The 121,896-nt window shown below is 40.8% G+C and overlaps 1 protein-coding gene across 3 annotated transcripts; it reads left to right on the top strand.

Annotated features, from left to right (window-relative positions):
- The first annotated feature begins 1,362 nt into the window (after positions 1-1,362).
- On the top strand, positions 1,363-115,314 carry SBK1 (SH3 domain binding kinase 1). Of its 3 annotated transcripts, none has more exons than XM_074197374.1 (4): positions 1,363-2,298; positions 106,625-106,836; positions 107,196-107,398; positions 109,134-115,314. In XM_074197374.1, the coding sequence occupies exons 2-4, from the start codon at positions 106,632-106,634 to the stop codon at positions 109,914-109,916; spliced, it is 1,191 nt and encodes a 396-aa protein (XP_074053475.1). In that variant the 5' UTR covers positions 1,363-2,298; positions 106,625-106,631; the 3' UTR covers positions 109,917-115,314. The 3 variants fall into 3 exon arrangements, with proteins under 3 accessions (XP_074053475.1, XP_074053473.1, XP_074053476.1); XM_074197372.1 differs by lacking the exon at positions 1,363-2,298 and adding an exon at positions 59,393-60,000; XM_074197375.1 differs by lacking the exon at positions 1,363-2,298 and adding an exon at positions 103,822-104,230.
- The last annotated feature ends 6,582 nt before the right edge of the window (positions 115,315-121,896 follow it).

The following is a 121,896-nucleotide window of genomic DNA, read 5'->3' as shown; positions in this document are numbered from 1 at the left end:
TCCAAACTAGGGCACAGATTGGCCACCCAATTGAACCCTTCAAAAGGCTCTGTCCTTTAGCCCAAAGGGAGGTCACACACACTCCCCCTTTCCCAGTCTCATGGTGAGATGATACAGCCCAGGGGAAAAAAAAAAACCAACCCATACAACTCAACTATTGCTCCTACCAAGTCATCTTGGGAGCTGCAGGATGTTCAGCAGCAGGAGGAATAGCTTTACCTGGTGTTGGTTCCAAAAGAACAATCAATGTGTTATCCTTCCTAGAAGGGGTTCCCTCTCCTGACCTTCCTTCAGGCTTTAAGTCTTGTTACCAATTATGGAAATAAGGCAGGGACAGGCTGCAAGGAGCCCTCTGCGCTCTTGTCTAGAGCCTAAGCAATGCCAGAAAATATTTCTTATGGTTAGAGTTCAAGAGTTAAAAAATTAGGGAGTGTGGGTGGAATTAGGGAGTCATTCTGGGACCAGAGTTTAGACTGTAAACATGGCCAAGGCTAGGGCTCAGTTTATGGCTATTATTATGGAGTCAGTGCATGGCTGGCTTACAGGGGTAGGAGTGGAATCAATCTGTGGGCAGGGGCAGGGTTCACTCTGAAATAGAAATTAAAAATCAATTTGTTTTAAGAGTGAGAGGTCAGTCTGGGACAAGGACTGGATGTAGAGTACAGGATGAAATAGTGAAATAAGTCCATGACAAAGATTAGGGCAGATTTAGCTACATTTATTTTACTGTTGTGTCTGACTCAACATGATCCCATGAGGCTTTCTTGGCAAAGATACTGAAGAGGTTTGTCATTTCCCTTTCCAGTTCATCTAACAGATAAAGAAACTGAGGCAAATAGGATTAAGTGACGTGCCCAAGATCACAGAGTTAGTGTCTGAGGTCAGATTTGAACTTAGGTCTTCCTGACTCCAGGTCCAGCACTGTAGCCACTGCCTCCTAGATGTCCTTAGCCAGAGATGGTCAAAAACCAAAGGTTAACTGATCCACAAGGTAATGAAACCTATGACCTTAACCTTGAAAGCACTGCTTTCACTGACCCCTGAACGATCACAGTTAAGATATGTAAACTGTCCAATGGCATAGGAGTGGGGTGACCCACCCCAAGTCTCCTGGACTATTTGGAGAGGAGGATGGGTCATGAACTGGAGCATTTTTCTGAATGTCCTTCTTAGTATGTAGGAAGGACAGGTTGGTTCTCCTCCTGGGCCCCAAGCCAGCTCTCCAGGCTTCCCCATTTATCCTGATTCTCAATGCCACCTCACAAAGATGGGCAGAGACATAGAACAGCGTCTCCAGGGCTCTGGTGAAGAAGGAGTTAACCTCCTTGCCTCTCAGCGTGAATCTCGAGCTATTAATACACACACAGTCAGTCGCTGATCTGTCAGAGTCAGAGAGAGTGAGAGTGAGGAGCCGCTGGTCTGGTCTCATCAGAAGCCAGCCAGACTGAAGAGGGGAAGGAGGACTCTGAGGGGCCAGAACTTTCCTCCTCAAGGGAGCACCAGAGATTACCTCAGAGTGATCCAGGACTCCCCTGTCTCTCCAGGGGTGGGGTAGCCAGGCTAGAGAGCTGATCAGTCAGCTCCCAGACATCAGTCACTCCCCTGGCTCCCCTAAGCTGCAGCCAGAAGGAAAGAGCAAACTTTCCCAGGTGCCCCAGTGGGAATCCTAGAGCTTGTCCTCTCACTCCTACCCCTTTGGGAAGACCAGAGGTCAGGCTTGATTTTCAGCTGCTGAGGTCAGGGGGATACAAGGTGGGGTGCTTGAGGCAAAAATAGAATCGCAGAGGACTCCAGATCCTGAGCTCCCCAGAAGCCTGGTTCCATGCCCAGGAGACCACCTGGGCTAGCCCTCTGCTAGGAGGACAATCGAATTGAATTTTCTGCTTCTTAAGTTGGGCTCCCCAAGAAAGCAGGGTCCCAAACCAGGGACATCCTAGATCCGGGTCTGGCAGCTGGGCTCCCAGGAGAGGGCATCGTAGGTGGCCAGGGGGAGCCCCAGGCTCTTCCACATACCAAGGAGACGGGCAACCTGGGGGAGAAGGTACAGGATGGGGGCTGGAGGCCCTGTGGTCAGGAGGAAGATGGACTGCTGACTCTGGCCAGCACTGGCTCTGGGGGCCCCGTGGAGACTGCAGACAACGATGAGGAAGCTACTACTTCAGCTACCTGCTCCACCTGCCCCATCCTGGACCTGCCTCCTCCCTGGCCCACAGGCTGTGGGGCCGAGGACGTCCAGACCTTTTGCTTTATCTGCCTTCACAAGGAAGAGGAACCTCTGGAGACCCTTCCACTTCAGAGGTCAGTGCCATTGAGGGCATTCCATGGAGATGATGCCTGGGGCTCACTTGGCAGGAAAGTCCTTCCTGGGGCTGAGCTCTATTTGGGGTCATAGGGTCACTAGGGCAGAGAGAGAGTGGGAGTCATAAAGGACAAGAATAGCATGACCCTTCCAGGGGGAAGGGTCTGGATGTGTGTCATATGAGCAAGGGTTGGAAGAGGGCAACAGATAGAGATGGGAATCACAGGGGCGGGAGTAGGCTGCATGTTATTGCCATATGGAACTATATTGGGTGACTCTGGAAGTATGTGTGTTGTTGCTGTATATGTCACTCCCTTCTCAGACAAATGTCCCCGGTCTTTGTGTCCCCATCAGGTCTCAGGGTCCCTTTGGGCTTGTCTTCCTGCCCAGTTCTGGCGGCTTTTGCCACATACCCTGGATTCCTGGAATCCCTGATGCTTTAATGGGGGTGGAAGGAAAGGATGGTGGGGGATGCCTAAGGTGTGTGTGTCCACATAATTGGAGGGGGAAGGAAGATGAATCATCTGCTTACAACCACTCATGATGGCAGCTGGGTCAACCCCACTTCTCTAGCTTGGCTCAGAATCATCCCCCCACCTCTAGGAACAGGTGGGGTGCCCTAGTCCTCTCTAGCATAGGTTAGTACCCCAGAATGATAAGACTAACAGGGACCCTTGGAGATCACCCAGATTAATCCCCATAATTTTACACATGGGGAAATTGAGGCTAAAGTAGTAGGGTTACAAGACAAATTAGTAGCAAAGTCAATACTAGAATACAAGAGCTCCTGAGTCTTAGTCCAAGGCTTTTTCTCCTGTGCCAATCTACCTTGGGTGGAGCTGTCTGGGCCCTTCCCAGGCCCTTAGAGCTCTCCTTCTCTGGGTGCTGATTCAGGATCTAGAGGCCATAGTATGTGGGTGGGGCTTGGAGCAGAGGTGACCCTTGTCTCTAGCTGCCAACACAGTCCATTTCTTGGAGGTCTGTGGTCAGAGTGGGTTATTGGTGTTAATGTACTTGCTTTTGAGTTGGGAAAATTCTAAAGTAGGTCTCATGTTTCCCTGAAAGCTCAGAGGCCTGAGATCAACTGAGTATAGCTACTGCCCCCTGACCTCTTTGACTCTCCCCTCTGCCCCCCCTAAGTGTGCACACAAAAACACAAAGATCCCACATCTATGAATGCCCTTACACGTGAGCAATATACACACCCACACAAACACATGGGAGTTTTCAAAACCTGAATTCTCCCTGGCTCTCTGCCCTGTAGGCAACAGGCAGAGGAGGGGAGAAGTCAGAAGAGGAGGAGTAGAAAGAAACAACCATTTAAGAACCCTTGATGGTAGATTCAAGTCAATAACTCAGCCTAGTGCATCAGCACCTATTCTTGGACAAGACAGTTCTAGGAATCTAAAGGTCCTGGGGGATTCTGGGACTGGGTACACCTCCCACATACACATCATGGTATACCATGGAAAAATCCATCGAGTATACAAGAAATCTGGGAGACCTCTCTCCACCCTCACAGTCCAACCTACACAGGAGAGGCAATTGGATATAAAGGGTATAGACGATAGACATGGATCAAGGAAGACCTGGATTCTATGGACTCCCTAAGAGAAGAGTTTAAGATGTGGATCTTGCCCCAGTCTTCTAGGGGACTAAAGGTTGTGCTATTGTCCATTCTAACTTAGTATGTGTTAGGTAGTGTGTTGGATGTGTATGTGCCGATAATTATAAAAGATAGTATGAAGGGTGATATATGTGTAGAGGGCAGTTGTATCACATCCATATATATGTATGTGCAAGTAACCCTTCTGTATGTGTCTGTATACCTTTAGAATGGGATCTAGAATGTGTTTTGTGTAGGGCTTAGGTAAGGGTTAATGCACATTAATATACAAGATATGGGTATTATTATTAGGGTATATGGGGCACTAAGCAGGATAAATTGGAGTGGGGAGACAATGAGGATGAGGAAACCTCTTTGGAGCCTATTACAATAGTATAGCCTGAGGCACATCAATAGCAGCAGGAGTAGAAATGAGGTAAGTTTGTAAAATAATGGATCAGACTTGACCACTAGAGAAGTTAAAGCTGGTTTTAAGTTTTCTATGAGCAACCAGGTGGATAGAATGTTGTGCCTGGAATCAGGAAGAGTCAGCTTCATAAGTTCAAATCCAGACTTTCACATTTAGTATCTATGTGATCCTGAGCAAGTCACTTAACCCTGTTTATCCTATGTGCTTTAGTTTCCTCATGTGTAACAAATGGGCTCACAAAGAGTCAGATATCACTGAAAAACAACTGAACAACAAAGAGTTTTCTAGCCTTGAATAAATGAGAAGATAGTAGTGCCATCAGCAGAAATGGGAAGTTTTATGAGGGAAAATGAAAATTTTGCTTGAGGATATGTTGAATTTGGCGTTTGGTGAAAGATCCAGGTGAAGATAGCTAATAGGGAATTGGAGATTTGACTCAAGAGTTAAGAGCAGAGGGCAGGGATATATATGAAATCAACCTTGATGAGGTAAATGCAGAGGCTGTGGGAGGAGATAGGATCACTAAGGTGAAGAGAAAAGAAAAGGACAGAGTTTTGGTAATACCTTCCCTTTTTTCCATGGAAAGACCCAATATAGCTGAGCAAGGCAAAGTAGTTCACCCTAACTTAAAAGCAAAGTAGGATGGGACGAGAGAGAAAGGGATTGATTCTAGGACACCTCTAAGAACTTTGTTGAAATAGTCAGCCTTTGGTTTCAAAAGATGTAGGAAGCTACGTGATGATAGGTTGATAGAACAGGTCCAGTAGAAGTATGAGAATAGCAGCAACAGAAGAATAAAAGGTTCTAATTTTCTGTTTCCCACTCCATTTTCTTTCTCCTTAAAAACCCAAGGAACCTCCTTATTTTTCCTTCAACTCTCTTTACCCTCTCCCTGCCCTCAACTAACTGGTTTTCCTCTTCTGCCTTCTTCCACATGAGTACAATCACCACAGGGTTAATGAGAGGTAATATATTAAAGGGGAAAAGAGCAACGGACGTCCTTTCTTGTTCAGACTGGTCCATCTATCTCTTCTGCCAATCTGGTTTGCTATGGCAGTTGTGGAACCATGATGAACTTCTAAGCATATGCTAAGTATATGAGTCAAGTGCTAGGGTTTAGAGGTAGAAGGGACCTTGGTAGTCATCAAAGGAATCTGTATTGCTGGGATCTTGTATTAACCTTACTCAATATTTAACCTCTGGCAATATTTGACCTTCCCTCAGTTACAGTAAAATGAAAGGGTTGTGATTTAAGGTCTCCTCTTGACATGACACAATTATTCCAAGGACCCCTTAGAGCCATCTTTGTGTCCACTCCCACAGTGAGTAATTTACAGGCCTACCCATTTAGGTGGGTCCATTTTCTTCACTTCCAAGCCCCATCATTACAATTTCTTTTGGTCCTAAGGTCATTGGATCCTTTTATGAGCACTCTCCACATATACCTGCTGCCTTGGATTCTCTTCTCCTCATTCCCTTAGAGAATAATTATCCTTTCCTTGAGAAGATGCCTGCTCTCTCACATCACCCCTCCAAGCTCAAGGAGCTGCCCCTTCCTGCTTAGGGAACACAGGTGCTTTAAAAATTGGGAAGTGAAAAAGAAAAAAGAAAAAAGGAAGAAAAAAATAGGGAAGTGAGGCATGACAGGCAGAGATGGAGTGAATGGGCAGGTGCCATGTGCCAAGGCTAAAAATATAAAGGCTAACCTTCTTAGGAACACCTGTCAGCCTAGGGGGAGGGAGGGTGGCCAAACCTATCTGCCCAAGGCTGCTGGAATGTTCTCCTTAGCAGCACCAGCCCAGACCAGCCTGTATCATTCTTTCTTGCATTGTTCAGACTGACCCACCCATCTATTCTGCCAATCTGGTCTGCTATGGCAGCTGTGAAACCATGATGAACTTCTAAGTATATACTAGCCCTATCCTAGGGGTTTAGAGATAGAAGGGACCTTGGTAGTCATCTAAGCCAACCCTCTTATTTTACATATGGGGAAACTGAGATCCAAAGAGGTGATACGACTTATTACTGACAGAACTGAACTCAGTCCAAATACAAAACTCTTTTACATTATACCATGTTGCAGCTTTTGATGCAAACCCAGGGTCTAGGATAGACTAGGGAGAAGGTCCTGAATATACCTTTTATATAGAGGTATGAAGAAATGCCCACTTTCACAAAGCAGCATGGAAAAAGCACTTAACTTAAAGTGTGGAAACTTGGCTTCTAGTCACAGATTTGCCATTTACCATCTGTGTAACCTTGGACAAGGCATTTGATTCCCATGAGCTTCACTGTCCTCATCTATAAAATGGAGCCAATAATACTTCCATTACCTGCCTCATGGGGACATTACCTTTCTAGCTTTATTTCTGTATGATGCTCCCCCAAGCATCCTGCCCTTCAGCCAAAACAACTTCTCAAACCTCTTCGCCCCACCCCAAACCATATAGAACTCATAGGTTTCCATGACCTTGATCATATTCTTCCCTTTGCCAGTAATTCCCTCCCTCCCTCCCTGTCTTTCTTTAAATTATTTAAATGCCACTTGCTCCAGGAAGTCTTCCCTGATATCTCAGTCCCTCCACCCACCTACCCAACCTACTTCCATCAGATTTCATATACTATTTACCCATACCTCTCTGGTGCAATTGTCCTGCAAGATTATGTAATATTATGATCTGCATTGTATCTTTATCCTCTCCTTGACTTTAAACTACATCAAGTATAATCTCAACTTTATATCCTTCTTCAAAAGATCCAGTCTTCTGCACACAGTAGACATTTTAATAAATGTTTATGGTAAGGCTCAAATTAGAGGTGAATGTTAGATATTTTGTAAAGTGACATGGAAATGGAAATTATTGCTATTATTGATGGGTACAACTATAGATTATTGGGAACCTGTAAATATTTTTCTGATAAGGAAGCAAGAAAGAGATAGCCTTCCTAAGTGAATAGATAACTGGTTTTAAAAATCATGAAGACTTGGAACGAGGTCTTGATTCTGACACATATTATCTAGGAGACCCTAGGTAAGTCACTAAATTTCAATGTCAATAACAATTCTCTAAGACCTTAAGTTGGAGAAAAGGAATTAGTTTACATCGATGGAGAGACTTCATCTCAGGTCTAGTAAAAATAAAATAAAATGAGGATAGGGAGTAAGAATAACATGACCATTACCTAGCCATGTAGCCTTGGGCAAGCCACTTAACCCTATTGCCTAGCCAAAAAAACCCTAAAAATAAAGAATAACATGACCAAGGGGGTGAAACACATTAGATGGAGTTTGAAGGCACCTAAGAGGTCATTTATTCCAATTGCTGAAGAAACTGAGGCTGAGAGAACTTCCATGAGTTGCCTAAATTTACCTAGTCAGTGTATGTCACAGGTAGAATTGAACTCAGTTCCAATTACTTAAATTTAACACTTGACACCTCCCTAGCCCCTGAGTCCATAATGAACTCTCCTTCCTTTGACCTCCTCAAGGAACATTTAATCTTCCTACAGCATGGTGGAGGGGAAAGAACACTGGCTATGGAGTCAAAAGACCTGAATTTTAATCCAAACTTGGGGGGGGGGGATTAGAAGGGAGAATAAATGTGAAAGTAGAAGGAATCACAGAAACCATGGAATCCATCCCCTTCATTTTGAAGATGAGGAAACTGAGACCCAGAGAGGTTGTTTATTACCCAAAGTCACACATGTAGTTAAAAGTCTTGTTTTCTTTCTTTCTTTCTTTCTTTCTTTCTTTCTTTCTTTCTTTCTTTCTTTCTTTCTTTCTTTCGGTTTTTGCAAGGCAATGGGGTTAAGTGGTTTGCCCAAGGCCACACAGCTGGGTATTTATTAAGTGTCTGAGGTCAGATTTGAACTCAGGTACTCCTGACTCCAGGGCCGGTGCTCTATCCACTGCGCCACCTAGCTGCCCCCGTAGTTAAATGTCAATGATAGAATTTGAATCCAGGTCCTCTGTCTCCCAAAGTGAGTGCTTTTTTCCCCACTGTACCCAAAATTGTCCCTATTTGACCTTTAGCAAGTCACTCCTTTTGGAAAAACAAAATGAAAAAAAAAAAACAACACAGTATTAGACAACCTTAGAACCTTACAGTTCTAAACCCCATAATCCACCTAGGTTACCATTTCATTATACACTATTCTCTATTAATCTCCAATTTAATGAACCTTATCTAACATACATTTTCCCCAAATGGACAATTCATCACTCCTCAGCTAAATTGTGAATTCCTGAGATCAGAGACCAAATCTAAACCTTTTCTTTTCTCTCCCACAGTAGGGGGCACAGTCATGGGAACACCACAGGTTCTCTCCTTAGGGGCTCTCTGAGCTCTGGGATTGGAACTGGGTTCAAGTTTGGATTCTATCAAAGGACTGTCACTTTAGGCAAATCATTTTTTTAATATGTGAAAGGAGCACATAGCAGATAATCCCCAAAGTCTCATAGGACCCTAATAATCATAGATTGAGAGTTGGAAATACCTTTGGAAGGTCCCTTTTATTGCAGAAAGATGAGTCGCTGAGAAGTTGAGTGACTTGCTCAGGATCACACAGCTAGTCAGTAGTCTCTACCTTTTGCAAAACCCCCCAAGGAGGGGAACATAAATCTTTGTCTCTTCCCTCTCATCCCACTAAGGGGAAGGGGTCTTTCTGGGGAACCAAATGACAATCTCCTTGAGGGGAGGGAAGGAGTCCTTTTTCCTATTGGATTTTTTTTCCCAGGATTGGGTCCTGAGTCAAGGAGCTAGAGCTAATTCCTGTTTGTACTCAAGGAGCTCACTAGGAGTTCCATTGGAGCCCTTCCCTATGGTAGATGAGAGGAGATGGAAGGCTAGTCCTAAAATTAGACTTGTCACCAGCTGAGCTGTAGTTTGAGTAATTCTTTCCTGTGGCCCTGACATGATTAGAGAGACTGGGAAAAGGAAGGAGGAGGTGGTAACTTCAGAAAGACTACCAGGATAGAAGTAGACCTTGGGAGGTGCTGAACTGGTCGATGTCCCCAGGGAGCATGAAAAAGTGAGAGTTCAGAATTCTGGGTCTTTCACTCTCCCACCTAACTTCCCACCTTCACTCTCATCTCCCAGTGACTTTACCTTCTGAAGGGGGATTCTGAATTGGATATCACCCTTGTCTAGACATCAGGCATAGGGTTGTGAAGCAGCCTACTTCCAAAGACCTCCAAGGATGGAGTTCAATAACTATTTATACACTCTCCAGGACATCTTTATTGCCCCATACCCCACACTCTTCCTCATGAAGATTGGAGAAATTCTATAAGGATCTCAGCTCCCACCCATTCCTGCCCTTATCCATTTAATCTGCATAAGCAAAGTATAAGCAAATAGAAACATCCCTGTAAGCTGTATGTTGACTTAGAAAACCACAAATTAACATTATCTAGGATGTATTGTATTTTCATTTATCTTGCTAAACATTTTCCAGTTACAGCTTAATCCAATTCAGGTGCATGTGGGAGTTTTGCTTCTCCCTTGTGGTCAGGGAGGGGATGGGTATGACACTCTATTTAGAACAACCATGAAAATTGCTCTTTAGGTTGTAAAGAGAATTCCCGATCTAACACTACAGTGACCTTGAGTAAATCACTTAGTCACTCTGGGATTTTACTCATTCATTAGTTTCTTCATTCATTCAGCAAATGTTGAATTTGTTGGGTAACTGCACCTGAACAAGAATAAAATGTTATTAAGAAATATGTGACCAAATAAATAAAGATACAAAAGAATATAGATAATGCCCCTATGTAGTTTTCTAAATTAATTTGAACAGCAGGATCCTTATTATAGTTTAGTAGCCCCTTCTCCATTGGAATCTGACTCTACTCCTGTAAAAGATACCAAAGAAGATATTTTCTCTACTCTTAAGAAGTTTGCTCATTTAGCACAAATGCAGGTGACCAAAGAAATGGCCTTTGGTTAGCTTACCAGCACCATAAAAGCATTCTCTCTTGAGAAGAGAGTGGAAAGAGATGGATTTGGAATCAGATGACATGATTTCATATATCAGCTCTGCTAATCACTACCTGAATAACTCTGGGAGTCACTTAACCAATTAGTGTCTCAGTTCTTTATAAAATTGATGGAAATGGACCAGATGGATTCTAAGTTTCCTTTCTGGTTTTGAATCTATATCTTCCCAGCCTCAGACCCATATCTCTTTCATTGGTTCCTATCAAATTCCTGAAATCTTTTTATCCAAATGAAATCTTTTATTTAGCCAGATTTTATTGTATTCTGCTTTTCCCTTTCCACAGTCCCAGCTTGGAGCAGATTCTGTTTCTCTATGCCTATTACCTCCCTTCCAGATCTGCTGATTGCCCATGGGGGTGGGGGGAAGGGGGGGTGTACTGAAGCCAGATCAAACTAGCTAGTTTGAAAGTCAATTATTAAATTTTCATTGTGAACATTTACACTTGGGAATTGAGCAAATGCTACAAATTATTGCTTGATTTATTGTTTTGTTGATTGTCTAGACTTAAGAAAGTGAGAAACTATTATTAAAGCAGATTAGACTTAAAAGTGTGCTGTGTGGTACATGTTGTTTTTAATAGAACTGATTGTTAAACATTTATTAGCATACCCTGACTTCTAATCACTGGTAATAAAACCAAATATCAAATTTGTAAAATGAAGAAGGCAGACTAGAAAATCTCTAAAGTGCCTTCTAACTCCAATATTCTGTGAATCTATAAACCATTTACAAGTAAAGCAATCATAGAAACCCACAGTAGGCTCAGATGATTGTTTGTTTCAGCTTCTGAAATCATTTTTTCCTGGAATCTTTGGTGAGCCTAGGAAATTCATCTATGCCTATGAGGCCAGTCCTTATGTGGCCTCAGTTCCACTCCTCATCCCTATCCAGCTACCCACACCTAGGAAGCCTATTCTCCTCCTTGATCTCATATTTTTCTTAACAAAGTTCTATTTTTCCCTCCCTTTCTCTCTGATTAGTTGCCTCCTACTTCACGCCAAAGACAGATTGCTTCCCTACAGCCCCCACTGGGCAGGTTCCTAGTGTTTTCAAAATCAAGAGCTGGCCACCCCCTGGGGAAGAAAGAGAGAGAGGCCTCCCCTGGTTATCCACAATGGCTACCTGCCATAGTCGGGGACATAAGCAAAGCCACGTCATTCCAAGTTCAAGAACAGACAACTGGGTCATATCCCATCAGGGATGTTAGGCCATGTGATAAACAAAAGGATCCCTGTGTGGGTTTATGCCTATCCCTTCAGCTGCCTCCACCCATGGGATTCTACCTGTCCATTTTAGGTGGGTAACATCTCTTCAATCTGTCCCCTCTTCTCTACATCTACTACCACCACGACCCAAGTAAAGCACACTCATTACCACCCACCTGAAGTCCTGCAATAACAGCTCCTAACCAGTATTTCTGCCTTTACTCTTGCCCCACACTGATACTTTTTTTATTGAGAAATTCAAATAAAACATGTGTTCCTTTTCTACATTTAGAACATGTTGGGTCTTGGTGATGAAATAGGGTTTATGGTGTTGATACAAGACTCTGCAGGGCAAAGGAAAGTTAGTTTTGGAGTCATGGGACTCTGGATCACAGATTATTCATAATTACTGGCAGCAGTTTCTAACACTTTCATGATCTGGGTCTGGACATTGTGTGATGGGTCTTCATATTACCAGTGACAACAGCAGCAGAATACACTCCTCATAAATGTTATGGATCCCACATCTCAAATCAGAGTCCAGTCAGATGCCAAAGTTTTGTCTCTTCTTCATTTTTAGGGAAGCATTACTATGTCTGTAGCATTCATCTATACTGGCACCTGGTCTGGCAGCCCCAGGGACTCACCCTATAGTCATGCCACCTTTGTTTCCTTCTTTGAGTGGTCTCAAGCATGTGTCTCTCTCCCAGTAACTCCCTTTCATGGCATGTCGCCTGGTAGTTGGACTTGACATTCTCTAATTTAGGACATTACTTAGGTGTAAATAGTCCACATTGGCTAGTGTGCTACCTTCAAGGAAGGCAGAGTGCCACTTAGTGCACTGTATGAGTCGTCCAGTAGGTATACTCAAACCAAGGGATTCTGGTAAGTAAGAATTGCCCTGGAACTCAAGTAGAATTGCAAGGTGAAAAACAGTGCAATATCTCCACTGGTCACCAGAGGGTTCCCGAATAAAAGATGTTCAAATGATTGTCACCACTATGATCTTACCTTCTATGATCTATGATTTCATATGACTTCAACCTGGTTCTAAGTTTAGACTAAAGAATGTTGTAATGTTGTTCAAATACATTAAAAATAAATAAATATGATTCTAACATCCATCCTACATCTGGTCTTCTCTCAGTCAACAATCTACAAACTCATAGGATACAGTAACTCAATGCACTTTTGATCACATGACTTAGAAATAATAAAAATGCAAAGAAAATTGTTAAGTTTTCCCCATTTCGGGAACCTCCATTCAACCACTCTCAGCAACATTTCTTCTTCCTAACTGAGCTCTCCTCTTTCTTAGGTTCCTAGAAAAGTCTCCAAAGCATCCAATTTACATGGAAGGAATGAAAAAAGAAGGGTTTTAATCCAGAGTTCCAGCTTTGGATCTTAGAGTTTAAGTAGAAAAAAAGGGCTGCATGGGTGAAAGATATTTGTTATCTAGTCACTTGCTCACATTCCTTCAGATTTCATGATAATTCACAATCTTTGGCACTCTGGACTCCCTCTTGGATCTGGTCTTCCACTTATGCTCCCCAATCTGTCACTTCCATAGCACAGATTTGATCTTTTCCCACTCCCTAGCCTGATCTTAGTTCCCTAGCCACCAGTTCAAGGCATAACAAATGAAGGAAAGAAGTTGTGATCCAACTTTTGAAATCTACACAACATTACAGGTTGTATCTCTTATTAATATTTCAGTAATTAGTTTCCCCTGAAATTTTTGTCAAATTCCTGTAAAAATGAAACAGTTTGCAGGGGGAGAAATGACAAATTTGAATACCATTGCTTAGAATTCAAGACCCTCCACAATCTGTCTTTATTTTATCTTTCCAATCTTATCTCCTGTTATTACATAATGTTCTTATATTTCAAGCATTTATTCTCTCTATATATTCCTATCACTCTCTCTGAGTGTACCTGTACTTCCACTCCCACTTATGAGTTGGGTTTCCAAAGTATGGTGACCCCTTTGGGGTAATACTGTGAAAATTATAAATTGCAAGCTCTCACCACTGGGTTTCCCCTTAATAGTCAGGGAGCAGTTATAACGCATCCTTAAAAAAAAGGCATTTCCTAAGGTGGCACATTAAGGAAAATAGCTATGAAATAGAACCTCCATAAGCTCGAAGCTCATTCCTTCAGTAATATAAATAGCATCTGAGGGAAGAGTGGTCACAAACAATGTACAAATGTAATATGGCCTACATTTAGGGAACACATGTGGTCAAAGCAACTTACAACTCCAGACTATTAATTCTCAATCACCTTTTTCTTCTAGTGTAGTTCTTACAAAGCTTCCTATAGGGTGCAATGACTTTAATGAATGAACCTCTCAATTGGGTTTTCAGAATTTGCTTCTTTTGGCAGGTCAACAGGGCTGGCTCTCTCTCTCTCTCTCTCTCTCTCTCTCTCTCTCTCTCTCTCTCTCTCTCCCCCCCCCCCCCCATTCAGTTAACTGGACTATCTGTCTTGGGTCCATAGGCAGTTCTCTTTTTTGCTGTCAGAGGTCCTACCCTTTGAAACTCTTTCCAATATTAGTCACTGCCTCTTTATAAGGAGAGTGCCTCCACTAAACAAACTGTACTTCTAACTCTCTCTCTAACTGACTCTCCAGCAGCTGGGTAAGATGTCACCCTTTGAATGAGTAGTTTGGTTGTTAGACTTGAATGTCTCAAGGCTGGTGGAATGGATGGAGGAAAATAGGGACAAAAATTCCATTTTCCTCCTTTCAAGAGTGATTCCCATTCAGGAGATAGTATCCCCTCCTCTTGAATTTCAAAACTGCATTTCCAGAGCTTAGCTATTAAAAGGGTCAATTTTTGCTATCTTTGACAACACTATGATGTTAAATCACCTCCTTCACCTATAGCTCTATAATTCCACCAAGCCAAACTGCACTATTCTCTCTGCTCCCTCTATTGAAATTACCTCCAGCCTCAGATTTCACATTTCACTTTGTTTCTATTTCTCTTCTGTACTTATCGTGTAATATTATATATATATATATATATATATATATATATATATAAAATAGTGATATATATCTTTCTCTCCCTAGCTCCCCAACCCCAGACATTTTTCTTAGCTACACTTTGTGTCTTTCTCAGTGCTTTTTACACAGTATTGATTGATTAATTGTATTTGCTTATATTTTTATTGTGAGAATCAATTTAAATGATGTATGTGAGGTCTTGTAACAGTAAAGTGTTTTTGTTTTGCTTTGTTTTGTTTTAGGTTTTTGCAAGGCAAATGGGGTTAAGTGGCTTGCCCAAGGCCACACAGCTAGGTAATTATTAAGTGTCTGAGACCGGATTTGGACCCAGGTACTCCTTACTCCAAGGCCAGTGCTTTATCCACTGTGCCACCTAGCCACCCCCATAACAGATACTTTTTGAATGATCATTTCAAACTTCTTCCCCTCCCCTTATTATTACTATACACATGATAAATTCACACTAACTGCATCTGTTGCTTGCCCCCTTTCAATTATTCAGGGGGTAGCAGAAAGGATAGAGAATGTCCCAAGTCTTCAAAGTCATAGTTTCAAAACTGGTATAAAGATCTGGTCAAATTCAACACTTAATACATACATTTATAAAACACTTCACTGTTGGGGCAGATAGGTGGCACAATGGATAGAGTAGTGGAGTCAGGAGTACCTGGGTCCAAATCCGGTCTCAGATACTTAATAATTACCTGGCTGTGTGGCCTTGGGCAAGCCACTTAACCCTGTTTGCCTTACAAAAAAAAACCCTAAAAAAAATATCTGTTATGAAGCTGGTATTTCTAGGCACTGTGCTAAACCCTGAGATGCAATGACAAAAGCAAAATAGTGCCTGTCCAAAAGAAATTTCCTTCCTAATATAGGAGACAATATGCACATATATATTGTAGGAGAAATAGCAGATGTCTAACCAATTAATTCTACCATATTCCATATACTCACAGAAAGTAAGAAGACAAACTGAGATATTAAAATAAATCATCCATTTCCTTCAATCCATCTCCCCTTCTCCCCACCTAATCATTTCCCTTCAACATTTCTGTGTACTGTCTATTTTTGCCCATTTGACCTGACTCAGTAGCATTTTCAAGAATCCCCAAATTATACATAACAGGCATCAAATCACTGTTGCCAAGAGAACTGAGAGATAGAGTTACAGTAAACATAGTTTGTCAAAGGTTCACCATAAATCGACTGATATAAAATTTACAGATGGACAAATTGAAAGAAGAAGAAGCTGTTTCAAAAGGTGAAGCTTTAAAGTAGAAATAGAGGTATCCATTGGTTCATGATTTCCTATCTCACTGAGTCGCCCAATCTTCCTACCTATCAGATACTCCTTATGCCTCTTTTGCTAATTCATCATTCATCTCTTACACCCTGCTTCTCCTTCCTTCTCTCTCAACACTTCCTCCCTTGGAGATTTCATCTGTTCCTTCCAAGGGATTAATTATCATTTTTATGTTGATGAATACTAAATCTAAATATCCAGTCTTTATTGCCTCTTCTGAATTCTTATCTGACATGACAAATTTCTTGCTGAACATGTATCTTTGGGTGTCCCCTTGCCATTTCAGCCTCAACAAATCCTAGATGGAATTCTGCGCTCCCAAAACTCATCTTTGTTCCAAAAGTTCTTATTTCTGTTTAGAGCACTTCTATCTCCCCAGTTTTTCTGGATCAAAACATGAGTTATTCTTGATATTTCCCTCTCCCCCACCTCACATCTAATTATTTGCATTCTTATCAATTTTATCTCTACTATGTCTCTTGAGATCACCACCCTCTCTCCACTCACAACCTAAATTCAACATTTTAGTTCTCCACATTGACTGTCCCCAAAGCTTGGAATGCACTTTCTCCTTCTAATTTTTAAAAATTTTAGTTTTCTTCAATGCTAAACCCAAGTGATACCTCCTCAGTGATATCCTCCTTAAGTTGGGAGTACTCTCTCCTTCCTTACATTAGTTTATTTACTTATCTAGGTATAATTCCTCCCTATTAAATTGTAAACAGCTCCTTGAAGGCCTTTCATTTATGCTTTTAGAACTCTAGTACCTAGGATGGTACCTTACATGTAGTAGATATTTATATTAAAAAAAAAGGGAAGGGGGTTAGTTAGGTGACTCAGTGGATAGAGCACCAGCCCTGGAGTCAGGAGGACTGGAGTTCAAATTTGACCCCAAATGTGCAAGTCACTTAATCCTGATTGCTTCTCCTTCAGGGCCATCTAATCATCCTGACCCATTAGACCCAGATGGCTCCAGAGGAGAAAATGAGGCTGGTGACTTAGCACAGCATCGCCCCCCCCCCCACTCAAATCCAATTCATATGCTTGTCATAGCATCACCTCCCTGATGTCATGGTCTTTTTTTTGAGAATAAAGCATAAACAACAATTTATGAAACCATGGCCAAGTAATTCTGATTTCTATGGACTACATTCAGTCTTGGGGCTTCTTACTAATCACAATGTTTGGCTCTTATTTATTTCTACCTAGTATTTCTCTAGGGAATGGAAGAATTCAGTTCAGTTTTAGGTTTCTACAACAAAAGAAACAAGGAGCCTCAGCTCCCATGCAAGTACTCATTAATATAAATTATTAAATATAAGGTAGACCTTGATAAAAGATTTTCACTTAAACACATAAAAACTTTCTTTCCTTTTAAAGTGAACTTATGAATTCTTCAGAGTTATAGTGCTTCTCTAGAGTTGCACGCTCTCTCTTTACAAAAAGGGAAATCCCTTGGGTGATTGAAGAGACTAGCAGTCCTACCTCTGACTTGACCATAATGGGTATGTGATCAATCAGGTGAAGAATAGGAAGACTGGTAGCATCCCACATCCCCAATCATGGTCCTTGTTTCCAAAACAAACTTAATCCCCATTATTTCCTTGATATTCTTCTTCCCTCTATTTTCTAAGTTCCCAACTATGCTATTTCCCTTCTGAGTGAGTATAGGCCCCTAAGGGTAATTATTATCTAAGTGTTCCTCGGGCACCCATTGCAATAGTTAAGCAGGTGCTGTTGGGAAAATTTATCTCCCTATATCCAAAAACCATCCATCCTCCATCTAGTTTCCAAAGTGATTTTCCTAAAGTTTAGCCTAACCATGTCACTCCCCCCTCCAATAAACTCTAGTGACTCTCTATTGACTCTGGGATAAAGTACTAATCATTAGCTATTTAAAAAAAATTTCTTTTTGGGTGATTTTTGTACTGTACATTTATTGGTACAATAGCACACTTACATAATTTATAAATAAGCAAATAAATACATATATTTGCTCAAAATTATGCAGTTACTCAAAAAACACATAATCAAAAAAGTTTAGGGATTACTTTTCCAGAAGGGTCACTTGATTTCACAGGCTTCCCTCCAGCAAACCAAGTTCACACATGTCTGTCCAGTTTCTCTCTATTTGTTCAAGAAGAAAAGTGCATGAACCAACCAAGAAACTATTTTCCTACCTGTCCTATTCACAGAGCATCGCGGGACAAAGCAAGGAATTATCATCTTAACAAAGTTAACTTTGTCAAAGGAATTTCACACATTGTGTGTGACATTCATCCATTCCAAAACAAAGTTCTCAATATTGGATGGCAATGGGGGGTTTTACACGGTGCAGGAGAGAAATCAACAATGGCAGAACAAAATCTCCACTAGTAGGAAGCAAGAGAGTGCTGGGGCATCTGTACAAGTGTGTCTTAAATTGAATTGAAGTTGAATTGAACTGATTTGAAGTTGAAGATATATTGAGATTCAGATTTACCTTGTAAAAAAGAAAGATACATTATTTCAAATATGGGGCACAAGCCTGCCAGGGCTCAATTAAATTTTATTTTAATTAAATTAGTTTAATTCTAAATATCTCTGCTTAGAAAAAGAAATCCAAAAAAGGGCAGAAATCCATTTTGCCTTTGAAAATCTCTCTGACATGAGACATTTTTAGTTGCAATAAACTTCCAACCAAAGGAAAAACTCTACAATTAGATGAAACATAGTTAAGGAACTCACAGTGAAAATTCAGTTAATGGTTTTGATTCATCAAATAATGCAATAATCTCTTAACCTTTGGCAGAGACCTGGAGCATTATTTTCCTAAAACTATTCAATTCAGTGAAGGGTAGAAATAGGTAATAATCTTAATATTCTTAAGATATTCTAGGTCTAATTCTGATTACTCCCCTAAGATAATTTAAAGGAATTTAGAGTTCCTTCTTAAACTTTTATTCAATTTCCTTACAAAAAATGGTTAGTTCTTTGGTAAGAGAAATAAATAATTTCTAGTAGGGAAGTTTTCCTAGAAGTTTGATTATGTAATGATAAGATTTTCTTCATTCTCCCGAATCTGGAATGTTGTCCAGATGGAAGTATTATTCTAATATTATTGTAGAATATGTAGCCATGGTGGGGGGTAACCATTAGTACAATCCCATAGTCTTTACTTTGTATTCTTTATTTGTATCAAGATTTTTCTTTATTTGTATCGAGGTTTTTTCCATATTTGTATCAAGGTTTTTCCTTAAGGAAAATTCCATTAAGGAAACCCAATCAGGCTTAATGGATTATAAACATAATTACTTGGTTTGGCTTTTCCTCTTTCCCACGGTCCTTGAAATCTTCTTGTCTCAGGAATCTACTTGTCTCTAGGACAATGTCCTTCCATTCTCAATTAGTCCAGAGGCTGGATTACAATTGTAATCCAATATTATAGTCTCTATCTCCAGCCAATGTACTTGAAACTTCAATGTGAACATCAGTGTCAATGTCCCTAACTTCCCAGGTAATCAGTATAATAAATTCCCCTAACCTTTATCTTTTCCATAGTCACAGACTTGTGACTTGACTGTCACCAGTTAACTTTCATTTTCATGATCCAATTCTCTGAAATTTCTCTCTCCATCCAAAACTTTTTTTCCTTCAAAATATCATACTTTCCTAACCTTCAACTACTGCCTCTGCCTCATTCTTCTTCCTCACAGCGGCATCCAAGTTCCTCTATCCCCCATTACCATTGCTCTGATCTTTCATCCTTTTGAATCTTGACCCTCTGGCTGAAGAAACTAAACCATTAGTCACTCTTGAATCTTTTGGTTTCTTCTTCTGTCACTGCTTACTCCCTGTCGAAGTCATGTAACCTAGCTAATAATGTTTTCTACAAATTTACATCATCTAATCTCAACAGGATCCATATTACTGAATGGAAATTTTGTTATTATTCCATAATTCCCATTCAAACATTTTTACATAGAGATTATTTTAAACCTTTTCCTGTCTTGTTAGTCTTCTTAAAATACCCCCTCCCCATTCCCTTTAACAAAGAACCATGCCTCTTAGCTGAAAAAAATAAATGCCATCCATTATGAGCCCCCTCTTTTCCTTTACTCTATACCTCAAAATACTTCTTCATCATTTCCTTTCTTTGTTCCAGGCTGATAATGAGGTAGTCCTTCTTGACAAAACAAATCTCTCCACTTGTACTCTTGGCCCATTTAATTTCTTTCTCTGGAGTTTTCCTCATCATTCACTCTCTTCTCCTCACTCTTCTAACTTTTCTAATTCATTGGCTCTTTTTCTAACCCTTGAAAACATGTCCATATTGTGTTATTCTTCAGTGATCATCCCATAGACTACAGAATTCCATGACTGTCCATGGGGTTTTCTTGGCAAAGATACTGGAATAGTTTTCTCTTTCTTTCTCCAATGGATTAAGGTAAACAGACATTAAATGATTTTCCCAAGGTCATGTAGCTAGTAAGTGTCAGAGGCCAGATTTGAATTGTACCATCTTGACTTCAGGCCCAGTGCTCTATCCATTGAGTCACCTATTTTATTTATTCTTAAAATAAAACCTCATTTGACCCTGTTAGAGACCTCAAGGTATTTTCATATCTGTGCAGCCAATAGCGACCATCTTGCTGGTTCATCAAACTTCAGTTTTGTGGGGTAATTAGTCACCCTGGGGACAATTTCTGTGTGAGTTGCCAGATGATGCCCTAAACCCTGAGAGCTGTATCTTTAGCCCAGGTGCCTATGGGACATTTAAGTCCCCTTTCAATCCCTCTGTACATGTGCAGATGGAATTGGCTGCCTATTTTTCACACCATTTCTAGCTTCCTTGTTAGTGCCTTATAAAATGCAGGCTATGTTTAGGGGATGAATTAAGAAAACTCCCAACTAATAATTCCTGGCATGATTAAATTCATTTGGCTCATTTTGTCCTCATTCTTACAAGATTTTAATCTCCTTCCAACTGTGTGTGTTCCATAAAGATTGTTCATTCACATATGGATTTTAAAAGTACATTTATTAAATCAGAAAGAAAATTAACAGTTTGAGATTTAAAACTTCCAAGTGGCAATTGACCCATCTAATGAAGTTTGAAATTTAAACTCCCTCACCTACTCTTCTGTTTCTGATGCTGTTGCAGGAGTGCCTGCAGACAGTATTGGGGGGTGGGGAGGGGGAAAGAATAATTTCTCAAGCATTTCTATACTCAGATGTCAAATGGGAGTAGAATCCTCAACTCACCAGAATCACCTCATTCCTTACTGCATATTAGGTGACTGTTATCTACCCTCAGCTCCTTAGGGACAGCACTTGATTCCAATTGCCAGGCAACACTGGAGTTTGATGAATCATCAAGATGGTTACCATTGGCTCCATGGCAATGGCAGTCAGCATTAAGGGCTATTGCCTAACCTTGTGGTCACCCAATCAACTGGATCCAGCAATCACTGCAAGTGCCCTCCCCCAGTTGCATTTAAAAGATACCTGGTAAGCTTCTTTAAAGCAGACTTTCTTTCAAATGTCTCACTGCAACAACACATAGAATAACTAGAGACTTTTTCATTGAAATGACCCAGACATGCAATTCCCCATTCCTCATCCCTTTGGCATCTTTAGGATGGCCAGAGTATAGGAGGGAAAAAACTGGCTATGAATGGTTATGCCGATGATTTCTTTCTGCTAAATCCACTTGGCCTTTCCTAAGTCCTTATTCTACTTGACTCCTCTAACTTTTTGACATTATAGACCAGTCTGCCTCTCCCCTCAGCTAACTTACCTTTATGGACACTTCTCTTTTGTCTCCCCAGATCCTGATCTCTCTTGGCACTCCTCCTACCATCTGACAATAATTTTTCTTCTTTTTTTGTTCATTGTTTCATTTGTGTCTGAATCTTCAAGATCCCATTTGGGGTTTTCTTAACAAAGATACTGGAGTAGTTTGCCATTTCCTTCTCTTTTTTTCTCCATTCTATCCTCATTTTATAGATGAGGAAACTGAGACAAATGGGGTCACATTATTTGCCCAGGGTCATATAGTTAGTTAAGTGTTTGAGGTCAAATTTGAACTCAGGAACTTATCTCATTAGGAATGAAATAACTTGGGGCGGCTAGGTAGCGCAGTAGATAGAACACCAGCCCTGGCGTCAGGAGGACCTGAGTTCAAATGTGACCTCAGATACTTAATAATTACCTAGCTGTGTGGCCTTGGACAAGCCACTTAACCCCATTTGCCTTGCCAAAACCTAAAAAAAAAGAATGAAGTAACTCAGTTCAACCAAGATAGTCCTAGCTCTCACCCAAAAGGAAACTCCCCAAAGTCTCTAATGTAGCAAATTGGAGATAAAGGCATGATGGAGACTGCCAGTTCCTCTCATGTTTTCCCAGAATCTTTTCCTCCAGGAGTGGGGTTGGCCTCTTCCATCTTCTCTCTCAAAGTTGGAAACCAGGAGAACACAAAATGACTGCAGAGTCCTGAGCAACTTGAAGACCCCAAGAACCCAGAAGAGAACTCAAAGAGGTCTCATGAAGAAGTGAAGGGCTCTCTGTTCCCCACCACTACCACCACCACCACCACCACCTTCATTCCACCTAAGAGGATAGAGCACTGTTCTCTACCAATGAGGAGCAAGTCCAATATCAATGGACTTTATGTTCCCTCACATTTCCCCCTACTCCATCTCTTATCTAAACTATTGCAGCCCTACTAATTTACCTTCCTACTTCCAGGTCCTCTGCTCTTCAAGTCCATCTTCTACAAAGTTGTCCTGAGGAAAAAGACTTGTTCACTTGGAGACCTAAATCCCTCCATTACTGTGAGATCTTTGGCACATTACTTCCCTTTTGGGGAATAGAATGAAGAAATCTAGATGGTCTCAAATATTCCTTCCATCTCTAACATTCTATGTTTAATATTCTAAAGTCTATTCCAACTTTCGTAGTCTTTCCCCATAGCCATAGTCTTTTCCCCCTTTTAAGGACTAATTCTCAGAACTGTCTCTTTTCTCCCACTATTACCTGGGGAAAATTCCTTTCCTTATAATAGTTTGTCCCACTTAGGTCATACAATAAGGCTGCTGGGTTTTGATCTCCCTATTTGTCTTTATCTGGATAGTATCATTGGACCAGAGGGAAGATAAGAAACAATAGTGACACAATCAAAAATAATCAACCAGAAAGCAGGTGGGCAGTAATACCTTTTTCAGGTCAGCCTCTCCCCAGAATATAGGAAATGGAAAGAACCCTAGGATAGCATACTGAATATGCCACCCTCTCTCCTTGATCCCATGTGATCTCCTTGATCCCACTGAACTCCTATTGATTTTTACTAGGACCCCTTTCTTCTTACTCTTTTTTACTTACTTTATTTACTTTTACTTACCCTCCTTCTTATGTTTCTCTCTTCAAATCCCTGATGTCAACAGTGTGAGCTCATAATTGAATGAATACTAATTTTGTCCACAGAGGATATGGGTTCAATGCCTAACCCTAAAGCTATTGATTTAAATTCTTCATGAGGGTCATCCATACCCAAATTGAGGATATATTAAATGCAGTAGAAAACAAGCAGGTCTTCACTAAAGATATTCAACAATGAACCACACACATCTTTACTATCTTACCCTTGACTGAAAAATGTAGAGAATATGATTCTATCATGTTTATTTATTGTTTATTATGAAAAAGCATCCTGCTCAGTAGAACAAAACAGCAAAATGTTGCCTTGCAGACTTCTTTACAATGTAGTGTTAATGTAGTAATTAGATTATCCCAGATTTTTGAAAAATGTAACAACAGAAATAATCCCATTCAATAACCCCTGACAATAAAAATCAGGTGGGGCACAAAACAGGGAGATGTATGCTCACCAAAAATATTCTCCATTGTGATAAAAAAAAAAAAGATCCAGTGTGGAGCCCAGGTTGAGGAAAGATAGATTTTCTGTGAATAGTGAGGTTCCCTAGATATTCCACTTTGCAGAAGACATTGTGTTGATTGCAACAAACCCCAGAATATTGGAGATTCTTTGGGAGGAGATCCACAGTCACTCAAAGGAGGTTGGCCTGCACAAGGAAGACTAATAAGGTGAAGAATATGTATTTCTCAGATTTCAAATTCATCCAAATGGACATTTTATAAAGCTTGAACTAGTATAGTAAGTGTATCTGGAACAATGAAAGTGGGTAATGAATTTCCAGAGTGGAAAAGAAGGAGGAGAATGGGTTGGATTACTTTTAGGAAATTGCAAAGCATTTTTACTAACCTCAACTTTCCCATAATATTTAACTGATGTTGCTGTACTTAAGCAAGACTTGGTATACCACTGCCTCTGAAAAACCAAAGATGAGCATCTCACAGAGGGCAATGGAAAGGTGCCTAGTGGGTGTGAACAGTCTACAACATATAATCAATGAGGAACTCTAAAGAAGATGAATTTAAAAAATTCTTAACAAAGAATTTTATGATTATAAGAGGAGATGGGCTTGTTAGGTGGTCAGGGAGCTGAATGACAGGTGTGTGGACAGAGGGCTCCACTAATATCCTTGGAGCATTAGAAGAAATCAAGGAAGGACTTGGGTAGATGATTTGTAAAGAATGTTTGGGAGTACTTGGACAAGTAGAACGGAGTGGACCAGCACAAATGGGTTATGGTGTGGAATTTTTTGAACAAAGCTCACACACACACACACACACACACACACACACACACACACTATCAAGTGACTCCAGGAAAATCACTTGACCTCCATAAGCCTCAGTTTCTCCATCAGTAAACTAGGAGCAACACTAGTGCCTACTCATAGATTTGTTGTGAACCTCTAGGTACTTAAATATTGGTGTACATGAATGCCCTTAGTAGGGTTTTTTAAATGTTCAATTGAATGAAAAACTGATAGATAAGATGTGCAGGTATTTATCGGCCTTTTATAAATGAGTAAACTGAGGTTGAAAAAGTTGAGACTGGTCAAGAGCCATAAAAGTGTTGGATGATTGACGCTTTTGACAGTGATCATAAGAAATCAGAGCTCAAACCCAAGTATTCTGATCCCAAGACCAGCCTTTCCATTTCATCAAGTTGTCTCAGACACTGCTCTGCCTAAAATAACCACAGGACAAGATAATAAATGTTTGCTGAAGCTCTACTTAGGCTAGAATGATTAGGTTAGAGAGGAGAAAGAGGATGAGGAAAAGACTGCTGAGGTATCTAACAAGGTGGACCTGGGCTTTTGAACTCAGTCTCTGGTACCCCAGTAGCCTGCTGGGCAGTCAAGCCCTGCCAAATTTCCCTATTCTCAGTCCCAGGCCCAGAGATTGGTGCCTGCAGCATAGCCTGATAGCCACTGGAGGGAGCATGTGACTCAGTCTTTGGAAGGAGGGAGACCAGTCTGCCTCTGGACCTGGCTTATTGGGGGGGGGGGGGGGGGGGGGCACACAAGCCATCCAGCAACTAAGTGCACTATAGTAAAATTCCTCACTTAGAAAATGAGGAGTTAGAGAAACATTTCTGGGGCCATCTTTTCCAATCCCCCTCATTTTCCAGGGAGGAAATTAAGACCCAGGCAAGTTTGGTGTCTTGTCTAATCAGTTGAAAGAGTAGGGGTCTTTCAGCTTGGAAGAAGGAAGACTGGGAGAGAAATGACAGCTGTCCAAGAATCTGAAGTTTCATCATATGGCAAAAAAAGGAAAATGAATCTGCTTAAGCCCAGAAGGCAGAACTAAACCTGCTGGGGAGAAAGCAGAAAGAAGTAGATTTCTCCTCAAAATAGAAAACTTCTGACTTTAGAGCTGTCCCCCAATGAAACAGCCCTTTTAGGAAATAGAATATACCCTCTCCGTAGAGGTTTTCAGGAAAAAAACTAGAGGACTGACTGTCAGGGATATTGAAAAGGGCCTCTGGGCTAGATGACATCGCAGATATCTTCTAGGGCTGAGATTCTGGGACTTCATGCCAAACATTCTTTCCAGCACAAGACAAATCCTACAAAGTCACTGTCACCTGACAGTTTTAATTCATCATTGGATCATAGGATTTTGTGTTGGAAAGGTCAGCCAATTATCTGGAATTGATCCAGTCCAACCCCTTCATTTTACAGGTGGGGAGAATGAGGCTACCAAAGTTATGTGAGTTGTCTAAGGTCACATAGGTGACATAAGTAAATAGTTGAACCTTGTTCTAAATTCAGGTCCTTTGACCCTAGGACCCAAATTCACACCACTGCATCATGCTGTCTGCCTGATGAAGTGACTTCATCTAAACTCCATATTCACATGAATGTGCTTAAGATATCATTGTTTATAGCCAGAAGGGAAGACACATGCAATTTGGAAAGGGTGTTATTTCAACACAGAGGTATGTACACTTTTGATAAATGTGCATACTCACCAAAGCCCATTTGTGAACTGGCAAGGGTAGACAAATTAGTGCTGAAAGGAGAGAAAGCATTAAAGATAAAGAACTGGATTCAGATCCTGCCTCAGTCACTTAGCATCATAGCCAAGTCACTTAACTGCTATGAGCCTCAGTTTTTCTCATCTGTAAAATGGAATGAATACCTGTAGTACTTACCTCATTGGGTTGTTGTAAAAATCAGATAAGAAAAAGTATATAAAATGCTTTATAAACTTGAAAGTGCTATATAAATATAGGTTTTTATAATAATAATAATAAATAAAGAAAAAATAATAAAAGAAAAAAGGTAAAGGACCAAAAAAGTGAGACAAGAGTTCTGTTCTGTCCTAGCATGGACTGAAAAAGACAGCAAAACCTTAGAGAGTTTATATTTCAGGCAGACACAGAGAGAAGGTTCAAGAATGGGAGCAAGTTTGACCTCAGAATCATCCTCAATTCTTGTTCCTCCCTCAGTTTTCATATCCAAGAGTTGCAAAGGATTATAAGATCTACCTTCAAATCTCTTGCATTTGTCCTCTTTCTTTGATTTACATAATTATAACCTTCATTCCAACTCTTTACCACTTTTCCCCTGGACTCTTCTTCCTAACTGACCTCCCTGCTTCCAGTCTCTTCCCTTTCCATTCAATCCTCTTGCATGGCTGTCAAAAACAATCTTCCAAAGTTACAGATTTGATCCTGCCATTTTCCTACTCAAAAAAACCTCAGCAACTCCCTATCACCTTTAAGATGACATAAAAAATCTCAATTTTCAAAATAATGTGAATATCATTTTTTTAAATTTTACCAACACTCATTTCTGAATATATTTCTCCCTGCCTCCATCTCCAATGAGCAGCTCAGCAAAACTAACTGCAACATCAAAAGAATATAAAAATATAAGTGTAAAACAGAGGCAGCTAAATGACACAGTATTGAGAGCCCTGAACCTGGAATCAGGAAGACCAGAGTTCAAATTTGACAGCATTTCATAGCTGTGTGGTCCTGGGTCAGTCACTTAATCTCTATTCACCTCAATCGTCTCAGCTATAAAAAGGGAACAATAATAGCACCTATCTCAGACTTATCATGAGAAGAAAATGTATAGTATAGTATAAAGTATTAAAGTATAGTAATAGATACATAGAAAGTAGATAACTAATAAATGCATATTCACCTTTTCTGTGAAATAGTCCACACTTATAATTTGCCACTTTTCCAAAGAAGAGGTGCATTTTCTCAGTTTTTCTCCAAGCTTCTTTAGTTTGTTTTTTTTAGGTTTTTGCAAGGCAATGGGGTTAAGCGACTTACCCAAGGCCACACAGCTAGGTAATTATATTAAGTGTCTGAGGTCAGATTTGAACTCGGGTCCTCCTGACTCCGGGGCCGGTACTCTATTCACTGCACCACCTAGCTGCCCTTCCTCCAAGCTTCTTAATCTAACTACAAAACATTATGGGTCTTTTGTTGTTGTTATTTCTAATTACATTGTCTATATTATTGCTGTTTTATCTTTGTAGTCATTCTATGCATGAATATATATATATATATGTGTGTGTGTATTATATATGGAGAGACAGAGACAAAGAGAGAGAGAGAGAGAGAGAGAGAGAGAGAGAGAGAGAGAGAGATAAAGTTTTCTAGGTTCTACTCACTTCTCTTTGTATCTGTTCATATGTATTCTGAAATTCCCCTGAATCCTTCATATTCCAAGTTTCTTACAGTGCAATGATATTTTATCACCCAAAAAGTACCAACCTAACTTCCAGGGACCTTCATAATTTGGCTCTAACCCTACCTTTTCAGCCTCATTTCACACTGTTCCCCTTCATGCACTCTTTGTTCCAGCCAAAGTAAACTATTTGCTGAACTCTACATTCCATCTGCTGCCTTTGTAAATTTGCACACACCATCCCTCATGCCTAGAATTCACTTCCTCCTCATCTCTGCCTCCTGTGTTCTTTACCTCTCTTCCAGGGTCGGCTTATGTCAGCAACTAGATGAAAGCTCTCCTATCTCCCTGTGTTTTAGCATTCCTTCTCTACTCAACTAATTTTGTTTTCATTTATCTGTGTATGTGTTGTCTTCCCAATAGAAGCTTGGATACAGAGCTCTGTCTCATTTTTTTTTGTCCTAGTATCCCCAGAGCTTAGCAACAAAATGAGAGAGGTTAGGTGACTAATTGAAGATAATAGTAATTGAAGATAATAGTAACAATAGTAAATTTGGCACTTATTAACTGCCTACTAAATTGAGTTGGACCATATAACAATTCTGTATATCTATATTTTTGTTCAAATGCACACTCAAGATTTCTCACACTGTAAAATAGTATTATGTTTAAAAACTACTGATGGGTCCAAGGGGTTAGAGTACTGTGCCCCCTCTCTCCCTAAGGGCCCATGTACTTTGCATGCCATTTAAACAAGATTTGATCTTAAAGGAGACTGACCACCTAAAAGAGAAGTGGGGAACCTTTTTTGTGCCTAGAGTCATTTGGATATTTATAAATAACATTATGCACAGGTTATACAAGATTATTAACTTAAAAATAATCCTGGGGCAGCTAGGTGGCAGAGTGAATAGAGCACTGGCCCTGGAGTCAGGAAGACCCAAGTTCAAATCCAACTTCAGACACTTAATAATGACCTAGCTGTGTGGCCTTGGGCAAGCCACTTAACCCCGTTTGCCTTGGAAAAAAAAAAAACCTAAAAAAAAGTCAACAGCTTCTGCTCAGTGGTCAATAAGGGGACTGTTTAATCCTTATAGTACCTACGTCCATCAGCACTGCAAATATAAGAAACAGCCATGGCTTTACCTTCTCCAAAATACCTCAGTGCTGAGTTAGCATGTGGTCATTTGGAGAAAGGCAGGTCGGCCTATGTTTCCCTGTTAATTTGCACTTGCAATAATGGTTTAAGTGTGATGATACATAGTTAGGACAGTCTAAAGGGGAGAGCTGAATGCCAAGAGATCTTAGTTCTGTTACTATTATCTTCAATTAGTCACCTAACCTCCCTCATTTTATACTATAAAATGACGATAATAATTTCTGACCCACTTATTCTTCAGGGTTTGGAATATTGAAAAGATTCACAATAAGTAAGCAACCATGGGCTAAATGCAATGAGATGAATTTTTTTAAAAGTTTTTTTAATTCTAAATTGAATAAACATTAACAAATAAAAGTAATCAAATACAACACAACATAAGGAGTAACATCTTCCACGACTTCTTGGCATTTTCAACCAAGTAGAATAAAATAAATTAACAAGAAAGAAGAAAACCAAAAATATGTGTTCTCTGCATCCTTTTTCAAAGTATGTCTTTAGATCTATTCACTGAGACCTTTTCTTTTGTTCTTTCAACCATCACCTCTCCATTCCTTCCAACAAGAGCAAGACCATGGCCCTGGGTAGCTACTCAGAGTGCTATACCTTGCTAAGCCACTAGATGGCGAGCTAAGCTAAAGCCACCAAATCTAAAGCAAAGATGTGATAGTGGTGCAAGTCAGGTGTTGCTACATTTGTTAGGGCAGCACTAACAACCTAACCCGAGTCTTGCCTTTTTTATCGTCAAGCTTGTTACACAAAACCAATCTTACTCTTTATTAAATACTACGGAATGTCTGTGCAATCTGACCAACAGGTGGTGCTATATTCAAGCCAACAATCCGTTGGGTTTCCTCAGTGTTATCCTGGTGTCACTGCATCGCTCTTTCCAAAGGATGTGCTATCCCTGTGGTCCACCAGGAGGAGCATAGCCTACAAATTCTTAGCCCCCTTCATCCTCCCAAGACCCAGAGCTTGCCAAGGTCTTCAGGGAGTGGAGGGTGCTGAGCCCAGATTTAACAATTTGAAAATGAAATACTGCTCCAAATGCTAAAAAAAAAAAAGTGGGACAACACACAGCCCCCAACCCCAAAATATGGGAAATCTCTTTGCTTTCTAGAATTAAGGTGATTGATTTTTTTAGGCTCCATATTGTTGACTTCAACACAATAAAGTTAAATTATAAAGAAATGGTTAAGTGTTCCCTTTTATGGAGTTCTTTGTGCAGTTGTCCCCTCGCTTCCCCTTCTGAATTTGAACTGAAGGTCAAGAAAAAGATTAGGAGAAAATGTAGCTTATTTGGAACATAACAGGGTTGGTTCTGCTAACAAAAAGAAACAAAGGCTCTCCCAGCCCTATTCTTGCAGCTATGGGGCCAGTTCCACTTCATCCCTTCCCTGGACCAATAGTCAGGCTTGCAACTCTGTGACTGTGGTCTCACATCTATCTTCATCCTTGACTCTCCCACAACTTCTGTCCCAGACCTTCTTTATTTTATCTAGCTTTGTAGTCTCAGCAACAGCAACAGTAGCAGAAAACAGATACTTTTAATCATCTCAATCCACCAGAAGTTTTCTATGTCTTCTTTCCTTCTTGCCTCATGGAATGGAGGGACCACTAGTCCCTCTTTCCAGAAAAAGGACAAAGATAAGAAGGCAAATTGTAGACCTGCGCACAAAATCTCACTCTATCCCCTGGACATCTCATGAGATTCTTTTCCTGCCATTGGCTCAATGGTTTTATTTTCTTTGTAAAAAATCCCACTGATTCTCACAGACATGAGACATATTGGTGAATCTGCTACTTGCATGTGCTCAAAGAATTTATTAAGCATCTAAGGTCCTAGGCTACTAACCCAGTCAGGGTACATATGAAAACTCCCAACTATATCTGACCTCACTATCTTCTTAGCTGAAACTCTGTATTAAAGTCAAGGGGTAAAGACATTCCCCAAATAATTCAAAACTGATTTGATTCATTGTGCCTTTATTCCAACTTAAATCCACAGTGTCTCTGCTGTGAGCACCCCCCCCAGATGAATTCATTTGATTGACCTTTAAATTAAATTGCATTTAGTGATTTGGAATCAGAAATACAAGAAAATTACAATTTTCAAAAACACTCTAGAGAAGCAAAATTGTCACTTCTGATAAAGTCTGAATTTTCAGATCTTCCTACCCTGTCTTTGGTTTTGCTTCTGTTTTTACAGATACATTTAAAGAAAGGTCTTTTTATTAAACCTTGGTCCCAGAAGCACAAGGTTGGAAAGAAAACTACCTCACCATCACCAGCTCCCACATTGGGGGGTTGCCCTGACATTTTTGAATTCCTGACTGATAAGTTGGTGACTCCAAGATCATATCCCTTTTTAATGTCTTCTCTTAATGCAGCTGCTTGTCTAGCCAAAAGAGTGACCATCTGCTGAGTCCATGATGCTAGCTTAAACCAAGATGGAGAGAGTCTACTTAAGAGTACTTTTCTTTTTTTAATTGATATTTATTTTTCCATTTATACATTATGAAAATTTTTCAACATTCATCCACATGGATATGCATATTTTAAGTTATATAATTTTCTTCCACCCTCCCTTCTCACCCCCCTCCCCTATGCAGCAAACAGTCAAATGAATATTGAACATACACATTTGTGTTTAACAGGTTTATAGTCATTTTCATATGAGGAATTAGGATTAAGGGAAAAGAAAGAAAACCATGAGACAGGAAAGAAATACATAAGAGAAATTTTTAAAAAGTGAATGTAGTGTTCATTCAGATTCTGTAGAGATTTTGTTTTGTTTTTCTTCCTCTGGAAGCATTGTCCACGACCTAGGGTTGTCCTAGCTCTAAGAGTACTTTTTTTTTAGGTTTTTGCAAGGCAAATGGGGTTAAGTGTCTTGCCCAAGGCCACACAGCTAGGTAATTATTAAGTGTCTGAGACCTGAGACCGGATTTGAACCCAGGTACTCCTGACTCCAGGGCGGGTGCTTTATCCACTGCACCACCTAGCCGCCCCTCTAAGAGCACTTTTTAAAAAAAACTGCTAGAGACAATTGCCAAGGAATCATGATAAAACATTCCATCTCCTTCTAGACAGAGAGGTGTTAGACTCTGAGTGTAAAATGAGGCATGAGTTTCCTTCCTTCCTTCCTACCTTCCCTCATTCCTTTTCTTCCAACCTTCTTCTTTCCTGCATTCTTTCTTTCTTTTTTCCCCCTCCATCTTTCTTTTCTTTCTTGATAAAGCCAATGAAAGAATTTTGTTTCATTTGACTATACATTTTGTAACAACCTTTGTTTTTCTTGCTTTCTCAGTATGGACACTGAGGAAAGGATGTGGGAGGGAGAGAATTTAAACCTATAAAATAAAAATGAATTTTTTAAGCTATCAAAACCAAAATGTTAAAAATAAAATAAAAGTTCTGTTGGAGTTACAGATCTTTTACAACCCTGACAGTTATCCTTTAGCATAGCCAGTTGTGGGCCTACATAATTTCACAGCCCTGCAGTGTCCTCTTTGTTGTCCAAAGAGACTGAAAGTCTGGGTAAGAAAATAGGTGCCCTTGCTCAGTGGGAAGCTTCAACAGTGAGTGCCATAGATGTAAACCTGTAGTAAATATGTATATATTTCAGATTCTGTTGATCTTGCTTTGAGTCACTTCATATAGTTCTGTGAGCTTGATTTGGATTTCTGGCAAAATTTCAGGACATGTTTTTAAAGAGATGGAAGCACTGATCATAAAGAGCCTGCATACTTTCATCAAGAATAGGTCATGCCAGACTAACCTCATTTCTCCCTTTCACGGGGTTACTAGACTGCTAGATGGAGGATGCTATAGATATTGTTTACTTTGATCTTGGGGAAGTATTTGAAAAAGTCTCTCATGCTATTCTTGTGAGGAAAAAATGGAAAAATGGGGGCTAAATTTAGCATGGTTAGAAGAATACAAAACTCTATTCCCTAGTCTATTTTTCCCACTTGGAAACCAGTGTTGAGTGGGATTTCCCAGGGATCAGGGACTGATTAACATTTTTACTGGTGACTTGAATCAAGGCAGAGATGGGAGAAGGGATAGCAAATTTAAGGATAACACAAGCTGAGAGGTAGAGCTACCATATTGATTGATGAAGTCACAACCAAAAACAATAAAAACTGATTGTTGAACTGATCTTATAGAACATTGAACTGATCTAATAGGAAGAAATTCAGCAGCATTAACTATAAAGTCTTACACTTTGGTTCACAAAAATCAACTTCCTAAAGGCAAGCTGGAGCAAATGTGGTTAGAAAAAGATATAGTGGGAGGAGTGTTAGTGAACCAAAAACATGATATTCAACAATGTGATCTCACAGGCAAGAAAATTAGTGTGATATTAGACTGAATTAAGAGAGGCATGCATAACATCTAGGGCTAAACTGATGCCAGTCTGGCCTATTCAGATCATGAGTAGAATTTAACTCTCAGTACCACACTTTAGGACTTGCTGGAGAGCATTCAGAAAAGGTTGACCAAGATGGTGGGGAAATCCAAAGACTCTAAAGAGAGGATTAAAGGAGCTAGGATTATTGTGCTTAGAGAAGAGAAATTTGGGGGGTGTTTGTCTGTAAGGGGAAGTGTGATAACTGTCTTAAAGGGGTTTCTTGTTTAGAAAAGGGACTAGGATTTTGTTTTGCATTGACTCATAGAGTATACCTAGAAGCAATGGGAATGTTGCAGAGCCAGATTTAGGTTTGATGCAAGGCAGAACTTCACAGATATTGGCAAATGTGGAATAGGTTGTATTGAGAGGTAGTATGTTCTATATCTCTAGAGGTTGCAAATTATCGAAGTATGTAGTTAAAAGAACTGAAGGCAGGGTGGCTAGGTGGCACAGTGGATAGAGCACCAGCCCTGGAGTCAGGAATACCTGTGTTCAAAACCAGCTTCAAACACTTAATAATTACCTAGCTGTGTGGCCTTGGGCAAGTCACTTAACCCCATTGCCTTGCAAAAAAAACCGAAAAAAAAAAGAACTGATGGCAAGCACTCTTATGTGCTGTTTTGTGACTTGTATGTTTGTTTGTCTACTTTTCCAAAACAATATGCTCCAATCAAAGAGTGACTAGAGGTTGTAAAAGAGATTTTTGCTCAAGCATTTTTGGTCAAGAGATTTTTGGTCAAGATTTTTGGATTTGCATGACCTGCAATGTATTTAAGGATAGCTTTAAGGATGACTTGAGCATAGCTAGGTGACACCATAATGCAGAGAGTGCCTGGTGTGGGGTCAGGCAGACTGATCTTCCTGAACTCAAATGTGACCTCAGACATTTTCTAGCTGTGTGACTCTGGGCAAGTCGCTTAACCCTGGTTACCTCAGTTTTCTAATCTATAAAATGAACTGGAGAAGAAAATGGCAAATCACTCCAATATATTTCAAGAAAATCCCAAATGGCATCATGAAGAGTTGGGCATAACTGGAAAATTACTGAAGAACAAAAACTAGTTTTATTATTATTATTACCAACTAGCTTAAGATCCTCATTTGCAAAGAAAATTGAGGCTCAGCAACATTAAGTGATTTGTTCACAGGAAGTCAATATCTCCTCTTTCTTAGTGTGCCATCCCTTGGAACAAAAAAAAATAAATAAAGGAGAGAAAGGGCTGGGGGGACTAAGCAGTTTAGCAAAACTAACCAATATATTGACTAAATCTGACAGCACATGTCATATTCCACACTCCAGCCTCTGCAGAGAAGAATAATTCATTTTCTCATCAAGGAGTCATCTTTTTTAGGGTGGTGACAGATCAATGACTTTGACAGTCTCCCATTTAGGGGTCCCTGTATTTTTTTGGACACCTTCACTCCACCTCCCTAAACACCCTGGGCTCTCATCCTTACAGACTAGATTCCTAGGAGGTTAATGTTCACACACCACCTGACTCTCCCTGTGAGCTATCACTTTGGGGCTGGACTAGTGTCCATTTCGAAAGATCCACTCAATTAGCTAAGCTTATTACCTTCCACTCCTTTGCACCAAATTAGCTGGCTTAATTAGGGTTTGCAGGGCTCACTGCCCTGTTGGCTCCCTCCTTGCCATCTTGCCAGATCTGTCCCCAGCTCAATGGCTTCTGTTTTCTCAATTGCTGAGCTCCAGACTCTTCAGTTCAGCACTGACTCTGCTCACCCCCTCCCTAACCCATCCTCAGTCTAAATGTGAGCTCAATTTTTTTAGATTTTCTTAGAGTTCCTTCTCCCTCAATTCAACAAGTTCTTTTCACAGCTATTTCCAAACCATGTCACGTGCATTCCTGCCATCCTCTCCAACCAAAACCTGGATGTTGCTCCTAAGACCTGGACTTAAATAAGTGACCTTTTCCGGGGGGGGGGGGGGGGGGGAGTAATTTGGCCATGGTCACAGAGCTAATAAATATCTGAGAATTGGACTTCAACTGAAGTCTTCCTAACTCCAGGTCCAGACTTAATTCATTGTGCCATCAAGTTGCTTAGAATGTTCAATCCTTACAGCACAATGAGGTAGGTGCTATTATTAGTTCCATTTTACATATGAGGAAATTAAGGCTGAGAAATTAAATGGCTTACCTAGGACCACACAACTAAGTCTATCACTAAGACAGGATTTGAATTCTGATATTCCTGACTCCAAGTCCAGTCCTCTATTCACTTGCCCCATTCTCCTCTTCATATGTGATCTTCCCCCACTAGCTTCTTGAGGGAGGACTGTCTTCCTGGCTTGTACTTCTATCTCTAGGGCTTAGCAAGTGCTTGGAATATAGTAAGCCCTTAAAAAAAACTTTTTCATTTATTCCCATTCCACAAATCTTTCGTACACACAAAACTATAAAAAAAACAAAAGGAAAGATTAAACCAAATGTTCTATTAATATGTGAAAATGGAAGTCATTTGGGGTCTTTTCTTCTTTCTCTGTATTTTCTCTCTTGGTAATCATATCAGCTAACATGGATTTAATTATTTCTAAAATTTATATAAATATTCTCACTCTTTTCTGTATCAGGAAACTGTATAAATATCTTTTATTTTTACATCCCCTACATTTGACAATGTTTTCTGCTCTCCCCATTCAGAGGGCCATCTTTTAAAATGATGAATAAAATGGGGGAAAGAATTCAGCAAAGCTGAAAATCAGGATATCAGCCAGATCTACATCATGTACTGAGTTTTATACCCACAGTCCATCATTTCTGCAATATAGTAGATTCTCATTTCTCCTTTTTGGTCGTTATAATTTCACAACATTCAATATTGATTGTGCTATTATTGTTCTTTCCATTTACAATGCTGTAGTTGTATGTTGCTTTCCTGTTTCTGTTGATTTTATTTTTGATCAGTTCATATATTCCCATGTTAACAAGTCAACATTGTGATCTCCATAGGCAAGAAGGCTGGTATGATATTAGCCTGAACTGAGAGAAGCATACATAATGTCTACAACTAACATGGTTCCAGTCTCAGCGTTTATTAGTCCTGGCTAAAACAAGAATTTATTAATGTCCCAGAAATACAGAAAGAAAGCAAAAATAATGTCCCTCCTTGGTAATGGAAAATTACATCCACATCCAGAAAAAGAACTATGGAATTTAAATGTAAACCAATGCATACTATTTTCACTTTTTGAAATTTGTTTTATACTTTATGTTTTCCCTCTCATGGTTTTTTCCACTTTTATTCTGATTTTTCTTTCACAACATAATTATTATTGAAATATGTTTAACATAGTTGTACAAGTATAACCTATATTAGATTACTGGCTATCAAGGGAAGGAGGGAGGGAGATAAATGTGGAACTCAAAATTTTACCAAAAAATGAATGTTGAAAACTATCTTCGCCTATAGCTGGAAAAAAATAAATTTATTTTTTTAAAAAGACATTAAAAATAAATAATGTCCCTTCCCTCAGAGAATTCTTAGGGTGAAGGCAACATGTGAAGAATTATGTACACACAAAATATGTTCAGAAGAAGTGGAGAGAATATCAGGTGGAAAGCACTAGAATTGAAGATTGGGGGATCTGAGTGGAGAATCAAAGAACCTTATGAAAATCTGGAAGCAAAGATGAGGAAATGAGTCTTCCAGGCCAGGGAAATAGTCATTGAAAAAGCACAAAGACAGGCTTTGGAGTGTCTCTGTGGAAGAACAACAAGGCCAGTATTTCTTGATCATGGAAGATGTAGAAGGGAATAAATGTGAGAAGACTGGAAAGGTAGGAAGAGTCAGGTTATGAAGGACTTTAAAAATCAATCAGAGAATTTTATATTTGATCCTGGAAGTGATAGTGAGCCTCTGGAGTTTATTAAAGGGGATAGGGTCAGATCTGAACTTTAGGATGTCTTTGTTTTTTCCTTCTTTTGGTTTTTCCCTTTTGTTCTGATTCTTCTTTCACAGCATGGAAATATGTGTAATATGACTGTACATGTATAACCTTTATCAAATTACTTACTACCTTAGAAGGAGGGAGGGTACAAGGGAGAAAATTTTATATAAATGAATGTTGAAAATTCTTTTTACATATAATTGTCAAAATTAATTAATTAATTAATTTTTAAAAAAAGAAATGTGGTCTTCCAAGGAGCAAATCTAGGTTCTGACCTTGTGTGACTAACAGGGACTAATTGGGAAGTTAGGAAAGGGTAATATTTGATAGGAAAATGAATGAATTCTGTTTTGGAGATGTCTATAAGACCTCTAGTTTGAAATGTAAAATAGACAATTGGAGATCTGAAGGTCAGAGGAGAGAGATTAGAAATGAATAAATAGATTTCAGATTAATCGGCATAGAGATGATAATCAAATCCATAGGAACTGATGAGATCATCAATCAAAATAATGTAGAGGGAGAAGAGAAGAGCACTTATGACAGGATCCTAGGGGACATCTATAGTTAGCAGATGAGATCTTGATAAAGATTACTCAAAGCATTCTGAGAAGGTGAAGTAAGACATGTAGGAGGAGGACCAGGAGAAAGCAGTGTCACAAAAATAGATTCTAGAGAGGAAAGAGTACCAAGGATAACATCACAGGCTGCAGAAAGATTAAGAAGGACAAGATCGGGGTGGCTAGGTGGTGCAGTGGATAGAGCACTGGCCCTGGAGTGCCTGAGTTCAAATCCAGCCTCAGACACTTCTACCAGGAACACTAGGATGGATCTGAGTTGTTGTTTGCCCTTTATTCTGAAAGAATATAATGACATCAGGGAAGTCTTGCCATGACATACAAGTGAATTGGATTTAAGTGAAGGAGGGCTGTGTAAAGGCACTAGTCTCATTTTTCCCTCCAAAGCCATCTAGGTCTAGTGGTCAGATATGGATCAGGACCATTGAAGATGGCCCTGAATGCAGTGGGAGACCTTGGTCTCTTTAAGTTAAGGTTCTTTAACAGGCTTCAATTTGTCTGAGTCAATGCCCATTTGGTAATTAAAGCAAGCAAGAAAGAAATAAAGCAAAGAATGTCCTCTTGAGTCAAAAAAAAAGATTGTCTTGGAGGGGAAGACCCTCAGGGTTTCTGACCAAAACAGAAACAATTGTTATTACATTCACTCTGAGTCAGTCAAGACCCAAACAATGACCAAGTGGGGTTGAACTGGTATCTGTCTGGGACCTGGACAGAAATGATGCTGCTCTCAACCAAAGGCAAAAATATATAGTAGAAACAGGAAGTGGAAATTGAGATGACTATAAAAGCCACATGTACAAACCAACTTAGGTCAAGATGACCTGCTCAATTTGAAACTATACCTGTAACCGACTTGATCCATTTATAGCCCAAGGTTCCCTTGTACTGTAATTTGTGTGCACTAAACAACTGACTGCTATAAAGGGGATACTATAAAGGGTTTGCAGTGGAAGAGAGAACTATGAGAGAAATGTAAAAAAGGAAAGAGACTGATCCCAGGACCAATCTTTAGAGCAAAAACTCATCCATGTACACAAAAGGGTGGAGGAACCTTCTAGGGTTAAGGAGTGTGTATGACTCTTCTCTAATCAACAACCTTAGTAGGTCAGGGATTTTATTCATAGGGAGCCTATTTGATTGTCAGATTACCCTTCCTCTTTCCTTACTTAAAATCAAGGGTTTCACCCATTTGATGTTAAAACAATGAATGCTGGTAATTAGATTTGGAGATTTTGTGTATTCTAAGAGGGAAGACTGGGGAAACTCCCCATCCCTATGAGGTTTCTTCCTTCCTTCCTTCCTTCCTTCTTTCCTTCCTTCCTTCCTTCCTTTCTTTCTTTCTTTCCTTCTTTCTTTCTTTTTTCTTTCTTTCTCTTCCTTCCTTTCTTTCTTTCCTTCCTTCTTTCTTTTCTTATTTCTTTCCTTCATTCTTTCTTTGCTTCTTTTTCTTTCTTCTTTCCTTCTTTCTTGCTTTCCTTCTTTCTTTCCTTCTTTCCTTCTTCCTTCCTTCCTTCCTTCTTTCTTTCTTTCTCTATTCCTTTCTGTCCATCTTTCTTTCTTTCTTACTTTTTCATTCTTCTTTTAGCAATGAGTTTCTTGTTCTGCTCTTGGACTAGGAAAGTGAACAGTCTTAGACTACTCTCCAAGGGTTCCATGCTCATATTTTCAGCTGCTGTTGTTTGTCTTTCATTCTCCAAGAAGATCATGGTATCAGGGAGGTTATGCCATGACAAACAAGTGAATTTGAATGAGGGGATGCTGTGCAAAGTCACCTTTGCACTTTCTCCTCCAGAGTTATCTGGTTCCAAGACCAGATATGGATCAGGACCCTCTGGAATGGTCCTGGATATAGTTGGAAGACCTTGACTTTTAAAAACTACCTCTTGATCTTTCCCAGGTCACAATTTGACTGAGGCAACACTTGGCTTTTAATATAGGGGAAAGATTAAGGATAAGGGAGAAAATGAGGATAGGGATGGGGATACTGATAAGGATGGAGACTAGAATAAGGAAGGGCCAAAGTAAATGAGACAAGGAGATTTTAACATCTAGTAATAGTTTTAGCTAAAGGAATGAGCCTGTGCCTGTGCTTAGGGTTCATTAAATGGCTAAAGCCAACATTCAGTCTATGGCAAGATTGAGAATCAACCTGTGGCAGGGTTTTGGGTCAGTCTTTGGCAAGAAAATAGTAAGAATGATTGTAATGCAGATTGGCCTTTATAGTTGAACTGTTTAGCTTATATGAGGTATAATGGATATTGTCAGGACCTAAAGAAATGTTTGTGATTGCAAGTCTGAGATGTTCTTTGGTACCAAAAAAGCAACTCGTTTTTCTAAATATTTTTCATTGTTCCTGTGTCTATTGTATGTGTAATTCCGGTTTCAGAAGAATAACAGTAGCTCACATTCTTAGAGTGCCTACTATATAGTATGTGCTAAGCTAAGTAAGCAGTTTACAACTATTATCTCATTTGATCTTTACAATAACCCTGTGAGCTGAGTGTCTTATTACCTCCATTTTACAGTATAGGAATTCAGGCAAAAGAGGTGAAGTGAATTTACAAGGGTCATACAAACAAGTATATATCTGAAGCTGGATTTGAACTGTGATCTTCTTGACTCCAGGGCCAGTACTCTATTCACTGAGCCATGTAAGAGAGATACCTTTGAATAAAAATGTATAGGTCTTTGTTTATATATAAACATATCTAAACTTTTTGTAAAATTTGTAAACACATTCAGTTATTTGAGTGAGGAAAGGGGCTGTAACACAGTGTCCCAAGTCTTAGTACTTAAGAGGCAGTAAGACTTTTGGAACAGTATTTTTCAAGGTTGTCTCTCACTGAAAGAGTTTCAGAATGAGATATTTAATATATGGTATTTTTTAGATTCAAAATTCTAATTTATTCTCTATTCTCATTATTTGTTATAATATAATCTCATTGTTTTTCTTTTGTGTGTTTTTGTTTTACATTTTTCTTTTAAAAGAAAATTTTACAAAAATCCAATCTATGTATAAAAGAAAAATGAAAACTTATTTTCACCTCAAAAAAAAAGGAAAAAATCCTCACTCTGCCTCATTACTACTTATTGTATGTAACTTTCCTGACTTGATTTCCTCATCTTTAAAATGGTGGGGAGTGGTCTAGGCAACTTGGAGGGTCCTTCCATACAACTCTTGATACTGGATCCTATGGACTCCCAATCCATACTCCTGGTTGTGTTCAGGGGAAACAAAAGGGAGAAGGCCACATTCTTTTCCTAAGCAAACAGCCTTTGGTTGAGAAGCTGCCTGGATAGGGGCCTGGACAGAAGGACCAAGGAATGAGGTATGTCCTGCCACTCATTGAGTGGCTGTAATATAACTGTTGATCTGTCCTGTGTATGCATCTCCTTATTCCTCAGATTTGGAGTATAGGAGTCTGGCAGCATCACAGCCAATTTGGTAACTATTTCTGTTCTTTCCATGGGAGAAGAGATCAAATGGAGAGAGATCAGAGACAAGGTTTTGTTCCTTAGGCCAAAGGCCTTGGAGGGGAGGAGGGGATGGTAATCTCTCAAGACCTGGGCAGGAAGGGGACCTAGGGGAAGAGAGAAAGGTTCAGAAAAGAAGTGGCAGATACTAGTAATATTAGTTGACATTCATATAACCTATGTTTAGTCATTTTTCAGTCATGCCCAACTCTGTGATCGCGTTTGGGGTTATCTTGGCAAAGACAATAGAGCAGTTTGTCATTTTCTTCTCAAGCTTATGTTTCAGATGAGGAACTGAGGCAAACAGGGTTAAGTGACTTGCCCAAGGTCTCATAGCTTAAAAGAGTTTGCAGACAAATTTGAACTCAAAATATTGAGTCTTTCTGACTTCAAACCCAAGGATCTATCCACTGTGACATCTAGTTGCTCTTTATAGTTTATCATTTTTACATACATGAACTTACTAATAACAGCCTCACAATTATAAGTTGGTCAATGATGAAAGAGTTATTCTGCCCACTTTAGAGGTTCAAGACTGGACTTTATCAGGTTTTAGTTATCTGTTACCCTCTCTGAGGCTCAGTTTCCTCATCAGAATTTGATTTATTGTTTTGTTTATTGGATTTTAAAAAGTGATAGTGTTACTACTGCAGACTAAACTTAAAAGTTACAGGTTCCTTCCTTTACTCTAGAGAACTAGTTATTAAATATTCACTAGCACTATGATTTTATTCCATAGAAGGAACAGCATGGTATGATGGATAAAGCACTGGTCCTGGAGGGAAGGGCAAAGCTGGGTGATACAGTAAATAGAGTGCAGTGTCTGGAGTCAGGAAGACTCATCTTCATGAATTCAAATCCAGGCTCAGACACTGATGAGCTGGGCAAGTCACTTAATTGTCTCAGCAGCTCATCTGTAAAATGAGCTGCAGAAGGAAATGCAGAACCACTCCAGTATCACTGCCAAGAAAACCACAAAATGGGGACCATAATTGGATATAATTTATAACAACTGAACAATACCAAACTTGCTAAAAATTATTGTATGGGTCTTGAAGAAAAGTCAATTATTATTAATTTTAGAGGCTCTTGATGTCAGGGCTGGAACTCTATCCACTGTACCACCTAACCACTCAGGAAAAAATTCTAAATCTTAAAGTACTAAAGATTATAGGTAAAGATGCAGATTATTGATGGTATTCTTTTAATCTGAAAGCTCTTTCTAGATGGTATGGTATCCCTTTGAGTTGATTACTACTCCCATAGAAATTCATTATGATGTGAGAATCCACAGTGCTTAAGTATAGAAGAGGTATCTAATTATCATTTTTAAAATTCAGTTATGGGTCCGAGATCTGATTGCTTGGTCACACATCATGGTTTCCCTCCCCCCCCCCCCAAGTATGGTCTTCCTGTAGACTATGATAGGGACTGTGTGAAGCCTGGACACTAAAAATAGAATGCAAACTCCTTGGGAGCAGGAATAAAGAACCTAATACATACTAAGCTTTTAGTAAATCCTTTATGATTGGTGATTAATTTAAAGTAACATCTAGTTGCCCTGTAGTTAATCATTCTTATATACGTTAATTTACTTATAGCAGTCTCACAATTTTGAATTGGACAGTATTCTCTCCAATCAATGCTATTGATGGTACCACATAATCTAAAGATTCCTCTTTGTTCCATTTCCTCGGAAATCCTTTTAGGGATACTGAAATAAGATAGTGACTGGAACCCCCAAAAAAGATAGGATGAAGAAAAATGAACTTAGGGACCAGATGAGTAAATTCAAGTTCCATCTCCTTCATTTACTTGCTGTGGCCAAATTATATTGTCTCTTTGGTCCCAATTTTTTCCTATGGAAAAAAATAAAAAGAGTTTAGACTCCATGTCTAATGTTTCTTCTTGGCCTAATGACTGTATGATATTGGCTGAATGTGATAAAGCAGGTCAGTGTTTGGAAAGGAGTGTTTCAAACAACTCTGACTTGCTCTGGAGCATCCATGACAATGTATATGGGGAGGACTATCCCATCATTTTCCCTGAGGAATCAACACCCTTCTTTATATGTCTAATAACATTAATTATTATTTCCATACTTCTTAACCTGTAACAACTCTGTGAAGAAATATAAGTATTATTACCATTTGTCATATGAAGAAACTGAGGCACAGATTGGTAACGTGACTTGTTCATTTCTACATAGCTTGTAATTATTGGAGCCAAATTTAGAATGTAGGTCTCTTCTCATTTTGAAGAAATTTTATTTTCCAAACCAAAAATCAGAACACATGATTTGGCAAAGGACATTCCTTCTGAAAAATTTCGTTAAATGCAGATTTTATTTTCATAATCTTTATACTAAAACTGTAACTAGGTATCTGGTGCCCAGGACAAATTCAGTTTTAAGGAAGGGAATGGAAGTAGAGGTGCTATAGAGTATAAACCTTGATCATTGTGTGAACTATTCTGGGGGGAAGGTTTGCTAGCAAGTCTGGCCCCAGTAGGACAGCATGACTGATAACCCTTGATCCCCTTCAAGGGGTAGAAGAGGAAGGTACAGGCAGAGGGATCACAAAATATGGGAAAGCAGACTGTGGAATTGGGGGTGGAGAGCTTACATTCTGGAGCAGCTAGGTTTTGCAGTGGACAGAAAGAACACTGGCCCTCAAGTCAGGAATCCTGAGTTCAAATCCAGCCTCAGACACTTGATTCTTACTGAGTGACCCTGGGCAAGTAACTTAACCTTCTTTACCTCAATTTCCTCATGTGTCAAATGAATTTGGGAAGGAAGTGGAAATTACACCAGTATCTCTAACAAGAAAATCCCAAATGGGGTGGCAAAAGATAGAAAATGACTGAACAGTAATTAGGCTACAGCCCATTAGGCAGTTAAGTGACACAACTGATCAAGTGTTAAGCTTGTAGTCCAAAAGACCTTGGTACAAATATTTCCTCAAAGTCTTTCTTAGCTTTGTGACCTAGAGAAGTTATTTAACTTGCCTCAGCCTCAGTTTCCACATCTTTAAAATGGGAAGTATAAGTGGTACTTACACTCAAAATTATTGTAAGAAACCCTTTGAGATAGCATATGTGAATCACTTTGCAAATATTAAAGTACTGTTATAAATAATAGTTGTTATTCTATAACCCTTTGAATCAGCTTCCACTTTGATTCTTTGAAGAATGTAACATTCTGGAGTGGCTAGGTGGTGTGGTGGATAGAGCACCGGTCCTGGAGTCAGGAGTACCTGAGTTCAAATCCAAACTCAGACACTTAAATAATTACCTAGCTGTGTGACCTTGGGCAAGCCACTTAACCCCATTGCCTTATAAAAAAATTAAATAAAAATAAAATAAGAATGCAACATTCCAAAATCACAGCCATATAACATTAGCAGAAGAATACTGACATTAAATACATGGGTTTTTGTTTTGTGGAGAATTTCTGTATCTTTACAAGGGCTGTGCCATTTTGGAAATGCCATCAAGCCTGCTCCCATGTTTCTATTCAGTACTGGGTCAAATCTGCCATGTCTGGCCAATATGTCTATATACTGATGAGCCAACTCAATTAGCATTTCATCCAATGGCATGTCACAGACTAAGCAATAGGCATTCTTCATCCACTTGAGTTTGTCCATGTGACTTTTTAGCCTGTACCTTTCTGAATAATTTTGAATCTCATAGAGGAGGGTCTTCAGTGTTTATTAATAGGGTTTATTAAAATCAACACATTAACCACAAATATAACAATATCTTCTATAGGAAATCCCTCTATTCTGGACACACCCTATGATAGTAGCAAATATTTTTGCCAGCATACATGTCTCTGTTTTAGAGCCTTTGTTGATTTTAATTATCAGAGAATCCAAAAAAAATAAAAATTATTTCTGTTGATATTCCACCTCAAAAAATCTTGTATGATCTCAACACATGTGGGCAGATACCTTGGTGGAAGATAATTATGTTTTGCTCAACTGAATTCAGTTGATCAACACACAATAAGCAAAGTGGCATCGTGTTTTCTCTGCATTTTTCTATATATATTGTGTGACAATAAAGATGTGATATGAAGCAGGATATGATCTGTAAAAAGTAGATCCATTCTCTTCTCTTTCCATCAAAGTTGCCCTCAATACATTTCTAAATTACTCTTATAGAGATTTTATAGAGATGAATAACTAGGCATAGGGGTCAGTAGTTATTGACTTCTCAGTCATCTTTTTATAATAATAATAATATTTTTAAAGTATCTACAATAGTAATATATTTAAAGTACTTTGCAAATTTTAAGGGCAAAAGAATGTCAGTTATTTCTAGCACCATAAAAAACATGTTTTTTGATATTTTTGGGGTGTTGCTATGTGGTTTCAAGACATGGAATAACATTGTCTCTAAGGAACTGAAGTTGAAGGTCATGCAAAGAGCAAAGGGAAACAGTCTCTTGATGGGCATGAGTAAATTGCAAACATATTTACCAACAAAGAAATTTTTTGTAAAAGGAACTGAGTAAGGAATGTCATCAGTGAGTTGTGTGACTCAAAAGGGAAGAAAGGAAGAAAGGGCAAGAGATGATCAGGGTACCAGTCAATACATTCCACTGGTGTTCACATGATGTCAAGAAATCTAAAAGTACCCAACATGTTCAGTGAAGCCCTTTGGGAAAGATTTACAGAAAGATATGGAAGACTCAGGGGCGGCTAGGTGGCGTAGTGGATAAAGCACCGGCCCTGGAGTCAGGAGTAACTGGGTTCAAATCCGGTCTCAGACACTTAATAATTACCTAGCTGTGTGGCCTTGGGCAAGCCACTTAACCCCATTTGCCTTGCAAAAACCTAAAAATAAAAAATAAAGATATGGAAGACTCACACAAGATGAAAGAGAGTTTAGGGTCTATACCATTAAAAAGGGTATAAAAAATCTCATCAATGAGATTAGATACATCAAAGTATCACAAAAATACTGCCTGGCATATCCTCCATTAGTTCAGTATCTTCACTCTTTCACATATCTTCAGAATCCCTTCTTCAACATCCTGAGAATTGTGATTCTCCCAGGACAGTTCATCTTGGTGTATACTTGGTCTTGTCTAATTGTTTTTCCATATGCTTAGGATTTTATTTAGAGCCATTCAATACACAAATATGACTGCTCCATTGCCAATGATGAATAAAATAGTATGTTATATAAATGTTGATAGATATTTCCTATTTTTCATGTTTCATTCGGGCCTATTTTTCATATGTGTACACCCCTTGAGAGTTGGGACAATTTCCCTTTTGTCTTTTTATCTTCAGTGCCTAGCACTGCACCTACCACATAGTAGGCACTTAATAAACAGACATTGATTAACTTAATTCCTTCTAGTTTCATCCTCAAGAGCTCTTGGAATAAGCCATTTTTCCTTTCACTCCTTCTGGTTTTATGAGATAACTTTTTAATCATTATTTGTAAGATTAAGTGGGTTCAATAATATGAACCCATTTTACAGATGAGGAAATTTCAGTGAACTTAAGTAACTCGTTAATTATTGTACAGCTAGGAAGTATGACAACCTGGATTTAAAACTAGCATTCTTTCTTTCATGATTCTTGTGAATCACTTAATGGTGTCTCTCTCTGTCTCCCTCATTGAGTTGTTGTAAAGATTTTATGAGGTAATGACTCATGATTCTTCCCCTTCCCCTTTCATATTTAAGTCTTATGGATTTTGCCTTTACAACATTTTTATATAACTGTTTCCTTTTCTCCAGTCACAGCACCACCACCCTAATTCAGATCCATATCTACCCCCAAGTTATTAACCAATATTTCTCTTCCTCTTTCTTTTATCTTCCTATTTCTCCTCCTCCTCCTCTTTCTTCTCCCTCCTTTCTTCTTCCTCTTCCTCCTCCTTCTTCTAACTTCTCTCCTCCTCCTCCTTCTTCTTCTTCTTTCTTCTTCTTCTTAGCTCTCCTGTTCCCTGTCCCTCTCCCTTTGAACATCCAGTGACCTCTTCTTAGTCCTTCATCTTCTTGACCCTTCTGTTGCATTTGACACTTTTGACCACTCCATTTCTAGGTCTTCCTTCCTCTCTGGGTTTTCAGTCTCTGTCATGGTTCTTTTTTTACTTATCAGATTGATTCCTTCCTGGTTTATTCCTTACAGGTTTATCATCCATATCCTATATTCTCCATATGGCTATAACCCATGACTTTACCCTAAGTTCTCTTCTCTTCTTTCTATAGCCTTTCTCAGTGATCACATCAGTTCCCATGAATCTATATATCTAGATGACTCCCAATTTTGTTTCCAGCCCCCATCTCTCTCCTAAACTCTAGTCCCACATCTCCAACTGCTTGCTTGATATTTTCACATAAATGTTCTTTCAAATGCATTATGTTCAAAATAGAATTCATTTCCTTGCTCTTTAAACCTGCCTTTCCTCATAACTTCCTATTTCTGTCATTGGATACTTCCATTCTTCTAGTTATCCAACCTAAAAACCATTCTCTTCTCTTAACCCTCACATTTCCTATATCCAGTCAGTTGCCAAGCTTTGTTAATTCCACCTCCTCAGCATCTCTCCCATCCATCTCCTTTGGTCTACTTAGACTATACACATCTTAGCCTAGGTGCTCTTCACCCACTTCCTGGACTCCCGCAAAAGCTTCCTAAAGGTATTCAGTTTTCCTCTTTTGTGATGAATTTTTCACCTCACATCCAGATTGCTATTCTTAAAGCCCAAGCTGATCATGTCACTCTTTTGCTCAAGAAAACTCAATGACTCCCCATAGTTTTCAAAATAAAATTCAGAGTCTTCAGTTTGGCAGACACAATCCTTCACAGTCTAGATCCAACCTATCCTTTTAATTAATCCTCAACCCAGATGCCAAATTAATACTCCTAAAGCAAAATCTGACCATGTTACTCCTTTATTCAAAACTCTATTGCTTCCAGGGCAAAAATATAGACTTATAGAGCTTAGTGAGGAAGGTCCTTCACAATCTGGCTATCCCCTATCTTTCTAGCCTTATTTTCTATCACTCCCCCTTCTGGTGCTCTGCATTCTAGCCACAAAAGGATGATAGTTTTTTGAAACATTTTATCTTCCATAACAATAGCTAGCATTATATATGACTTTAAAGTTTGTGAAGTTTTCTACAAATATTATTGAATCTGATGCTTGTAACAACCCTCTGAGGCAGAAATTGTTGGTACCCTTTCCCTTTCTGCAAATGACACATTTAATGTTTTAATTTTTTTAATTTTTTTTTAGGTTTTGGCAAGGCAAATGGGGTTAAGTGGGTTGCCCAAGACCACACAGCTAGGTAATTATTAAGTGTCTGAGGCTGGATTTAAACTCAGGTACTCCTGACTCCAGGGCCCACGCTCTATCTACTGTGCCACCTAGCTGCCCCAAATGAGACATTTATATATGTAATTTGGAAACATTATGTGATTTGCCCAGGGTCACACAGAGTTAATGTCTGAGGGAGAGTTAAAATTCAGGTTTTATAAGACCACTGTCCCATCTACTAAAATCTAATAGCCTCCCCTGATGTCAAGTTACCCTCCATTCCTGGAACTTAGTCTTTCCTTAGCTTTACTCCTTATAATCTTCATCTTTCTTCTAGTCACATGCTCATCCATGAAACTTGCCCTGATTTCTCCTTCCTCTACAAATACTTTCCTGGTTTAGCTGTTGTATTCCAATGTGCCCTACACGTGGCATTTGATAAGTAATTGTTGATTGAATATATCAAGCACAATATAAATGTCACATATATACATATTTGTGTACATAAAAATATATGTAAATATATGTGTATATACTTTTATGTATAAAATGGGGAGGGGGAGAGAAACAGAGAAGGGGGAGAGAGAGAGAGAGAGAGAGAGAGAGAGAGAGAGAGAGAGAGAGAGAGAGAATATGATGGAAGAAAGGATGTTTAACCTACTGAAAGGAGGGAACCAAGTTTCTTCAAGCATTTTAAAAACCCTGTCCCATAGAAACAGTGAAACTACCAATTACAAATCATGCTTATCTATTCATTAGGACCAGTACCTTAGAGAATTCTACTAAACAACCCTTTGTTAGCCTAGTTCCAGTTACTATAAGTACATGAAAGGCATGAAACTGCATATCTTAGAAAATATTCTAGAATGAGTGAGAACTCACCCATTTGGACTACCTCTCCCTCAATTAGGCCTAATAAGTAACCTGCTAACTTGGACAAAACAGCCCAGAGTATTTTCCTGTGAGGGTCTAGCATCCATTCTGAGATGAACAGAGAAGTGGCCTCTTCCTTGTCTCTGGAGTGGCGGGTACCCCCTCCCCCAGTGTGGCAGCTGGCTGGATTCCCTAAGATGGCGGACACAGCTGCTCCCTGAGCTTGAGAGAGAATAGGAGAGTGAGCAAGCAACTGAACCAGCTAGGGGAAAGAAGGCCTTGCTGATGGAAATGGCCACCAGAGTCTTCAGCAAACAATCCTCCACAGCAGCTGGAGAAGATCAGGGCTTGGGAGGTATATGCAGGTGACCTGGTCCTCAGGGTCTCACATAAAGACTGGCCATTATTGGTGCATGCAGGGATCTCTCTCTGCTGCCTGAGAGGAGAACTGGAAGGGATTTACAGTTTTTCACTGTCCAGCCCTAACCACCTGCTCCCTATCGGGGCCAGGGATGTCTTCTTAACCAAAGGGTAAACAAACAACAAGCAATAAGCATTTATTAAATTCCTATTTGCTAGATATTGAGCTAAGCACCAAGAGGATATTCTGTTCTGTTCAGTCATTTTAGTCAGGTTTTACTCTTCGTGACCACATTGGGAGTTTTCTTTTTAATTTTTTTTTCCATTTGAAGTTTTCTTGGCAAAGACACTGGAGTGTTTTGCCATTTCCTTCTCCAGCTCATTCTACAAATGAGGAAACTGAGGCAAATAGGGTTAAGTGATGTGCCCAGGGTCATATAGCTAGTAAGTGTCTGATGCCAGATTTTGAATTCAAGAAGAGACTTCCTGATTCCAGGCCTTGTGCTCTATCCATTGAACCATCTAGCTACTCCTACTGGGGATATATATATAGATAGATATAGATATAGATATAGATATAGATATAGATATAGATATAGATATAGATATAGATATAGATATATAGATATAGATATAGATATAGATACATATATATGTATATATATATATATATATAAAGGCATAATTCCTGTCCTCAAAGGAGCTTACATTCTAAAAACTAAGATAAAAAGAAAATTAAATATGTACAGTATAAATGAAAGGTAATCTCAAAAGGGGAGAGGTAGGGAGAAGAAACAATACCAAAGAAGAGAAAGAAGGGGGGAAGGGGACTTGTTTTCCTGCAGAAGGTAAGATTTTAGTTGTCTTGAAAGAAGAACAGGGGCGGCTAGGTGACATAGTGGATAAAGCACTGGCCCTGGAGTCAGGAGTACCTGGGTTCAAATCCGGTCTCAGACACTTAATAATTACCTAGCTGTGTGGCCTTGGGCAAGCCACTTAACCCCGTTTGCCTTGCAAAAACCTAAAAGAAAGAAAGAAAGAAAGAAAGAAAGAAAGAAAGAAAGAAAGAAAGAAAGAAAGAAAGAAAGAAAGAAAGAAAGAAAGAAAGAAAGAAAGAAAGAAAGAAAGAAAAGCAGCTAGGTGATAACACGGAAGAGTCAGGAAGACTCAAGATCTAACTCTCCCATGAAGCCTTCCCTAATTACTCCAGTTCATAGTGAGCTTGGTCCACACTCTCTAGGGAATGCCCTCTCTTTTCTGACATAAGTGCCCCCAAAGCAGACCATCTTCTGTTCTGCCACACCTTTTACCCCAAACGAATTCATCTCAGGTACAAGACTTTCAAATCAGGGCTCTACCCACATATAAACTACAACAGGACCTAGTTCACAATAAATGTTTGTTAAATCCATGACAGTCACAGAAAATGAAACAGAACTTTAGAGAGAGCTAAAAAGAGCCTGATCCAATCCTCACATCTTATAGATGAGGAAATTGAGACCCAGAGAAGGGAAAAGAATAAATAAATGAGTAATTACCTAGACAGCTAGATGACTCAGTGGATAGAGCACTAAACTTGAAGTCAGGAGAACATGAGTTTGAATCCTGCCTTGAACACTTACTAGCTTTATCACTCTTTGAAATCATTTAACCTCTGTCAGTTTTCCATCTGTAAAATGGGACTAATGGTAGTACCTACCTCCCAGGATTATTACTATCAAATAAAATAACATTTGCACAACTCTTAGCAAATTTTTCAGTGTTTTTTTAAATGTTGGCTATTACTATTAGCAGATGACCCTTTTATAGAACTTGAATACTTATAAAGCATCTTTCTCACAACAATCCCATGGAGCAGGTAGTGTAGATATTATTAGTCCCACTTTATGGATGAGTTTACCAGATTTCCTAATGGCAAAGTGATTTGTTCATTTTCACATAATTAATAAGAGTCAGTTTCAAACCTGAAATTTGACTCTAAGACCAACATCATTTCTATGACATCTGGAATGAATGAGCACACACACACACACAAACACTTCAACTGTATTTACATATGCATATATCCACACACATGTATGCATGTTACAGATCCCCTTGCTTACGCATGAATTTAACACAGTGCCACATTTCATTTTACTGAAGCAATTTACCTGACCTTAATGAATAATGGTGTCTGTTGAGAAATGGTATGGCACATATTACAGGATTATTATTTCCATTTTACAGATAAGGAAACTGAAGTTCAGAGAAGTTGTCACATAGACAGAGGGGACTCCAGGTTCCATACTGTTTTCCACTGAATCTATGCTTCTCAAATATATATGCATGCACATATTTTTCATCCAATCATTTCTCACCCTGAATGAGACATCTCCACAGATTGATCTACTCAGCACTTAAAGAAAAAAATGGATGAGGGCTGAGAAATCTCCGCAAGGAAAGAGATATAGTATTCCTCATTTTTTTTTTTTAGGTTTTTGCAAGGCAAATGGGGTTAAGTGGCTTGCCCAAGGCCACACAGCTAGGTAATTATTAGTGTCTGAGACCAGTTTTGAACCCAGGTACTCCTGACTCCAGGGCCAGTGATTTATCCACTGCACCAGCTAGGTAATTATTAGTGTCTAAGACCGGTTTTGAACCCAGGTACTCCTGACTCCAGGGCCAGTGATTTATCCACTGCACCAGTGCTTTATCCACTGCACCACCTAGCCACCCCTAGTATTCCTCATTTTGAAGATGAGGATGTCATTGTCCATTTAGGTCGGGTGGCTTACCTAAAGTCACACAATAAGTCAAAAGATGGGTCATAGAATTTAGGTGTGGAACCAGAGCTCTTTCTCTATACCCCTGATTTTTATTTCTCTTCTGTCTCTACCTTCCAGGGTCCTAACTAAACTTCCCCTGGTTCCACTTCTAAATGGAACAGAGTGTGGAGGTTAGAGCATATTTTCTGAGGAGGTGCCCCTATCAAGCATGTGATATATTTATCTGTGTCTCTTTTGCCAGAGATTGGCAGCTTTCTCCTAGTGTCATGCCAAGTCTTCATTCACTTATTGGCTTGAAGAGGAAGAGAAAGTTGGCAGCTCTCCATGCACATGTGCAAACAGAGGGAACTCACCAAATGAATTAGGCTAAGTCTATCCCCAGAGGTGGGGTTGTTCGCAAAGCTAAGAATACTCCCTAAAGCTTAGGTTCCCAGTAGTGGGAAATAAGGGTACAAATGAATTCTTCATTTTGTGGAAGGAGAGGAGAGGGTATGCACAGTCCCATGTATCTGCCTCCCTTCACATGCTTGACCACTGTGTTACTACCAGCTACAAATCTGCATTGCCCAAATGCTAGCTACGATTTTCCTGTATCTATATACCTAATGTTTTCTCCTTTGATTGGTGAAGTACATGGAAAAAAAGAAACAATTTCTAGCCAGGCTAGCACAGTACTGTGTTAATGTACTTATATTTCATACTTCAAGGTTTCCATTGAGCTGGGATCTGATCACAAACTAGAATTCATCCACAATTTCTCACTTTTGTCATATAAATGTTTATGTATGTAACAGACAACTAACAAATATTTGTTAATCACTTGCCATGTGCCAATCACTATGCTAGGTGTTGGAGAATACTATGAAAAAAAGAACAGCCCCTGGCTTCAAGAATTTTATATTCTATTAGTAAAGACAACAGATACATTATAAGTCTACATATATTTGAGTTTTTTTGGGTTTTTGGCTCATGAAATTATATTTTATTTTTTCAATAACATGGAAAGATAGTTTTCAACATTCAACCTTTTACAAGCTTTTGAGTTCCATATTTTTCTATCTCTCTCTCCTATGGCAGTGAAAAATCCAATATAGGTTGTACATGTACAATCAGGTTTAACATATTTCCATATTAGTCATGTTGTGAAAGAAAAATCAGAAATTAATGAGGAAAAAACTATGAGAAAAAGAAAAAATAAAACAAATTTTTTAAAAAGTAGGAATAGTGTGTTTGATGTGATTCAGACTGCAGTTTTTTTTCCTTTGGATGTGGATGGCATTTTCCCTCACAAGTATTTGTCATGACTGATCACATTGATCACTGAACTACTGAAAGGAATTAAGTCCAGATTAAAGTATACAAAATTCTCCTGGTTCTGCTCACTTCACTCAACATTAGTTTATGTATATCTTTCCAGACTTTTCTGAGGTCTGTCTGCTCATGATTTCTTATAGAACAATAGTACTCCATTACATTCCCATACCACAATTTGTTCAACCATTTCCCAATTGATAGGCAATCCCTCATTTTCCAATTCTTTGCCACTACAAAAAGAGTTTCTACAAGTTTTTTTTTGTAAATTCACATACAGATTTGTACCAAATAGAATAGTAGATATATATATTTAGCCTAAGGAAAACTAAGAAGTCAAGAAACCTGGATCCTTGTCCTGTCTGTGCTATTTACTGATCTGGGACTCAGCTTCCTCTCTGCAAAATGGGATTAACATCCAATGTTCTGCCCACCTCACATGACTGTAATGAAGCTCTAATAAAATAATGTTTATTAAGCATTTTGTAATCCCAGTGGATTTTATATATTGTGAGCTATCACCATCATTCTTATTCTTGTTCTTAAGAGATGAAAGGCAAAGTGGGACTAAGTCAGAGAATAAGAATAAAGTTAAGACAAAAGAGTTAGATATATGATTTCTGGAGATTCTGGGGATTAAAGAAGTTTAGGGGTAGGATTAGAGAGTCAGGGAAGACTAGGTGTGGAGAATGACTTCTATCCTCAATGACTGGACAACTTTCTAGCCAAGACCTCTGTTTGAGCTAGAATTAGAAATGAGGGGAACTAGGAAGAGAAGGTAGACTTCTTAGGAAGCCAGAAAGGCTGGGAGACTAGAACTGGTCAGAGGCCTTCAGCCCTAAGAAATTGCTAAAAGAAAGACTTGTCACCTAATCCGGAAAAAGCTAAATTCCATGTAGATGTATATTGCAAGTATGTCATCTGTAAATTCTTAGATGTATGGTAAATTCACTTAAACCTCTGTCAGCTTCAGTTTTCTTAACTCTAAAATGCAGATAATAATAGCACCTATTTTCCAGAGTTATTGCAAAGACCAAAAAGGAGTATATTAATATGTATTTAGCACAGACCTACTATATTTTTTTATTTTTCTTTTTTTTTTGCAAGACAATGGGGTTAAGTGACTTGCCCAAGGTCACACAGCTAGGTAATTATTAAATGTCTGGGGTCGGATTTGATTTCAGGTACTCTTGACTCCAAGGCTGGTGCTCTATCCACTGTGCCACCTAGCCACCACAACAGCCCTACTATAATTAGTAGGCATTTAATAAACATTTGTTTCTTTACTTTTTTCCTTCCTTTCTTCCTGTCAACTCAAGACCATCCATTACAATCTTTGTTACTTACAATATCTAGATTTTGAGAAAAATAAAACAGAAATAAGAGAAAATTAATTTTCTCACAATTTTGGCTCTTGAAATTGAGCCTTTTGGTTTGGGGAATGAAAAGACAGGGACAGAGTAAAAAATCATGCAGAAAGCCTGGAGTTGTGTCATTTACCCGGTAAATGTGTGATGATAGACAGATCATTTAATTTCTGTGCCTTAAATGATCCCTCTGTAAAATGGGGATAATTCCACTCCATTGGAATTGTTAGGGCAAAAGGACTATGAGGTTAGAAAATCTGATGAGGTCCTTGAACCAAAGGTATACATGTCATGAAACTCTTTCTTTGGTTCACCTCTATTCCTCAAGAGAGGTCTCCTCTTGTACTAGCTGGCATGGGAGGTGGGGGGAAGGGAGGGAGGCAGAAAAATATGGAACTCAAAAACTTACAAAGAATCAATATTGAAAACTATCTTTACATGTAATTAGGAAAAATTAATTTAATATAAAAAAGAAAGAAAAATAATCTAAAAAGAGAGTAATAGGAAGAAAGCCCCCAGATGAGGTTATGTCCTCCTGAGAAAGAATTGGAGCCCCATAATCCTTAGACAGAGGTATAAAATCCCTCAAAGAGCTAGAAAACTCCAATTGGGGTCAAGAAGAGTTAGATATCACTGAAACAACTGAAAAACTACAAAGAGCCATGGTTTATTGAAAAGACTAAGCTTGGAAGATTTGTCAAAATTGAAGCTAGGGCATCTTTCCTCAAAACCAGTGATTCCCTGAAGATAATCCCAGGAAGTAAAGGTAGAAAGAGACCCAAAGAAGATATTCCCCTTCTTTCCCACTTTAGAAAATGCTTATTGGAAGCACTTAGATTCCCTAGTTCCTTGTCTCCTTGATAACTCACTTTGATGGTGCCAGGCTTGCCCTCCTGCCCTTCCTTGCTCTCAGGGCTGAGCCCTTGCCCACAAGGTCCTCATTGCTTGCTCTAGGGTGGGGGCACTAACTCTAAAATTCCCGTAGTGGGTGGGCTGGGAGGGGGTATTAGGATACAGGCCCCTTGGGCCTGTTTAAGCCTGTCTAAGCTCCAATTAGGTCAGAGCAAAGTTGTGGGTGGGGCTCAGGATTCTCTCCCTGCTAGGGTTATTAGCAAACTCTAGGGTGTGGAATTGCAGTTTAGGAATCTCCTGATGGAGCCTTGAGGTCCCATGCAGTGGGAAGATCCTGGCAGTATAGAAAAGGGCAGAGAAGAGAAAAGAAATGATTAGGAGGCACTTTAGGGAAAAAACTGGGGGTGGGTTAGATCTGCCCTCTTATATGCTGCCAGATCAGTTCCAAGGTCAGCACCTCACCCTCCCTGACTTCCATCTGCAGGCATCTGGGGCTCTCATGTGATGTTTTAACCTTCTGACTGGAGTTTTATTCTGCCCTCTGAGATGGGGCTGGATCCCCCAGAGGACATTCCATGTACAATTTAACTTCTTTCTCTCTGCACTTTGAGTAGAATGGGGGGAAAGGGCAGGGAGGGAGAAGGGCAGGGACTTGAATATAGGGGAGAGCAGAACCAGGGCACTGGAGGAGGGAAGGCTCAGGAGTCTGGTTTGGAACATGGGGGATGGATGGAGGGCAAGAGGAGACAGAGTCAGTCAATACTCAGAGCTTCTTTAACCTATCCTTTGGATCACTATTTGTAAGATGGGCACATTGGGCTGTGACCCTCCCTATTGTCATCTTTCTCCTTTTGGATATGTGAAGGGTGATCTTTTTGGAGTAAGACAATTTCGTTTCTAGGATCTAATCCCCTGCTCTGTGATTAGGGCAGATCACTTCTCTGGACCTCAGACTCCTCGTCCATAAAACAAGACTATTGGAATGGGCTAGAGGATCAGATCTCTAAGGTACCTTCCAGTTCTACTTCTAATTCCAATTACAACCCACAGGAATTGGCCCAATTGTGTTTCAGGCCCAAGTGACCCTTTGAATCTCAAAACTTTCTGGAGAAAGTAAAGAGAGAGAGACAACTCTGAGATTTGAGAAGACGGAATGAGCAGCTTTTAACCTTAGAATATCAATCCCACAAGAAACCTCAGAGACCAACTAATCTAAACCCCTCATTTTAAAAAAGAGGAAACAGATAACAGGGGACAACAGGGTAGTTTAGTGAACAGCATTCTAGACTTGTAGTCCAAAAGACCTGGCTTCAAAGCCTGCCTCTAATATGAATTAGCCATGTGACCTTTGAGCCATTTAATCTCATCTATAAATCATCTACAAAATGGGGATAACAGTACCTACTATGAATGGTTCTTATGAGAGTACAATGAGATGATGAATGTAAAGCTGAGATCATATAGACTACTTGGGATCAGGGGATAGGAATCAATGAATGGGAAACCTAAGATTTCTGGGGACCTGTGAAACTTTTAATATTTTGATAACTGTTCCAATATATTTGTTTTCCTTTGTAATTCTATGTATTTTATTGTATGCCTTAAAGACATTGTTCTAACTAAAGTGTCCATAGACTTCACCAGACTACCAGAGGGGTCCACAGTATCAAAAAGGTGAAGAATCCCTGATCTAGTCCAACCCCTCATTTCACTAAGTAGAGAGCTGAGCTCTGTAGAGTTAAGGGACTTTTCCAAAGTCAAACTGATAATTAGTGGCAGAGCTGGGACATAAACTGAGGTTTTCTGTCTCCTGGGCTAGTCTTCTTTCTGCTACCAGTCTACCTACTGTCACCCTCCCCAGTGGAAACACATTTGCAATTTAAGTGAATCCAAGGGAGTAGCTAATAGGATTTCAGGCACTGTGACAAGCGAATGGGGAAGATATTTTTGGACAGAGATCCTTTCTCAGGGCCCTTAATCACACCACCCAGGTGGCTACCTCTTTGGGTCCTGGTGTGTGCATCAGCCTGTTGGAGAGACAGGGCATTCTCCAAAAGACCTTGAGCCAGAGATTGGTCTGAGAACCCTTTGGCTCTGGGAAGGCTTCATTTCTCCCATTCTTTTTCCAGTTTTCCCCTCCACTCCCTCTCCCCCCGTAGAATAACAGCTGGAAGAGGCCTTAGAAAATAGTCTACAGTAATTAACTTATCTGGATATCGGTTTCCTCATCTATAAAATATCGGCTTTTTGGTGAGACCATTGCAGAGGAACCTTCTATAATTCTGATACAGGATATAGGATCTTAGTCCACTTCTTATCCACCCTCTTCATTTTAACAGATGGGAAAGGGATACCAAAAGATCTAATGACTTGCCCTAGGTCGCACAGATTAGTGACCCAGATGCACATAGCTAAAGACACTGATCCTCAGAGATGGTCCCCAACGATGCATTAGCCTTTGGAGATTGCAGGTAGGGTCTATGTCCTCACTGCTACCCTCACCCCAACCCCCACCGAATTGGTTCAGAAGCAGTCTTAGCTCAGGACAGTCTTCTCCCTGCACAGATTCCTATGGGGCCTAAAATCTGGGCTTTGGGGGCAGCTGGCTGTCTTCACTTCAGCCCAGTTCCAATTAACCTAGTTCAGCCACACTGTTCTCCAGCTACAAGCCTTTGGAGTGGTACCCTGGCCTCCAAGACCCCCCCCCCAAGATATAGGGGTCGCCCTTATCCCTTTCCTCATCGCCATTATTAGCAGCCTGAGGTGAGGGTCCTGGAAGAGGAGTTTTAAGCATCCTCCCTCAACAGCTTGATGAGTTCTTTTTCAAGGTTTCTGAGAGAGCCTGGACACACAAGGAGACCCAAAGATGGACCATGTGGCCTTTCTAGGGTCCTAGGGTTCAAGACTGTACTAACCTCATTACTACTAGCCCCCTTGGGCTTTGACCTAGAAACCGTGTGGGGTAAAAGGTGTGTTTGTGTTGGGGGGAAGGGAGCGGAATCCCGGTCTCTAGGACCCAGCAGGCTGCTGGCGCACCCGAGAGGTGGAGACAGGCGGCAGGCAGGCAGGCGGGCGGGCAGGCGGGCGGGCAGGCGGGGAGGGTGGGAGGCGGCGGCACAGAGGCCAGGCGCGGACCCGGAGAAGGGAGACTCTGTGCCCCTGCACTGTAAAAGGGAAGGGCTGGCGGGTTCGCGTCGGGACCAGAGCTTCCCCGGAGCTCGGGGCAGGTGTGCGGTGGGGCGGGGCGGGCCGGGGCCGGGCTGGGGCCGAGGTAGCCCCGCCCGGGGCCGGGCGATGCTGGCATGGAACTGAGCGGTCGGGGCCAACCCGGGCAGCTCGGGCAGCGGGGCCACCCCGCCGGGGAGCCCCGCTCGGCCGAGGGGAAGCCGAAGGGGCATCCGGCCCCCGACCTCCTCGTTCTCCTGCTCCTCCTCCTCCCAGTGGCGCGCATTTAAGGAGGCGCCGCTGCCCCCAGCTCCCCGCGATCTGCAGCCGGACCCCCGGCTCCCTGGGGGCCAGGGCACAGAGCCAGTCCCAGCGCGCCCCCTCCCCAGCCAGGAACCGGTGCAAATGGCCGAGGCACCCTGAGATCCTGCTTCCCAGCCCCGGACCCGGACGCCGGACCCCGGACCTCAGCCGGCCGGCGGGCTGGCAAACGGGCCGGGGCTGAAGGCTTGGCGCCCGGGACCATTCCACCGTTCGGCGCCGCTTTCTGCAGCTTCTGCCCAGGTAAGAAGCGCCCGAGCCCCTCGCTACCTGCCCCCCCCCCCCGGGGCCATTGTGCACCTCCCTCCCCCGGGGTAGCGGGGGAGGGGGAAGGGAAGGAAGGGCAACCACCGCGCCCCCTCCCCGGGGGACGCACCTGCCGGTAGAGCACTCTGGGCGGGGAGTGGGGAGGAGCCCCTCTTCCTAGGGCTCCGGGGTGAGCAGCCCGCAGGTGAGCGAGAAGGGGTGATGGGGAAGCGGAAGGGGTTGTCACCTTGCTCTAGCCTTTATCACCCTCTCCTCTTCCTCCCCGCTCCTCTCCCCTTCCTCTTCCTTGCATCACCAGGCAGCCTGGACTCGGTTGAAGGACATCTCTTTGTGTCTCAGCTCAACCCAGCAGCCGCCGCCCCCTCCTCCCCTCTGGCTCCCCTTATCCTTGCTCCGCCAAGGTTCTTACTCGAACCTCTTTCTTCTCTGCGGGTGGGGACCCACACTGTGCTGGGGAGACGGCTGGAAGGAAAGATGATCCCGGAGGGGAGCAATTACCCCCTTTCTTCGGGGGGCGATTCAGATCCTTCAGAAAGGAGGGGGAAGAGGGAGGAGCTTCTTCTCGATACCCCCATTCTGGCCTCCCCTCCTTGTCTTCTTTGAGCTCCTGCTATCTGACCCGGGCTTGGGGGGGGGGGTGGAGAGCAGAAGGGGAAGGAATGGTCTCCAGAAGCTCAACCAAATCCACCCTGCAAAAAAGAGATATTGGAGGGTGGGTTCTGTAGTGAAAATAGCACCTTGCTGGGAGAACCGGCTTCCAATCTAGGTCCTGTCACATGCTAGCTATGTGACCCTGGGCAAGGCGCTTTGCCTCAGTTTCCTCACCCGTGATAGAAATGGACCATATGCTTAAACTTCGAACCTCACAGACTTATGGGGCAAATGGGATGAAGTGCTTTAAGAAGGTATTGTTCTTGGGAAAGGAACTGCCTCGAGTTCTATCTCCCCCAGCCCTCGAGGCTTCGGTTCGATGGGACAAACCTGGACCGCTGGGGGAACTGTCCTTTTGGATCATTCAATTCCCTGGGTGCTGCCCTTTGGGAAGGACAGATTGACTCCCGGAAATCCGTGCCCTTATTTGATCTGCAGGAACAATGGAGCATCTAGCCTGTTAGCTCTGTGAGAGTAGAGTGAAGCTTTGTTCAGGAAATTCTAAGAGAACCTTTCCTGGGATCCCCCTTCCCACTCCCCACTCCAACCATCCAATCCCAAAGACCTCTGCTTTTCCACCGTGTTTACTTTCCTAGAAAGACTCATCCAATAAGATGTAAATGGCATAGTGATTCCTTCCCTTACAAGAGATTAAAGAAAGAAGTTATTTGAATACCCTCAGTTATTTCAGTTCTGGATACCTGACTCCCTGGGCATGGGGGGAGTTTGGGGAGGGATGTTTTGTTTTGTTTTGTTTTAGAGGTGGGGTGGGAAGCTCAGATTCTTCCTAAGCCTCAGGGGTTCCATAATATGTTCCTTCCAAGCTGGGGCTCAGATGGCCTCCTTTCATCTTCCATCCTTCTTTCCTCCCTGGTTGAGAGAGACTGGGTAAAACAGGTTCTGAGAAGCCTAGGACCCTGGAAGTTTTCCGTTTAAGAGAAAATAAATATGTAGTGAATCTTTCCCAATTGCCAACTCCAGCCCCTTCCCACTAAAAGGGAAACAGGCTGCTGGCTTGGAGGGAATAAGGTTTTCTGCTTTATTAGGTTGGTGGCCTCATAGTTAACCTCGTGCTGTTATGGGGATGAGGATGAGTATAGTTGCCCCTGAGATCAGAGGCTTCTGAGAGAATAATAATCTAGAAACATAGATTAGGGCAGAAAGGGGCCATAGAGTTCATCTAGTCCAACCTTCTCATTTTACAAATGAATCTCAAAGAGAAGTCATGTGCCCAAGGTCACCCAGATAATTAGCATCAAAATTAGGATTGGAACCAATTCCAAATTCAGCCTTTCTTCCATCACTGCACTAAAGCTGCTTCCCATATCTTTGATGAGATCTCTCCGTATGATTATCTATATCTTCACATCTGTTTTCCCATTTGATTCTCATAAACCAGTGAGATATCATGGTCTTCACTTTACAAATTAAAAAATGAGGCCCAGGGAGGTTATATCTTGTGCATGATAGACATCCAAATTGTATTTGTTAATGGCATAGGATCACATAAAGTTGGGGCTAAAAATTAAGTCCTGACTACTATTGTCCATTATTCCATATGACCTTGGATAAGAAAACTTCCCCCTCTTTGGACCTCAGTCTCTCTACTTATTTCATTCCAACTTTTAACAGAGAAAAGGTTAGACTAGATGATCTTTAATGTTTTATCCAGTTATAAAATTTTGTGGGTTTTTTTTTTTGTTCTATAAGGTACCTTCCAAAACTAGAATTCCTGAAAGAAATTGCTCAGTGGACTATTGCACTTTTCCAAGAGTGCACTGTCTTGGCTAGCTTGAAAGGGTACCTGAACCTCTTTCCCAGAAGCCTTAGGAAATGGGAATAGTGTATGGAAGTTATAAAGAGAATGTATATTAACCCACTCAAATCTTTTCCCTTTTTGAATGGTGACATCCTTTCCTGACCCAAGGATTATCATTATTTCAGTTTCAGTTGTTATACCAGATCTCTATTTACTGTGTGACCTGGAGCAGCTAAGCCCCTCGGAGTTGCATGTCTCAGGTTGTGAACCTAGAACAACGAGACAGATAATCTAGGAAGTGGGAGGAGAATGAAGGAGGGATGTATGGGAAGAAGGTCCATAAATCCCCAGTGTTAGAATTCCTTTCCTCTGGTTAATTCTGCTCTGGAGGCCCCCCAGTTCCCTGGATGTGCTCTCTGTGTATCAGTAAATATGGCCCCTGAGTTTTGTGTGTGAGTTTTGTGCCAACTCCAGTCTTCCAGTGACTAGTATCTTTGGGCCTTTCTAGCCTAAATTCATCAAAAGACAAACAAAAAGAGAGGAACAAGTCTTTCAGAGGATGGAAAAAAATAAGACAGTCCCAGTTCAGAGAACTTCAGTGACTCCCCACAACCTATTGGATAAACTATAAACTCTTTAGCCTGACATTCGACTTCCATAATCTGGCAACACATTATCTTGCTTCCCCATACATTTAACCTCATGGTCCAACCAAAACCAGTTCCCTGTTCCATGACTACTCTATGCCCTTATCTGACTTCTCCTCTGGTTAAAGAGTTTCCCTGGGATGTCTTATCCCTTCCTCTTTGAATTATTTCCCCCCCTTCAAGAACCATCTAAAATTCTTCCTCTTCCATGAAGTTTTCCTTGAGTACTCTGGTTCAAAGTGAGTTCTCCCTCCTGCAGTACTTGTCATTCACACTCATGTGATTCATATATTAACTTGTGTTACTAATTTTTCCTATTTGAATATCTTAACTATCTATCTAAATAGTATAAGTTCCTTGAAGCCAGGGACTAGATATTTGAATCTCCCCTCCCCACTAAAAAAAGTTGAACATAGAGTTCTGAATATTGTAGATTTTCAGCAAATACTTATACTCTCAAAATTTTATAATTGTATAAAACATTAGTGATCATCTAGTCTAACCTTTTCTCTAATAATTTTAAGATAGCTATCATTATATGACATTTTAAGTTTATGTTTTCACCTACATGCTCCAGTCCCCACACCAATCTGCGCAGATGAGAATCATGACTAATTAGTAGGAAATTGGAACCCAGGTGTCCTGTCTCCCAGCCCTGGAGTCATTCACACAAACATCAATTTGATCAAGTGGCATAATGAAGGAAGGTGGGAAGGAAGTGTGTGTTTATGTTGTATACATGTGAGAGAGCTATAAGAATTTTGAGAAAGTTGATGTGAGCATGTGTTCATCCACTTTTTCCCCTTTAGCAGTTATTTCTAAAATAGAATTATCTCTAGATTTTTTTATTTAATCCTAAGGCGCCAAGTGCTATCCTGGATTTCTCCAAACCCTAGCTAGTCTGTGATATATGTGAATTTCCAATCTTTGTTAATGTTTTCTTTGCTCTGTTTATTCCATTGGGTGTATCTATTGGAATATGAAGTTAGAGGCAGTAGAAAGAGCCATTAGGTCAGCAGCAAGGAGACCCAAGATTCTTGGCTATTGGTCCAGGGAAGTCATTTCCATGGTCATCAATTTCTTCAACTTTGAGATGGAGTTGGACTAAATGATCTCTAAGAAACCTTCCAGTCCTGATATTCTGTGTGAGATGAAAATGAACAGACAGATAGAATGATGAATCTTTCTGTGCCCCTAGAGAACAGTGTTACCCAGCAGATACTTCATGGATGACCTTTGAACAAGACACAGCTAGATTCTGAGGAAGCAATGACAAAAGAAACAGTCCCTTATTCCAGCTGGAGAACCTAACCTGTAAACATAAGGTCTTCTCAATCACTGAAAATGAGAAAGCCTATTGTCAGAGAGATCAAAGAAACAGCATATGAGCTAAACTTTGAGTATCAGAGATAAGAATGAAATGCAGAACTCAGGGAACAGCAAATGTATCAGTGTGGCTAGAATGTAGAGTGTAGGAAGTAGGATCATTTACAAAAAGCCTGAAATGGTGGCATGGAGTTATATTGTAAAGGGTCAAGTTGAGAACTTGGTATTTTATTCCAAAAGACATTCTAAGGTCCCTGAGGAGGGAACAGAATGGTCAAATTTATGCCCTACAGAAAGTTTAGATTAGAGAAGGGAGAGGCTGAAAGTGGGGAGTCCAATGAGAAAGCTGAAGGCAGTTATCCAGGTAAGGGTGATTCAGGACTGAGCTAGATGGTGATTGTGTGAGTGGAGAGAACAGATGTAAGAGAGCCACAGCCCAAGACTTGGCAATTGCTTAGAGGAGTTAAAGGAGAGATAAGAGTTAAGGATGACACCAAAGTTGCAAATCTGCACGACTAGGAAGATGTTGGTTCTCTCAACAGAAATGAATACATTTGGAGGAGAGATGGGATGTAAGAGGAAATACAAGTTTCACTTTGAATATCCATTTGAAGATATCCTAACAAAGTACTGGTGACAATGGAACTAGTGTCAGGAGAGAAACTAGGACTGATTGATATATTGATCTGAACATCATATATATAAATGTCATAGAGGTAGCTAGGGATCATACTAGTAAGAGCATTGGACTTGGAATCTGGAAGGTCCCAGTCTTTTGAGCCTCAGTTTCCTCAGCATGAATAATAACTGTATCTTCCTCTCCAGACTTTTGTGATGATATAATAAAGTAATATATGAAATCTTGCAAACCTTATAGCTCTAGCTAAATACCAGCTATCATAATTATTACTACTAGTACTACTACTACCTACTACTACTACTACTACTACTACTACGAGATCATTGATGCTGATGATCACCAAGAGAGGGTATAAACAGAAAAGGAAAGCACTTGGGTTCGAGTATTGCTTGTATTGCTTGGATGATGATCAAGCAAAGGAAGTTAAGAAGGAAGAGACAAATAAGAATTAGAGAACTAAGGGAGAACAGTGACTCAAAAACTGAGGGATTTTCGGATATTGTCAAATGCTGTAAGTCAAGAGTGGGGACTTTAAAAAACCAATATGGATTGGACCTGGGGGCTCATTGAATGTAAATAACATATTTTTAAATGTAAATAAACAGTTATTAAGCTCCTACTGTGTCCCAGTACAGAGATACAGAGCTTAGTAAAGACCTGATCTCCACCCCCGGGAGTCTAGTCTACTTTACAGATAACTACACCTATGAAACACATTCTCTTCTTATTAAATTCATGTCTTTATTGTTACAGGGTAAAAGCACAGATGCAGATGGGGTAACAATGTAGGCAATTTGTCTGCATTTACACAGCTAGTAAGTATGGTACATAATAAGTGAGTAAGAGAGGGGCAGGGACGTGTACTACATAAAGCAGGAACGTTACTGACTCAGTAGATCTAGGAAGGCGTCAGAGACAAGGTGATATTTTAAACAGATTTTGAAAGATGAGGAGAAATTCAGCAGGCAGAGATGGGCCAGCAGGAATATTCTAGGAATGGAGAATTTTACCAAGGTCAGAGAAGTACTCAGGAAGATGGTATATGGAGCTTAGAATTTGTGATGACAAATAGTTTGAATATAACCAGAAAAGTAGGGTGGAGTCAGATGAAAGAGGGTCTTTAATTATTCATGAGCCATGGGAGGCATTTGGAGAGTTTGAGCAAAAGGAATGATGTGATCAGAGCTACACATAAGGAAGAAAAATTTGTCAGTGGTCTGTAGGAAGAACTAGAGTTAGAAGGCTTTGAAGTCTAGATGAGTGACAATGAAGGGCACATCTTGGGTGAAATCAATGAGTCTGGTGCTTGAGATCAAATGTCTAGCCAAGGAAAAGGCAAAAAAAAAAATACTAGACAGTAGACCTGGCCCAAAATCAGGGGGTGGGTACTTACTTGGAGTTTCCAGCATCCCTCTTTAGCCATGGTCATTCCACCTGCTTTCTGGCAGAAAGACTAGAGAGCTGTGCATTTTTTCCCACTGGTCATAAAGAAGGACCATTTGAGAAACTTAAGGAAAATGCAGTTTTTGAAAACTCCTAGTGTGGTAATTCCTTTTACCAGTGCAGATTGTGACCTGTATCCTCCTTGTATTAAAATCGTATTGTATTAAGTTGTATTAAAATTGTACTAAAACTTCCTAAAACTTACAGTTGGAAGAAATCTTAGACAGTAAATATTAGGATGTTGCTTTAGATATGTGAGGTTAAATAATTTGTCTAGGAATACCTCATGAGTAAGTCAAAGGCAGGATTTGAATCTAGGACTTCCTGACTTTTGAGACAATGTTTTGTCTACAATGTCACTGTTTTATACTTGCCTTATATCTTCTGCTTTCTAAAGCACTTTCCATAAAGGTAATGTTCCCCCATTTGACAGATTTGAAAGCTTTCACCTAGAAAGAACCAAGATCCTAAATAAAGTCTCCTCCCTAGTTCAGTAATTAATCCTTGAGATTCACTCCAATGGAAAGCCAGTGGAATTATAGATGTAGAAACTTAGGCAACAAAGGGAGTAAGATCATCCATTGAGGCAGGTTTTTCTAAGTCTTTGACATGCTAGCTGGTAAAGCTTGAAATAAGGTCAAGTAGAAACATAAGAAAAGGAGCAATTGGTACTTAATCTCAGGGACTGCTCAGAAAGGTCTTTCTTCCAATTTGAGCTACAGTTCACTCAGAGGTCAAGCATGACTTAGGTCCTCCTTTGTTGCACCAAGCATTGAGGATATTGAAATGAAAAACAAAATGACTATGTGAAGGATGGGCACTAGACCCTTTCTCATTCCCCAGCTGGCTGCATTCCCCATTCCCCATTAAAATTACTTTGTATATGATTTGTATTCATTTCTCTGGGTATATGTTTCTTCAGAATAGTGTAAACTTCTTGAGAGCAGAGACTATTTCATCTTCATCTGAAACATAATAGGTGCTCACTAAATGGTGGCTGAATGGATGAGAGTTATCTATAGGGAAATAATCATCATAGGGAAGTAAGCATCAAAGCCATAAGACTGGGTGAGGTCACCAATTTAGAGAGTGTTATGAAGAATATAAGATAACTAGGGGCAGCTAGGTGGCACAGGGGCTAGTTAGGTGGCACAGTGGATAGAGCATCCACCCTGGAGTCAAGAGAACCTGAGTTCAAATTTGACCTCAGACACTTAATAATTATCTAGCTTAACCCCATTGTCCTGCAAAAAATAAAATAAAATAATAAATTTGGTCTTAGGTCTTAAAAAAAGACAACTGAGGACAGAACCTTGGGGAATGTCCATATTTATACCTTTAATATAGGATCATGGGATTTAGAGCTAGAAAGAACCTATAAGACTGTTTCATTCAACTACTCATTTTATAGGTCAAGGGGGAGGAAGTCACATTAGTTGCTGGTAAATAGCAGAGCAGAATTTGAACTCAGGTGGACTGACTTAAAATCTGAAATTTTCTATACTATGTCATCAAAGACAGACCATCAAAGAGGACAAAGAAGGCACAGTCAGGGAGGAGAGCCAAGGAAGACACTGCTGTGGAGGCTAAGGGGAGGAGATAGTATCAAGAAAGGAAGTGGTCAGTTTAACAGGTCTGGAAAAAAGCTCAAGGAAGAAGACTGAGAAAAGTCCACTGGATTTGACAGTTGTCATTTTTGGGGTGGGCAGCATTTTAGTAAAGTGAGGCAGTCAGAAACTAGAATGAAAAGATTGAGGAATGAATTACTTGATGCCAAGAAATTCATGACAGTAAATGTAGACTACCCTTTCTAAAATTATAGCAGTAAGAAAAATAAGAAAGAGGAGGCTTTCAAGGTCTACAAGAGTATTTATAGGTATGTGTTTTTTGGTGAGGAGAGACCTATTCATGTTTCTAGATTGGTGGGGGGAGGGGCTGGGAACCAGTAGAGACTTAGGAAAGTCCAAAGATAATGAGGAAATAATCAGTTGAAGTCAGACCCTCCAGGAGACAAAAGGAGATCAGATTAATGCTATAAAGGGGTTAGTTTTATAAAGGAGAACCAATTTATCCTCTGAGACAGAAGAGCAAATGAAAAGGACAGGTAAAGAAAGACAAAGAGAGTTTTTTTTTAGGGGAAGAAGAAAACTGGAGAAGCTTATAAGGAGTAGGCTCTGGCTTCTCAATGAAGGAAGCAAGGAATTTACTAAGGAAAAAGGGGTGGAGGTGAAGTTGACTGTTCAAAAGAAAAGGGAAAGGTTTAGAATAGCTGCTTGGGGGGGGCATGATAGTAGTCAAAAATTAAAAGAAGGATTTCAGTGTAGTGATAACAATGCAGATTAGTATGAATTTGTAATGGGGATCCGTCAATTTTATGAATTCTGTTCATAGTGCTGGGTAACTCAAGAATTAGAGCTATCCAGTGTTGGGTCTTTATGGGGTGAGAGTCTTTGAGGTTGGAAAGTCATTCTATCTTAATGAAAGGGCATACAAGGCCAGAAATGAAAGAAAATCAAGTCAGAAAAGGGATGAGGGATTGAGAAAACAGGGAAAGACTGAGGGACTGCAAGGTCATAAGGAGGGTAAGCAGCAGACTCAGGAGCAAGAGAAAGAAATTGGAAGATAGACAATTGTGATCAGAGAGAAATTTCAGGGTCTCAGAGGTAATACTGGGAGTCAAGATAACTTACATCCTCTTATAGGTAACCACAGAATTGAAGATTATGGAAGTTAAGGGGATTAATAATTTGAGAGGTCAGGTTATGGTGTAGTAGAGTAATGAACCTGATTTCAAATTTTGCCTCTGATTATTTTTTAATAGATTTTTTATTTTTATAGATTCTCCCCATCACTCCTCTTTCCCCAACAGAGATCCATTCTTTATAGCAAAGATTTAACAACAATAACAAAAAAAGAGGAAGAGGAAAAAAAAACAAGAAAAAACAATTCATACATCATTAAATACAAAACTGCCTCTGATTCTTCCAAGTCCAAGGGACGATTTGCCTAACTTCTTGGACTGCTTCCTCATCTGTAAAACAGGGTTAATGATACTGGCTGTATCTACCACGTGGTTCTTAGGAGACTCAAATGATGTAATGTCTGCAACACAATTGAAAGCCTCAAGCTCTGTAGAAATGTCCGTTATTTTTTATCATTATCATCATCATCATCATCATATTACTCATATGACTACTAGAAGGGTCCCCAACATAAACACTGAAGTCACAGAAGATAGTGACAGTGATTAAGGAAGAGAGAAACACTGGGAGTCAAGAAATGAAATCATTGAAGAAAGTAGGAAAGTAGTCACACCAAACTTCCTCCATTTGGCACTTGGGACTAGTTCAGACTACTCCAGAATCTCTCTATTCAATAAAGCCTGGTTGGGGAGAAGACCCAGAGCCTAAGTGGTCTCCCTGAATCTTCAGTGGTCCACTCCCTTCTAGTCACCTGTAGCCATATTAGACGGAACTGTGAAACACAGCATGATATGGTAGAAAGACCTTGAGTCATAATAAGGATCACATACACTTATCTAGGGAAGGGAGGATGGAATCACAGGATTTTGATATGGACAGACCTTAGAAGTCTTCTAGACCAATACCTTTATTCATTCATTCAATAAGCATCTTTTTATTTTGTTAATATCTTTTGTTTTAAAATTACCCCTTTGTCCCTCTTTCCCTTTCCCTGGAACGACATCCCTTTGAACAAAGAATTTAAAAAAAAAAGGAAGAAGAGAGCAGGGGATAAGTAAGCAACATGGATCAATAGATTGAAAAAAAAATCTCATGTTTCTTCTCTGTGGTTATATACAGAGAAGAAACATGAATGTACATATATATTTATATACATATATATATATATATATATACTTTTTAATTTTACAGCATTCATTTGTTTTGTGGATCTTTCCATTTCCATTTCAACAAGCATTTATTAAGTTTGGCATTTTACAAACTAAGGCCCAAAGAAAGGCAGCCCTTTGCCCAAAACCCACAGGAAACAAATAACCAGAGTCAGGATATAAACCTGGGTCTTGATAATATAGACTACTAAGCACCTTTACATTCCTTATGAAATTTAATCTTAACAGCCTTGTGGGAATAGGGACTGCAAGGATTACTTATCTTCATTTATAGATGAGGAAACTGAGGTTCAAAGAAGTCAAATGATTTGCCTAATTGCTTAGTCATGTGCCTAGTAACAGAATTAGTTTACAACTCTGACCTCAAATCCAACTCTCCTCTCTCCACATCAAGTTGTGGTTGGTGCTAATTTACTCTGTATGATTAGGGATTGAGAGGTAGACTGATAAAAGGGGTGGCCTTATGCAGTTTCAATACTGTTCCAATTCAGCTACTTAAGTGTCTGGGTAATGATAAACAAATGACTTTTCCTTTACTGAACTTTAGTTTCCCCTTTTGTAAAATGAAAGGTTTGGACAAGATGCTCTCAAAGTCCCCTCCAGACTTAAAATTCAGTGGGGACTGAGCCCAAAGTCAGGTCTATTCTCTTATTACCCCATTTTGGGGGTTAGAATTGGATTACCCTCTTCCTCTTAATCAGTTCATTAAGAACAGTACTCATTTAATAACTGTTTTATGAGGCAAGGTCTAGACTCCAGTGTTATTAACTGGCTGTTGATTTCTGCTTCTGGGCTTAAGCCCCTGGCCTGTGCTGTCTGAAGAAACCAGCAGACCCCAGAGAAAGATTTTACAAACCTCCTTTGCTCCATTTTGTGCCTTAGGACCTAGAGTCCAGGGCTTACATAGGTGAGCAAGCATTTGCTCTTTTGTTCATTCCTTCTGGGATTCACTAGATACACCCTCCCTGCACTAACTTATATGGATCTAATCTTTCATGATTTACAAAACATTTTCTTTACAATAACTCCATGAAGTTAGAATACTAATACTCCCATTTCATAGATAAGGAAATGATTTCCATAGAGGTGAGGTCACTTGTTCAAAGTTTCAGATAGCAGAGCTGGAATTCAAACCCAGGTTCTCCAATTCATATCCCTATCTTCCTTCCACTATTCTATCAGGTTTTAGAGGAAGAGGTATGTCCCTGAGGTATTGAAGGTCCAGGAGAGTCTGTTCTGGAGTCAGGACATCTCAGATCCCTAGAAGGGACCATCAAATCATCTGGTCCAATCTCCTGCCCTGTTCATGCTCCTCTATGATATTCTCAACAAGTAGTCATTTAACCTCTTTTTGAAGACAAGGCCCAACATCCAGAGGGATGGACCAGTGCTTGACAGCCTTCATGTCTGGGAAAACATTTCAAGTGACCTTTCTACAGTCATTCAGGGGCTCCAGAACAGATCTCATTTCTATTTCTAGTTAGTAGAAATCAAGAATGGGAATAGTCTAGTAGTTAATTATAATTAATTCAATATTCTGGATAATAGCAATGAAATTGAACTATCTTCTTCAATTGTACATTGAAGAGGGGGAGCGTAGAATATAAATAAAAAATTAAAATAAAAAATAAAAAGTGAAAGAAACACAATTCCCAAATGACAAATGCAGAATGATTTTGTTAGGGACCAGACAGTAGGCAGTGATGTTTGTCCTTCATTCTCAAAGAAGACCATGATATCAGGGAGGTGATGCCATGAGAAGCAGACAAATTGAATCCGAGTAAGGGGTACTGTGCTAAGTCATCAGCTTCCCTTTCTCCCTTAGAGTCATCTGGGTCCAGTGGCCAGATATGAATCAGGATGATCAGAGATGGTTCTGGATTCAAAGCAATCAGGGTTAAGTGACTTGCCCATGTTCACACAGCTAGTAAATGGCAAATGGCTAAAGCTGGATTAGAATCCCATCCTCCCAAGGGGTGGCTAGGTGGCCCAGTGGATAGAGCACAGCCTCAGACACTTAATAATTACCTAGCAGTGTGGCCTTGGGCAAGCCACTTAGCACAAAAACCTACAAAACAAGCAAACAAATGAATGAATGAATGAATGAATGAATAAACAAACAAACAAACAAACGAATGAATGAATAGATAGATAGATAGATAGACAGACAAATAAATAAATAAATAAATAGATAGATAAATAGATAAATAAATAAATAAATAAGGATATCAGGTCTCCTTGAATCCAAGATGTGATGAAAGGAATATGATATGGAACCAATCCTTTGCTGTCTTTATTGTAACTGTGGGAGAGGTGAATGAAGAGCACTCATAATAGTAAAAGCTTCTATATCTATAGTGTTTGAGGGCTTGCAAAGTTCATTCTTAACCTTAAGAGACAAGTAGTACAACTATTATTTTTTACATTTTTGAAGACAAAAAAATCCCAGAGGATCACACTCAGGACCAAGATTTGAATACAGTCCAAACTCTTTCCAGGACACCACTCTCTAGGTCAGGGACAGTTTCTAAAGAACTTGAAAGCCAGCCCGAGTCGGGATGATAGGCAACTGGGAGTCATTGAAGATGATCAGATCTGTGCATTAAGAAGACAAATTTGACAGCATGTGCAAGGTGGAGCATAGAACAGAGTAGAGTAGAGGTTGGAAGACCAATTAGGATGATGTTATGCCTAGCCAGACAAAGAGTAATGAGGTCCTTGTCTGTGGTGGACACTGAGAATGGAGGAGAGAAGATGGATCAAAGAAATTTTATTACACATTTCATTTCAAATCCCAAAACAGGCCCAATCCTTGGAGGAGAAGGGGAACTAGACTGACTTCCATCTAGGACAGTCAATGCCAACCTAGGCAGACTCTAGGCAAATTTCAAGGGTCAGCTACCAGGTTCCTCTAGATTGCTGGATGGGAATCCTTAAGGTTATCCTGAACCTGTGATGAGGGCTATTATATTCAAAGGTCCTTTGGTATCTCCTTCCCCCTTCCCCCAACACCCAGCTCAAGTATACCACACTCCAGACCAGAAAAAGGGTTGTTCTGAAGAAAGGATATTTGGCTTTGTCCTTTATCATATGGCAAAACTCTACCCCCAGATAGGAGAATGACCCAGAGCCTCTGGGGCTAAAGACCCCCCCACCCAACTTGAAACAATCCTGTAGATTTCCAGGTTGGCAAATAAACTTAGCACAAGTACACAAGATGCATTTGATGGGGAAACTAGAAATCTATTTGTGACCGCAAGAGAGAGGCAGGTTAATGCACATCAACTTCAACTGTATGTATATATAGTATGCCTTCAAAGCTTTTAGATGCCAAGGCTGCCTGTGCTTAACACAATGACTGGTACATAGTAGGAGTGTAAAAAATGTTTATTGATAGAGTGTCTGTGCCTGAATGAATGTTTACCATTCACTACTGAGATTCTGAAAACTGAAAGTATAGGTTAATTGCATGCTCTTTTCATGTTTGGATGCCCTTTTCCTTTCTGGATCTACTAAACCTGGGAGGGTCCCCCACCTCCACCCCCATCAAATGGGCTACAATCTGCACCAGTGAGGCAAAAACCCCTTAGTAACCAGGGGAGAAAACCCAGGGAGCAGATGTTTTTTTTCTTTTCCTTTTGTATTATTCCCCCACAACTCCTTAAATAGTGCCCAGCACACAGGTGGCACACCACCATGATCTCATCGTGGGAGAGGATAGGGCGTACACAGTGACTGAGTCACCCCCAGAGCAGGCAGCAGGACATCCCCAGGAACAGATGGCTATGGTCAGTCCCCATGGGAGACAGCAAGTTGTGCATGGTGATAGCTTCCCCTTCCCCCCCCTTTTTTCTCTTCCTCTTTCCCCCCTCTCCTCTTCTCTCTCTCTCTCTCTCTCTCTCTCTCTCTCTCTCTCTCTCTCTCTCTCTCTCTCTTTCCTCTTCTTTCTTTCTCTGACTCTCTCTTCATCCTCTTCTCTTTCTTTCTCTCTCTTCCCCTTCTTCCTCTCTTCTCTTCCTTTCCTTTCTTCCTCTTTTTCCTCTCTCTTTCTCTTCTCTTCCTCTCCCTCTCCCATTCTTTCTCTCTCCTCTTCCTCTTCTTCCTCTCTCTTTTCTCTCACTCTCTTCTTCCCCACTCTCTTCTTCCTCTTTCTCTCTACCTCCTCTTGCTCTCTTCCTTCCTTCCCCTCTCTCAAAATCAGTATCACCTTAAGTAACACATGCCTGAAAACATGGGCATGGTCAGGCCCCTAGGGAATCAGGGTCTATTTTGGATTTCTCTCCCAGGAAGTGGCAACAGTAGAGCACTGACAGGAAATCAGTTATTTTTACAGCCACCAGGTGGCCCAGGGCTAAAGGGAGGGGTGTTGCTGATGAGATGAAGGGGGAAGAAGTCAATGGCTTCCCCCAGATCCTAGGATCAGAGACAAAGAGCTGAAAGAGACTTTAAAAGTCCACTAGTCCAACTACCCTCATTTTACAGATGAAGAAACAGGTCGAGGGAAGTTTGTAACTGCCCAAGGCCATATAGGTGGTAAGTAGCATTCCAAGGATTCAAACTCAGATGGCATGACTCACTGAAGGCTTCTCTCCATGCCTCTGTTTGCTCTCTTTCTTCCTTGACCTCTCTCTGGTCTCTTCTCTTCATTCACTGCCTAACATTAGGACATGGACCAAGGATGACACTAGGGTGCCTGTAAGCTTGAGACCACAAAAAAAAAATCCTATTTATCATCTTCACTTCCCTGAGTCCATGGCTTTGTATCTTATGGCAACTGGGCAGTGGAGTGGATAATGCTGGACCTAAATTCAAATCCAGCCTCAAACACTTATCAGATTACCATGGATAAGCCATTTGACTTCTCTCAGGCTCAGTTTCCTCCATTCTAAAATGGGGGTAGTAATGTGTCCTACCTCCTAACCCTAACCCTAATATTACCTAGCATATTACCTAGTATGTAGTGCTATATAAATGTTGGTTGTTATTATTATTATTATTATTAATCTCATCACAGTGATGCTTACATTTAGGCCATCATGCTCACATTCTTTCCTAAAGCTATTCCTTTCCCCAACCATGGAAACCTTGAACTCTGTCCCTGAGCCAACCATCTCCAACATATTTTTTATTCATTTCAATCAGGTATGATTCTTTGTGACCCTATTTGGAGTTTTCTTGGCAAAAGATATTGGAGTGGTGTTCCTTTTCCTTCTCCAGCTCATTTTGCAGATGAGGAAACTGAGGCAAACAGACTTACCCAGGATCACCTAGCTAGTAAGTGTTTGAGGCTGGATTTGAACTCAGGAAGATGAGTCTTCCTGATTGCAGGCTCAACACTATCCACTGCACCACCTAGATGACTGATTTCTATATAGATGAGTCTTTGCTCTATTTTGTTCAGAGCTAGGCTTCCTCGCCACTTCCTGGCTATCTGTACATCATAGGGTTTGTACAGATTGCCTCCCCCTCTCAGTTCCCCTTTATTTATAGTCTTCATTTGTTAGAGCATAAGCTCCTTGGGGGAGCTAGGTGGCACAGTGGAGAGAGCACTTGCCCTGAAGTCAAGAGTACCTGAGTTCAAATTTGGCCTCAGACATTTAATAATTACCTAGCTGTGTGACCTTGGGCAAGTCATTTAACCTAACTGCCTTAAATAAAAAATATAGAGTATAAGCTCCTTCAGAGCAGAAATTGTCTTACTGTTTTATTTGTAGCCTCAGTGCTTAACATTTAATAAATGCTCCACCTAATAGACATTTGAAGAGCAAATGCTTTATAGAGGATACCAGGATAAGCATAGCTCAGTATGTCAATAATTCTATAAGTTTCATCCCTTTGACATGTCTTTCTTCATACTGGAGTATTATTTCCTTTCCACAGATAAGGAAATCTGAGGCTTAGGAAAATAAAAAGACTTGGCAGAGTCACACAGCAAGGAGATATCAAGATCTAAGATTTAAATCCTATTATACCAGGATGCTTCCCTGAGTCTTGGTTCTAGGCTTACTTTAGAACTTTGCCTTGGTCTTGAGGAATCTTTAACCTTTACTTCTTTTTTTTTTGCAAGGCAAATGGGGTTAAGTGACTTGCCCAAGGCCACACAGCTAGGTAATTATTAAGTGTCTGAGACCAGATTTGAACCCAGGTACTCCAGGTACTCCTGACTCCAGGGCTGGTGCTTTATCCACTGTGCCACCTAGCCACCCCTAACCTTTACTTCATCCTAAATGTCTCTGATCCCTGAATCTTCCTTCCAAATCCCAAATCTCCTGGTCCTTCCTGAGTCTGCTTGGATTCTGAGATCATCAAAGATCTGTCTCCTTTCCTTTCTCTCATGCATCTCCTGATGCCCCCTCTTAGCACACCTCCTTCTCTCTTTCCCATCTACTTCATATCTGCACATTACTCCAGAAGAGTGTATCTTGTAAAGTTTTATCTACAAGAGAAACAAAATACACCAGAAGAAGGTTGTTAGAAGTGATGGTACATGAAACCTACCTCATCCCAAACTAAGGGGCTCTATACTTCCCAAGCCAGTGTGTACTTAAATTCTCCCCAGGCTTTAACCTGGTTATCCTGATTTCCTAGGGGTCCAAGTACTACACCAGCCCCCTGCCCCTTAGACCCCAGGAGAGCAAGGCATATTCCCTTCACATCACATCAGAATCAGATATGGGATTTAGCCACCTGAGTCCTCTAGTCTAAACTTATTGGTCCATTCTTCCAAACCCTGACTCACGTTCAGCCAATCAGGAAACCTTCTAATAGCCTGGAAAGCTTGTGACATTTGCAATGTAATCACTGCTAATAATGCTCAGATTTAAGTAGGGCTTTAAGATTTACAAAGAACTTTCCTTATCTAGTGAGAGAAGTAATTCATTTCACCAAGTGTTTATTAAAAGCCTACTACAAATAAGCACTCTGCCTGGTGATAGACCTTTATACTGACAATTCAAATAAATTGGGGTAAGATCCAAAGTACTGTAGAGTGCAGTATAGAACTGGAAGCGATTCTACGGCCAGCTAGTCCAACCCTCTTGTATTTGTGTCTATGTCATTTCCCCTCAATAAGCTTCTTGAGGGCAGGGACTATTTCAGTTTTTGTCCTTGTGTTCCCTCACAAAACACAGTATCTGAAACATGTTGTTTTTGTTGAGTCATTTCAGTTGTGTCTGACTCCCTATGACTTCATTTGGGGTTTTCTTGGCAGAGATATGAGAGCAGTTTGCCATTTCCTTCTCCAACTCATTTGATGGATGAAGAAACTGAGGCAAATAGGGTTAAATGACTTGCCCAGAATCACATAGCAAGTAAGTATCTGAGGTCACATTTGAACTCAGGCCCTCCTGACTTCAGGGCAGGTGCTTTATCCACTGTACCATCTAACTTCCCATCTGAAACTCAGTGAGTACATAATGGATGCTTATTGAATTTAAATTGATCTCCTTTGTTTTACCATTAGGGAAATTGAAACCTAAAGAAACTGAAAAGTTGGCTAAACTGGCAGAACTGAGATTGAAACCCATGACTTCTGACCTTAAACCCAGTCCTCTTCTCTTACTGATCTGTGTTTTGAAAAGGGGGAGAACACTATTATGGGAAGGTTGAGAAAGGATAAGATGAGAAACACTTTCTAGGGGAGACAGCAGCTGATCCTTGAAGGAGAAAAGGATTCTGAATGGTGAAAATGAGAAAGAAGGGCATTCTAGGCATGAGTGAAGCTCCCAAGGAGGCTAGAGATGGCATATGGAGTTCTGGGCCTAGCCAGAAGTCCAATTTGCCTAGAAAATAGGGCAAATATTATCCATCTTACAGAGAATTACTCAGACCCAGAAAAGTCACAGATAGTGGTCACAGATAGTGTCAGAATTAGGATTTGAACCTAGGAAACCTGGGTAAGTGGTAACCTCAGGTGGTAGTGGAAAGAACACTCTTTGAACTGGGAGTCAGAGGTTTGAGTCCTGCTCCTCAGTTAACTACCTGTGACCTTAGGTAAGTCCCTTAAGTTATCTGGACCTGGAAAAAATATGACAGTGATCTCCTCCAGCCAGCCAGCAGCCCCTAACCCCCTCAACAGTGAAGGAATCAGAAGGGTTGCAACCTCAATGCTGTATAGATTGATAGAAAACGTTTTTCCTGGTACCAACACCCTCTGAACCATAGCTGAGTAGCCCAACCTTTGCAAAGCCAGTCACTGGGTCACCAAGTTCACCCTAATTGTCAGTTGTCCACCCAGTCCATCAACAGGTTCTGGAAGGTGGGCACAGCAATGCATAAGAAGGAGGGGGGGCCACAGGGGGAGGATGCACTCCTGCCCTCAGGAGCTCAAACTCTAGGTGGGGAAGGAAGATTGACACATGAAAAGTTAAACAACATGCAGCAGTCTGTGTTCAAGTGCCAAGATGAGTGGGGACAGACAGTGAGTGCTGCAAGAATTCAGAGAAGGGAACAACCAGTGTGGGCTGGAGAGTAGCATCAGAGGATTTAGAACTGGGAGGACCTTAGAAATCATCTCATCCACCCCCTTCCTTTCTCGGATGACAAAACTGAGGCCCAGAAAAAGGAAATGAGTTGCCCAAGGTCACAGAGGTAGGAAATAGTAGATTGGACCCTTATGCCAGAGTACCACTGATCCACTGATACTAAGTCATGGAAGGTTTCGCGGTGAGGAAACTATGTGGTCAGGTGTTGAAAAGAAGGAATACATTACATTCCAGGCTGGAAAGTAGGGTAACCAAAGAGCCTGGATTCAGAGAGAGAAAGAGATAGACAAACAAACCCACAGATGGACAGGCAGACAGACAGCAGACAGCAAACAGAGAGACATCATGGCTCTCTCCCTGTTCCCCTACCTCCCAAGTGCTAGAGGGTGAGAACTGGAAAGGATTTCTATGAAGGACCCAGAATCCGCTTCCTTCTGGGCACATCTGGGACATTCAGTGTATGTTCCTTGAGAGACATCGTGGTGTAAGTGGAAGAGCTTGGGATTCAGGACACCTGGGTTCTAATCCCAGCTCTACTATTAATTCACTGGGTAATCCTGGAGAAATTCACTAGGCTTTTCTGAGCCTCTGTTTGCTCATCTGTAAAATGGCAGTTGGACTAAATGACCATAAGGGTTCTTCCATTCTAAGGAAGCTTGGGGTTCTAATATCCAGTTCTAAAATTCCTTCCAGTTTTTGACATTCTATGATTTTGCATCTCTATGAATACCCTAGCCACCCATTGCATCCCTTTCTGCCCCTTCTCCAGTGCTCCCAACCCTCAGGACCCTCTGGTGTCCATCTAGACCTCAGACCATCAAGGCAGGAAGTACCAAGTATAGGGAAACTATCAGGAGAGTCAATTCCCAGGCTCTGGGAGTGACAGCTGCAGGGAGACATAGTCACCGACTATAAATACTCTGAGGATGTGCTATGCAGGAAGGGGGGTGGACTGTTCACAGCCTCAGGGAGGGTAGAACAAGGTGAAGGTCTGGGACCATGGGAGTAGTGGAGTTCCAGGTTGAACATCAAGGAGGAATACATGGGTCTGCCCCAGAGACAGAGCTTTTAGTGGGATGGGCAGGGGAAGGCAGAGAGAGAGAGAGAGAGAGAGAGAGAGAGAGAGAGAGAGAGAGCTGCTTGGTTGGGGAGGGTAGTAGAGAGAGAAGCTGAGATCCAAGTTAGCCCAAGTGCACATTAATGGATAATAAAGCTTCTTGTGGTAGAAACCAGGAGCCCGATTCTTGTCTTAGTTGTATCCCTTGTGTGACCTTGGTCAAAGGCATTTACTTCTCTTTGGATTTCAGTTCCCTTCTTAGTAAAATGCAGAGCTTGGTCTCCAAGATTTCTTAGGACCCTTCCAGCTCTATCATTCCATTATTCAGTGAATCTGAATCTGGTTTTCCTTTTGCCTTTGGAAACCCAATGCTTTGTGCAAGCTAATGCTGTCTGTTCTGCAGCAGGATTTTTTGATTTTAAGATTTTTCACCAAAGAGGCCCAAGAATTGTCTTTTTTTTTTTTTTGCCAGACTACCATCCAAAGAATTAGAAGCCTGGTCCATGGGACTGAGGAGTAGGAAGAGAAGTGTTAGAAGTCTTAGGTAGCTGCTGTTCTCCTAGGCCTAATCTTGAGTCTACAGTCACCTAATCATCCTGGAACATGTTAAGATATTGGGAGATACTCCAGAGGATCAGGATACTATCTGGATGGTCACAGTGAGTTAGAGTATAAAGAGCTCTAGACTTAGATCTGAGTTCAAATCCCATCTTTCAACAGTGTGTGACCATGAGCAAGACTTTAATGCCTTTAAGTCTCCATACCTTCATCTATATGTTTCTGGGATGCTTTTTTTCCCCCCATCCCTCAAACATCATTTGAAAAAGAGATATCTTTAGTGTAATAGCAGCAGCTAGGTGACACAGTGGATAAAGCACTGGTCTTGGAGTCAGGAATATGGGAGTTCAAATCCATCCTTCTAGCTGTGTGACCTTGGGCAAGTCACCTAACCCTGATTGCCTCACACCCAGGACCATCTCAGTCATCCTGATTCATGTCTGGCCACTGGATCCAGATGGCTCTAGAGGAGAAAGTGAGGCAGATAACTTAGCACAGCACTCCCTCACTCAAATTCACTTCATGTGACCCCAATGTCATGGTCTTCTTCGAGAACAAAGGACAAACATCAGATAGGATTTCAGAATAGAAGAGACAGTATAAAGTGAACAGGGAGTGTTGAGTCAGATGACCTGTGTTCAGATCCTAACTCTGGAACTTAGAAATTGCTTAACCTTATTGTGCTTCAGTTTCCTTAGCTGTAATATGAGGTAGTTGGAATGGATGATTTCTAAGGTCCTTTCCAGATCTTACATTTTAGGCTTCTAAATTAGTGCTAATAATACTTGTGCCTGACAAGGTAGTTGTGGTACCAGAAATGAATTGTTGTTATCATCATTCCCCTTCCTTTGCTCAGGCTACTAAATTCCAGCTCTGATATATATAACAAATTAATAAAGCATGTGTCTATAAACACATATGTACATATGTATGCTCACACATACACATGTCTATGCTTGCATATCTTTTGTAAGCAGCCTTTCCCTGTCCCTTCAGTTGCCAGAGCCTTCCCTTCCTTGGTTACCTTCCATCCACTTTGATTTTGTTCATTTGTTTTAGTTTTTTTTGCAAGGCAAATGGGGTTAAGTGGCTTGCCCCAGGCCACACAAGTAATTATTAAGTGTCTGAATCGGGATTTGAACTCAGGTACTCTTGACTTCTGGGCTGGTGCTCTATTAACTGCCCCACCTAGCCACCCCCCCTTCCATCCACTTTGAATGTATCTTGTTTGTTTTGAATTCAAGACAAGTTATTCCCCTATGAGATGGAAAGCTCCTTGAGGGCAGACACTGTTTTTGCTTTTTTTGGTCTTCCCTTAGCACTACACAGCCCACTGTAAGCACTAAATAAATGCTTGTTGATTGATTGCCAGCACTCCTGACCAGCCCTTCTATGGGACTGAAATGCAGCTTGTCATTGACAAGTCACTCTTTTATCATTGTCCATTCCCCTTGGGAATTTCAGTTTTCTCATTTGTAAAATGAGAGGTTTGGATAAGGTCATAGGGTCATGATTCAGAGCTCAATCCTTGCCAAGGTCCTTGGCAGCTTCAACAATCTCTCTTCTGTGATATAAATAGATATCTTTGATGGTCTTCATCTTATGGGCCAGGAGTTCTTTGAGTTCTAATGGTTTCCTATTCTTTGCACCATCTTGACTCCAAACCATCTCTACTCTGAGTTTTTTCTCAGCCCTCACTAAAGCCACTTGGTGACTCTGGGAGCTGAGCCCATATCAATCAGTCAATCAATAATATTTATTAAGCATTTATTATTATGTGCTGGTCATTGTGCCAAGTGCTGAGAATATAAATACAAATAAAAACAGACAGTTTTTGCTCTCGAGGAGCTTACATTCTAATGGGGGAAGACAACACACAAAATGAAGCTAAAGGGTGAGGGGGGAGTGGAAGAAGGGAGGTAGAAGAGAAGATACCAGGTCTAGGGGTATGATGGAGAAGTCCAAAGAAATCTAAAAGATGGTAATTAGGAAGAAGATTATATAGAGTCCTCTCTTTAAGTAGAGGTCCAGGAAACCATGACCCTACCCTTCAGGCAGAAGATACTGATGAGATGGGAGTACCCAGGCAGATTCAGTCTTACAGGATAATGAGATTTCCTGATGATGGGTTTCCTGGGGAAGGCCTATTTGCCTGGTTTGACAGTGTTCCTGGTCAGGGATCCCTAGACCTTCCCAGGTGACCCAGCCTGTGACTTAATCTCACCGATTTTGCCTTTTCTGCTGTTGGAAAAGACAGTGGGACATGTACCCTAAGAGGCCAAGAAGGGAACATTTACCTTATGTGGAGAAACCCTAGGGGAAATGGGAGAAGGGGTAGAGCTACCTGCCTCGGTAGCTAATGAATCAGTTATCCATTCCCAGATACAAAACAAAGGCAACATATTTCTCCAGAGATATGAGGGAATTACACACGTCTTACAGCCTTGGCATCCCTCCTCTTTTTGTAAAAGGTAAAGGGTTGTGGAAAGCTGTAAGGGGCTTTAGACACTGTCAGAACCAACCCTCCTTACTCCCATTTTACAGATGAAGAGACAGCTCCAAAGAATGGGTCACTTCCATACTGATGTTCTCAGATTCCTCTGTTTTGGGGCTCCCTAAACAGAAAAGGGTGAAGAATCTTTGATTTACTGCTCATTTAGTCATTGAATCACAGAATCCCAGAGTCAGAAGAGAACACAGAATAACTTCATTATTTTGTATTTTGTGAAACCAGATCCATAGGTGCTAAGTGACTTGCTCAAGATCTTACAGGTAGTAAGGGGATGACCTAGGATTTGAACCCTGGTCCTCTTCCCTCAAATATGGCATGATTTCTGTTGCATTATACTGTTTTCCTCATTAGAATTGCTCCTTTTTGTGTGTCCAAATATCTCATTGTACAGATGAAGACACTAAGGTAGGAATAACTGACACATAAGAGAAGGTCACATGTACTCAGATGTTTCAGTTGGGATTTGATCCCAACTAGGTCTTCAAACTCAAGTCTTTTGAATTCACACCTAGTAGTAATGAATCCATCATACTAGGCTTCCTGTCTTGTGCCTGCCCTCAGGATTTGTAGGGATTGGAGGGATGTCAGACAACCCTGATCCCTTCTTCCCCTAACAGCTGGAGATGAAGGAAGCTGAGTCAGCTTAAACCTAGGTGAGGAATCTCCTCTATGAACATCACAGTCCCCACTGCCCTCCTGACTTCAACTGGCCACCTCCTCAGAGTAGGCTGCTTCTAGAGTGCCTTCATCCGTTCCAGCCTCTGCAGCATCTGTGGAGCTGTGAAGATAGCAATGCTGGGGAGCCTCCGGAACGCAGCCTGCAGCTTCCCCCTCCCTCCTGCCACAAGTCTAGGGCCCAAACCCAACTCCAGCCTGCCAGCCCTAAAAATCCTACAGTATAGGCATCCTCAACAGTGGTGCCACTTTACAGTTGCCAACTGCCCATCATCCGTCTTTTAGATGTAGTGGAAAAGAACTGGCCTCAGAGACAAGGAAGCTTGACTGGAACCTTGGGCCCCCTCAGTTTCCTCATGTATAAAAAAAGAGGATTTTGAACTGAATAATATTTTTTTTTCTTTGTTAGGTTTTTGCAAGGCAAATGGGGTTAAGTGGCTTGCCCACACAGCTAGGTAATTATTAACTGTCTGAGGCCGGACTTGAATTCAGGTACTCCTGACTCCAGGGGAGGTACTTTATCCATTGGGCCACCTAGCCTCCCCAGACTGAATAATTTTAATGTTCTTTCAAGTGTTAGCATTCTAAGGTTGCTTCCTGCCCTACGGTTATGCTTTTGCAAGTCTTAATGTGAAAGAAAATAAGTCAGTAATCATAGATGGTAGTACAGGAAGAAAGCAGAAATATTTGCGCCTCTTTTACAATTCCTTCATCTAGCCTTTCACTACTTAAGCAACCCTCCAACTGGAAGTTTGAATCTCTTCTTCCTTGAATCTTTTCAGTTATTTATTAAGCCCTTACTGAATGCCAAACATTACTCAAGGCACTTACAGTCAGTCACTCAATATTTGGGCCAATGCCAAAAAAAAAAAAAAAAAAAGTCCCTGATTCAAGGAATTCACAGTCCAATGGGGAAAGACATTAAAGAAAAGTTAAAAGAAAAGCATGATGATGGCAGAGAGAGGGCAGGGGAATGAGGTAGGAGGGTATGACTTACACAGGTAAATATAAAATAAAATTATTGGTCCCTCCCAATGGAAATTGATCTCTTCCTCCTTAAATCCTAGGATCAGTCAACTAAAATTTACTAAATGCTTTTTGTGGCACTTCAATAAGATCTGACAATACAAAGAAGGGACAGCTGGGTGGTGCAGTGGCTAGAGCACTGGCTTGGAGTCAGGAGGACAGGAGTCTGAATTCATCTTCAAACACTTGCCATTTACTAACTATGTGATCTTAGGCAAGTCGATTAACCCTAATTGCCTCAGATCCAGAGCCATCTCCAGTCATCCTGATTCATATCTAGCCACTGGACCTAAAAGGTTCTGGAAGACAAAGTGAGGCTGGTGACTTAGCACAGCAGCCCCTCACTAATCCAATTCATGTGCTTGTCAGGGGATCAACCTTGATGTCATGGCCTTCTTCAAGAATGAAGGATAAAGGGGCAGCTAGGTGGTGCAGTGGATAAAGCACCAGCCCTGGAGTCAGGAGTACCTGGGTTCAAATTTCGTCTCAGACACTTAATAATTACCTAGCTGTGTGGCCTTGGGCAAGCCACTTAACCCCATTTGCCTTGCAAAAAACTAAAAATAAAAAAATAAAAAAAATAAGAGTGAAGGATAAAACATTATTATCACAATACAAAGAAAAGCAAAAATACAGGTCCTGACCCCAAGAAACTTACATTCTAGTAGGGGAGAAAACATGCAACTAGCTACATACAAGAAACTAGAAGATAATCTAGAAGATATCCCAAAGAAAAGCTACTAGCAATGAGAGGGGGGGGGTCAGGAAAGATCTCCTGCAGAAGGTGGGATTTGAGTTGAGTCTTAACTCAGAAAAGACATGAGATGAAGGTGAAGATTGAGGAGGAAGAGCTTTTCAAAAGTAAGGTACAACCAACGAAAAGGCGTGAAGCCTGGAGATGGTGTGTATCCAGTTTGGCAGGATTGTAGACTGTGCGAAGAGAAAAAAATAGGAAAAGGCCAGGTCAAATAGGATTTTAATACCAATTGAATTTTCTATTGTGTCCTGGAGGTAATAGGGAGCCAATGGCATTTGTTGAGTAACAAAATGGAGCCAATAAAGTTTGTTGAGGTGGGAGAAGAGGTACCATAGACAGATTTGTGCTTTAGGAAAAAAAATCACCTTAGAAGCTGAGTGTTGGGTTGAAGCAGAAAAAGACTTGAAGCAGGTAGAAACACAACCAGAAGGATGTTGTTATAGTGCAAATGTGAGGCAAAAGAGCTTATATAGTGTGGTAATTATGAGTAGAAAGAAGAGGACATATATTAGAGCTGGTGTGAAGGTAGAAAAAATAAGATTTGGTAAGAGATTGGATATGTGGGGTGAGAGTGAGAGAGGAATCAAGGTTTAAAGTCTGGGTGACCAGGAGGATGGGGATGCCCTTGACAGCCAATAGGACCACTATGACTGATTCTCTCATTTATATCTATCACACTTATATTTTGTGCTTATTTATTTGTGTTTGTGTCACATCCTTACTAGTAGTGTGAGTTCCTTAAAGACAGAAACTATTGAAGTTTTTTCCCCTTCCATCTCTATATTCCTAGCAACTATTTAACATTCTCCTAGTGTTCTCCTAGTGATAGATGGTTTGGAATCTTGGAATACCACTCAACCTTCAAAAAGTCAAAAGGGTAGATGATCCCAAGGACTTTGGAGAGATCCATGGTAGGAACAAGGAGTATTTCCAAGGATGACCTACATACAAAAAAATGCTATAAGGGATATTATCCTGAAAACCTATTTATTGAAAAATAGTGTCTGTACCAGAATGGGGGATAACAGATGGACAGTTGAGTGCTTCACTGATAGACACAAAATAGAAAAGAAAGTAAGTAAATAAAAAGTCACTAGCACTTCAGGTAGACATTCCACAGGGGATCTATAGAAGATGAACATGAAAGAAGAATAGGGAGTGGAGAAATAGAAATCCACATCAGTGGTTGTTGTTGTTCAGTCATTTCAGTCCGACTCTTAGTGGCATTGTTAGGGTTTTCTTGACAGAAATACTGGAATGGTTTGCTATTTCCTTCTCCATAACAGCTGAGGAAACTGAGGAAAACAATGCTAAATAACTTGCCCAGCTAGAAAATGAGGCCATATTTGAACTCAGGAAGAAAAGTCTTCCTAAGCTCCAGGCCCAGCCCTCTACCCACTGTACCACCAAACTACCCACATCAGTGGAAGCAATAACAATAGTAGCCAGTTTTAATTCGGCATTTTAAAGTTTGCAAAACTCTACAAATATTACCTCATTTGATCCATTCAACAACTCTGAAAGGTAGGTATTATTATCATCCTTGTTTACAGTTAAGGAACTAAGATGGAATAGTGGTTGAGGAAACCTTTTGGAAGTTGTAAAGTGTAAAGTGCTCTGTAGATGAGATTATTCTTATTATATCATGAGAATCTTATAGCTTAGTTATGGAAGACACATGTAAATACTTGTAAATAGGAAAGATTCCTATAAATGTTACCACAAAATTGTGCTGTGTCAGAGACATATCAGAGGACAGTTAGAAATAACTTAAATAAAATTGTTTGTGGCAGACTTGTGCCTAGATGCAAAGAACAATATTGATTTTTTTTTCTTCAGCACTATACTATCTTCAAATTCCTTGTCCTGCTTTCAGTTATGCCTTGCCAAAATTCTGGGTTACCTCTACCATTCTCCTTTGCTATCTCAATACTGTTAAACATGATTGGAAGACATCACTGTAAACTGTATTCATTAAAATTTACCTAATCTCATCTAAGCCTTCACTGATACATTTCAAACTTTTTATTCTTGCCTAACTGACTCATACTCTCTGCAGCAACATCTACTGGCTTTTTCCCCCTTCACTTATAAACCTAGGGTTGCTGCTGTTGATATTATCATTGCTCTGTTCTGTGGTTTCAGTTGTGTCCAATCATATCTATTAACATTCCCACTATAAATGAAACCTGGAAACAAAAGAAGGTTTCAGGTAATTGGGAAGATGATTCATGAATTCTTTTTGGAAGGCCAAATAAAGGAATTATCTTGTGTCCAGAGTATCAGGAAACATCATTTCAAGGAACATTTGGGCTTCTCAATCTGCAGTGATCATGATAAACATTTTCCAAAAGGCCACCCGGAAATTATCTTCAACTTATCTACCAACTTTTCTTGCAGAGGATGCAATAGTGAAAAATTCTTATGAAGGATTCAATGAAACTCTTCAAATTAAATTAATATATACTATAATCTTAGTATACTTCAATGAAAAGGTAGACATGGGAAATCTGGCAAAAAAAAAAGTTGGAAAATATGACTCAAGATTAAGAAAATTTTGAAAGTCAAAGGTTTGTAGATTACATGTCAACATAACAAATACTTTCTTCTAGGGGAGAGGAGGGAGGTGTACTTGGCAACCAACTAATAAGAATGCAAAAACTTTATTTTAAGAGATTAAAAACATCTAGTTACCAATAGAAAGTCATTTGTAAGTCAAATCTCTGTGAGCAGTTAGTCAACCTCTTAGAATAAAGATCAAGGTCAATACTAGATTACAATAAAGAATTTAAAAATTAGAAAAACTTTTACTGGATAATAAAATAGCTTCTAACAGACCTACTTAAACTGATAAAAAAAAACAAGAAAAAGATAAAAGAACAGGCATTGAAACAGACTCTCAACATTTCCTAGGAAAACTTAATTAATACAAATCAATCACCACAAAAAAGGTCAAAATATGGCAGCCAAAGTCAATAGCAGGTTCAAATACAAACCTTTTGTAAAATATCACAAAAGATTAAATGGATGAATGAAAAAAACATGTATTAAGCACTTTTTATGTGCCAGCCATTGTACACAAAAAAGAAGGCAGTTGAGAAATTGTTAATTACTGATTCACATGGCTACTTTGCTATCTCTACTAAAGCTTTTGAATGTAATTAATATGTGAAGAAATGAAGAGAGAACAAGTTTATTCTTCCAAATGATAACTCTAAAAGACCATATATTTACAATTCCACAAATGACTGAAAAGTATTGAGAAGACAATATTATCCCACTGAAGGACTAGGGAACAAAACATTTTGTTCAGGAGAGTAAAATGTTAAAAGCTTAACCTTAAAAGCTCCACTCCAATAAGGTGACTCTCATTTAATATTAAAATTATTTTATCCAAAGTGAAATTTAACACCAGTAAACTGAGGCAATTCTCTGAGCAAGATAACATTTATTAGTGAGGATATGCTACCTGTCAACAAATGGATCAATGGATTGCCTCCATTTATGACAGAGAACTTGACCAAAAGGGCAGTTCCCCCTTTTATAGGTTTTGGGGAATGCAAAACAGAGAACTAGGTAGATGACATAATGGGATTGAGGGCAATATGATTACTTACAGAGCTGAAGTATTTGGAAGTTTGGTAATGGGGCTAACAATAACACCCTCCTTTTTCCCCTATACCTAAGAAACTCTCATTGTTTGAGTTTTGGTACAAGGTCAAAAGATAACAGACCAACCCATTTGTACAGCAAACAAAACATCCTTGAAAGATAGTTTGGTGATATAAAGAAACTAGATCTGACTCCCTTATATCCACATGCCTCCCCCAAGGCCAGCTAAATTCCTTGAGGCAAGATTAGATCTGATTTGCACTGATTAACCCATTACAGACCAACTGAATTCTGAACTAAGAATTAAGCTATTATAGGACAAAAGTAGTTACAGAACAAATCTATTAACTGTAAGCAAGATCAATAAATAAATGATACAGGATCAGTCTTAATCTCCTCAACACAAGATTCCTTAAAAGAAAAAAAACTTTGTTTAATGATCCTCTGATGACTAATACCAAATTAGGCAAAAAAACTTAGATAAATGCTCTCTAATGATATTAGTCATTGTCATGAAGGATGTCCAGAATAAAGTTCAAATTGGATTCCTTAGATATTGAAGTCTTTCTTCTAGATGCCCATTTGTGGATAACATTGTGCTTATTGCATTATTGCTGAAGAATGAGAGCCATAATTACTCAGTGGAATTTGACTTGACAATTGACAAAGGAAAAGCCATGTGGATTAAGAACACCTCCTCTAGACTGTTCAAAAAACAAAACATAGAGCTAGTTCATCAGCATATAATTTTGGACACTACAGATGAACAATATATTGGACCTAGAATTTTTTAGGAGCAAGAGAGAGTGCTAGATTGCATTTGGGAAATTTTGCTGTAATTTTAATAACCCCAAATTTTGCCCTGAAACAAAGATCAAACTTTTTTTTAAAACACAATTATTCTTCTGCTAAATTTACATATGGCAATCAAACTTGCAAGTCACCCAAAGGCAATGAAGAAGTATATGGTCTTATAATAGTCTGTAGAACTAACTATTTCTAAAGATGAATCATATCCATAACTGGAAAAGGGGGTGGACCAGTCATGTAGCAAGAGCAAAAGGTAACAAATGTGCTTTTAAATGAGACTTCTAGTTCCACTTCTTTCTTCTCTAAACTTTGAACATTTGTGTATATAATCATTGATTCTACCATCAGCTCTCACCTAGAAAACTCCACCTGTGTGTCAATGAATTTCTCAAATTTAACATGTGTAAAATCTTCTTAATCTTCTTAATCTCTTCTCCAAAAATCTCCATTTTTGTTGAGGGTTCTACAGTCTTTCCATTTTGCCAAGTTTTTACCTTCTGGGTTATTTTTGATTCTTCTAGCTCTCCTACTACCTGTATACAATCATGTGTACCTATCACATTGACTCTTGCAACCATCCCTTTTGTCCCCCCTTCATGGAAGATCATATCTCCTCTTGCCTGAACTACTGCAATAGCCTTAGAATTGTTCTCACTCCATTCCTTTCTTTTTACTCCGTCCTCCTTCATACATCTGCTAAAATAATATTCCTTAGGAACAGCCCTTTGGCACAATGGATAAAGTGCCAGATCTGGAGTTGGAGAACCTGAGCAAATTTGGCTTCAGACACTTACTAGTTGTGTGACCCTAAATAAATCACTTAACTTCTGTTTGCCCAAGTTTTCTCATCTGTTAAAATGGTGATAATAGCTCCACCTACCTCCCAGGGATGTTGAGATAATAAAGGCAAAGCATTGACACATAGTAAGCACTATATAAATATTGTTATTGTTTTTGTTGAGGTGGTGATGATGATAATGATGATGGTGGCAGCACTAGACACTCCCATGATCAAAAATCTTAATGATTCCTTGTTATCACTAGGATTAAATATAAACTTCCCAATAGAATTATAGATTTAGAACTTGAAGGTCTCATAGAAGTGATCTAGTTTAACCCTGTTATTTTACAAAGGAGAAAACTGAGGCCAGAAGAGTGACTTGCCCAATTCTTTGCCCTTTAGAATGTGTTATCTTCCTTCATGGCTCAGGTCAGGTACCACATCTTAAAGGAAGACTATTCCTGATTCCCCTGGTTATTAATTTTCTCTTTCCCTCAATCCTTGTCATGCATTTATTTAACTGTATACATCAGTAGAATCTAAGCTTTCTATGTTCATACACCACTTTGTTTTTGTCTTTGTATCCTCATTATTTTGCACAGTATACAATTTATGTTTGTTAAATATAATTTTTTAAAAGGATACAACAGTAATTTACATTTCTTTTTTTTTTTGCAAGGCAAATGGTGTTAAGTGACTTGCCCAAGGCCACACAGATAAGTAATTATTAAGTGTCTGAGGCTGGATTTGAACTCAGGTACTCCTGACTCCAGGGCCAGTACTCTATCCACTGTTCCACCTAGCCACCCCATTTCTTTCTTTCTTTTTTTTCTTTAGGTTTTTGTAAAGCAAATGGGGTTAAGTGGCTTGCCCAAGGCCACGCAGCTAGGTAATTATTAAGTGTCTGGAGACGGAATTTGAACCCAGGTACTTCTGACTCCAGGGCCAGTGCTTTATCCACTCTGCCACCTAGCCACCCCTGCCCCATTTCTTTTTACAAAGAACTTCCCTCACAGCTCTGTCATGGAGGCCAAGTCTTTATTTTCTTCATTTTATAGATGAGGAAACTAAGAATCAGAAAGGTTAAGAAATGTACCCAAAGTCAAAGAGTTTAGAAAAAGCAGAACCAGGATCCAAACTAGGTCTTCTGATTATAGGTCCTTCACTCTTTCCACTCTACCACATTGCTTTTCTCCATGCTTAGTACCAAATGACCATATACAGGCACAACTCAGAGATAGTGTGGGTTCAGTTCTAGACCACTAGAATATTAATCAAGCAAGTCATATGAATTTCTTGGTTTCTCTTTGCATATAAAAGTTATGTTTACACTTACTGTAGCCTATTAAATGTGCAATAGTTTTATGTCTTAAAAAATCCAATATATATACCTTTTTATTCTTGAAAATATTACTAAAAAAATACTAACTCTTTTCTGAGCCTTTCTTATTTAATAATCTTTTTGCTGGAGGAAGGTCTTGCCTCATTGTTGATGGCTGCTGACTGATCAAGGTGATGGGTGCTGAAGGTTAGGGTGCCTTTGGCAATTTCTTAAAATAAGACAACAATGACGTTTGCCGCCTTGATTGACGAAAGACTTCTCTGTAGCATGCAATGCTGTTTCATAGCATTTTACCCACAGTAGAATTTTCAAAATTGTAGTCAATCCTCTCAAACTCTGTCATTGCTTTATTAACCAAGTTTATGTAAAATTCTGCAATATTTTGTGACTCAAAGAATAAGGAGGCTAAGGAGAGTGGAGCAGTCAGAACATATACCACATATATCTATTAAATTTGCCATCTTATATAGGAATAGTTCATGGCACTCCAAAACAATCACAATTAACATCAACTATCACTGACCACAAGTCACCATAATGAATTTAATAATAATGAAAAGGTTTGAAATATTACGAGAATTACCAAAAATGTGACACTAAGAGACATGATGTGAGTACATACTGTTGGTAAAATGGCACTAATAGACATACAAACTTCAATTTGTAAATAAATCAAAACAAAACAAAAATCTAAATAGGATTTAAGATGTAAGAGAGTTCACTGTGGGCTAGGAAAATCAGGGGAGACTTCCAGGCAGAGGACCTTAGCTAATTCAATTTCCCTCAACTATTCCCTTCCTGATTAGCCTTATATATGAAGAAAATAAGGGTGGAAAAAAGGGGGAAAAAGTGAGGCAAGCTAAATCTTTAAAGGCAGATAAGGCAGCGTAGTAGTGAATTATGTTTGAAGGATAGTGAATAGCTGCATCTAACTGTTGTAGAATATTAGCAAATGGAAACTCCAGTAAGATAAGGTTAAATTAGTAAAGTGGGCTCAAAATTCTCCTGGGATATGAATATGATTTAAATGCCTTGCAAAAAAAAAGTGTGTATAAAGCACTGCTGACTGAATTCAAGACAAAATAGGAAGCTGGTTCTTGCTGTCAAGACATGATTTAATTGTCAAGAACCTGTTTTTGGTTTTATTTGGGTAACTATTTCAATATAATTGGTTTCTTTTGTAACCTTATGTATTTTATTTAGGCATTCAAAAATATAATTCTGGGAAAGGGTCTATAGAGTTCATCGGACTGCTAAAGGACTTCAGGACCCACAAAAAGGTTAACAACTGGTAATCTAATCCAACCTCCTTGATTCCAAGACACAAAGGAAATTAGTAACAGAGTTGCATCTTCTGACTACTGGCTCAGGGCTCTATACATTCATTGTACTGCATTGTTGCTTTCCTAAAGAAAATGACCATAGACAGAGGAAAGGGCAACCCCCAAAGAGGAAAATTTTGAAAATCAGGAAAAAAAAAATCAGATGATGGGTTTTAGGAAAGCCAATTTCAATAGACAGGGCAAGAATGAAAAAAAAAAAAGCTATGGAACATAGGAAAAAAATGAAAGAAGTCCTAGAAATCTGGATGATCTTTGAGGAAATCCTCCCAAGAGCCAAAAGGCTGATTGATTACCCTGGGGCAGAGAAAAGAAATCCAACTGGGAAGCACAGGCTGAAGTCTGGTATCTTAGAGAATGTGAAACAGCAATAGGAATGCAAAAGCGTGTGGGAATCAAACCAGGTCGCCCAGGAAACGAGGAATCAGCCTGTGCTTATAGGGTCAAGATCAAGAAAGCCAGAACCAAAAAAAGGGGGGGGAGTAGCTTTCCAAATATATAGAGAATAATCGTTACAGGAAGGTACAGAAACAGGTGAAATAGCACCACCACCCTGTTTCACACACACCACACACACACACACACACACACACACACACACACCTCATAGCTAGAGAAAGCTATTAACTGCTGATGTTAGAAGACTATAGGCTTTTAACGCTTAAAAAAGTAATAATAACACCTTATATTGTACTCATTTAGCACTTAGTGAACTCATCAGAGTGGGCCCCACTCCTGAGGAGAGAGAGCAAAGGAACAATCAAGATAGAAAAGAGAACCCACTGGAGATTTCATAGTTGAATTTCCTCTGATCTGTTAACACCTGATTCCTTATTGGAAATCATCAGTGGATCCATTCTCTTAGAGGGTAGGCCCCTTTCTCCCCACCCCAACCAGGGCAACTCTGAAGCCCAATCTGTTCTTGTCCCAGTCCTTTCCTATGTAGGATTCTAATAAGCCCTCGTGCGCTGCTGGGTCATGATCATCTCTTTAGGATAGGTAGAGATCACTCCTGGAATCAATGACGTTAGTGGTGAACCCTTACTCTCGAGAAATCTTTTAGGATAGATATGCCTGGTGAGTGGAAGAGACATACCCTAAGGAAGAGAGGTCTGAAGGAATTCAATAATACTGGTCTGTAGTTTTCTTTCTCAGCTTTGTCATTGGTCTTGGACTCAACACCAGATTTGCCTTCTTTCTTGATTTTTCAAATAGTTTATAGCCCACTAAGGTATCCAAAATGTTCCTCCTATCACCTTCCTAAACTTTCTAGTCTATTCCTATATAGGATTATTGAAGAAGAGACCCTAAAGCAAAACTACATTTCTCCTTAGAAAGTGAAGTTACTATCTGGAGGTATGCAATTTGGATTGACAGGTCAATATGGAAAGAGTAGAGGGAACGCGCCCCCCCCCCCCCCCATCCTTCTACCTGTACTTGGAAGGATGACAGATTTAATCTTTGTTTTTTTTTAAATGAAATTCATAAACACCTTTTTTCCATATCACAGTAAGTCCTAGGTATAGTTGCCCACACAACTCCTCTCCCCCCCCCAGAACTAAATCCTGCCTTGGAAAATAGAATAGCAGTTAAGCCAAAGCAATCAATACAGTGATTCAGTCTGAACAATGTATGTGACATTCTGCCCCTGTGTGTCTCCCAGCTTCCCGAGAGAAGGAAAATATGTTTCATTATCTGTGCTTTGAAAAACCAAGATTGTTTATTACATACACTCAGTGCTTTATTGTCCTTGTAATATGGTTTTAACTTATATTATTGTCATTACTATCTATATTCCTCTGATTCTGCTTGCTTCGCTACAATCCATATTTATCAGTCTATAAAGGTCTTCCTATATTTCTCTGAATTCCTATTCATCATTTACTGCACACCAATATCTATGATATTCGTGTACCACAGTCCATCCATTTCCCAGTTGAAGAACACCCATTCTAATTCCAGTACTTTGTTATGAAATAAAAGGCCTCTATGAATATTTTGGTATATTTTGGGCCTCATTAAGGTATTTGTCCAGTACTAGAATCATGGGTCAACATTTGACCCTGAGTTTAAATATATTAGTCAGTTTGCTACAGATCATTTTTTAGAATAGTTAGTCCAAGTCAGAGTTCCACCAAAAATACATTAGTGTGATGGGTTCGTTTTAATTAGATTAAGGCATTTTCTTGCCCAGAAGGCATAGCTGATATACAATTAAGTGGTGCATAGTTGGTATGCAGCTAAGTTATGCAGTACTTACAGGACCAGCCCTGGAGTTCAGAGGACATGAGTTCAAATGTGACTTCAGATTCTTGACATTTACTAGTCATCCTGATCATCTCTGACCACTGAACTCAGATGACTCCATAGAAGAAAATGAGGCTGTTAACATAGCACAACACCCCCTCACTCAAATCCAATCACATGCATGTCATGGCATCACCTCCCTGATGTCCTCTGAGAATGAGGAACAAACATCAACAACAAAACAATTTGTATGATTAACCCATTACCTTTCTTAATGAAAGAGGACAGAGATCTTTTTCTTCTTTATTTTTATTTTTATTTTTATTGAATTTTACAATTTTTCACCTAATCTTCCCTCCTCCTACCCCCCACAGAAGGCAAATTTGATGGTCTTTACATTGTTTCCATGCTGAACATTGATCAAAATTGAATGTTTTGAGAAAGAAATCATATCCTATAGGAAAAAATAAAATATAAGATAGCAAGATTACATAAGATAACTTTTTTAAAATTAAAGGTAATAGTTTTTGGCCTTTGTTTAAACTCCACAATGCTTTCTTTGGATAGTGATGGTATTCTCCATTGCAGATATCCTAAAATTGTCCCTGATTGTTGCACTGATGAAATGAGCAAGTCCATTAAGATTGATCATCACCCCCATGCTGCTGTTATGGTGTTCAGTGTTCTTCTGCTCATCTCGCTCAGCATAAGTTCATTCAAATCCTTCTAGGCTTCTCTGAATTCCCATCCCTCCTGGTTTCTATTAGAACAATAGTGTTCCATAACGTACATATACCACAATTTATCCAGCCATTCCCCATTTGATGGACATTCACTCAATTTCCAATTCTTTGCCACCACAAATAGAGCTGCTATGAATAGTTTTGTACAAGTGATGTTTTTACCTTTTTGCAGGATCTCTTCAAGGTATATACCCAATAGTGGCATTGCTGGATCAAAGGGAATGCACATTTTTATTGCCCTTTGGGTGTAATTCCAAATTGCTCTCCAGAAAGGTTGGAGGACATAGATCTTAAGGGGAAAAGTTACAGCAGATAAACACCCAAGTTTTGACCATCATGTCAGCTAAGCCCCAAACTCCTTGGCAAATTTGTTGAGAACCTCTGACTCTTCTACTGGGCAGAAGAGAGAGTTAAAGGTCTCTTTCTGCCAATAGCAGAGCAGGTAATAATGTACTAACTTGCCTTAATAATAATTTCATCCTTCAAAAAGGTGGAGAAATCAATGAGGAAAATTGCTATTCTTGCTCTGATTCTCATCAAGGAAGAAATTTTAGTTGAGGTAGAAAGATGGGAATGTTAGGGGGAAATGCCCATTTCATCTTAGAATCTATAAAGGAGAAGGAAAAGAAAGTTTAGTCATGAATTAACATTTTCCAAGAAAGTCAGCCTAGAAAGTATAAAAAAACTCTTAATGAATCTTGATTATACAAGGAATAGCAATTCTGGTGAGAAAGAAAAAATGAGAGTCAATGTGGATACAGAAAGAATCCATTAACCAACTTAGATTTTTTTTAAAAAAGACTTGTACAATAAAAGAGGAGGTAATGGAAAACAGAGGAATGTGTGACATTGATTCCATAGGAATTGTGTTAGAAGTACTAAATCTCATAATAAACTGAGGTAATCAGGGAAGCTTAGGGCAACCAAAGGTTTTAGTTTGTTTCTTTTGGATGAATTTATTTGTTCCTTTGTTTAACTTTAGTGAGATAAAGAAGAGGACCAAAGGACTTCAATTGGGGAATGGATGGGGAAAAGAACATGGGCATTGGAGAAGGTGGAATAGGACCAGCTTTTATTTTATATTTTTTTCTCTGATAGGGACTAGAGAAAAAGAAAAATGACTAATCATGAATTGAAAGATAATTAATGAAAAGGAACAAGGGGAAGAAGCATCTTCCACTTAATCATTTTACTATGTGCTAAGCAATTTACAAATATCTCACTTCATTCATACAACAACCCTGGGAGGCAGATGCTATTATTTTCCCCAATTACAATGTTTTATTTTAATTTAATGTATTTTTGTCTCATTTAAGTTCTGAACTATCTCCCTCTCTCCCTACCTCACATTAGTAAAGACTACCATTTAAGACAGATGTGTAAGTATATATAGACACACATATCATATACATGCATTTATGTATGTATATATACATTTATTCATATGTATAAATTTATGTATATGTGAATATATATATAAAACCTACTATGAATACTTGTATTTATCAGTTCTCTCACTGGAGTTAGATAGTATTATTCTTTATAGTTGATTTGAGTATTTATAATACTCAGAATGACTTAATAATTCACAATTATTATTCAAACAATATTGCTGTTACTCTATATGACATTCTCTTGGTTCTGCTCATTTCACCTTTCATTATTTCATAGATTTTCCACATTTTACAGTGAATCTGTCCATGATGAGTTCAAATCAGCAGGCCCAGATGAACTGTTTCCCAGAGTACGAAGAACTGGCAAAAGCTATTGTTGAGCCACTGTTGGTGATTTTTGAAAGATCTCAGAAAAGAAAAGAGATCTCCAGAGGAATGCAGTAGGGCGAGTGCTATACCACATTTTGAAAAAGGGAAGAGAGTAGATCCTGCTGATTTTAGGCCAGTGACCTTGACTTTGATTCTTGGAACAATATTATCAAATCTGTCATTTAAAGGGACGCTTAGTGAAACTCTAGAAAAGGAACCACATAAAGTCAGTGTTGTTTTATCAAGAACAACCCATTCTAGACTAAGGATATTTCCTTTGTTAGTTTAATCAAAGCTTACCTAGATTGCTATAAAGAATTAGATAGTCTCATGCTATCTTTGTAAAAAAGAAAAAAAGGAAAGCTGAGCAATAGACAGTTTTTAATTTATTCATTTAATGTTTAAAAAAAACAGATATTCAACCATTACCACAGCACCATGATTCTCAATGAAGTTTTCCTTCAAAAAAATTGAAAATAATTAATAATAATAATAGTAATACATTAGGCAATATAAATCTAAAATTCATACACACCTACAAAGTTGATATCTGACTTTAATTAAGAAAAACAATAAAAGCAATACTTCTGGTAACACTTTAAAAGAAAAACAGCAACTCATTCTTGGTTAAAAGCTGAAGAATAAGGTGAATTAGGTGAATTCTAAGTTGGTTGAATGACTAGATCCAAAGAATAATCATTAATGGTTTAATGTCCACTTGAAAGGTTTTCTCACCTTTCTAGAAAAGTACTCCAGGGACAGCTAGGTAGAGCAGTGGATAGAGCACTGGCCTACCTCAGACACTTAATATTTACTTAGCTGTGTGACCTTAGGCAAGTCATTTAACCCCATTACCTTGCCAAAAAAAAATTTTTTTTAAAAAGCATTCCAGAATTCTAGGCTTGACCTTGGGTTACTTAGTGATGTGGATAAGAGGCATGTTTATCAACTATGCAGATAACACCAAACAAAGAACTTTGGACAACAGGACTCAAAGAGAAATGAACAACCTAAAACATTGAACTCAATCTAATAAGGTGAAATGTAGCAATAATAAATATAAAGTCTTACTTCTGCATCAAAAAAATCCTTTTCTCACACCTTCCCTTTCCCCTAATCCTTTGCAGAAGTCAGGATCCGCAGAAGTCAGGATCCACAGATATGGAATACTTCTTAAATTCTTAATACTTCTCAAAATTCAGGACTATGTTGTTAGTTTTGCTAGAGCCTTTTAATTCTTTTTTCTTTATTATAATTATTTTTATTATACAATATTAATTTAATATAATATATTATTACTATTATTATTATTCCTGGGAGAAAGGAGAGGGAGAATGATATAGGGTGATCAAGTCCTCAAATATGAGGTAAGATGCATAGTTAGATTGCAATTCACCTGAGAAAGAAGTAGGATTTTTAATAAAAAAAAATTTTTTTTAAAAGAAAGAGGTAAGGTTTTTAACAAACTGCCTAAACTTAATCAGCATTGTAAGAAGGTCCAAAGAAGAAGAGCATAGACCTAGGCAGGAGATCATCCCTCCCTGCTTTCCCCTGGTGAGACCACACATGTGGTGAACATAAGCTTGGGTTCTGGGAACCACAATTGAGAATTGACAAAAATAGGCTTAAGAGAATCCAGAGGATGGTAACTAGGATAGTGAAAGACTTCAAAATCTTATTCTATGGAAAGAATTTGTTTAGCCTGGAGAAGGGGAACAGGAAAGTGGGATTCAAGTATTTGACAGCCTGCCATATGGAAGAGGAATTAGATTTGTTCTGTTTGGTCCCAGAGAGAAAGAATAGAAGCAATAAGTAGCAGGTGCACGGAGAGAGATTTTAGGCTTGATATAAGGAACAATTAGAGCTATCCAAAAGCAGATGTGTTGCTTTGGGAAGGAGTGAGCTCCCCTTCACTAGCAGACTCGAAATAAGGCTTGGGTCATCACTTGTCAGGTGTCTTGTAGAGGGCTTTTGTTCAGATTGGAGCTGGTTTAGATGGCCCCAAGTCCCTTCTGACTGAGATTATCATTCAGTTTGCTTGACTTCACATGTATGAGGTCCTCTGCTCCCCAGCATTTTAGTCAGGCAGCATTTTTAGATCATTTGTATTTTATTTTTATTTTTCTCTTATTTAACATCTCTCTCATTTCTGAATGTTGAGTGAGTTGTTAGGAATCCAGTGAAATAAAGTTTTCATGTTGTATAAATGCTATCTTTGATGTACCCCTACTCCTTACTCAAATAGCAAAAATTAAAAAAAGGAAAAATCAGCTCAACAGAACTAATCAGCACATTGACAACGGCTGACTGTATACACAGTATTTCACATTCATAGTTCCCCACCTCTGCAATGACACAAAGGAGATGCATTTTCTCAACTCTTCTATGGGTTCAAGTTTGGTCATTATAACAATACAGCATTCAGTTTCCCTTTTTTTATTCTTTTTATTTCCATTGATGTAATCATTGAGATACATATTGTTTCTCTGGTTGTGCTTACTTCACTTTGCAGATTATTTTTCCCCAGGCTTCCATGAATTCTTCACATTTATCATTTCTTTTCAGCACAGTAATATTCCATTAAATTCGTGTATCACTGTTTAGCCATTTCCTGATCTGTGACCATTTACTTTGTTTCCATTTCTTTGCTATCAAGAAGAAGAAAAAAGTTTCCCTCAATATTTTGGAATATGTCTAGCTGTGGGATCTCTAGGCCAAAATTTACAGATATTTTTGTCAGGTCTCAGCATTATTCCAAATTGTTTCCAGAATGGTTGAACCAATTCAAAACTCCACCCACAGTCTATTAGTGAGCCTGTCTCTCTCTGCAGCTACTTCAACATTGACAATTTCCATCTTTTCTCATCTTTGCCAATTCAGTCAGAGTTTTGTAGAATATAATGCATGCATTTGTGCCCATTTAATTCTCTAGAGAGGAAGTGATGGGAACAAAAGAACCAAGTTCATAAGGATTCAGTCCACCTACATTGTCCTGAAAGCACATAGGAGAGTATCCCATCTAAAGTGGTATCGGATACCATGGCAGTAGCCTTGTACAGGGGCTGGGTCCAGGGACTGGATGGAACATGAGGGGCTGACATTCAGAAAAGCCAATGGGAAGAATGATTTCTCTAGACTGTATGAGGTTAACATATCTGCATCTATATAGAAGAGTGAGATCAAGCAAGCAGTCAGAATCTTGTAGCAAAGAGGTTGTGCCCCGCATTGGTGAAAAACAGAGCTGAAGTAAGAAACCAAAATAGATACAAATGAAGAACAAAGTCTGGTTCACCCTCTGTCTCTCTCTCTTTCTCTCTCTCTCCAAGGACAGGTGGTGCTCCCCCACCCCTGTCTCCACATGTGTGTTTATCCATGCATGCACACACACACACATATACAGAGGCTCATGGATGGTGTACACACATGTCAGCCCTGAAGCAACAGCTCCTGAGAGCTCTCTGGGATGGGAGGTCCGCACAGGTTTCTGAAAGTGGGTCAGGAGGGATTCACATTGTAAACATAGGCACATACTGAGATAAGCGCGTCTCCTGTCAGCTCTCCCTAACCAGGTCTGTGGGACTTGGGCTCAGAGCAGCATTGGATTAGGAGGAGGGTTTTGTGTCTGTTGCCCCAGGGGACATCAGTCTCCTGTGGGGACCTGTCTTCATGTTTATTTCTATGAGTCTGGCTAAGACTCATAGACAAGACAGCCAAATGGTGAAAGGGTTTGTAGAGATGGTCTGTCAGTTTGACTCTCAAGTGCTGAGTGTAGGCAGCAGAGGGCAATGGATTCTGGTACAGAATTTGGGTCGCTTCCTTTACCACTTTACTGGTGTAGCCTTGACCAAGAGACTTCTGCATCAAAATTACTTCTTTGTGTGAGGAGAGATGGAAGTGGTGGATAGTTGGAACATATATACAGGTTTTTTAAATTAGTTTTTTTTTCCAATTACATACAAAGATAGTTTTCAACATTCATTCTTTTACAAACTTTTTGAGAGTTCCACATTTTTCTACCTCCCTCCTTTCCCTCCTCCCTCCCCATGGCAGTGAGCAATCTGATGATTGGTTGTTCATGTACAATTGGGTTTAACATTTCTATAGTGATGATGGTTGTCCTTCATTCTCAGAAAAGATCATGACATCAGGGAGGTGATGCCATGACATGAGTTGGATTTGAGTGAGGGGGTGCTGTGCTGTCACCAGTCTCACTTTGACTAATCTGTAAACATGTTAAACATAAATGTATATGTACAATTTGACACTAAAGGGAGGGGAAGGTGGAAGGAAATCATGTAACTTAAAATATGCATTTGCATGTGGATGAATGTTGAAAAAACATTCATAACATGTAATTAAATAATAAAATAAAATATCAATTGGAAAATAAATTAATGAAAATAAAATAGACCTTTCTCTCTACCTGTAAAATAAGGGAATTTAGACTAATTGATCTATAAATTAGCTTTCAGTTCTAGATTTTATGTTCCTTCCATTGTCTCTGAATGAAATTATATTAGAAGAGGAGAGAAAGAAGGGCAGCTAGGTGGTGCAATGGATAGAGCACTGGCCCTGGAGTCAGAAGAACCTAAGTTCAAATCCGACCTCAGACACTTACTAATTACCTTGGGCAAGTCACTTAACCCCACTGCCTTACAAAAAAAAACTAAAAAAAAAAAAGACAAGGAGAGAGAATGTGGCTTACAATGCAATGAGTGTCTTAACAAGTAAGTAGGTCACAATGACGAGAATAAAGTGGTGAGCTCCCCATCTCGGGAAGTGTTCAGGCAGAAGCTGTTTGTAAGGGATATCAAAGCAGTTAGAAATTAGATTTATATCAGTTTCACAAACCTAGGACAAGCATCCCTCAAATTGTGTACTCTGAACCTTGTTGCAATGCACTGTCTCCGAGGAGCTTTGAGAGTCTCAAAATACAAGGCAAAGGAAACAGGATGCAAGGAGGAGGTGGTGGTTTTTAAAGCTTGAATGTCTTAAGAAGCAAAAACCTCTGGTAGTCAAAGTTTTATAGACCCGTTAAAATGTACTTCCTTCCCACGTGTCCTTTCCCTCTCCCCAGTTACAAGGATAGGACTGTTTAGTAATTGCTGCTGTGTCCTTTGTTCTGAGTGGGTGAGTAGGAGGTAGGGAGGGGAAGGGTCCTAGGGAATGACAGTTCTGTATGAAATTTCAAAACTAGGCCAGAATTGAGCCTTGGTTACATGTTATATTAGAATAGTAGATGAGATTTGGAGTCAGAAGAGCTGGGTTCAAATCCTATCTCTGCTGCTATGTATGATCTTGGGTAAATCATTTCCGTCTTTGAGTCTTAGTCTCTTTATCTGTAAAGTAGAAGGCTTGATTTAGCAGAGTGGCTCGAAATGCTGTGATTCCCCTACAAGAACTTGTCTCCAGTCCGGAGAGCTAGATTGGTCTCTGTATGCAGGACAGAGGACTGTTATGGCTTCAGAGCTGGACTCCGAGGGGGAGGAGGGGTGGGGAGGAGGAGGAGGAGGAGGAGGAGGAGGAGGAGGAGGAGGAGGAGGAGGCATGGCTTTTCTGATAGGGTCAGACTATCTGTTCTCAGAGGCCAAACAAAGAGACCCCAGACAAAGAGACCCTGGCGGGTTGTTGTCTGCTCTATGAGGCCCTTTTGTGGAATGGATGGGGGTGGGGTAGGGGGAGGCCATTGAGTGGGAGGCTAGGAGCTTGTACCACACAGCATGGCTCAGAGATCACTTCTGCTCTGGGGGCAGTGGAATGGGGGTCAGGGATCTGAAAGCAATGACTGATTCCCCAGGGGTCTGAGGAACAATGATGATTTATTAGGGACAGAACCCAGCGCACTGTCTATACACACCAATGGCCAGAAACAAGCCTGAAATTCTCAGCCCCATTTCTCTGGGTACCAGACACACTATTATGTCTCTGGTACCACGCCCAGGAGTATTTCACAGGAATTAAAATTATACTAACTTCCCTTTCTATAGTCTTTCACAGTTTATAAAGTGCTTTATAGAAAATTATATGAAGACAGCTGTACAAATATTATCTCCTTTTTACAGATGAGGAAAACTGAGACTCAGAAGGATGAAATCACAAAGTTAGAAACTGACCTGGGACTCAAAACCAAATCATAGCAACAGAGCTGGAAAAGAATTCAAAGGTTATCTAGTCTTATTTCCTGATTTTACAGAAAAATTAAACAAGGTTTAGGAGTTCTATACCATATGGTTTCTCTGAAATTATCCAAGTGTCTGGACTCTACCCAAGAAAAGAACCCTCAAGGAAAGGAGACACCCCCCAGATCATCCTTTATGGATGCCCAGCCAGACATTTGGATATTAGTTCCCTGGTTCAGAATGGCGTCTGAGTTTTCTTTTCACTGATTTATCAATTGATAATGAGAAAGTCCAAGAGGCCAGTAAACATCTAATCTGTGGTCAGCCAATGCCTGCCTCTTCCCTTCAAGGAAGCCTGAGCTCCAAAGAGTGCAGGAGTCAACTGGAACCAGCACAAGCCCAATGTTAAATTTCTAGTGTGAACATTTATATCTCAGAAATGGCAAATACTACAAATTAAGGCTTGATTTAGCATTTTGTTGTATAATATTAAAAATATTAATTAAATTTAAAAATTATTTTTTTCCCAAAGAGCTGGCTGTTAAATATTTGCCAGCATACCCCTGCCTGTAGCCCAGTATAAAGAAATTAAGGGTTTGTCTAGTAGCTGCCTCCTGTGGCAGATCAGCCAACTCATCCTTGAATAAGGGTCTAAATCTCTGCCGAGTGCCCACCTAGTCTCCAAAGGACCAAGGAGTAGCCAGAACATGTGTTCTGTCTGTCTGTCTCTCTCCTCTTTCTTTTCTTCTCTCGCTCTCTCTCTCTCTCTCTGTCTCTCTCCTCTTTCCGTTTCTCTCTGACTCTTTCTGTGTCTCTATCTCTGTGTGTGTCTTCCTGTCTCTCTCTGTCTCTGTCTGTCTCTCTCTTTCTCTTTGCCTGTCTCTGTCTCTTGCTCTCTCTGTCTGTCACTGTGTGTATGTGTTTCTGTCTCTTTCTTTCTTTCTCTGTCTCTGTATGTCTATGTCTCTGGTTATCTCTACCTCTCTCTGTCTCTTTCTGTGTGGGTCTCTGTCTGTCTCTCTTGCTCTCTCTGTCTCTCTCCATTTCTCTCTCTCTCTCTCTCTCTGTTTCTTTCTCTCCGTCTCTCTCCATCTCTCTATCTCTGTCTCTCTGTGTCTCTATCTCTGTGTGTATGTGTCTTTCTGTCTCTCTCTGTCTCTGTCTCTCTTTGCCTGTCTCTGTCTCTTGCTCTCTCTGTCTGTCTCTGTGTGTATGTGTTTCTGGCTATGTCTATGTCTCTGGTTATCTCTACCTCGCTGTGTCTCTCTCTCTGTGTCTCTTGCTCTCTGTCTCTTTCTCTGGATCTCAGGCTTTCTGTTTCTCTTTCTGTCTGTCTCTGTCTCTGTCTGTCTCTGTCTCTGTCTCTGTCTCTGTCTCTCTCTCTCTCTCTCTCTCTCTCTCTCTCTCTCTCTCTCTCTTTCTCAGAAAGATACTTGTTGCCCCCTAGTGGCTTGCTTGTATTAAGGTCCTCGCCCCTGCTTCCCCAGTACAGTGACCAGAGAGTTGTTTCAAGACCCACCAGGACCCCACTTTCATCTCAGGCTCAAATTTGTGATGAGTCTAGGCCCACAGAAGGCAAGCAACCTGGATCAATGACTTGGAACCTGGTCTCTCTATACCCCAGTCTGCCCTTTGGGACTAGTGGTATTGTTGAATTCACATACAGAATTAGGCACACATGGTATCCCCCAAAGTACAAAATCATGCACACAGTGGAATAAATTTCCCTTCAAATATACAAATAGCCCTGAATTGCCACTCATTGTAGTAGTACATATATCCCATCCTATGTTTCCATAGGGAGTAGCTAGGTGGATAGAGCACTGGGTCTGGAATCAAGAAAGACTCCTCTTCCTGAGTCCAAATCTGGCCTCAGACACTATGTGACCCTGGAAAAGTCACTTAACCCTCTTTGCATTAGTTTCCTCATCATAAATGAGCTGAAGAAAGAAGACAGGAGGAGAAGGAAATGGCAAATCACTCCAGTATCTTTGTAAAAAAAAAAACTCCAAATGGGTTCACGAAGAGTCAGATTTGACTGAAAGGACTAAACAGAATATTTCCATATTAACATCAGCAATATTGTCTGCCACTCTTTCCAATACATGTGGTGTAGCTAGGAAAAAAACAAGAATGGGATCATGGACTTTTAGAGCTATGGATTATACATTTAGAGCTAGAAGAAATCTCAGAAGTCATCTAGTTTAACCCCTTCATTTTACAAATGAAGAAACTGAGGTCCAGAGTGACTAATGACTTAAACAAGGTTACACAGGTGGTGTTCAAGGCAGAATTTGAACCTATGTTTTGGGACTCTAGATCCAGTTCTCTTGCTGCTGTGTCTCAGAGCTCCTTGGTAGAACCTCCACTGACCAACAGCTGCACCCTCAACCACCCCCCTCCACCCTCACCATGTGTTCTCTCTCCTCTCCATGCAGAGAGAAGATGAGTGGCGGCTGCCCAGAGCAGGAGCCCCCCCGTGCCCTGGCCTGCTGCAGCAGCAGTGGTGTGCCCCTCCTCACTGAGGATATGCAGGCCCTCACCATCCGCACACTCTCGGGCACAGATGTCAGCAAGCACTATGACCTCATCCGGGAGCTGGGCAAAGGCACCTACGGCAAGGTGGATCTGGTATCCCACAAGAGCACAGGTGGGTTCCAGGATGACCCAAATCCCTAGATGGGGTCCACAGGAGCAATAGGAATAACCTCCACTTGTGTAGATTTTACACACACAGATATATAATCTATATACCTGGACTGACCTGCATATGTGGTCTATATGTGCCAGCACATACACAGGTGTGGGAGGCATACTTTACATATACCCATGGAGGTAGGGGACTGCCTCCAGCAAGGGCATCACCCAGGAAAGATTGGAAGAGTGGGAAACAAGAGGAAGATGAAGGAAAAGGGGTAGGCCATTGGCACCAACAGATATACACATGCACCCACACACACACACGCACACGCACATATACACACCCTCACAGCATTATCTCCCTTACAGGGACTAAGATGGCTCTGAAGTTTGTGAATAAAAGCAAGACAAAATTGAAGAATTTCCTTCGGGAAGTCAGCATCACCAATACGCTCTCCTCCAGCCCTTTCATCATCAAGGTCTTTGATGTGGTGTTTGAGACCGAGGACTGCTACGTCTTTGCACAGGAGTATGCTCCTGGTGGGGACCTTTTCGACATCATCCCACCTCAGGTATCCCCCACATCCTAGCTTGCTGCCTCTTCCCCCTAGAGCCAACACCAGGAGGGACATGTTCTTCTCCCCTCTAAAACACATCAGCCCAACCTGTTCTATCTTCCATATTCTCCACCTCTCCTCCTCAAGGAGGGCCTAGGGCTCTAGGGTCTGGGAACTTGGTGGAAGACTGACCTCTGGGATAAGGGGGAGGATAATGGAAGAATGCTTCATGTCCTCTGCCTCATGGGAGAGCAGATATCTGTAAGACTACTCCCCAGAGTCCCAATCCATAGGCTGACCTAAGGAACCTTGGTCAGTAATAAAAATAAACCTACCTAGGCAGAAGGACTATTTTAGTATGATAGAGTTTAAGTTTCAACAGTCACTGTCAAGTCAACACAATCCCCTGGGGTCCCCTACCAATTCCACTGATCCTGTTCTGCCAGTGTTGGTGGGGGGGGGGGGCAGGGGAGGGAAGAGCAGGTAGAGGAATCAGAGAAGGAGGTAGAATCAAAGACTAAAAAAGTTAGTGCTAGAAGGAGATCTTGGAAATCATCTGGTGCAGTCCTCTCCTTTTCCAAAGGAAGAAACTGAAACTCTAAGGTTACATGACTTGCCCAGGGTCACTCAGGAAGGACATGGCAAAGGTAAGAAGAGGACCCTGGACTCTTGGTTCCAAGTTCCAAGTTTTAACACCATACCTTGTTTGCCTCCAATAGTGGTGATAGTAGCAGCAACCCTTTGCATTTCTTTGCTTTAATTCAAAGCACCTTCATATCCTTTCTATCTCTGCCCCTACATACTCCTGTGAGAGATATTTTTTATCCCCATGTGCAAAAGGGAAATGGAGACCTAGGGGAATTTAAGTGGCTGAAGAGAGGAGAATTTAAGAGGCTGAAGATCAAACGGAGGTGTGGTGGAAGTGGATTAGAGCATGGGTCTCTGAACCCTTCACAGAGAAAACTTGACCCAGAGAAGGGCTCTCAGTTACTAAGTGGGCTGAACTTTAGGTTACATGGTCCCCTTGGTTCAAGGAAATGATTATATATCTCATTGCTTAGCCCAGGATTAATTCAGTTAAGCAAAGAGACTTTGTTGTTCTTTATTGTGGAGTCATTACCGTCGATGACCTCATTTAGGGATTTTTTTTTGGCAGAGATACTGGAGTGGTTCCTTCTCCAGCTCATTTTACAGATGAAGAAATTGAGGCAAACAGGGTTGAATGACTTTCCCAGGATCACACAGCCAGTAAATATCTGAGGCCAGATTTAAACTCAGACAAATGAGTCTTCCTGTCTCCAGGTCTGACATTCTTTCCACTGTGCCACCTAGCTGTCTGTAGGTAAAGAGAATGGATTAATGGGAAGAGCCTGGGGTTTGCAGTAGGGCAACCTCAGTTCAAATCCATTGGCCAAATTCGAGCAAGTCATTTCTTAGCAACTATTTCTTCATCTGTAAAATGGGGAGGCCAGATAAGACCATCCAAGGAGCCTTTCAGTTCAAAAGCTCTTACTGTTTACCAGACTTGGTTCTGAGTGTTGGTACAAATGTAGAAATAATACAAGCCCTGTTCTGAAGGAGGCTAAAAGAAAGGAGATCCACCAGCAAAGGAGAGATCCAGACAGAGTATTGGAAGGGGCAGAGAGAACTTTACTAGAAGGGAGGTTGGAGAAACCTCCATGGTGTTCTCAAGGGACCTGGGGAGAGATGTTTGGGTTGGGATCTTCTGATTCCTTGTGCTCTGCCTCAGGTGGGGCTCCCTGAGGACACAGTGAAGAGATGTGTGCAGCAGCTGGGCCTGGCCTTGGACTACATGCATGGAAGACACCTCGTACACCGAGACGTCAAACCTGAGAACGTGCTGCTCTTTGACCGTGACTGCCGACGGGTGAAGCTAGCCGACTTCGGCATGACCCGAAGGGTGGGCTGCCGCGTGAAGAGGGTCAGCGGCACCATCCCCTATACGGCCCCTGAGGTGTGCCAGGCAGGCAGGGCCGAGGGCTTTGCAGTCGACACTGGTGTCGACGTCTGGGCCTTTGGCGTCCTCATCTTCTGTGTCCTCACGGGCAATTTTCCCTGGGAAGCCGCCTCAGGTACAGATGCCTTCTTTGAGGAGTTTGTGCGGTGGCAGAAGGGGAGGCTACCAGGCCTGCCCTCCCAGTGGCGGCGTTTCACTGAACCGGCCCTGCGGATGTTCCAGAGGCTGCTAGCCCTGGATCCTGAGAGGAGGGGCCCTGCCAAGGAGGTCTTCCGCTTCCTCAAGCACGAGCTCACCTCAGAGCTCCGCCGCCGACCTTCTTGCCGTGCCCGCAAACCTGCTGGTGACCGCCTGCCCACTGGGCCACACCGCCAGGAGGCCCCAGCACCTCTCAAGAGGACGGTGCTGACCGAAAGCAGTGGGACCAGGCCCTCCCCTCCCACCCCTCCTGAATCTGGCCTCACCTCACCAGGGCCGGCCAGCAGGACGGATGGGCGGCAGGACAAGAGCAAAGGGCAGCTGGTCTTGGCCACAGCAATAGAGATTTGCGTCTGAGCTGACCCCCCCTGCCCGACGCCAGTCCCCCCTTCAAGGGCTCCTCTGTGGCACTCCTAGGGAGGGCTCCTCACCCCAGTACTTGCACTCATGAGGCTAGCAAGAACCCCCCCAGACCAGTGGGCAAAGGGGGAATAGGGGTATGGGGGACTCAGGGTGGGGAGAGGCCCTTCCTTTGCCTGCTAAAGGAACCAGGAGTCACTGTTCCCAAAGCAAAAAAGAAACACGGTTAGATAATAGTAATATCGTAGTACTAGCCTGAGTAGCTCTACAAGGATCAGTCAGGACAGAGATGAAAGGATCCCCTGTTCAGATGATGGGGAGCTGGTGGACCCATAGTACCCCCTAGGCTCCAGGCACTTTCCCGCCCTTCTAGAAGACAGTGGGGTTGGGAACAGCAGGGTTGGGATGTAGTAGTTCCACGGGGGCCTTGGGTAATTCATTAACCAAAAATCTGTGTAAGGGGCCAGAAAGGAGATAGGCAGTGCCTGCCCTCTGAGGGGTGATGTAGGACTAAGATAGCGAGAGGCCTAGAACCTAGAGCCCAGGCCATGCATCAAGAAGGACAAACTGTCAGACTAGATCCAAGGTTTGAAGGTAGGATCCTGTAGGTCATAGGATGGCTCTTAGGGACACCATCCCCAGCCTAGCTTAGGAGGCAGGACTGATTCCGATCTACTTTCTCCACTCCTGTTTCCCACTCACCCTCAATTCCTTCTCCCCATCTTACCAATTTCACTGGACTATCTGAAGTCTTTCAGCCTATCCTAGCCACCCTGTCCCATATTTGGCCTTTCTTCTTCCCTCATCTCTTCCCTATCCTCTCCCTCTATTACCCCAGACTCTGCCTCCTTTTTCTTGGGTACCACCCTCTCCTCAGACCCTTAAGTTTGCCTTTCCCTTCTCTTTGTCTTTGGGAAAGAGATAGGGTCAGGTTTTCCATAGAGGTCAGAGAGAGAGAGAGAGAGAGAAGGGGCTGTTGATCCCCAGGTCCTGGTAGAGGCCTCAGGATCAGAGAAAACTCTCACTGATGAAGACAGTAGGGAGATCTAAGGTTCTGGGTCATATAGAATGGGGAAAGGGGAGCAACTACAGTAACTCTACTCCCTCATCCCCAACCCTGCATGCTCCAGAACTGTGAGCAATGCAGCCCCTTGGATAAGCAAGAATACTGGGACCAGGAGGAAAAAAAGGAAGGACACAGGGATGAACTGACCCAGCTACCTGAAAAATGTAGCAAATGTGTAGTGTGTGTATGTGAATGTGTGTGTATGTGCGTATGTGTCTCCCAGACATAGAACATAGAATGTCAGAGGTAGAAGAGATCTTAAGAGTTCATTTAGTTATAGGATCATAGATTTAGAGCTGAAAGGGACCTCTGATTTTACATATGAGAAATAAGACCCAGATGGGGGAAGCCCAAAGTTAAACAACAAGTCAGTGTCAGAGTTTAAACTAAATAAAACCTATTCTTCCTCAGGATGGGTTAACAGGTCCCCTAATACAAGGGAGGCTTGTCACACATGACAGACCCATGACCCACTTTGTCATGTCTGTCCTTTCATTTCTAGAAAGGCCACCTCTCCCATCTGCATGGAACAATCAGCAGTGGGGATATGACCAGAATTCAGGAGTTAAGTATTGAGCAAGTTAGGACCCCTTGCATTGAGGGATCAGGAGAGAGTGCCTCAATGTAAGGAAAGGAGAGAGAGGACAAGGTGAGGGGTATGTCTAGTCCAAATTCATCTAAATTCTTATGCCTGGGTCATTAGGTCTTCCTTCTGACTCTCCTTTGAGTTAGAGCAAGAAGGGAATCTTTTACATTGTAATGGGGGAGGAAATAGCTATCTTCCTCTTCCTGCTCCCCCAACCTAAATAAGTATATGGAGTACTCTTAGAAATACTTAGAAGATATTAATAAAGAATGGTCTTCTTAGGAGACCCAAGAAGCAATTGATCCCCTGCCTCGGCCAAAGGCCTGTCTTCCTAAGTCAGGTGGCTGAGAACAGAAAACATAAGAACTTTCTTATCCTGGGCTGGGATGAAGCATTCCTTGGAAGCCTGATCAGGTCGGGGTGAATGGGGGGGAGGGTGACCAGGAAGATGAGAGTCAGATATTTTACAGAAGTACAGTGTGGGGATGTTGCTTTACAAATAGAGTGTGACTCTAGCCAACTGTCTAGGGGGGGAAATCTCCTATACTGCTCCAAGGAAATCCAGGATTTTGTGTGGATTTTGTTGCAAGGACCACACCACTCTGCAATGGAGCAAAGGCCTTGACCCTCTCAGAATTAAAGAAGGACAGAGCTAGAAGAGACCTCTAGTTAAATGCTTTCATTTTGCAGAAGAAACTGAAATCTAGAGAAGGGTAGTTGTCTGCCTGAGATCTATATCCAGTTAGTTCCAAAGCCAGGATTCAGATCCAGCCTTCTGGCTTCTAATCCTGTACTCTCCCCCAAAATAGTTACCAACAGTGGGGTGGAAGGGTTCTAGGCTTGAGGAAGGACCCAGGGCAGAAGTAGCCCTGATGGAGGATTCCTCAACCCTTTCCCTTACTTGCAGGAAGTTTGGGCCAGAAATTGTTCAGTAACTTTGGTTGAGGTCTAGCTTACCAAGCCTAGGTCAGGCAGGGTCCTACTTAAATTTACTGGGAGGCTCTGGGGTAAGGGAAGGAGCTGTGGAAGGGACAATGGGGATAAATGTGAGGGGGGTGAATGAAGGTATGAATCCCCCTGCCTCACCCAAGAGTGAGTCTCTTCAACTTTCCTCTGATTGGTCACACCAGTCTCCACCAAAGCCCTCAGGGAACCAGACAAGGATCTCTTGGTGAGGGCCTGATGGTGCAATGGAAATACACTAGGAGTAGGCAATCTAAGGGAAAGACCAAGGAAATGAGAGTGGGGGGCCTATCCCCACCAAGAGCCCTTCTTTCCCAAGCTCCCCACCACCCCTGGCTCTTCAGGGGACTCTCAGCAATAACCTCATATCTGGTGGGGCCAGGGAACCTAGGGGCACCAGACCCAAATGGCTCCCCATCATCCAGCCCTTCCCCTCCCAGCCAAGGTCCCCAATTTCTCCTCACCCCACCACAGCCTCCACTGCAGAGGCACCAGGGACCCAAATGACCAGGTCAACACCTCACCCTCAGGGTTGGGGGTCCCTCATCCCATCAACCCAGAAAAGGGAGGCACTGGCAGCCCCCATTCTTTCCATCAGGGCCTGAGCCCCTCTGTATCTAGCACTCAGGTGAGGGGATGGGGGGGTAGGATTTGGGGAGAAGCCCCCAGTCTGTCTGCCCTCACCCAACTTCCTTGAGTGGGACGGGCCCCTAGGTGGCTCCTGGGAGTGGAGTGCCACACACACCCATCCTACAACAAGCAACAACCCCCAATCCCCTCCCAGCAGATCACACACAAGGGCTATTGACTCCTCACCCCAGACCTAGGCACAGTTTACAACCAAGCTGACCCTGTATGGGCCTCAGCCTCTTTCCATTCTCTTCAAAGAGGGACAAAGGATCTTGGACACTTTCAGGGCAGAGTCTTTGCTCAGGCTTAAAGTGAAAGAGGGGAAGGGAAGGGGAGGACAGAAAAGGGCAACATACCCAGCCCAGCCAAGATTCCAAAAGTGTCCCCTTGAGGGGCTTACCCTTCTCCAGCAGGCATTGGTGCCCTCTGGAGATGTGCTAGGGAAGTAGCAAATGACCCTCTCCTTCCCTAGACCCATCTCAGTGGAGATCCCTGCTTCCCATCCCCTTCCCTTGGGCAGTCAGCCTCACTTATCCCGGCAGGGCAAGCCCCTGGCCTGTAGCCAGGCCAAAAACAATTGCAGAGGCCCTGAGACCACTGGTGCCCAATCCTGAACTCTTCATCTTTGACTCCTCCTTTTGCCTTAGGCCTCCTCAAAGTCCTGATCTCTCTCGTGCAATAATGTTGAAGCGAGACACCGCCGTAGACAAACTTCTCAAACTTTTTTTAAAGATCCTGTTGAGGCTTTTCTCTCATTGTAGAATCATAGATTGTTAGAATGGGAAGGGGACCATATGTACCATTCTAGTCCAACCTCCTCATTTTACCAATGAGGATACTAAGGCCAAGAGAGGGGAAGTGATCTCCCCTAGATCACACAGCAAGTATTGTGATAGGGCTAGAACCAGGACCATGATCTTCTGATTCATGGTGAGTTCAAAGCTCTTCACACTGCGCCTCGCTGCCTTCTCTGGCCATCAGGTTGGGCCCCTTTGCCCCATAAGAGAGGTTTTGGTCACAGATGTTTACCTCAGTTTATGTCACTGTCAAAGAAACAAAAATATACATATATAGAAAAAATATCGATAGATGTGAAAACTGCAAAACAGCAACAACAAAAAAATCCCCTAGTGATTCTTCCTGTTGTGAAGGTGCAGTGTGTGTTCCCCAGGCTGAGCAGGAGTATCCATCTATTCTGCCTAGCCTTGCTTCTTGTCTTCAATCTGTCAAACTCTCCCAGACCATGCCCACCTCTTTCTTTGGACTGATCAGGGACTGAAGGGTAAATCAAATCTTCCTCCTAAAATGAAATCTCCCTGTGAACTGGTGCTTCTCAATTTTTCACCCAGTAGTTGTGCACTAGGGTGGAGTAGGATGGTTGGGAGGAAGAACCTTGTGGTTTCCCAGGGGGCCATGTGGCAGGAGCTCCAAGAAGAAAAGGGGCCTAGTGTCAATCCACTGGTGAAACCCTCCTCCTCCTGGCCAGTCCCTATAACCCAAAGCAATTGGGAATCTACGAGCCAAAATAGAAAACAGATCATAGGTGGAATGGATGGGGAAGGTTTTCAGGAAAGGAGGTTGGATACTATGGTCTGCTCCTACTGGCCAGGCCAGGTAGCAGCTCCCAGCCCAATGCTCAGGAATACCTGGGCCTCAGAGTCCTGTTTAGCCCCACCATTACCACCTCCCAAGCTCTGGCCCTTCTCCTGTATATTCTCTAGGCTGGGTAGATTAAATTGGGAGAAGCCCCCCAGTTAATCTCTCCCAGGATACCCAGAGTCCAGCTTGCAGCACCCCTCTAGACCTTCCTCATTTCTATCAACACCCCGAGTTGGTCATCTAATATGTTCAATGGGGAATCTCTGGCTTCCTCCCTGACCCACATGTGGTTGGGTTGTGAATTTGGGGGCAAAAATGTATGTATGCTCTCCCTGCACCAAGCCTGGGATAGGAGACTAGAATTCATCTACAGAGAAACCACCATTACCCTACAGTCCCATTCCTTTCTGAAGACCTCATTGTCCTGTCTTCCTCCACCCCACCCAAGTGTTTGTAAATACTTTGGAATCCTTTGCCCCTATAAGAAGGAGGTTTTTAAATGTGTTATTTACTTCTATATTAATGACAATTGCTATAAAATAAAGGGTTAAAAAAAAGAATGAGTCTCCTGCTGAGTTTCCTAAGGGATGAGGCTGTATTGAGGGCATTGTGAGGCCTTGTGGAGATGGCCTCTGGGGGAAGAAACCAATATTCCCATGATGATAATATATGTACTGCCTTCAGTATGCTAGTATCTACGGGTCAATTGAGGACTTAGAGGTATAACCTCTTAGCAATAATAGCATCCTGGCTCATTCCCCTATTAAAAGTCTCCTCTCTAGGAAACAGGAATTTGGCTCATTTTGAAGGTATTCAATATAGCCCTAGTGCTATTAGCCAAAGCATTCAATGAATACTTTGAAAAGGCCATAAATGAGACATAGACCAGAGTCCAATAGCAAGGAAAAAGCTCACAGCATCAATAGGGAAATCCCAGGAATTTGGGTAGTATTGGAACTTCTTCAAAGAAGAACATGCTGGCGTCTTTATAAAGTCTTAATCTTTCTGGAACCCTATGTCCTCTCCCCTTGCTACACAGCCATCCAAGTCATGACTCCTGTTGATGCCACCTGAGTTCAAAAAGCCTCAGACACTGATCCATGATGAGCTGAGTAACCGATGCCTCTTCCACTGATCCTGAAGTCCTCCCTCAGATGCTCTGAATAGCCAGCTCTTCTCCACTCCAGTCTTTCCCATTTTACTACTTGGCACTACATTTTGAAAAATGGAGGGGCGGCTAGGTGGCGTTGGGGTGGCTAGATGGCGCAGTGGATAAAGCACCAGCCCTGGAGTCAGGAGTACCTGGGTTCAAATCTGGTCTCAGACACTTAATAATTACCTAGCTGTGTGGCCTTGGGCAAGCCACTTAACCCCATTTGCCTTGCATAAAAAAAGAAAAAAAGAAAAATGGAGTCTTCCTATAAATCATGCTTTTTAGGTTGGATTGATGTTTGTCAATAGTTTTTCAATTGTGTCCAACTCTTTGATCTGATTTGGAGTTTTCTTGACAGAGATATTGGAGAGGTTGCCATTTCCTTCATTAGTTCATTTTACAGATAAGAAAACTGAGGGAGGTCTGCTAGGTGGCACAGTGGATAGAGCACCAGCCTTGGAGTCAAGAGTACCTGAGTTCAAATCCCACCTCAGGCACTTAATAATTGCCTGACTGATGACCTTGGGCAAGTCACTTAACTCCATTGCCTTAAATAACAAAAAAAATTTAGAAAGAAAACTGAGGGAAACAGGGTTAAATGACTTGGCCAGGATCATACAGCTAGTGTGTGAAACCAACTTTGAGCTCATGAAAAGGATGCTATCAAGTTCAAATGCACTTGACAGAAATTCCTTCTATGGAGAAAAGTAACTCTCCTAAATAGAGAATTGGGTTTGGGGGGAGGAGCACTGAATCATGGGACTTGGGTAAAAATCCTGTCTCTGACCCTTAATTCCCCAGATAACCATGGGCATTACCTATAGCTTCCTTTGGCCTCAGTTTGTTCATCTGTAAAATGAAAGGGTTGGACTAAATTACATCCCTTTCTAACTGTAGATCTATGATCCAAATGAATAAAAAATATCTATTGCAGCCCTTTTATTTTAGAGATGAAGAAATTGATGGTCAAAGTTTTAAGTGATGTACATACGGTCACACAAATAGTAAGCAGCAGAACCCCCCAACTCTAGCACTCATTCTATTGTGTGTCTTGTTTAATGGATCTTAGAAAGCGTCAAGTTCTATTGCCTCTGTGTAGGAATCCTTTTGCTACTTCAAACCTCTCTGAAGAATAGAATACCAGAGATGGAAGAGACTTGGAAGCCATCTAACCAAAACCCCTGATTTTCAGTGTGTTCAGTCATTTTGCAGTTGTGTCTGATTCTTCATGACCCCATTTGGGGGTTTTCTTGGCAAAGAAAATAAAATGATTTGCCATTTCCTTCTTTTTTTTTTTTTAAGGTTTTTGCAAGGCAAATGGGGTTAAGTGGCTTGCCCAAGGCCACACAGCTAGGTAATTATTAAGTGTCTGAGACTGAATTTGAACCAGGTACTCCTGACTCCAAGGCCGGTGCTTTATCCACTACACCACCTAGCCACCCTTGCCATTTCCTTCTGTAGCTCATCTGACAGATGAGGAAACTGAGGCAAACAGGGCTAAGCAACTTGCTCAGGGTTATATAGCTAATAAGTGTCTAAGGCCAGATTTGAACTCATTAAGATGAGTTTTCCTGATTCCAAGTCCAGTGCTCTAGCTACAAGCCACCTAGCTACCTCTCTTTTTTTACAAGTAAGTAATCTGAGACCCAGAGAGAACAGTAATGGTCCCATTTCTCTGTCACTTTACAATTTATTAAGTATTCCTTCCCAACAACTTTGTCTGGAGATTAGCTAAGTATGATCCTCTCCCACTATTCAATAGGGGAAGACACATCTAGAGAGGGGAAGTACCATATCCATGTTCACACAGGAAATAAGAAAGGGATCACCTGTCCCTCAAAACCCCAGCTGATTTCCTGTCACTTGGACCTCTGCCGACTGTTTGCTCTTGCTCTCCCTAGAGGCCTTACTACCCATTAAACTAAAAGTCACTGTATTTCAACTATTCTCTATCCCAAAAATAACAGATTTCTCTCCTTGCGTCTGTGTTTAGACACTTGACTTCTGTCTTACCAAGGCCGCCTGTCTTGCATCCTCCCCTATTCTGCCTTATCCACCACCATCTGAGCCTCAATTATATCTTTCTTTTCTTCTTAGAGCCCTGGAGAATGGCTCCCTAGCTCTTTTCTATGCAGCCACCAAACAGTGGTTTGTTCAGACTTTCTTCTTCAGCTTGGCTTTCTAAACTATAGGAAGGGAAAAGAAACTTAGATCCTCCTTTTCCCTTCTGCCCTGCCCTGCCCCATATCCCTGAAACAAATGTTAAGGCAAGAATTCTCAGTGTTTTTTTTGCATGCTGGACTCTTAGTCATCTGGTGAATCCTATAGTCCCCTTCTCAGATTGATGTTATTAAATGCATAAAATAAAATAAATAGAATTTTTAAAAAACCACATATGTTGAATATCATCCGCAAACAGACTGTGATAATGGGAGATATGGCTTTAGGTCTCAGCAATTTGAAGTTGTGATGAATATAAATGATATTCTGAGATATACAACAGCTGTCATGTGATAGTAAAAGATCTGTGACTTCTATGAGTGACAGTAGTTTGTTGACTCTGTTCAGAATTGAAGGAACTGCTAAATTTCAGTTAGAGATTAGTGAAGATAAAGATAGGAGGTACTTTTTCCCATCCAAAATTCACTGATCCTCTGAAATCTCTCCACAGACTCAGGTTAAGAACCCTTGCCATTAGGGCAGCTAGGTGGGACAGTGGATAGAGCACTGGCCTTGGAGTCAGGAGTACCTGGATTCAAATCCAGTCTCAGACACTTAATAATTACCTAGCTGTGTGGCCTTGGGCAAGCCACTTAACCCCATTGCCTTGCAAAAAACTAAAAAAAAAAACAAAAAAAAAAAAACACCTTGCCATAGAGGATATTTACTTCTAGTTGCATTAGGTAAACAGATGAGTAAAAGCAACAGAGTGAAAATGTCTCAAAACATACACAAACTTATTCCTGATGTTCCCTGGGATTGTGATTAGAACTTGACCGGCTGTTTCTTAGCTATCCTATCTCTTTATCTGTATCCTCTGGCATTCCAGTGAACTCCACTCATCCTCTTTGGCCTTATTTTTTTTCCCAGGACTGGTGCTCTTGGGTTCCCTGATCCCAGAATGAAGAATAGTAGACATAATTGAGATTATCTCCATTAGCAGCTTCTGTAGTTTATTCTGTTTGGGGCAACAAAGGCAAGGAGTGTATTTGAACACTGGGCCAACCAGGACACAAAGAACATTCAGAATTATTTAAGGATAGGAGGATAACCCAGAGTCAATCTAAACCTTAAAGAGTCTTGTTCTTCACAAAGAAAGGCTACCTATGTAAGCTATTACTGGAAGTTGGGAAATTTGGGGGTGTCCCAACCAATGAAGTGATATTAGGGAGGGAAATTATAGTCTACCCAAAACTATCTCTCAAATGGGATAACAAGGCTTCCTAGTTTCCCCCTCTCACACTCTCTACGCCACTCTCCCTGTCCCAAATCTGTAAAGTTTCCTTTGCATTCAGTTCTAATTAGCCCTTCTGCCACCAAGTAAAGGATTCAGGGGATGCTCTCTTCTAAAATCTTGAAACCAAAGTCTGGCCCCTCCATCTTTTCCTGTCTCCTCCTCCACAGTGAGTCATCCAATAACAACATGCTCAGTCAGCTGTTTAAAGTGAAAAATCGAGGCTGAGAGGAATTTCCGGGTCTAAGCTCTAGACACATTGCAGGTACTCATCTTAGTCATAACTTCCGCTTGGCACAACTTCACACAGATCTGTTTGGCTGTGTTGTTTCTTTCAGTCACCTGTGCTTCTCTCTGCCCCCTCATTCCCCCTTTCAGTCAATTGACTTTTCTCACCTTCCCACTCCTAGGATCTTAGGACTTAGAGCTGGAAGTCACTTCAGAGGTCAAGTCCACCCTTCATTTTATAGAAGAGGAACCAAAGACCCAGAGAGATTAAAATAATTATACTAATAGTCACACAAATGGTAAGTGACAGGGCTAGGAACTGAACCCATGCCTCTGATTTCATAATCTACCCTTTCCCCACCACACCATGCTATCTCCCTCTCACTATGCTAACCTGTGGGTCTCTAGGCCAGACTACTCCATTATTGGAAGGGAAGGATATTGGTTTGTTTTCAAAAGTCAAGGTTCTGTTACTTACAACCTTCATGATTCTGAACAAGTCACTTGACCTTTCTAGATCTCACCTCATCTATAAATTATAAAAGGATGAACTTCATGTCCTCCAAGGGACCTTCTGGTTATAAATCCTATTGGTTTCGGTCCTATGGGAAATGCATAAAAAGTTTCCTGCCTAGGACAAAACTGAATTTCATTTTTTAACATCTGGTTCTGATGCCCGGATTTGATGTTTAAATTATGACTCCCTCCTAAACCACCTCTCCATCTTCATGAACAGAGTGTAAATAGGAAGGGAGTTTTGAAATCTCGAAGCTATCTTAAGGGGAAGGTATCGTAAGGGAAAGAAATATTGCAGAAAAGACAAGGGACTAGCACTCATAGCTGATCAGTGAGTCCTTTAAGTGGCAGTTTTCCTTCTAAAGCTCACCCACCCCCACCCTGGTTCTGCTGGGATAGTGACCCTTCAGTCTTTGCTACTATTAGTTCCTCTATGACACTTGAGCTATCCCAGTTCCTCTAGAATTACTGGTCTGGATAAGCAGGAGAGAGGAGAATCCCTGATCTAACTGAAACGCAATAAATGCAGTAGATTCTCTGAGAATGAGGTGGCCTCTTGACTTTGCCAAATACAAGTGCCCTTGAGTCCATCACTTCCTGCCTCCTTGAGCAAATGCAACCTCAACCACTCCTCATCTCTCTCTCTAATCTTCACTCTTTTCCCATCTACTGATTCTTTACCTACTTGCTTTCAGATTTGTCTAGGTCTTCTCATCCTTAAAAAGATTTCACCAGACCTTTAAGTTTCATACTATCTTTTCTTCACTTCTTAGCTAAACTACTTGAAAAAAACTGTCTACATTTACTGATTTTGCTACCTCTTCTCTTACTTGAACCTCAACCCTTTGCAATCTGGCTTTTGCCTCATCTTACATACTCGCTCTAATGTTTTCACCAATCTTTTTATTGCTGAATCTAATGTTCTTTTCTCGGTCCTCACTCTTATTGATCCATATGCTTCATTTGACACTGCTGACTCCTCCTTCATACTTTCTCTTATTTGGGTATCCATGACATAAATCTCTTATGATTCTCTTATTTGTCTTACTTCTCCTTCTCAGTCTCCCTTGCTGGTTCATCTATGGGGATTGCAATTTCCCAATCTGCAAAACAACAACAACAACAAAACCCCACTGAGGTGGAATTCTCAGCTAATGGCACTCAGTTAAAGGTTCCATGGTCCCCTCTCATGAAGTGAACCTCAGAGCTTCCTCATGATCTGAAATACTTCAGGTCCATAAAAATTTGTTTTTAATAGGATTTGATACCAAATATGCAAAAAAGGCATGATAAAAAGCAGAATCTCATTGGTTGATAGACTTTGTTCTTGAGAGCCAAAAAATGACATATGAACAGAGCAGGGGGTGGGAGAGTAGGTGATGACATCACACGTTGGGTGAAATATGGGTCATCACCACTAACTAGGTGATCATAAATGGTCATAAAATGGTCACTGGTTCATGTTGGACAAGAAAAAGTGGTCCAGAGATGCAAAAAAGAAGTTGGAGGACTTTTCAAAGAATCAAGGCATCCCACCCATTTTGGGTTTGGACATAGAATTTGAGTAAAAGAAGATGGAGATATCTTTGCCAGCATTCTTGTGGTTTCATACATGAGTTTCATAATTGGTAAACAATTATCAAATTTTACATTAAAATTTGAGGTCCATTATAAAGACCTTCTATAAGAACCCATCTTATCTAATTATCCATATATGAGTTATATAAAATCAAACTGATTAATACTGATGGAAATAGAGTAGGGGTCTAAATAAATCATTTC

This window comes from Macrotis lagotis, chromosome 8 (assembly GCF_037893015.1).
Source record: "Macrotis lagotis isolate mMagLag1 chromosome 8, bilby.v1.9.chrom.fasta, whole genome shotgun sequence".
In the NCBI taxonomy this organism is placed as follows: domain Eukaryota; kingdom Metazoa; phylum Chordata; class Mammalia; order Peramelemorphia; family Peramelidae; genus Macrotis; species Macrotis lagotis.
This window is presented reverse-complemented; position numbering and strand designations above follow the sequence as displayed.

Excerpts from the sequence above, each read along its gene's own strand:
- SBK1 (XM_074197374.1), top strand. The coding sequence starts at position 106,632 with ATGAGTGGCGGCTGCCCAGAGCAGGAGCCCCCCCGTGCCCTGGCCTGC. Across the intron at positions 106,837-107,195 it reads GGTATCCCACAAGAGCACAG|GGACTAAGATGGCTCTGAAG; the intron begins GTGGGTTCCAGG and ends TCTCCCTTACAG. Across the intron at positions 107,399-109,133 it reads TCGACATCATCCCACCTCAG|GTGGGGCTCCCTGAGGACAC; the intron begins GTATCCCCCACA and ends GCTCTGCCTCAG.